This window comes from Erpetoichthys calabaricus, chromosome 10 (assembly GCF_900747795.2).
Source record: "Erpetoichthys calabaricus chromosome 10, fErpCal1.3, whole genome shotgun sequence".
Taxonomy (NCBI): domain Eukaryota; kingdom Metazoa; phylum Chordata; class Cladistia; order Polypteriformes; family Polypteridae; genus Erpetoichthys; species Erpetoichthys calabaricus.
This window is the reverse complement of record NC_041403.2, coordinates 158,477,874-158,621,574: the sequence shown is the minus strand read 5'-3', so window position 1 is coordinate 158,621,574 and position 143,701 is coordinate 158,477,874. Positions and strand designations below refer to the sequence as shown.

The following is a 143,701-nucleotide window of genomic DNA, read 5'->3' as shown; positions in this document are numbered from 1 at the left end:
TTTCCTGGTGGGATGGATGGTGGGGGTCAGGGTTTGACATATTTCTGTAAAATCTGTTTATTTCAGGTAAGCATAAGCTGCTAGTACATTGCACTGAGCTGGGCATTTTCTGTAAATAACATGTGGATGTTGACAAGACATATCGAATCATTTGTCTCTCTAACTTTATGGCGCAATGAATTGTATTGAATGCTAACTGTGTAATTTCCTAAGATAATGGACCTCAGTGATAGCAGCATCGGTTAACTGGACGTATCAGAAGTACTTATGTAGCTAATTTTTTTCTTTACCAGAGGCTAATACGAGGGCTGATTGAAAAGTAATAAGTAATAAGTAATAATTCTGTTTCTGGGAGGCAGATGTGGAAATGCGTTGCAGGTGTTTGTGAATGACGTACAGTGATGTGTGTGTGTGTGTGAGAGAGACCCTGCAGTTGGACCGCCGTATTCTTTGAGTGGAAGCACCTGGGACATGTCATCATGGCAGACGAAGAAGACATTCCTGTTAGGCTACAGCAGAGGTGTGTGATTAAATTTTGCCTTAAGCTTGTGAGCCGTGGTAATGAAACTCTTTGAAATGTTACTGTGGCGATGAAACGATTAGCCGTGCTGCTGTATTTTGGTGGTGGAAGCGCATTAAGGTCGGCAAAACAGGAAAGAATGAGGAAGGGGCTTCAGGGAAGCTATCCACCAATGGTTATGGATGTCAGCATTGCCAATCAGTGGCGGGCCGTCAGGGCCTGCAAGGCCTTCTGTGCTGGCCTAAAAAAATATCTGAATCACAAACTTCTATTTTGTCCATGAATACTTATTAAATAATTCCAAATAGTCTGTCCGCTTCCTTTCATAGCTTTTCCGATGGTTGTGTTGCTTCCAGACATGTATTTTCGTATTAAAGCATTTAACCAATCACATTTCAGCCATCATTTGTTGCCAGGCAGGATCAAAGTCAAAGAAGTCTGCCGGAGGCCTTCACAATCCGTTCTGCACAAAATAAATGTCGATTAAACTGTTGCTTCAACCAATCAGATTTTGAGTTGATTTCACTAGGGCCCTCTAGCAGGCGTACGGCAACATCACCGTATTCAAACCCGTTGATTGGATAGGATGGTGCGGATGGTGTAATAGAAAAATCTGAATGAGAGCACCATGGGGCAGCTGTACACATTATGTTTGGAGGTGACCATTCCCGTGTCCACTGCTACTGTCGAGCGGACATTTTCAGCCCTAAAGCGAATTAAAACTTCTGCCAGAAATACGACAGAGCAGGTTCGACTTTCGGCATTAGCTTCGATGGCGATAGAAGGGGACTTCGTGATGGAACTGAAGCGCACGGATAATCTGTACAACAGAGTAATTGAACTGCTTTTGAGGAAAGACAGGAGGATGGATTTTGTTTACAAATAATTCGAATTTTTGGTGAGTTAAATGTTGCGATTTTCCTAAATAATATTACAAGTTTATGAGTTATTATTGATGTTTTTTATGTGTGCTGCGGGCTGTAGCTGCAGTAGAAAGGAACTTGTTCACCCCTGGTTTGTGTATTCAATAAAGGCATTTATTGTGGCTACAGGAGTTATCTATCTGCAATGCAACGGCTCTTTATACTGTATTTCTGCATATTAAGATGGTTTTTATAACCATAAATTAGTTTTTGAGGGGCGGGTTGACTCAGACGGAGCACTACTGAAGGCCTAGGTGTGAAATGCACAGTCCGCCACTGTTGCCAATGCTAATGGACTGTTGCAAGAAAAATAAGGAAGAAAAATGAGACTTGGTGGGGTCACTTAGTCTTCTAGGGGTGATATAGTTATTGTGCATGAAGTGTTTTGGTGTGCTTTCCATATTAAAACGTAGCATTTATCTTAGAAGTAGCATTGTAAGAGCCAATTTAAGTTATTTTAAATATTTTAAATGTTTGCCTATATAATAGTGTGTAGTCTATGGGAGGTTCTTACAACCCCCATAAGTTGAATTGAATTGGTATATTCTAACTATTTCTAGCCTCTCTGACTATACATTACACTCAGTTAGTGACCTGCCTTGCCGCATGTAAGGCGTGGAGGGCACACGGTTTTAAACTTGTGCCTTATGTGCCTAGATACAGGAAAGACAATGTGCTCTATTGAAGGTACAGTGCTGTACGTTTAAAGCGTACTGAAGAAGAAACAGCTAAAGTTTGACAAGAAAAGCTAAGTTTAGAGAAGATACATTTTTTCAAATTTTTTTTTTTTTTTGCCTTTTATTCTACGTGTGTAACAACGTTTATTCTTGTGTGGACTATTTGCTTTGGATTTTCACTAAATCTTTTAAAACAAACTTGTGGACTGAGAGATTTCTTTCGGCATGCGTTTGACCCGTGCTTGACCCTGCCTTACACACCCAGGGCTACAAGCATAAAGGGTTAATAAATACCGTCTAATGTGTTCAGGTCTATCAGGAAACGACATGAAGGTCAAGTGGACAACAAGGAAGAAGAAAAAGGTTCTAGGTGATGGTTTGAAAAGTGGCTGACTGACATGTGCCCAGCAGTGGCGTAGCTTGAGTTCGTGCCACTCGGGGCGGGGTGGGGCTTCAATTTGCCACCCTCCAATGTATCTGAATATGTTAACCTATTTAAATAGAAAATGAAAATGACGTATAGAGAAAAATTAAGATACATTTTGGATAGATTTATTTATATATAGAGAAACAGCAATATTTTTTCACATATAATTATTTATAAGCATCAACTAGACAAGACTATAGTACAGACGCACTGATAAGCCGTGTTCTGATTATTAGTTTAATATAATTACGCTGCGAAAACCAGAACCGGTGTGGTGTACAAGTGATAGGTGGGGATGAGCAAGAACGCATTTGGATTGTTAACGAAACGAAATTATACATTGTGAATTAGTTGTTTATCTTCCTAGAAATTATTTTCGGTGTAATGTTTGTTTATTTTTGTTATTGCCTCATAAATATCAACTGTCGTGTCTGATGCCGTCACAGAAGGACCGTCTGAAAATGATTTTTGAAGCATTTCTGGATGAAAATCAGAGAATTTGACTTTTTTCATTCATGAGTGATATTTTTCCGTACCCTGCTGCTTACATGTGAAGTGTTCTGAGCCTTTTGGCCAATAATGCCACCCCCAAAAATGTGCCGCCCGGGGCGGACCGCGCCCTCCGCCCACCCCTAGCTACGTCACTGGTGCCCAGGAAGATTTGACAGTTGGCACATAAGACAGAAACTCTGTCAGAGAATAAAGAGCTGAACCCAAAAAGTACTGGAAAGTATTGTAAGGGGCCCAAATGTAGTGAAACGAGACTTTTGTTTTGAGTGTGTTTTTGGGTGTGTAAGTTAATGAACTGATCAGAATAAATCTCAGATGTTGTATAAGCCTGAATTCAGCTCAGCTATGCCAATTCAGTTGTCTATAAACGTGTCTCTCTGTCTTTGCTCTGTGAAGCCTCTGCCTTGGCTGAGTGCTGTGACGGGGCGCTCCCTCTTCATGAGGAGAAATTAAAGATGCAATGGACAAGCTTCCTCCTGCCTGATTTAGAGGGGATTTCTGGCTTACATTTTGCACTACTTACTTGACTAACACCTTTATCCAAGGCGACTGACGACATTCATGATAAAATTGGTTCCATTTCTTTTGGTTTTCCGATTGAAGACTACAGGCAGGTCAAGTGACTTGCTCATCGTCACACAGTGTTAGTGGCAGGATTGGAACCCACAACATCAGGGTTTAAAGTCCAGAGTATTAACCACTACGCCATACTGCCTTCCTGACTAACATAAGCCATGCCTGTATTAATAAGAGGTTCTTACTTAATGATAAATATATATTTCTTCCACAATCCTCTGAGAGAATTTCTGATTTCTTAACCTCAGTTGTGACGTGTAAGCCTTCTGTCTTTTTGCATCAGTTCATAAGCATTGGCAACAGTTACATTCATAACCGTGGTGGATGGTTTCTCTGAAATCGCTTCCTCATTCACTTGTGCTTTGCTGACTTTAAAGTTCTTCCACCGCCAAAATACAGCAGCACGGCTAATTGTTTCATTACCGCATTAACACTTTAAAGAGTTTCCCTCAATCGCGCTCCTCTGCTGTAGTCTAACAGGAATGTCTTCTTTGTCTGCCATGATGACATATAGGAGCAGGACCGGATTAAACATTAAGCAAAATAAGCACATGCTTTAGGGTTCCAAGGGAAGGGGGCACCACAGAAATTTACCATGGACCATGTGGTGCGAAACTGCAAATGGTACAGCTGAACCAGGTTCTACATAAAGGGGCTCCCACATTAAATGGAAAAAAATGACACACTGTACATACATATACAATAATAATAATAATAATAGAGGTTAATGATATATACGAATCCTGTGAATATAACAAAATTTGAATCTCGTAACTGCAGCACGGTCCACCGAGGCTCACATAATTGTTCTTGTCTTGGTCATGTCGGTGGTCCCATACAGTTGTCCACTGAGAGTGAGTGCAGCACAGTGTTGCCAGATGTATGAAGAATTATCATATATGTGCAATAATTTTATGGCATGTACAATAATACATAGCATAACATTATCATGGATTTTGTACGATCGTTTGAAATAATGTTTGTATGATAATTTTATATGAAAAAACAAAAAATTCTATTTTTAATGTGTTTCAAATTTACACACAGAGATTCCCATTATGACTGTACACGAATGTGGTGCTTAGATATGTATGGGGACACCAAAATCTTTTAAGTGCGTAGGGCTTCCAGTGGTCTTATTCGGCCCTGTGTACGGGGTGCTTCCACTTGTTGTGACAAAACACCGAAGAATACAGCGAACCAACTGCAGGTTCACACACGTCGTTGTACGCCATTAACAAACACCTGCCCAGCATTCCCATGTCTACCTCCCTGAAAGAGAAATGGGGACATTCTTGTTACTTGTTAATCAGTGGAGCACCGTAGTAAATTATAAATGCCCACCTTGTTGACGCACACAGCGAGATTGTTCGATATTCTTATCCAAAGGGATATCGTAGACTTGTCTCTTCCGCTCTGCCAAATGCACTAGATTCACCAAGGGGGATCAAACAAACCCTATCCTAGTATGATGATCTTGCTCAGATCACCAAGGAGACTCACCAAACTTCCTCCAACCGCTGATTGAATGATCGCTCTCAAATAAACATGGTGGCCAAAGGTGGGTCACGAAGACACTTACAAGGGGAAAAAGTGGGTCACGACACCAAAAAGGTTAAAAAACACTGATATGAAGCTCGAACTTCATTTGTGAAGTTTGCGCAATGATGGGACATTCTTCATGAATTTTAATGTCCAGTGTCTGTCTGGGTGTTTTATACACTTTGATGACTGTTGAATTGATTCATTTACAAAGATGGGTGTGTAATGAATGATAAGTATCAACTCTTCTGTATCTATACTAATAAAAGGCAAAGCCCTCACTGACTGACTGACTCACTCACTCATCACTAATTCTCCAACTTCCCGTGGAAGGCTGAAATTTGGCAGGCTCATTCCTTACAGCTTACTTACAAAAGTTAGGCAGGTTTCATTTCAAAATTCAAAGCGTAACAGTCATAACTGGAACCTCTTTTTGTCCATATACAGTAATGGATGGCAGCTCGCTGGCCGTGGGAGGCGGGGTTGCGGGGGTTGCGTATCGCGTCATCACGCCTCACACGTAATCACGTGAACTGACTGTGAAGGAGAAAGGACGGCCTTATATGGCGTTCATTTATAAAACAGCAGACAGGCTGTGTAAAGGCAGCTTCACAAAAAAACAGATCCTTAACAAATTGTTATTGGTATATTTTCCCTCAGTTTAAAAAGGTTTTCTTTTCTTCTTAATAAAAATTTAAAAGCAGAACTTCGCCGCTGCAAAGCGTGCCTGACTTTATTGAAAAGAAACTAAACTTGCAGCGCCGCCGCTATTCAATGACACTTGCCTATCGCCTGACTTTATTGAAAAGAAACTAATCTTGCAGAGCCACTATTCAATAACGCGCCGCTATTCTATGACACTTGCCTAACACCTGACTTTATTGAAAAGAAACTAAATTTGCAGTGCTGCTATTCAATGACACTTGCCTAACGCCTGACTTTATTGAAAAGAAACTAAACTTGTAGTGCCGCTATTCAATGACGCGCCGCTAAAGGGGGTCCAACTGGGTACTAGCATGATGTACCTAATAAAGTGGCAGGTGAGTGTATGTTTACAAATTATGAATATTATGTAAAAATAAAATGAGCCGGGAGGGTGGTCACCCTTAAAGATTTAAGCGAGTGGCCACTCGTACATATCAAGGTGGAGTGATATCATTTACAGTGCATCCAGAAAGTATTCACAGCGCATCACTTTTTCCACATTTTGTTATGTTACAGCCTTATTCCACCCCATAATGACAACGTGAAAAAAAGTTTACTTGAGGTTTTTGCAAATTTATTAAAAATAAAAACACTGAGAAATCCCATGTCCAAAAGTATTCACAGCCATTGCTCAATACTTTGTCGATGCCCCTTTGGCAGCAATTACAGCCTCAGGTCTTTTTGAATATGATGCCACAAGCTTGGCACACCTATCCTTGGCCAGTTTCGCCCATTCCTCTTTGCAGCACCTCTCAACCTCCATCAGGTTGGATGGGAAGCGTCGGTGCACAGCCATTTTAAGATCTCTCCAGAGATGTTCAATCGGATTCAAGTCTGGGCTCTGGCTGGGCCAATCAAGGACATTCACAGAGTTGTCCTGAAGCCACTCCTTTGATATCTTGGCTGTGTGCTTAGGGTTGTTGTCCTGCTGAAAGATGAACCGTCGCCCCAGTCTGAGGTCAAGAGCGCTCTGGAGCAGGTTTTCATCCAGGATGTCTCTGTACATTGCTGGAGTCATCTTTTCCTTTATCCTGACTAGTCTCCCAGTTCCTGCCGCTGAAAAACATCCCCACAGCATGATGCTGCCACCACCATGCTTCACTGTAGGGATGGTGCCAGGTTTCCTCCAAATGTGATGCCTGGCATTCACATCAAAGAGTTCAATCTTTGTCTCATCAGACCAGAGAATTTTCTTTCTCATGGTCTGAGAGTCCTTCAGTTGCCTTTTGGCAAACTCCAGGCGGGCTGCCATGTGCCTTTTACTAAGGAGTGGCTTCCGTCTGGCCACTCTACCATACAGGCCTGATTGGTGGATTGCTGCAGAGATGGTTGTCTTTCTGGAAGGTTCTCCTTTCTCCACAGAGGACCTCTGGAGTTCTGACAGAGTGACCATCGGGTTCTTGGTCACCTCCCTGACTAAGGCCCTTCTCCCCCGATCGCTCAGTTTAGATGGCCGGCCAGCTCTAGGAAGAGTCCTGGTGGTTTCGAACTTCTTCCACTTACAGATGATGGAGGCCACTGTGCTCATTGGGACCTTCAAAGCAGCAGAAATTTTTCTGTAACCTTCCTCAGATATGTGCCTCGAGACAATCCTGTCTCGGAGGTCTACAGACAATTCGTTTGACTTCATGCTTGGTTTGTGCTCTGACATGAACTGTCAACTGTGGGACCTCATATAGACAGGTGTGTGCCTTTCCAAATCATGTCCAGTCAACTGAATTTGCCACAGGTGGACTTCAATTAAACTGCAGAAACATCTCAAGGATGATCAGGGGAAACAGGATGCACCTCAGCTCAATTTCGAGCTTCATGGCAAAGGCTGTGAATACTTATGTACATGAGCTTTCTCAATTTTTTTATTTTTAATAAATTTGCAAAAACCTCAAGTAAACTTTTTTCACGTTGTCATTATGGGGTGTTGTGTGTAGAATTCTGATGAAAAAAATGAATTTAATCCATTTTGGAATAAGGCTGTAACATAACAAAATGTGGAAAAAGTGATGCGCTGTGAATACTTTCCAGATGCACTGTACATTTAACCGTGTACATGTGTTACATGGAAAAGCAGGAGGTAAAAACAGAAACAGAAAAATTCTCTTTCTCTTTTTCTTGCATTTTCCAAGGCGCTGACTTATGTTGGTTTAACGATTGCCATTATTTTTTAATAAGTTTACGTTAGGATACACTTCCTTGTGTTCTGCCCCTTTAAATCAAGAAGAATGTGTAACAGCAAGTCATTAATTGGGTGCATAATTGGGCGCAGGGCATTAATTGATAGTGTGCTCCACCATTAACGTGCAATCAGACAGCCAGCTAAGCAAACCGAAGAGAAACATGAGGTCACAACAAGGCCAGCTGCAGATCAGCCCAACTTGAGACTGATGTTATGTCGCTTGTCACTAGACAGCACACTTAGACCTGAGGGTCTTCTCCACTTAGTACCATTCTTCGTAGTTTGGTCTTGATCTGCCACTGGTATGATACTATCTCAGATAGCTGAACTGACGTGGGAAGTCCAACTTGTTTATCTGCTAGTAGGTTAGTCAAACTGTGTTTGTCAGAATTGTGACTTCGATGAAGATCAGACCACGTTTTGTTAGTTAAGCAGAAATTCAGGGAAACCCAAAGGACTCACTTACATTTTCTTGCAAGAGTATCCATCCATTTATATTCTGACCCTTCTTGGTCACTTTAAGGGTTTGGAGAGCTGGAACCAGTCTGTCAGTTCTGGTGCAAGTTCAGGACTAACCCCAGATGAGATGGTGATGGGACTGTAGTTTTGCCTAATGTGACGTTTCCCACTGTGGGTGAGGTAGGAAGCACGGATGCCCCACTCACCAGTGAACTTGATGGGCATCTTTGAGAATGCGTAAGAAAAATGAGGGGTAGACCAGGAGAGAATGTAAAAGTGGATTTGTAAATTAGCACTGCCAATTACTTGATTATAATCAAGTGCCAACCACCTGGTGGTAGTGGTACACGGTGACATTGCTAGGATATTGAAGGTAGGCATTTGGATAAATATGGAGGGTGACTAAATACCAAAATATGCTAAAACCTGTTCCTGATTTTTCAATTGGTTGTGCAGCAGACCCTCAGATCCTCACCCATTGTGTTACATTTGGTTATATAATTGTTTTTGCCCGCTCTTCCCCTTATCAGTGTAACAAGGTGATGCATTTCTCAAACAATCACTGACCATATGGGTTTTCAATTAATTTTTTTTAATTTTGTTTAATTAATGACCTATTACATCCAAGTAGCTTAATGATCCTTGGCACTGTTCACCTTGAGAAATGGATAATAGGGCATGAAGAACAGTAGCACCATTGTAGTGACCATGAGCAGGAGTTGGGCAGATGAAGGATCCAGAATTGTCCTACCTGCTCTTTAGCCCCCACAGTATCTTGGAGCAGTGAGTGGTGCTCGGATCACATTGGTGATTCAGGATGCCCGAGGATCTGAGAGAAGATGATGAAGGTGAGAGAGAGGAAGCCTAGTGCTGGATCCTGCGTACAGACTGGATCTGCGGTGTCTGAGCATGGGAGCCCCAGTTTTTCCAGTGCTGATAGTCCCCACTGTGTCGCTCACACTCCAAAATGTACTGGTATCCTCGGTATCCAGGGTACTGGTAGCACACCCATCTGACATGAACAAAGAGAGACACGCGATTATTAAGCAGCAGTTCAGATTGTCTAAGGCTACCTACCAACATAGTCGTAAAAGATTTATTAGCGAGGGCGTAAATATTTATAAACAGGGCTTGAGAATTGTTGTGGACTCCCACCTCAAAGCATCTCAGTTTGAAGATCTGCACTTTAGTGAATGGCTGGCGGTCAGCTGCAAAATTGCAACATCTGGCCCAGAAGTGATCTCCTTGCGGCGTTAGTTAATAGAAGAATTTCATTATTTAGCCACTCGGAGAACGTCTCTGAACTTGTGTGTGGAACGCTTCCTGGTGACGTTGGCCTTCTCCATTTCGCAGCACTATGGGTCGGAGGACTGGATGCAAGTCTAAACTGAGTGAACGCTCGTAGCCAGAAGTCAGTCCAGTGATCTACCAAAACCCAATCAAAAAGGTGCAGAAGGACCGCTGAGAATACAACAGAGGTTGAGACATGTGAAGAATACCGAGAAGAGCAGCAGGAGGAACTCTGTTTTAAAATTTATTCCATTAGTCGAAGCTAGTTAGTAATAAACACAACATTCATAAATATGTTAACACGTGATAAATAACAATAAAAAATTAATTTTCATTAAAAAAAATTGCTTTCTGTGAATAAAGATGAAATAATTTAAATATGACCCTTAGAAATTAAGAAATTAACAAAAACATTATACACACTTTTCTACTTGCAACTTCCAATTATCACATAGAAACAGTTCCGCTAGATGCCCATTTGGAGCTCTAGGCAGGGTGGAATGATGTTACTCATTGTTGTCCACAACAGGTAGTTGGGATTATTAGATTTCGATAACCTGTGGGCGAAGGGGGGACCCCCTTGCAATCTGGGGCATGCACCCCTTTTGTATCACAAATGATGCCCCTATCTGTATATACCATGGACTTTTAGAAGTTTGGTGTACAGAATGTACGCACTTTTACTTTCATAAGCTGAACCCAGCGGGTAAACACCACCCACTCAGCATCATCAGATCTGGATGACGCAGTCCCCCTCGGTGTCCGGAGCGCAGGCTCCTTAACTTTCCTAAGTGGTGCCCCTCAGATGATGGCACTCTTGGTGGCCGCCTATGTTGCCTAATGGACTGACCGGCTCTGCATAAGAAAAGGATTGTGATGCAGATGATTACCAAGTTTACAAATCAAATCTGAATTTGCCAAGTTATGCCTACCTTTCAACAGAACTCCCTGATGCGTCTCTCTCATTAACGTTATTTATTCATCTGCCCCTGGCCAAACCCGCCTTCTGACTTGAAGCACTTTGGGTCACTAATTAAAGCTAGCTTCAAATCCACGCCTGGTACTTCGTACCATGTCCAGAAACATTTCCGGAGTCAGGCATTGGTCTTCATTGTTTTGGGGTACATCCAGTCTCTGTGAACCCTACTGGTTGCAAGACTATTGTAACTTGAACCTTCTGTAGCCCTGAAAGGATCAGAAGCCTCATGTAAAATGCCTTGCGTAGAATTCACACTAAAACAGGGCATACGGACATGTGTGTACGCTCAAAAAAATTCAGATGCATAAAACTGTGCGTAAGCAAAATTCTACGCACTTTCTGTTTATAAAACCCAATCAATGTGAATTTTAATGCACATGCATGAGCCTTTAGCCCCACCCTGACTCCTCTCAGAATTTCACCTATTTAAATATGGAAATCAATAAAAATATCCCCTTCTGTTCAGTGTTTTGTTAGAAGACAATGGCAAAAGCACACGTAAAAAAGAATTTCAGCTAATGCGAAACATCGGATTTGCTCAGTGAAGTGGAGGCAAAGACAATCATAATATTTGGTGGCTTAAGCAGTGGTATAAGCAACAAAAGGAAAAAGCAAATATAGTATGATGCAGGCACTCAAAAAAACTCAAGTTCAGAAAGTCGTGCAGTGACTGAAATAAAAAATATAAATGGTCAGATATCAAATTTGACATGAAAAGGTGAGTCACAGCCCACTGCCTAAATGTTAACACCACTGGAGGACATAGCGGAATTCTGGGGATCACACCGCTGAGCAGAGAGCTGCTGCAGTTATTGGCAGGACACTTATAACTGGCATTTTACCACCATCTGAGCCAGAGAGTGGAGGCCATTATAAAGTCACTCTTGTTCAGTCAGTGGGTTGGCCAGTGAGAAGCCACATCTTCAACAGGTACTCGCTGTCACCTAAGTAATCGTGTTATATGGTTACATCATACAGATAATTTACAATTTTGACCAAAAGGGTAATATTAAATGTCTTATCGTGCTAAGAAGCTGAGAAGGGTATTGTTGCAGCCTGGAGCCATGTTGAGTGGAAGGGACTACAGTGTTGAGTAGTAGGGGTTTAGGAGCTGTTAACATCTAACCCTCCCACAACCCTAATCTTAACCATAGTGTAATTGGCCATGCAATATGTCCCCTTCTGCTTGATACTCGGCTCTTGGCTGCAGACATACATACTTGCAGAAGCCAGCCATCATCCACAACACCATTTCAAGTTTGTTCCCTACACTACTATTTCTCAGAATGAATGAACGATGAGTTGAGCTAGGTCACCTTGCCACAACATTAATGAGATGCATTTTGCAGCACAGATAATATACACATTAATATGGTGGAAATGCTTTCTATTTATATAAGGAAATTCATTCTCTGGCAGTGCCTTTATAGCAAAGTATGTGAAGTCCACTGCTCCGATTACATTTGGAAAACCGGACTTTGCTGCAAATTACTGTGTGATGTTTGCCCGTTCAACTACAGTGTAAGAAAATCTTATATATCTGGATGACAAGCAGATAATACCAACCCACACAGCTGGCACGGCTCGACTCAGTGATGACTGGTCAGGCAGTTCACACTTAAAAGCTCATGTGGCTAAAAACCTGAGGGTGGACAGAACTTGCGAGGGAGCAGGTAGAGTGCAATTCCTCAATGTCTGCCTTTATACTGCCGGCCCCAGTTCAGCACAGAGCTCCAACAGGATAGATCTTGGAAATCTGAATCGACTTAGAATCCAGTCATCATCATGGCACAAGAAATCAGTATGATCTCTAAATACACAATCTCTTCTAATTCCTCCATTTGCAATGTCTTCTAACAATGCGAAAGCAGCCATGGTAGTTTGAATAGTTTGGCCATTCAGTGCACCATTATATTGTTACAGATTGATTATAATCAAGTGCCTTAAATTTGTAAACGATATGCAATTAATTTTGGTGTATTTGATAAAGCCCGCATCATTGATGCGAATCTAAAAAGGTAAGGGAAACCACACAGAAACAGTAGCACTGCTTTGACGCTGGGTGCCACCTGTTTACAAAACCGAGCAGAAATGTGAGTACGTATGGTGTGAAGCTGCCGTGAAAATGTGTTTAGTGTTACGTCAAATTTAGATTTTATACATCTCGACGTGAGTGTGGAAACGGGAGTGCACAACATTTTTGTACATACGCACCATTTATACATGAGGGTTTCTGTACTGCATTACGTGAAGGGGCCATTCAGTTTCATTCCTTCAATTGTGGGATCGCATGCTGCCACCTCTCTGGCTGGGGTGTAATGACTAGCCTTTGGTTGGTCATCCAGAAATGTACTTTCAGAAGGATAACTCCTGAGTGAAGATCAACTGCTGCCCTCTGTTGATCAGGAGGTGTTTGGGCTTTCACCTAACCCTCCTTGCCCTAACTCTTTTTCCTGTCTTGGCACCCCTGCATACTGACATTTAGGGACATCCGGTACACCTTCAGGGTTATCATATTCTAGCAATGCCCTATCTCTTTCCTTTTTCCTATGGTGGTTTATTTAACACTGGCCCAGTGTCAACCTTTGCTGGCAAACCCATCACAGTTCAGAATCATCTGGATGTTAATTTGAATTCTTATAATCACACGGCCGCATTCTCACGTGAACTCATTTTGCTCGGTGGTAGATCTTCGGTATGTATGTTCACATGGAGATACTTACGCTCCAGACTGCACATGCATCGAGCCAACTTCATTATTCATCCAGCCCATGGCCTGGAGAGAGGGGTAATCATCACAAAGCTCAACCGTGCGACCCATGAAGTTCTCTTTCTCGTAGATCATCATCCGAGAACTTCTGTGAGACTGCAGAGTAGAAAGAACAGAGTGGGACACTCGGTAAAGGGTAAGCTGAAGACAAGAGCAGCAAAATGGGGTTTGAATGAACTGAGAGAACATTGGAACGTACTGCACAGTAGACAGGCCTGAAGGACATGAACCTTTCAACGTGATAGGACAGGCTGCCACTCCAGCCAGACCAGTGTGGGTACTCTCCCCTTTCCAGGATAAACTGTTGCCCTTGGAAATCATGGTGCTCATATCCAACCCACCTAAGAAAGAATGACATAAAAGAATGAGTGTGAGAGGCTGTAAGGAGAGAGGAGGACAAATAGAGGAGGTGGAGCAGGTGAACAACTTACGCGCCACTTTCTACCCGAAGTGAGCGGATGTTATCGAAGCCGCAGTTCATGATGTTTGTGCATTCTGAGGTGAACTCCTGACACTTTCCTTGGAAGTGCTCCTGCTCCCAGACAATCATCTGAAACAAAAGCAATGGGGGATTATGAAGGAGAAGAGTCAGTGGCCATCTGCAGGGAAAGGGCGTTTTATAAATCGGAACAGAAGTGTCTAGGTGGGGCATTCTTGTAAGCATACGAACCGATAAGAAAGAGGCCGGGTGAGCAAAAAGGATTAGATGGAGTGTCCTTCAGTACGGAAGAGAAATCTAAACACAAATCACCTTTACTGTATTTGGATTTTGGTATTTGGAAGATCAGGACCAAGGAGAACTATGGGAAATTTATTAACCTATTCTTATTTACTCATATTTGCTCACAAAAGCTTCCAATGTCAAGCATCACAAGTAGTATAAGCTGATACTGTAGGTCATTATATGACGGTCAGGAGACCATCTTATGACTGTAGGCCATATTCTCTACATTGATAGCTCTGTGATACAGCAGGTAGGTCCACAATGATGCCTTTCTTTCTTTCTTTCTTTCTTTCTTTCTTTCTTTCTTTCTTTCTTTCTTTCTTTCTTTCTTTCTTTCTTTCTTTTCTGACTGCCTGTCTAGTGTTTAATGGAAATGATCCCTACTGAGGCCTCTGTAGCCATCAAAAGGCTAAGTCCCTCAGATAGCTTCTGGGCTGTGTTACTCAAAAGGCTCACTGAGTCTCATTCCTTCATATTTAGGATTGTATGGTGCTACTTACTGGACCTTAACAACCAGTCCCTGGTCAGTCCTCCAGGAATCCACCTTAATAAAAGGATAAGTTTCTGTGTCCGTCCAGTTGTTCTGTCCCTGTCATTCTAACAGATGACGCAACACAATTACTAACACTGCTTTGATGTTTCCCATACCAAACGGCATATAACAGAGACATATACAGTTCCATTAAGGTTTTCCTGGAGGCGCCCATATTGTTTTCACAAATGTTTTACAGGAATGCAGTTAATTCAGGTGTAACATCATTCCCAGCTTCAACATCTGACTTCCGAAGTCAATGGAACTCAGTATTAGGCGTAGTGAGCTGTGCAACCGCCATTTTAAATCCTGCGTATGTATGATGTCATGGATCAATTAAAGTCCCATACATCACGTGGGTATGGTAACTAAAAAAAGACTGCACAGGGTGCACAAATAATGGGAGCCAACATGACATTGCTATGATATGAAAAAGAAAATGTTATTAATTAATAAAAATCTTAATGTTATGTTAGGCCGAGTCTACTACAGGTCAAATTTCCCCCTGGGAACAAACAAAACTATCTATCTATCTATCTATCTATCTATCTATCTATCTATCTATCTATCTATCTATCTATCTATCTATCTATCTATCTATTATATAGTGCCTATCATATCTATCTATCTATCTATCTATCTATCTATCTATCTATCTATCTATCTATCTATCTATCTATCTATTATATAGTGCCTTTCACATCTATCTATCTATCTATCTATCTATCTATCTATCTATCTATCTATCTATCTATCTATCTATCTATCTATCTATCTTTTATATATAGTGCCTTTTTCTATCCTATATTGTTCATTTCCCTACCTATCTATTTTATAGTGCCTTTTCCTATAGACAAATAGGTAGACAGATAGGGAAAGGCACTATATCTCTATCCATATATTATATATATATAATGAGCAATGGATACTGCCTGAGACTTGATGACACTAAAGTAAATGAACATTTGTGTGGAACATTTCCTCTTTGTTCAGGTGTTCCACTTCTAGTGGGATTCTCCTCAAATGGAGCCCCCCCCCCAACATCACACAGCCCCCCTTTCACCACCTTATGTAGATTTCACAAATCTAACTGCCATTGGAAGTTGCCTGTGACGCTGTAAAGATAGCAGGATATTTGTGCGGAACATCTCCTCTTTGTTCAGGTGTTCCACTTATGGTGGGATTTACCTCAAATGCCCTACACAACCCCTGCCTGCCTCTCTGCCTGAGACTTGATGCCGCTAAGGGGGATGGACATTAGTGTGGAACATCTCTAGTAGAATTCTCTTCAAATGTCCCCCACCCCAACCCCTTGCCACCCAAAAACACAGTCCCTGTTCCACCACCTTAGATAGACTTCACAAATCTAATCAGCAATGGATATTGCCTGAGACTTGATGCTGGTAAGGCGAATGGACATTTGTGTGGAATGGTGGGATTCACCTCAACACACCCTTCCCCTTGCCTTTCACTACCTAAGACAGACTTCATAAAATGGTGGATCTACTGGTTTGTTACCTTCCAGAAAGGTGCATAGCCCATTCCTTGAGGATTTTCAACAACCTTCTGCATCTTGAAATTCAATAAGAAACCTGTGGAAAGCAAAATGGAGAAAGTGATGAGAAATGATCTCCAGTTGGATTTTCCTAATCTTAGCATATAGAAGTACTACCTGGCCCCCCGACACACACACACACACACACACACAGAGACACAGAGTAACACATAGTGAGATGGTGGGCCTCCACTCGGCTCCTGACAAATTCTTTCATCAGGTCTCTATGTCCACCTCACTTTGCTCTGAATGATGGGGAAGTTCATTAGCAGAAGCAGACCTCAGCATTAACATCAAGCACGCCAACATCTCCTCCATGTGTGCCCCCCACACCTGTCCTGCGTCACACACGCTCACCCTGGCAGAGACTAATCAATGGCAGGCTGGTTTTGTTTTTATTTTTTCATATTAAAGCCCCTCAGCTCTAGCTGCACATTTATTCAAGGGCTTCGGATGAACTGAGGTGACATCCTCCCTTGTGGTCGTCTGCTGCCCCCTCAGTCACTTTTGAGACCTGACCAGCCTGTAGTTCCAAGAAAGCTAATTTACGACTTCCCGTCTGATCAGTGAAAGCAAAATTTCCTTCCTTAATTAAACAGTGAAGGTGCGGAATAGCTGAATGAGTAAAAATAGAAAATAATAGATAACGACATTTCAAAAATCGCCTCTGTGGTTCTTACCAGGCACTTAAAGGACAGGAACTGTTTGGCAAGCACCCCGGTGTCTCAGGTCGTGCTGCCTGCTGGCTGCTTGGTTTTATACTGGCCAGTCTTGCAATGGCAAACACGTGGGCACCAATCATAGCTCATGGTCAGCAATCCTATGGTGGGAGTTGGGGGTGGAGGGGGGTGGGTGGTATAGTAGGGAGGTTGAGTCTGAATAATAGTGTCTGCGCAGCACAGCGCATGTGTGTGTGTGTGTGTGCGTGTGTGTGCGTGTCAGCACAATCCAGTGCCATACGGACCTGGGGCCCCCCAGATTCCAAATCCCCATACAAATGACAGGATTGAGGCAGAGAGAAAGGCACAGAGAGAGAGAGAGAGAGGAGACTTGACACGTGTCAGGCCGCCTCGTACAAAACAGTCCATTTTATCATAAAGTGTGACATCATTAACTCTCATTTTTACTGGAATTGTTTATCTACATGTGTCTTGTTAACCTGTAATGAGAAAAGCAAATTCAGAGAGTGGATGGATATAATGAGTATTTGGCAATGAACACTTAACATCTTTAGATCTTTAGACTTGATTGTTTATATCACATTATTTAAATTATTGCGTTGTAGTAGAGAATTGGCAGACCAGGCCCAGGTGTCCTTTAGAGAGATAGTGTGCACCCCTAAAGTGGTGCGGGAGGTGACTCCAGACCAGGCAGGTAGAGATAGGTGGGTCACAGTCACAAGCGAAATGGTGCACACTGTCCGGGGGCATCAACACCAGAACTAGAAGTGTCAAACTGTTTTCAGGTCCTTGCAGAGCTGGACGGTGTCTCTGATGATCCTGAGGTGGTAGACAGGCATGAGGAGGCCCAACGGGCCGCCTCAAAACCATTTCCCAGAAAGAGCGAGGTGGTGATAGTTGGGGACTCGATCATCAGAGGGATTGAAAAACAGGTTTGCTCCAGAGACAGAGAGTCCAGCAGGGTGTGTGTTGTCTTCCGAGTGAACAGGTGGGAGACCTCCCTGGAAAGGTGGGTAGGCTTTTGGCCAGTGTGTGTGTGTGTGTTGTTCCAGTGGTCATTGTCCATGTTGGAACAAATGACATACATAAGGGTTAGTCTGCAATTCAAATTTAAAGACTTTGGTGCCAGGCTGAGGGGCAGGACCAACAAGGTGGTCTTCTGTGAAGTTCTGTCTGTATAATGTGCTAGTCCAGGTAAGACTGAGGAGATTAGAAGGCTTAATGTGTGGCTCAAGTCTTGAACCAGAGGGGCACCGATGTGTTGGGAATCATATGTGTAGCTTAGTCAAGGATTGTTCAAATTAGGGAATGAGGGACAGGGAGTTTAGAACAGGACATGATTAGAACTGAACATGGATGAACAGACAATAGTGTAAAAATAAAAATACATAGTAATTTAATTTCTAACCCAATGTTTAAATACATCCCTTAGACCACATGTAAACTGACACATTTATTTTATAATATAATATATACACTAGCAAAATACCCACGCTTCGCAGCGGAGAAGTAGTGTGTTAAAGAGGTTATGAAAAAAAAGGAAACATTTTAAAAATAACGTAACATGATTGTCAATGTAATTGTGTTGTCATTGTTATGAGTGTTGCTGTCTTTTATATATATATATATATATATATATATATATATATAAATATACACACACACACATAAACATCTATATACATATACATATATATACATATCTACATATACACATATCTACATATATATATACATATACACATCCACATATATATATACATATATACATCCACATATATATACATATATATACACATATCAACATATATATACACATACATAAACACACACACACACATACACACACATATATATATATATATATATATATATATATATATATATATATATATATATATATATATATATATATATATATACATATACACACACAGACACATATATATACATAAATATTTACATATCTACATATATACACATCTACATATATATACACATATATATACATATATATATATATACACATATACATATATATATATATATATAGACATACATAGATAGATAGATTGACACATATATATATACACATATCTACATATATATATATGTAATTGTGTTGTCATTGTTATGAGTGTTGCTGTCATATATATATATATATATATATATATATATATATATATATATATATATATGTATGTATATATATATATATATATGTATGTATATATATATGTGTGTGTGTGTATATATATATATATCGTCTCTGAGGCAGGCAGCTCCTTTTATCTTCCAGCCGGGAGCACTTCCAGTCTTCTGCAGATGTGGTACGAAAGCACTTCCAGGTGAGATGCAAATACCATGAAGTAAGGCTCCCCCCCTGAAGGCACCCATGGAACACAACAGGCCTGAGTTGAAGAGCTCCATGTCCCATGGTGCCCTGGGGGAATCTGAGGCACTGCTGCAACCCTGGGGAGATCAGTTCCTGTGCACACTCTCCCCCAGTCTTTTCATTCTGAGGGTGTCCCAGTTTGGTAAGGACACAGGCTGTCCTTCACAGTATATATACAGATATATATATATACATACATACATACATACATACATACATACATATATATACAGTTAGGTCCATAAATATTTGGACAGAGAACACTTTTTTCTAATTTTGGTTCTGTACATTACCACAATGAATTTTAAATGAAACAACTCAGATGCAGTTGAAGTGCAGACATTCAGCTTTAATTCAGTGGGGTGAACAAAACAATTACATAAAAATGTGAGGCAACTAAAGCATTTTTTTAACATAATCTCTTCATTTCAGAGGCTCAAAAGTAATTGGACAAATTAAATAACTAGAAATAAAATGTTCATTTCTAATACTTGGTTGAAAACCCTTTGCTGGCAATGACAGCCTGAAGTCTTGAACTCCTGGACATCACCAGATGTTGGGTTTCCTCCTTTTTAATGCTCTGCCAGGCCTTTCAGTTGCTGTTTGTTTGTGGGCCTTTCTGTCTGAAGTTTAGTCTTCAACAAGTGAAATGCCTGCTCAGTTGCGTTAAGATCAGGTGACTGACTTGGCCATTCAAGAATTTTCCACTTCTTTGCTTTAATAAACTCCTGGGTTGCTTTGGCTGTATGTTTTGGCTCATTGTCCATCTGTATCATGAAACGCCGCCCAATCAATTTGACTGCTGTATTTAGCTGGATCTGAGCAGACAGTATGTCTCTGAACACCTCAGAATTCATTCGGCTGCTTCTGTCCTGTGTCACATCATCAATAAACACTAGTGTCCCAGTGCCACTGGCAGCCATGCACGCCCAAGCCATCACACTGCCTCCCTCCACCGTGTTTTACAGATGATGTGCTATGCTTTGGATAATGAGCTGTTGCCCACACCTGCCCATGAAATAGCCTTTGAGTCAATTGTCCGATTACTTTTGAGCCCCTGAAATGAAGGGATTGTGTTAACAAAATGCTTTAGTTGCCTCACATTTTTATACAATCATTTTGTTCACCCCACTGAATTAAAGCTGAAAGTCTGCACTTCAACTGCATCTGAGTTGTTTCATTTAAAATTTATTGTGGTAATGTACAGAACCAAAATTAGAAAAAAGTGGTCTCTGTCCAAATATTTATGGACCTAACTGTAGATAGATAGTCATACATGCATATCAGAGGGACACCTTCAGGGATCATCCAAGGCATACAACACCCTGCCGGGGTATGAGAGGGCACTGCAACTAACAGTGTTGTCTTTATTCTACTTAAAAGCAGCAAGAAGATGTCCCTTGAGGGGAACCAACTCCATTCCTTCTGGCCAGAGAACCATAAGAAGCTGATGCTCCCGAATGTTGACACCTCATTTGGAACCGAACTGCACAGAGGAAGTGACTCCCAAATCTGTGACCCACTCCTAAGAGCCCCTTTAGATAAAGCTGAAAGGAATGTTTATGTTAGATTTACTTTTTATTTGCCACTACATTTGAAAGGGGAGACCTGGCTGGCTCCCCTACACTTCATACAGTAATCCAGTAATACTTCCACCCATCCACATATAGTATATGCATGTGCTTCACCAGCTAATAGTTAATGTGTGGTGAGTGTACTGGTGCAATAATGGCTGCAACCACATCATCCAGGAGGATGTTACACATTAGCGATGGCTCATCACTCACTGAAGTGCACTGAGAAGCGAGAAAAGTGCTTTATAAATTTATTGAATTATTATTATTATTATTATTATTATTATTATTATTATTATAGCATACCAGGCCATACTATTTTCCAAGCCCACATAATCCTGAGCAGGGTCACGGAGGGTTGGAGTTTATCCCAGTAAGCATAGTCCACAAAGTGGGAACAATCCTCTGAAAAGGGTGCCAGTCCATCACAAGAGAACACACACACACACACACACCCGCTCAGGCCAATAGAGCGTCACCAGTCCACCAAACTGGCATGTCTCTGAACTGTGGGAGGAAACTGAAGCACCCGGAGGAAACCCCCTGCAGACATGGGACACAAATCATGGTCTCCATACTGCAAGGCAAGGCAGCAGCGCTAACACTGTGCCACCATATTGATTGAAATTAACATAAATATGCGGACAAAAATAATCCCGTTTTTGCACATGGCACTTTTTTTTTTTTTACAGTAAACTGCATACAGGGCCCTCCATAATTTTTGGGACAAAGTCACATTTTTCCTTGATATCGTAATTAAACTACACATGGCAGACTTTCATTTAAAGGAATATCCATATATTTTGGTCACATAACACTTTAATATGTGGTTCTCCCATTTCAGGGCACCATAATGTTTTGCGTCTCAGGTGTTTGTGATTCCTCGGGTGGGTTTCATGGCTTTCATGGCAGAGCATCGGGCCCTCAGCTCAGCTTTGATGTTTCCCATAGCAAACGGCATATAACAGAGACATATACAGTTCCATTAAGGTTTTCCTGGAGGTGCCCATATTGTTTTCACAAATGTTTTACAGGAATGCAGTCAATTCAGGTGTAACATCATTCCCAGCTTCAACATCTGACTTCCGAAGTCAATGGAATTCAGTATTAGGTGTAGTGAGCTGCGCAACCGCCATTTTAAATCCTGTGTATGCATGATGTCATGGATCCCATACATCACGTGGGTGTGGAAACTAAAAAAAGACTGTACAGGGTGCACAAATAACGGGAGCCAACATGACATTGCTATGATATGAAAAGAAAATGTTATTAAATAATAAAAATCTTAATGTTATGTTACTGCGGTGGGTTGGCACCCTGCCCGGGATTGGTTCCTGCCTTGTGCCCTGTGTTGGCTGGGATTGGCTCCAGCAGACCCCCGTGACCCTGTGTTCGGTTTCAGCGGGTTGGAAAATGGATGGATGGATGGATGGATGGATGTTATGTTAGGCCTCATCTGCTACAGGTTGAGTAAAAAGTCAAATTTCCCCCTGGGGACAAATAAATCTATCTATCTATCTATCTATCTATCTATCTATCTATCTATCTATCTATCTATCTATCTATCTATCTATCTATCTATCTATCTATCTATCTATCTATCTATCTATCTATCTATCCATCCATTTTCCAACCCGCTGAATCCAAACACAGGGTCACGGGGGTCTGATGGAGCCAATCCCAGCCAACACAGGGCACAAGGAACAGTAGTAGTGACCGAAAGAACGAGATTACAAATACAAGCGGCTGAAATGAGTTTCCTCCGTAGGGTGTCTGGGCTTTCCCTTAAAGATAGGGTGAGAAGCTCAGTCATCCGGGAGGGGCTCAGAGTAGAGCCGCTGCTCCTCCGCATTGAGAGGAGTCAGATGAGGTGGCTCGGGCATCTGATCAGGATGCCTCCTGGACGCCTCCCTGCTGAGGTGTTCCGGGTACGTCTAACTGGGAGAAGGCCCAGGGGAAGACCCAGGACATGCTGGAGGGACTATGTCTCTCGGCTGGCCTGGGAACGCCTTGAGATTCTCCAGGAAGAGCTAGAAGAAGTGGCCGGGGAGAGGGAAGTCTGGGCATCTCTGCTCAAGCTGCTGCCCCCACGACCTGATCTCGAATGGATGGATGGATATATACAGTACACAGACACACCCACACACATACATATATATAAATAAACTATATATATATATATATATATATATATATATATATATATATATATTTATACACACACATATATATATTTATTTATACACACACGCATATATATATATAAACAATATACATATATATATTTATGCACACACAAATATATATATACATACAGTATATATATTTATACACACACACACACATATATATACACTAGCAAAATACCCGCGCTTCGCAGCGGAGAAGTAGTGTTTTAAAGAGGTTATGTAAACATATATATACATACATATACATATATACATATATATACATATCTACATATACATATATATACATATATATATATATATATATGCATATACACATCCACATATGTATACATATATATATACACATATCAACATATATATACACATACATATATACACATACATACACACACACATACACATATATACATATACACATACATAGTGCATTGTAACACGGGCTGTGATTGTTACATGAGAGGGAGAAAAAAAAACTTAGGGCTTTGCTACAGGATACACCCTCCACAAGTTAAGGAAGTAAAAATAAAGGTATATATTTCTGTTTTATTTAAACCTTTTAAGTTTGTATGCGGGCGGTATGGTGGCGCAGTGAAAGGTGCCAGTTAGGAGACCCGGGTTCGCTTCCCTGCGTGGAGTTTGAATGTTCTCCCCGTGTCTGTCTGGGTTTCCTCCGGGTACTCCGGTTTCCTCCCACAGTCCAAAGACATGCAGGTTAGGTGCATTGGCGATTCTAAATTGTCCCTGGTGTGTGGGTGTGTGCACCCTGTGGTGGGCTGGCACCTTGTCCGGGGTTTGTTTCTTGCCTTGTGCCCTGTGTTGGCAGGGATTGGCTCCTGTATTTAGGATATAGCGGGTTGGATAATGGATGGATGGACATTTGTATGCATAGCCCCATTTGCCCGTTTTCGTTTTTTTTCTTTCTTCAGTAATATTTCAGCAAACCCGGAGCTTGTCAGTTCAAATCCTGGTACTGACACCACTGTGTGACCCTGAGGAAGTCACTTCACCTGCCTGTGCTGCAAAAAACAAAAGTAATGTAACAAATTGTACCTCAGATGTTGCAAGTTGCTGGAATAACGGCATAAGTCAAATAGATAAATATGTATTATACACATAGGAACTATTCATTTATTTTCAGTTAAGTCATCTGCAGCAAACCTTTATAAATGAGGGTTTCTCCTTTTTAGATAGTGCAAACTGTTTCTTCTTCATTTAGGTTTTCTCTAGCATGTAGATCGGGGTAATTACATTCACGGCATTCGTAGCCTGAATCACAATCTGATTGTATGGGTGGTTACCTACCAGGTAACGCTTATGGTTGGCCAGCAAGTCAGCTAACATCAGCCACGGTGCCTTCAGTTGTGAGAAGCAGATCATAGAATGGTTGAAAATAGTTTACTGTCAAATAATGCAAAGAGTACGCGACACGTCTTTCCCCCTTATTCTTGGCTCATCAGGCGTACACACTCACTGCACTCCCTTACGGGAATCGAACCTCGGACATCAGCGCTAGAGGGGCTTCGCAGCGGTGAAGTTCTGCTTTTAAATTTTAATTAAGAAGAAAAGAAAACCTTTTTAAATTGAGGGAAAATATACCAATAACAATTTGTTAAAGATCTGTTTTTTTGTGAAGCTGCCTTTACACAGCCTGTCCGCTGTTTTATAAACGAACGCCATATAAGGCCGTCCTTTCTCCTTCACAGTCAGTTCACGTGATTACGTGTGAGGCGTGATGATGCGATACGCAACCCCCGCAACCCCGCCTCTCATGGCCAGCGAGCTGCATTCCATTACTGTATATGGACAAAATGAAGTTCCAGTTATGACCGTTACGCTTTGAATTTCGAAATGAAACCTGCCTAACTTTTGTAAGTAAGCTGGAAGGAATGAGCCTGCCAAATTTCAGCCTTCCACCTACACGGGAAGTTGGACAATTAGTGATGAGTGAGGGCTTTGCCTTTTATTAGTATAGATATATATATTTATACACACACACATATATATATATACACATAGGCCTATATATATATTTATACACACACACATATATTCACGGCATTCGTAGTGTGTGTCACAATCTGATTATTTGGGTGGTTACCTACCAGGTAACGCTTGTGGTTGGCCAGCAAGTCTGCTAACATCCGCCACAGTGCCCTCAGTTGTGAGAAGTAGATCATAGAATGGTTGAAATAGTTTACTGTCAAATAATACAAAGAGTACGCGACACATGTTTCGCCCTAATTCTGGGCTTATTAGGCGTACACACTCTACTGCACTCCCTCTCGGGAATCGAATCTCGGACGTCAGCGCCAGAGGCGAAGCCCCTAACGTTGCGCCACGGCGTGTGGTTCGTTTATTTGACAGCATGTAGATCGGGGTAATTACATTCACGGCATTCGTAGTCTGAATCACAATCTGATTGTATGGGTGGTTACCTACCAGGTAACGTCTATGATCTGCTTCTCACAACTGAGGGCACCGTGGCGGATGTTAGCAGACTTGCTGGCCAACCACAAGCGTTACCTGGTAGGTAATCACCCATACAATCAGATTGTGACACAGACTACGAATGCCGTGAATGTAATTACCCTGATATAAATATATAAATATTTATACACAGACACACACACACACATACATATATTCTGTATATATATATGTATATGTATATATACAGTATATATTTTATATATATATGTAATGCACAATGCATGTAATCCCACAGGCAGAAGCAGGAGTGCTGACCAAGTCTCCATATTGTTCAGTGGTCCGCTCCCCTCCCCGCCCCCCACCCGTCTCCCTTTGGCTCTGATGAGCTCGTCGATTTCATTCTAACCTCTCTGCCAGTGCAGCAGTTTCTATTCAGTGCCTCTAATCCCTTAGCGCCCTGCGCCAGAGTATAAAATGCAGGGCAAGGCCTACCCCATACACAATCTGCAGCCTCCTGAACCCCAGCAGAGATCTGAACCCCACAGTCAGGTGAGAAATGGACCTACAGAGGGTTACTGAGCATATGGAGTGGAACTCACTGGTGGTGTCGGTGATGCTAAACCCTTAAGTTCTTTCTCTTTCTCTCTTGCGTTCTCCATATGCTAAGGTGATCTCTTTAGTTCTGTTGATAATTTACACTGCTTATTTTTTTTGTTCTTTTGCCAGATAAACTACAAATAACACATCCTCACACAATGTCAGCTACAGGAGAGAAGAGCTCTAAGACTCCTTCACAGACTGACGGTAAAAGTACTCAGCACAAGAAATTGGAGATGGGCTCCAACTATAAGGTGAGGCAAACTGATGGGCTTCTTGTGAAAAACTCTTGAAGGGCTGGGATGAATCAGACCAGACAGCTATCTAAACGGCTTAATGGCGATGTCGTAATGGTCAGGAGATTGTCAAGGTGTTAGTGGATTAGAAAGGGGTCCTCTGAAAGTTCACTGAGTACGCTGTGAGGCCTTGGAAGGGACTAAAGAAACCAGTGACAAGTAGATGGGGGCCATTACAGAAGCTGTAAGGATGTAGTAAAACATCGCATTTTAGAATGACTGGTATTGTGGTTGGCATGGGGCACAGTGTTTAAGTGTCCTCAGTTCAAACCCACCATCTGTGTCGATTATGAATGTTCTGGCCATGCCTGTGTTCAGTTTTCCCAACATTCTAATCAAATTCCGCTTGATTGGCGACTCCAGATTGGACTCGACTTATACAGGTGAACGAGTGTACCCTGTGATGAACTGGCACCCTGTCTAAGGTTGCTTCCTATCTTATTAAAATAAGCATGCGCAGAAAACCATGGCTGAATCAATGATGAGTCAGTGATGTTACCGCGATGTCTCCTCCTGGATCAGTAGACCTTTGCTTCTCTGCCTTTGTAGATTTTTTTTCCACGTGTCCCTTGTTTTCTTTTTCTTTGGTTTCATTTCATATTCTAAATCAAGCATCCTTTCTATAATGAGTGGCACTTTAAACACCAGACTATTTTCACAAATGGGTTTTAGTACTGGAGCACTGAGCGGCTATGTGATCTCCTCAGGGCCATGCAGCAAGTCAAAAGTGGGGGGGCCTGAACTGTCAAGCTGGCTATCTGAAACCAGAGATTCACGTTAAGCCAACTGGACCAGTGAGGGTGTCAATAGTATGGGCACCAGTATGCCCTGTGATGGACTGGCCACCCGTTAAGAGTTGTTTTCTATTTTTTCTTGTCTTCTTAGACAGTCAAGGCTGTCGAAAGACAGAGCCTGTTAAAGCACACTGCCTGTGTGATTTTGGACTCTACAGAAATAAATTGTATTGTATTGTTAGGTTTGATGCCGTCAGGCGAGGCTCCAGCTGCCCAAGAGCCTGCCCTGTGTAGAGCGGCTTTGCACAAATGCTAGTCTGGAATGTTCTACACAGTTGGACTTGTGAGGGACGATCATTTGAGATGATGGCCTTCTAGCTTTTTTGCAGTTATGTTGTGATCTGCTGTCTCAGTCAAGCTCCAAGATGGTGTCATCTCGGACTCGTATCTCATTTTACTTCTTTTACCCTCCACAGATGTTTATTTTCGACCAGGAGAATTTCCAGGGTCGCTGCATGGAGTTTTCCAACGAATGCATGAACATGTGCGAGAGCGGCTTTGACAGGATCCGGTCCATCAGAATTGAATGCGGACCGTAAGTTTTATTAATGAAGCTTTGGGATATGTTGTACGGTTCATGGGGGGGCAAGGGGGTAACAGAACACCTCAGATAAGGAGGAAGTGCAGCAGATTCGGAAAGTCTTCACTTTCTGCATACTTTATCATTTTGTTGATTTAATTTAAGAGGATAAGACCCTGCCCTCTAAAACAAGCCCCCCATCAAGGTCAGGCAATAAGACAATTTCCCTTCAGGGATTATTACACTGTACCAAATACCAAAAAAATAAATACATCAATTTACCATTTTTGCTCATCGCCAACACCTAAAATGACAAAGTGAAAACTTTTGACCAATGTATTATAAATCCCAGACTGAAATCTCTCATTATTGTAACGATTCCGACCATTAATTCAGTGCTTGGCGGAAGCCCCTTAGGCATCAATTCCAGCTTTGAGTCTTTTTTTGGTGTAAATCTCTACAGGCTTTGCACCCCTGGATTTGGGCAGTTGTGACCTCTTCTTTGTGGCCCCAATTAGACTGGATGGGAAAAGCATCTTCAGATCCCTCCACAGATGTTCCATGGGGTTTAAGTGTTGGTTGGCTCACTCGAGGACAATCACAGATTGTCCCACATAGCGTTCAGGTCGTCATTGTGCTGAAAGGTGAAGCGTCATCACCGTCTGAGGTCACGGGCACATTGCAGCAGGCTTCCTTCAGGGACCTCTCTGGATTTGGCTGCCCTCATGCATCCCTCAATTCCCTGCCCTCCATAACATGATGCTGCCACCACCATGACGGCATTAGGTAGATGATGAGCAGTGCCAGGTGTTTGTCAGACGCCATGCTTGGAGTTCAATTTTTGTCTCATCACACCAGAGAATATTTCTCCTCCCGTTCTCCGAGTCCTTTAAATGCCATTTGGCAAACTCCATGTGGGCTCTCCTATGCGCCTGATAGATGAGGACTTGCTGAGTTGGTTACTCTTTCAAAAGGTTCTCTCATCTCAACAGAGAGGACTTCAGAAGCTCTGTTAGAGTGGCCACTCAGTTCTTGGTCACCTCCCTGACCAACGACTTCTGCCAAGTTACTCAGTTTAGCCAGCTGGTCCACTCTAGGAAGAGTCCTGGTGGCTCCAAACTTCTTCCATTTCACAATTATTGAGACCACTGCGCCCCTGGGAACACTTACAAATGGTTCCATCCCCGTGCTCTTATCTGGGCCTCACCATAATGTGATCACAGGGGTCTTCAGAGGGTTCCTTGGCTTGGTTTTTGTCCTGACATGGGACCATCTGTACGCGGGTACATGTGTGCCTTTCTAAACAACGTTCAATCAATTGAGTTTGACACAGGTGGACTCCACTCAAGTTCTAGAAACATCTCAAGGAGCATCAAAGCAAACAGGAGGCACCTGAGCGCAAGTCTGAGTGTCCCCCAATACTTAAAGATCAAAAAACTGAAATCTCTGTAACACATTTGCAAACATTTTTGTCATGATGAGTGTAGATCGATGGGCCAAGATGGCATTGAAAAGGAAGTCTACAGTGCAGAAAGGGAAGGGGTCGGAAGACTTCCTGAATGCAATGTATGGGTAAGGAGTCGGGACCCTCAGACCCCCTGAGTTTGAGTTTCACGCATACACTGCCTCCCAGTGGGCTAGAATGCCATCCCCACCTGCTGGATCTTCTTATGGGGGTCCACTGTTTAGCACTTCGAGCCCCTACCCCCACATTTCCAGGAGACCCCGGTTCAACCTCTAACCTGTGTCTGTGTGGAATTTTAATGTTCTGCCCGCGTCTACACAGGTTTTCTTGGGGTATTGCACTGCAGTTACTTCTCATTTCACCAAAAACACACACTTTGGGGTCATTCTAAGCAGGTCTGGGATCACCAAGTGTGGATGTATGGGGTGAGGCCTCCCTGCGATGGACTGTTATCTCATGCAGGTTTGGTTCCTTCCTTCTATGAAATGGATGGATGGATGTGATCATTCATTTGTATCGCAATATCTGCTTCCCTCGTGTGCTTTTACTGATTTTTGACAAAGCTGATGGTCCTCAGTGTCCCATTCAGGCCACATCTTCCATTACAGAGGGGCTGCTCTGTCTTTGTCCTCCATTCACAGCCAGCCTTGAACATTCAGACTCAGAAATCTCGATAGGCATTTTAAGGATTGCCGTGTTCCTGACCTCTCATTCTCCCATTCTTTCAGCTGGGTGGGCTATGAACAGATCAATTTCTGCGGAGAGATGTTCATCCTGGAGAAAGGAGAATATCCACGATGGGATTCCTGGAGCAACAGCTACAGAAATGAATACATGATGTCCTTCCGCCCCGTCCGCATGGTAGGTTACTGACCAACGTTTCGGTTTCCTGGTCTTCACGTGGTCGGGTGGCACAGTGCATAGCGCCGTTGCCTCACAGGGGGTCAAATGCCGTCCCCAGATAATTGGTGTGGCCCCCCCCCCACCACCCAAGTGTTACTGGGTGGTCTTTTGGACGTTCATGGTTGTATTCCACTTATCCCCAAAGGTATATTGCTCCAAATTGACTCCACGGATGTGTATGAATGGGCTCTATAATGGGCTAAGTACAGGGCTGCTGGGATAGCCCCCAACACTAAATCCGGGCCTGGGTAGATTTGATGTTGTCTCTGTTCTGATTTCGAGATTAAAAATTCTTCCCTTACTGCATTACCCCTCCACTCTGCAGGACCCAGAGAAGCACAAGATCTGTCTTTTTGAAATCGGGGAATTCAAAGGCCGGAAGATGGAGATCATGGATGACGACGTCCCCAGTCTGTTCTCATACGGCTTCACCGATCGCGTTGGCAGTATTAATGTCGGCTGTGGAACGTAAGTATGCGCCAGACTGTGCCTCAATAAGTGACTAACACGGTAATACTGTCACCTGGATGGGGCGGTGGTGCACTGGTAGTGCTGATGCCCCCCAATAAGGAAACAAGTCTTCACATCCCAGGGCCTCCCACCTTATATAATTTCTTGTATTAGGAATTTGTTAGTTTTCGCATACCCCTTGGAGTCAGAGCTCGAGGTCATCCATTGTACAAGAAGCAATTACAAGTTAAGGGCCTCGCTCAGGGGCCCAGCAGAGTAGGATCTCTTTTGACAGTAACAGGAGATTGGAACATTCCAGATACCAGCGCAGATCCTTGGCCTTAGCTGAACTGGTGACGCTAAATTGGTCCCAGTGGGTGTGTGTTTTTTTGCCTTGTGATGGACTGGCAGCTCGGACCATCTTAACAGCATCATAAGCCCCCTGGGCAAAGTCGTGCACTGGGGCTCCTGTTTTGATAGCAGAAACATAAGTAGGCATCAGAAACGAACCTGAGGGCCCTCAGCCAGTGCCTGTTGTGCCCATATGTTAAGACAGTGCCTGTCCAGGGTCTTTTCCCACCTTGGACCCCCACACTTGCTAGCATAGGCTCCAGCATCCCCTCGCCAGCCTGGTCCGGATTAAGTGGGTTGGAAATTGACATGACATGCCCACCCAAGAGTTTGAAGTCTCTCTGTGCCAGGATGAAAACCCAGACACTCAAGATGGAGACGATTCTTTCACTTAGTAAAAAAAAAAATGCAAACCACCTCCTTACCCTGTGGGCTTCTCTTCTAGGTTTGTGGCCTACCAATACCCAGGATACCGTGGCTACCAGTACCTCCTGGAGAAGGGCGACTACCGCCACTGGAATGAGTGGGGCGCCCGTACTCCTCAAATTCAGTCCATCCGCCGCCTGAGGGACATGCAGTGGCATCAGCAGGGCTGCTACACCCTGTCTACCAAATGATGGGATGCAAGAAAGGAGGAATAAATTAGGAGGAGGAGGAGGAGGCAGTAGGGCTCACCCCTTGGATCGGACACCATCATCTTCAAATTGCTCACCTGAAATGGACTCTACTGACTGTTGAGTGGCAGGCAGATTGAAGCTACAGGACTCAGAAGATCGGGTATTGGCAGGGCAGGGGGTCTACAGGGATTGGGTGGGTTTGACATCACACAGATGCCCGCCTGAAATGAAGGATGAGTCCCCCACAGTCCACTAAAGAAGATTCTTGGACACTTGCAGTTGCATTTTCAAAGAGCGGCCACTGATGATTAAAGCAAAAGTTAACTATGTGGTGCAGGGGGAAGAAGAAAAGGCAACGTCCCCATAAGATGGCTCCCTTAATTATGTGAGTAGGCCCCCCCCAAAAAAACAAAAAACAGAGAAGACCGGGGCTTGGTTGGGACTGCTCTGTACAGCTCGTCATCTACTATGGCTTCACTCCCTGTCTCTAAGTGCTGCTCAGGCTTTCTTTCCCCATCTGCCCTTCTCATTCAGCTGCCTCATCCACCTCACTTACCTCATATCAGTTCCGTTTACCGTTGCCCCCTTGGCCTCCATCTTCCTCCTTCCAAGTTACTAATGGTTCCTATGAATGTTCTTGAAATAAGAAAGAACTGTACATATGAATTAAAAATGGCTGCTGGATTTACTAAATAAATTCTCTTTCACCTTAATGCTGCTTTTAGCTGATTGAGTTGGTCTTTACTGGGGTGCTGCTTTCGGAAAGGTGCAAGAAAAAAACGTGAGCATTTATAATTCAGAGTTTTGTATCCTTATACTATACATGAAAGGGAAAATGCACAGGTGAGAAATGGAAACAAAAAATTAAATAATACTAACAGGGCTAGCATAATAGAATTGAATCGACTTAATACCAGATCGATTTTACTCACATTTTTACTGGAGCCAGAACTTGGGGTAGAACGAATTGTCTGCAACTTATAAATCAGCAAAATCAAGGAACATGGGCCCCTTTTATAAAATATTACGCAATTTCAAGCATGAAAATGCACCTACACCAAAAACAGGAAAATACCCACTCCGCTAAAAAAAAAAAAAAAAAAAATCAGATTTATAAAACCGATGGTTCATCACCAACATTAACACTGCTATTACAAATCCAATACCAAATAGCATATAACAGAGACATGTGCATTGCTTTTGTCATTCCAACAAATGGTGCATCACAAACACTTGTTGCAAGGCATTTTATTACAACAAATGCTTGTGATGTGCCATCTGTTGGAATGACAAATGCAACATATTTTATTACCATTACAAAATACACTCCAATAGATGGTTCAATGCAGACATTAATGCTGAGGTCTACATTGATCATTTAGATTTCAACCTGTTTTAGATGGGTAGCACAGCTAGTCTCATGATAATGTGACAGTTAAAGGCTTCCGGTATAAATAGAAAATGTAACAAACAAGTACATAGTATGCTCCGATATTATTTGTTGCTTTAACTTGCAATAAATATAAGCAAATTCAATTCAATTCAATGTAATTCAGTTTGTTTTTATATAGCTCTCTTCACCGAGTGCAGGTGCAAAATCCAGTGACATTGTCTCGAGTAACATTGGAGTGTAGATTTGACAAGGTACAATTACAAATTACTAAATGCAAAATTAGTACACATAAAAATAGATTTGTTAAAACACACAGAAAACAAAGTAGAAACTGATTAGCATAAATTGAAACCAGCAATATCTGTCCATTAATGAACTGCTGAGCTATGGCCAGTTGACAAAACTGGCAAATGGTTATTTAATTTTTTCATTTTTGTGCATGATTCCCTTTGTTAATAATGAGATCACTGCACACATACTGCATATTGAATTTGTCTTTCCAACAGATGGCACATCACAAACAATTGTAGCAAATGCAATTCATTGCATTGTCATTCCAACAGATGGCACATCACAAATAGTTATAGTAATAAAATACATTTCATTTGTCATTCCAATAGATGGTGCACCACAAACATTTGTAGTAATAAAATGTCTTGCATTTGTCATTCCAACAGATGGTACACCACAAACATTTGTAGTAATAAAATGCCTTGCATTTATCATTCCAACAGATGGCACACCACAAACATTTGTAGTAATAAAATGCCTTGCATTTGTCATTCCAACAGATGGTGCACCACAAATATTTGTAGTAATAAAATGCCTTGCATGTGCCATTCCCACAGATGGCGCACCACAAACACTTATAGTAATAAAATGACTTGCATTTGTCATTCCAACAGATGGTGCACCACAAACACATAGTAATAAAATGCCTTTCATTTGTCATTCCAACAGATGGTGCACCACAAACATTTGTAGTAATAAAATGCCTTGCATTTGTCATTCCAACAGATGGCACACCACAAACATTTGTAGTAATAAAATGCCTTGCATTTATCATTCCAACAGATGGTGCAACACAAACATTTGTAGTAATAAAATGCCTTCCATTTGCCATTTCCACAGATGGCTCACCACAAACATTTGTAGTAATAAAATGCCTTGCATTTGTCATTCCAACAGATGGCACACCACAAACATTTGTAGTAATAAAATGCCTTGCATTTGTTAATCCAACAGGTGGCTGTGATAAGAGAGGTTCACGGTGAAGTGCAATTTTAAATAAATAATCAGGAATCTCAGAGTGCACAGGACTCCATGCGGGTGCAGGTGCACGTGCCACTCCAAGGTTGATTGGGGTGTCTGGCTGATCACGCCTTCACAATTGGGGGTTAAAGGAAGATTGTAAGTGAAAGAAAAAGAAAGAGGCAGGATGTCGGAGGAGCCCATGTGAGCAGAATGATAGCAGGCGGTCAAGAAGACACCTCCAGTAGAAGTGCATGGCTGGCACTTGAGGTGCAGTTGTGGCTCCTGCTTAGCAACCTGGGAAGAGGGACGACTGAGCGCCCATCTTAAGGCCATGCTGTGGTGATGGACAGGAGACGGTGCAAGGCTTGGTGTGGTGCCCCACTGCACGCCGAGGGACTGGCAATGGGGATCTGAGTCGCGTTATGGTTGACTGGGCCTGCTGGTGGGCACTGGTGTCAGAGGAGATCAATTGTTAAAAAGGAGTCACTATGGCTCGGGATTGTTTTTAAAGGACCCTTTCAGCCTATGTAGCTGTGCATCTTGCGTCCATTGGGGGCTCTCAGCTTATCTTCAGTCCAGCTGGCTTTGCTACCACATGGCCTTTGAATGGAGGATTGAAACTGGGCAACATGGCTGCTGAGACAGAGTTGTCATCATAATGGTCTTCTCTCCATGGCCAAATGGTAAGGGTGAGAGAGAGAGAGAGAGAGACAGAGTGGTAAAGGCAAGGTGACCAAGTTTATGCCACTCTTACCACAAAACACAAACCAATGGGATGTTGTAGTACAGAATGGCCTCCAATTCAAAACCAACCATTAACAGGCATGCTTCAGACTGTAAGTGCCTGACAGAAAGGACGGGCATCCCAGCTGGAATGGAGGATGAATTCTTGCCCAGACCGTAGGCCATAGTGGAAGGAGAGTGGCAGTTGAGACTCGACCCAGCTGGCACGCCTTACACTCATCATCCCGGGACGGAGAGAGAAAAGTAAGAAGTGGACAGGGTGAATGTAAATGCAGGGAGCAGTTCATTCCCCCTGACAGGACCGGTGCTCCTCTAGGCTTAACCCACAGGATGGCATGGGACTTGGAGTACAGAAATAAAACCCTGTTGGGTTCTTTGGGTGCCACTGCCAAGGGAGGTCTACCCCCCGGGTTCCATCTGAACTGGAAGTGCTTCGGATGATCAAATCCTGGGGTACCAGAAGCAGTCCCGGGGTTCAATCTGAAAGAAGCCCACAGTCGGGAGGCAGCGGGCGACACTCAACTGGAGGCGGAAGGAGGAAGAGAATCCGTTAGTTTTCAGTATTCTGGTTGGCATTTAAATAGCAAGTGTTGGGTAATAATTGAGTGTGAGGTTTAGGATCTGTGGCGCCCTCTTGTGGCCATAAAACCAATTGAATTCATTTAGTTTCATTAAACAATGAAAGCGCTCAGGTCCAACTCATCCCCCTCAGCTCATCATGTTCAGTCAGTTTGTGGCCTTCCTGCAGGTGATGGCTTATAGACTCACATAAGCCCAGTAACCCTTGCCAAGCTGGTCTGATGCATAACCCCCCAATGTCACATCCTGAGTCAGTCGTAAAGGCCTTGGCTGGAAGGGCAAACAGCAAAGCACTGCTGTTCTCATCAACGAAGTAAAACAGGCCTCCTGAAACACCATCAGACATAACATTTGCTTTGTCTAGCTTACCAATAAAGACGTACAAAATATTTATCAACATATATGCTAGAATCCAGTCCACCACAACATCCATCAGGCATGAACACAACCTAAATGGTGAGCTTATTCAGAATCCTTATCCTGAAATCTGAAATTGCAAGAAAAAAGACGTCTAATTAAACAAGAAGTTCTACTTAACACACACATTAGTCTCCGGTTTTAAAGAGGAGCTGCCAGGTCCCACTGCCACTCCGAGTCCCAAGCTGAGTAGCCAGTCATTCATAAATGTATCTTTCCAGAAAAAAAAAAAACACTGAAATAACCTTAAAATCAATCAATCTTTATATTTTTAAAATATCTTTTGTGGTGATGAACATTACAGGACCTTTAACACAAAATCAGGTACTTTTAAATTCAGAACACTGGTAGATGAAGTGACCCTCTGGGGTCAAATAGTGACGCAGGCTAACATGTGGAGAACTCGGACTTAGCTGCTTAGCCACTTGGCTGTACAGCCTACCATCTACTGGAAAGTTTGTGAATCACAAGAGCTTCATAATTCCATTCATAGTAAATCGATTCCATATATTCATTACAATTTTTGGGAAAAAAAAAGGATGGAGTGATCACAATGATTAAAGATGGCTTCCAGGATGGGTTCATAGGCAGCAGACTTAAGAGATTCTGTTGGCCCCTCCTGCGGATGCCTGGAGGCGAAGAGCCGGAATTCGAATTGACACTTTGTTGGACGAGGAGAAGGCCACTTTCTTCTCATAATAGGCCGCTTCGTTGATGAAGAAAGGGTAGGTGGGTTGGCTCCCTGAGTAATTCACGGTTTTACCATCAAAGGTTTGGAACAAAGGGTCCCCAGGGTTCATGACTTGAAAGTCTTGGTCCTAAAAAAAAATGGTAGAAAACGGTCAGAACTGCGTTTCCCCCATTGATTTTTGTTCTTGCCCCCTTGCTACTGCCTTCATGTGGTGGGCCACCTTCATGACATGCAACTAACAGGTCCTTTCGAATCTCACTCGGGTGTTTGACTTGCTACAGCGCTTATAATTAAATGGCAGTATGAGAGAGGCTTTTGGCCCAGCATTTTTGGACATGTGTAGAGGAGAGATGCTTGGAATATTGGGAGAAGGGTACTAAGGATAGAGCTGCCAGGTAAGAGGAACAGAGGAAGGCCTAAGAGAAGGTTTATGGATGTGGGGAGAGAGGACATGCAGATGATGAGTGTAACAGAACAAGATGACGAGGACAGAAAGAGATGGAAGAAGATGATCTGCTGTGGCAACAATTAATGGGAGCAGCCAGAAGAAGAAGAAGATTTACAGAGCCCTCCATAATGTATGGGACAAAGACACATTTGTCCTTGATATCCCCCTCTGCTCCACAGTTTATAATTACAAATCAAACAATTCAGACATCGTGATTAAAGTGCACACTTCCAACTTTCATTGGAATGGATTTGCAGACATTTTGGTCACACACCACTTTTTCCATGTGGTCTGTCGTTTTGGGGCACCCTAATGTTTGGGACACAGCAATGGCAGGGCTATTAAAGCCGTTGTCATATTTAGTTCTTTGTCGCGTATCCCTCGCATGTAATGACCGCTTGACGTCTGTGATTCATTGACATCACCAGGTGCTGAGGATCTTCTCTGGTGATGAAGACTCTAATGCTGCCATCTTCAACTCCTGCTCGTTTCGGTGGGCTTGTCCCCTTAAATTTGCTCTTCAGCACGTGTTTCACCCGTACTTGATCCTGCTTTACTTACCAGCAACTACAGGGGATTTTAATTTTTTTTTTATTTGACTTCATTTACTTTATTAATCCCTGAGAGGAAACTGTGTTTTTGCATGTGCTCTGGTGTTCAGGGGACAGGATTAGCCATTGTACAGCTCCTCTGGAGCAATTTTCTGATTATAGACCTTCCTCAACGGCCCAATAGTAAGATCTCTTCTGGCAGTAACTTTCCAGTTACCAATGCTATATTTATATATATATATATATATATTTATATATATATATATACATATAAATATATATACATACATACGTTTGTGTGTCGTGGGGCTGAATCGTCCTTTTTGTGTGCGAACCGTTTCGTGTGCTATGTGTGCCTGCGTGTGACTCCTTTGTTTTTGGTGTTCTAGGGGCGCATGGCCTCATTTCTCATTTCAGTTACTGGAGGGGGGCTTTGGGTGTCGTGGGTCTCAATCCTCTTCTTTGTGTGTGTCCCGTTTCGTGTGCAATGGCTTCGTGCGTTTACGTTGCATTCCATCCAGCCGGTTTCCGTTGCTTGGGGGGGGGGGGGGGGGGGGGGGGGGGGTTTGTGGGGCGCCCTGCGCAGTACGTCTTTTGTGGCCACGGCCCATGGCCGGATGTCCCTGCGTCCATCCGGTTTAGCATTCTCAGTTAGTAATATGGATATATGGTTTTGGCAGCCAAGCGCTTTTTTTCCAACCTAGAAGACGTCTCTTGAGATCCGTTTAATCGCCTCGTTGATTGCATGTCTTCCAAGGTAGTTTCAATACCCATTTCCTGCACCGAGTCATCTCCCCTTTTATGAGTGACTGTGTTAGTGGCCGTACTTCGTACAGGTCTTTGAACGCACTTAATACTTGTAACTGGTGTCGCCCGTCGGCTACTTTCGACAGGGAATGGAAGCAATCGAGTAACAAAAATTATTTGTAAGTGATTTCGCATTGAAGAAATAGTAAAAACTTGATCACTTGGGTCAATACCTAAAGAAATACACACAGCAAATGCAATTGAGAATACACCAGAATCTGTATGATTTAATTGTTGCTACACGTCTTCATAATCTATGGGAGGTTTGTAAGGAAACAAAGCTTGAAGGAAACGAAGCTGCTCTTTGGTGAGGTTGAATTTTTTATCAGCGTAATAGACATGAATTACAGCACCATCATAATAGGTGCACACCAAGTGAGTCACTCGTTCAGTAGCTGCAGAAGGTAATATTTGAATATGTTTTGCATTTTGTGGAATGGGCATTATAGGTATGTCAGGAGTCCACATTAGCAAAACCTTTTGAGGTTGGAAAATTGTATGCACAGCTAAAATTTCGTTGAATTTGCTCATGTGATCTGTTGATAAATAATCATTATTTACCAACTCATTTATTGCAAAATCTGACAGTGGTAAGATCACTCCTTCCATAACACTAAACACAAACACTAAGTAGACACTAACACTAAAAAACGGCAACACCGCCGGGAAGAACACTAAATGAGATAAAGTAAAAGTCTACTAAACTTCTTTATTATAACTGCTTTATTATAGCAGGTGAGGGGATGCTGGCGCATGCTTGTTGTTGCCGCTCCTCCCTGTTAACAACATTTTTCGCAAAATTTGCCTTAATTCTGTACTTTCTTACGCTTGTTTTATTTCGTTTATTGTACGTATAGTTCGTGGATACAGCTGACTCGAATTGTATGGATTTGGCTTAATATTTACAGATTTTATGGACTCCACTTTACTGGGAACAGCTGAGTCTGTGGATCACGGGACGAGACCTACGAACATTTCTTTGTACCTGGCGATCTAGCACCTCGGGATGATCTGTCTCCGTGATTATATTCGCTATGCTGATCTGCTCCCGTTTCATCTTACAGTACTCTATGACCGGGAACTGATCTGATGTTCATACTAACCTGGGTTATGGTTTATGGCTCCGGAGAGATCACACCTGAAATTACCAAGCGTTACTGTTTATGGCTGTGTATTGGAACGTCTAAATCCTGCTTCCTCTTCCTGCTGTGCTTTCTGCTGCTTGCTATCGCCGCTCACCTACGCTACCACACCCGCCTGTCCTACCGGCTCTGTTGTGCTGTGCTGCTTCTACACTGCTATCAGCTCACTCACTATTTTAGCGCTTTGAGTACTGAGAAAAGCGCTATATAAATGTAATGAATTATTATTATTTATTATCAAACACTAAAGTACAAAAATGAAGTAGAAAGTAACACTAAACTGCAACACCGCCGGGAACACCGGCACACCGCGTCTACTAAACACTAAGAAACACTAAGTAGAAACACTAAAGGAAAAATACTATTCAGTAAGTACCGCGTCTACTAAACAGTAAATCAGTAAAGGAGAAAAGACTTTAAACACTAAGGGAAAAGAACGGCAAGACCGCGCCAGCTGCGGAGCTCAGCTCAGAGCGAAATGAAGTGAATGAAATGAGGTGAATGGGAGGGGAGATGATCACATGACTCCAACACCCACCTTAACTCTCCATCCCTCCACAAACACACAAACACAGTCTCTCGGATCCCAACTCTCCTTTATATATATATATATATATATATATATATATATATATATATATATATATATATATATATATATATATATTGTGATGGATGGCTGGCAGCTCACCGACACACCGACACATCCAGGACGCTAGATGGAGACTTCCCTGTAGCTTAGAGGTGCCCCGGATTCCCGCACAGCCCTGCTGGGTGCCATGGGTGCCACCGTGTGATGCTGCAGGGAGACGCAGGGATTTTTATTTCCCATATAGCCCAGAAGTACTCCCTAGTCACGGGAACAGAAGAACAGACGTACTTCCGGGCTGAAGAAAAATGTAACTCTCCATCTGACCTGCAAGTGCTAATGAATCACATGGAAAGGAATAAGCCTGCCAAATTTCAGCCTTCTACCTACACGGGAAGTTGGAGAATTAGTGATGAGTGAGTCAGTGAGGGCTTTGCCTTTTATTAGTATAGATATATATGTATATATGTGTGTGTGTGTGTATATATATATATGTGTGTATATGGAAAGGAGGACAGGAGCACTTCTGGGTCAAGAACTATATAAAGGACTATGGGAGACCCAGCAAGCGAGCCAGAATTGGGAGGGAGTGTGACAGAGCTGCTGGGAGGAGAGGAGGAATGTTACTGTATTATTGATTTGTTTATTGTGGTGGTGGAGGTGCTTGAAAAGCACATTATACCAAGAAGAAAAGAAATTAAAATATTCCTGGTGCTTTTACTTGGTGTCCTGGATGTTTGTCTGCGGCGTTTGAGGAGCGACAGCGCCCTCAAGTGTCACAATATAGATATATATATATATATATATATATATATATATATATATATATATATATATATATATATATATATATATATTATGCACGCACACACTTTTGGTTTAGTAAAAGCTGCAATCCCTAACAAACTTCATACTTAACTACAACATGACATTAAATGCTTTTACTCGGCCATCACTACCCATACAGAAATGCTCATTTTTGGGTGGAATATTCCTTAATAATCTTATTTCATCTCATCCTGGAGCCCACCTAATCCAGTGCAGGGTTCTGGGGAACTAGAGCCATCTTGGAGGCAATGGAAGCAAGGCAGGACACATCGCACAGGACGCCAGTTCATTACACCGACATATGAATAATAAACAGATGAACATTTTAAATCGCTCCCGCTTAACACCTTTCCCTCTAATGTCTCTCTTACACTCGTATTATGTAATATCGTCATCCCACCTTTGCCTCCTAATAGACACCCACACCCTTTTCAAATGGTGATGCAGGAGTTATTCGCCTCACCTTTGACTCTTTTTAATTATTCTGTATCTTGAGAATATTGCACATATAAAAGCTGTAAATGTTTGGCCTACTTGACTTATTCTTCTAACCCTCTCTTTAGAAGCACCGTCAACCTTCTCATATGCCAAGGTCCGGTTTTTAGACTACAGGACTTGGCAAGGATGACAGAACTGGGGCCATGTGAGAACCTGTACTTTTGGAATTGAAATGACTCCTACTTTAGTTACATTAGTCTGTTAACTTTGAATAATGCAAAATCAAGTGAAGAAGCCTTCCCCATATTTTGAGAATATTTACAAATACGACATTAGCATAACAGCTGCCAATATGGAGCTGTCAGGGGACTATACGGGAAAAATGAAACAAACATTTTTTGAAAACTCTTTTCTTTTTTACTGAGGAATATAAATTATTGTACATAATTATACATAAGTGTGATGATCAGAAAAGCATAACACAATGCACAACACGTCGAACCTTGAGGTAGATGGGCTACCACAGCAGAAGACCACATAGGCTTCCACGGTGCACATTTCCGTGTCATTCTGACAACTCATCCATCTTTCTCCGATAAAAACTTAACAATTTGTCTCTGCAGTGGACTTCACTCAGGGTCATGCTACCCTCTGAACTGCTCATTTTCCTTGACACCGCAGCAGCGGAACATGAACATGAGGCCTTGGGATGGTGGAGTACCCCACTCAGTAAGTTTTACGATTTGTCTACACAGAAGAGTTCACTCAGGGTGTTGCTGCCCCCTCAACTGCCCATCCACCTCGAAAAAGCAGCAGCAGATCACAAACTTATGGCCTTGGGTTTGTGCGTTGAAACCCAAGCAAGTGTAGCTAACGGAGAACTTCTTTTTGGGTACAGTAGCTAACTGGGGGCTTCTAACAGTGAGGGTGCCTGTTATGACACAGCAGGCGCTCTCCCTGCCTTTGTCCAACCCTCACTATACTCACCTCTCCCCTAAGCCAATATGAGTCCTGGCGCCCAAATGGATCTCTGCTGAGGAGTTTGCTCAGGGCATCATCTCCTCAATCGGCTGCTCGTCCTCAGCCTTCAGTAGTGGGATTTTTAACTTTGGGCCTTTTGGTTCAGAAAGCACCAAGTTACCCAGCTAAGCTGAAGAGAGCGTCACCACATTCAAGTAAACCAGAGGACTTTGGCAACTCTAAGGGTACCATAAGACGTGGCTGTCTCGCTCTCTCCTTTCAGCATCACTCCTGCTCTCCTTACCGATCCTGCTCAAGCCGTGAGGTGTCACTGCTGAAGTGTTTCCTACTGTTGACCAACGTGTCTCCTCTCAATTAAGGTGCTGAATTTTAACAGTCAGTGCCATTACCGAAGCAGAGCGTTGCTGGACATGTTAGGAGATTGGTGTTGCGAGACTTGAAACGCACGTCTTGTAACATAAGTTTAATATGTCACTGTCCTCTGTACAAAAATATTTTATAAATCTGCTTTTCTTTCTACTCACATGCACAGTGGACATCTCATCATTTAGAACTTCTAGGAAAAGCATAAGACAAGACAGATAAAGACAGCTGGGGAAACGTGCAGTCAGACTGACAACAGCTGTATACTATGTCTGTGTGTCAAAGTCAGCATGAAATTGTATTCTCTTTGCCTTGTTTGGAATGGCATGGTTCACCGAAGTGAGGGCCTGCACATGAAGAAAGAGTATAAAGCCTTGGAACATTGCCCAGCACACCTTTGAAGCCGACGGACGGATGGAAGATAACATCATCCGATCCTGAAAATCCTTGAAATTCAGCGACGAAAATGGCAGACACTACACATCGGGCCCCCATTCCCGAACCGGGTTCTTGTCATGGCTTCCTTTGTCTCTTATGACACGTAAACCGACATTAAAGAAAGCTAAGTTATTACTCCTATGTGATTTCTTACCGCCATATCACTAACGGAAGGGTATCGCCTTTTAATATCATATCTATATAGATCTGGGTTATGTAACACGCCGCAATTACAAAAGAACTCATTCCAACAAGGGAGCTAGCGCCCCCTGCTGTACACACGTCTCAATTGTTTTTATTACGGACATTGGAAGTGCCAATGATACTCCAGGGATGACAACTTGGACTCTACAAGTTGGACGCCAGTCATGCCTCCTTGAAGGGGAAACTACAGAAAGTTGTCCTGCTGTTTTATTGAATCAGCAGGAGAAGACAATTCTGGGCCTACGTGGCTTTGGGGTCTCTTCACATACTCTCCTATTTAACAGTTATTCTTCACGCTTATTCAAAGGGGATTGAACCCAGAGCTGAATGAAGCATTTCCTACTGTTGACCAACGTGTCTCCTCTTGATGAAGTACTGAATTTTAACAGTCAACGTCATTACCGAAGCATGTTTAGAGATTGGTGCTGCAAGACATGAAACTTGTGTCTCAATTGTTTTTATTAAGGATATTGGTGACAGATTGCTCAGAGGTCTGTCCCTCTGCATTTCATGTCCTCACACCACAAACTTGGGGCTCGGACTTCCTTTCAGCCTTGCCAAGCTCAACCCTTCTATTATACCATTCAATGAAAATCAAAGTGTATAAGCTTATTAGACTTCAAAAATGTGCACTTTAATAAAACAAAAGGATAAAAACATTGTCAAGTGATGCACTTGTTGGTGGTCCTTGTATCTTTTTACTGTGTGAGGGATGGTTGGCGTCCTTACCCAACTGGAATGCCCTCAGGATGGAAGGACAGGGGGAAATAGCTTGTACCGGGCTTTGTCTCCCCCAGGACGCTAGATGGCAGCATGCCCGGGCTCAGATCCCCACATGGGTGCCCACAAGGCATGCTGGATATTGTAGTCCTGGGGGACAGCATTGCTGGGTCCACCGGGAGCCACCAGGGGGAGCTGCAGGATTTGGGAGTCTCTATTTTGTAGGGCTCCAACCTCACCCGGCAGTACTTCAGAGCTGCAGCGTCATGTCACAGGAAGCATTAGAACAAAAGAGACATCAAGGAGCCAGAGTCAGGAGGAAGGTGGACAATGCGGAGTGGAGGAGGCAGTGGAAGAGGGACAGAGAGAAAGAGAGAAGGGAGAAAGGAGTTATTGTGTGCTGCTGTGCTTATTGTCCTTGTGGCTGTGGTGGGAAACACTTCATTCAAAGAGTTTCCCACAATAAAAGACTCTTATTGCCTTTTAACTTGTGTCCGTGCCTGTTTGTGTTGGGTGTTTGGGGAGCTGGAGCGCCCCCTAGTGTCCACAACTGAGATTCAATAATGCAGATATCCAATAAACAGTATACTGCAGAAAAGTTTGAATATACAATACTTAAGTGTTATTGTGCCAAACAGACAAGTAACCATCATCTATTATAATGAGCAATACCATTTATTTTCTGTATTTAAAAAAAAAAAGTCATTTTTATGGGTTTCAGATGGGGATCGTATTGCTTGTGACCTACCACTTTCTACACCCACATTCTCACAAGGTCATGGAGCGCCAGAGTGGGTGCAAGTCAGGGAAATAATCATTTATAGGAAACCGGACTATCAAAATAAACAGCAGTCATCCAGTCATACCCGGCCAATTCATAGTTAAAAAATAACTTAAAGTACAAAAGTTTGAAATGTACTGGAAATCAGAGTGCAAAGAAAAAAAAAAACACAAGGTAAGATGTCAATTCCACAACGGAGGGCTCAAGAGCCTTATATAGTGAGGATGCAATGCCAACCATTGTGCCATCTTGCTCTCTGCATGCCTACATGACATTCTTAGTAGGTTTTGCGTTTTTAAAAAGGGTATCACTCTCACCTGTCTTTCGGGGTGAATGGTAGCTGTGAGTTCTCCTGTAACTGGGTCCCTCGGGAAATCGAAATCCTTATCCTTTACATAAGCCTCAACCTCGCATGAAGGGAACTCCGTACCTGCCAAGAGTAAGACAGCTTGAGTAGAGTCAAACTTACAGTGCCCTCCATAATGCTGGGACAAAGACCCACTTTTCCTTAATTTCCCCCTCTTCTCCACAGTTTAAAATTACAAATCAAACAATTCAGACATTGTGATTAAAGTGCTCATTGCAGACTTAGATTTAAGGGGATTTCCATACATTTCGGTCACACAACATTTTAGGCCACCATAATGTTCAGGCCAACTGTTGTCACATATGTTTATGATTCCTAAGGTGGGTTTCATGGCTTCATAAGATACCTCAGCTTGCTTCTACCCTTTGGGGTCTGTAGTTTCCATTATGAGGCAGAATAACAAGAATTAAACCATTAGAGACATCGCTAAAACCTTAGGATGACCAATTCAACTGTCTGGAATATCATGAAGAAGAAGGAACACACTGTTGGGCTCAGTAATCACAAAGGGACTGGTAGACCAAGGAAGACCTCCACTGCTGAGGACAGAAGAATCCTCACTGTGGTAAAGAAAAAGCCCCCAATGCCTGTCCGACAGATCAGAAACAGTCTTCAGGGGGCTGATGTGTGTGTCAGAGACGACTATCAGCAGAAGACTCTATGAATAGAAACACAGAGGACACACTGCATGATGAACACCACAAAAATAGGATGGCCAGATTACAGTTTGTGAAAAAGGACTTCAAAGTGCCTGCAGAATTCTGGGTAAAAGTCTTGTGGACAGACGAGACAAAGATGAACCTCATCAGAGTGATGATGAGAGCAAAGTGTGGAGATGACAAGGAACTGCCCGAGATCCAAAGCAGACCACCTCATCTGTTAAACATAGCGGTGCTGGGGGTGTTATGACTTGGGCATTTATGGCTGCCACAGGTCCTGGCACACTTCTCTTCATTGATGACAGAATTGCTGACGGCACAATGAATTCTGAGGTGTATAGAAACATTTGATCTGCTCAAGTTCCAGTAAAGACCTCCAAACTCACAGAACAGCATTTCCTCCTATGACAAGATGATGAGCCAAACACACTACTGAGGCCATACAGGAGTTTACGAAAGCTAAAAAATGGAAAATTCTGGAATGGGCAAGCCAGTCACCTGCTTTCAGTTCAATTGATCAGGCCTTCCATATGCTGAAGAGAAAACGTAAGGGGAGAAGCCCCCCGAAACAAGCAGTAACTGAAGATGGCTGTATTAGAAACTTCACCACCAGAGGAGACCCTCAGCACCTGGCGATATCTGTGAATGGCATACTTCAAGCAGTCATTGCATGTAAAGGATACAAGACAAAGTCCTAAATATGACAACAGCTTTAATAGACCCGCCATTGCTGTGTCACAAACATTATAGTGCCCTGAAATCGGGGGGACGTGTATAAAAAGTGTTGTGTCACTAAAATGTCAGCAGATCTCCTTAAATGAAAGCCTGCAATGCACACTTTAATCACAATGTCTGAATGGCTTGATTTGTAATTTTAAACTGTGGAGCAGAGGGGTTAATAAAGGAAAAAAGGTGTCTTTGTCCCAAACACAATGGAGGGCTCTGTACTTGAGCAGAGACCGCTATACTGATAGTACCCTTAGAGGTATGAATCAATTTACTGAGGTTCCATATAATTGTGTTCATGCTGTGACACAATCATGAGAAGTCAGTGCTGACCAATACCCAAATCAGAGACAATGAAGAAAGAAGTTCGAGAGGAGCTGGTGACCAGTGTAAGAGACGGCTGGGAGCCCCCTGATTGCAGCGGTGTCCTGGATTCCCACAGGGATCTGAAAGGCACGATCGATCAATCGATCTATCGATCGATAGATAGATAGATAGATAGATAGATAGATAGATAGATAGATAGATAGAGATACTTTATTAATCCCCAAGGGGATATACACATACTCCAGCAGCAGCATACTGATAAAAAACAATATTAAATTAAAGAGTGATAACAATGCAGGTATAAAAGACAGTAACTTTGTATAATCCATCCATCCATCCATTTTCCAACCCGCTGAATCCGAACACAGGGTCACGGGGGTCTGCTGGAGCCAATCCCAGCCAACACAGGGCACAAGGCAGGAACCAGGACACACCAACCCACCGCAGGACACACACAAACACACCCACACACCAAGCACACACTAGGGCCAATTTAGAATCGCCAATCCACTTAACCTGCACGTCTTTGGACTGTGGGAGGAAACCGGAGCGCCCGGAGGAAACTCACGCAGACACGGGGAGAACATGCAAACTCCACGCAGGGAGGACCCGGGAAGCGAACCCGGGTCTCCTAACTGCGAGGCAGCAGCGCTACCACTGCACCACCCCAACTTTGTATAATGTTGAACGTTATCTCAGTCCTGTTGGGTACTGTGGGTGCCGCCAGGGGCTACTGTAAAAATGGAGGAGCCATGTGGTATGGGGTTTCTGCCCAACCCAGAAGTGCTTCTGTTCCAGGTTAGGCAGAAACCCCATACCACATGGCTCCTCCATATTTACAGTACCCTCTGGTGGAACCCACAGTACCCAACAGGGCTAAGATAAAGAACTCCAAGTCCCACGGTGGGGGACCGCTGTAATCCAGGGGAGTTCTGGGGGTAGCAGTGCACTAAAGAGGCTGCCTTCCTCCATTCCTTCCACTACTTGGGCATCCCAGCCGAGCTGGGCTGCCGGCTGTCTCTTACACCAGGAAGAACTTGTTGAGATTATTATTAGTGATATTCCACAGAAAAGAGAGGAACGGAATGTGTAGCTTAAGTTTAAATCAGCATATAGAAGGAATAACATTAAGGAAGCAGTGGAGAGAAGTTCCTCGCAAGTTCCAGTGAGGAGAAAGTGCCAGAAGCTGTGCTCGGCGAACTACATCATACGTACGAGAGTTCCTCACCTTGGTTATAGAGATCAATGAAGTCCAATACCAATTTAAGTGCTTCTGCCATATGAGACAGAATGTCAGCTCGAAGCACACCTTGGGGCTGCGGTCCAACCTCTAGCGCTGTTGAGCAGGCAGACTCATTTTGTTAAGGAAAACTTGCATAAAGACACAATGATTATATTAGGGAAAGTAATGGTTCAGGTGTAGGGAGACAAATTTGGAAAAGATGACCGGTGCATCTTTGTATAACATGGCAATGCCAATCAGCCAGTATCATTAAACAATAATCATCATTATACAACAACAAGTCTAAAATAAAACAAGATGGTACTGACCGATTCCATACTTTGCGACAGCATCTAGTGAGTACGCTCGATCCTTTGGCGTGTTGAATATCGCACAATACACAGGAGCACTTTTCACGTGGCTCTAAAGACAAAAAAATACAAAGAGAATGCCTGATCCTTCAACGTCCTGACTTTAGACTGACAAGAGCAGCATTTATTTATTTATTTTTTACCTGGATGTATTTAAACATGTGAAGACTGAAGCAATGGCAGTCTTGGTAGACAAGGATGCTGACACCCATATTGGACGTCGTGTTGTGAAGGTCGCAGATGAAGTCTACAGCTTGTTCACTGCCTTTCGGCCCCAACAAAACATTGAGCTCTTTGGCTCGGTGGATCTCGTATGGCATATCATCTGCATCGGGGGAGCTAAGTGTTAAAAACAGAAAGAGATAGTGGCACTTAGGTTCGATCAAAGCTTGAATAGGTTTGCTACTTTCAACCGGCCATAACAAACACACAGACAGGCAGAGGTCAGAGATTATGATAAAGATGCTTGTGTTGTGTGTGTTGAAAACACGCAGCACCATTTCATTTAAATCACAGGTGGAAGATGAAGACGACAGAAGACACAATCTCAATGGAGTTTGCTTTCTGTTAAGGTGATGTCCTGGTTTTCAACTGCAGATGGTTTACATTATAAATTACAGTGGCGTGCAAAAGTATTCAATCCCCTTGAAAGTCATCGTCATTTTCTGCATGACAAAAGATTTGCCCACATCTTTCTCCATTGAGTATTTTGAATGTGAACTCTTATGCTGTAACGATACATTTCACAGTCCAAATAAACCATTTTCTGTAGATATTTAGAAGAAGAAGAAGAAGAAGAAGAAAAACCCCAAAGTGAGCGTTTGCACAAGTATTTAAACTTCTGTGGTTTGGAAGCTGCAGGTTTACATAAATGAACCACAAATGACACAGAGGTGACGGTCTTAATTAAACATAACGAGGTCCTACTTGCGAGTCCTTTATATCTCTCTGGATATTAAAAGCAACCTTTGGAAGGGCCATCGTCTTTGTTGGAGAATCGCTGCAAAAATGAAGACGAAGACGCATTCTGCTGAAGAAGTAAAAGCTCCAAAGTTTGTGTTTTCCCCTACACATGAATACTTTGTCAAGAACCATTCTGCTGCAATAACATCCTTCATTCTTTTGGGTATGCAGGAATGTCCCAGTTTCACACATCGTTCATGAGTGATTCATCCCCATTCTTTATAGAAACCCTCTCGGTTGGTGGGCTTGCACATCTGGACAGCAGTTTACAAATTGTGCCACAGGTTCTCAGTAGGGTTAAGATCAGGGCTTTGACTCAGCCATTCTAAGACATTCACCTTTCTGTTTTGAGGCGTTCCAGTGTCACTTGGGGGTCCTTGTCATGTTAAAAGATGAATCTTCTCCCGAGCCGTAGGTTCTGAGCAAGACTGGAACAAGTTCTCCTGCAATACTTTGTGGTATTTGTGTCCATCCATTGTCCCTTCAGCTCTGGCCAGATTCCCAGTCCTGGCACATGAACAGCATCCCCATAGCCTGATGCTGCCACCACCATATTTCTCTGTAGATTTGGTGTTTCTTGATATATGGGCAGTGTTAGTTTTATGCTGCACACCTCTTGGAAGTCTGGCCTCATCTCTTTTGGTCTCATCTGACTATAAAACCTTCTCCCACATCTTAACTGGGTTTTTTCTCATGCTTTGTAGCAAATGCCATACATGCTTTTAAGGAATGGCTTCTTCCTTGCTGCCCACCCGTTACAGGACTGGTTTATGGAGAGCTCTTGAAATTGTGGGCCCCTGCACCTTCACTCCAGTTTCACCCTAAGAGCATGGCAGATTTCTCAATGGGACAGTTGGATTTTTAGTCACCTCCCTCACCAGTTGATGTCTCGCTGTGATGTTTAGTTTGGTGGGATGGCCTGTTCTAGTAAGAAAGAGTTGGGGTGCTGTGATGAACCTTCCACTTTCTGATGATAGATCCAGCATTGCTTAATGGGTCATTCAACCTCTTTGATATTTGTGTGTAGCCTTTTCCTGCCTTGTACATTTCAATGACTTTGTTTCTCATGTCAGCAGAATGTGTCTTCATCTTCATTTTTGCAGCGATTGTCCAACAAAGACTATGGCCCTTACAAAGTGGGATTTTTATAACCAGAGAGATATAAAAGACTCACAAGTAGAACCTCATTATGTTTAATTATGACCATCACCTTTGTGTCATTTGGGATTCATTTGTCATTTGTGTAAACCTGCACCTTCCAAAGAACAGAGGTTTAAATTAGCAGCAGCGAGCACATCACACCCATCCTGCTCCGTCTTCACTGGCTCCCTGTGTCTTACAGAATCAAATATAAAATCCTACTAACAACCTACAAAGCCTTAAATAACCTCGCGCCAAACTACATCAGTGACCTCCTCCATCACTATGTGCCTGTCCGCCCACTAAGGTCCTCTGATTCTGGAAATCTTGTTGTGCCCCACACTAATCTACACTCCATGGGTGACAGCAGGGCCTTCAGCTGTATAGACTCTGGAATGATCTACCGAAATTAATCAGGTCAGCTGACTCCATGAATTCTTTTAAAAAACAACTCAACACTCATCTGTTCACGAAGGCTTTTAGCTCTACTTGACTTTATTACCCCTCTGTGTCAAGATGCTCATGTAACCTGTGTGTGTGTGCGAGACCATCAATTATGTTGTCTGTTAGGCTTTTTGCTCCGAATTTACTGTCGTAATCTTTATTTATTTATCTGGTTTGTACAGTGCTATATACTGTATACCGTTCCGTTCTTTCTTAAACTCTGTGAAGTACCTTGAGCATGGGAAAGGCGCTATATAAATAAAATGTATTATTATTAAATACTTGTGCAAGCACGCACTTTGGAGTTGTTGTTCTCCAGTTAAACTAGGGGGCTTTGCCCCCTGCTCGCTTTGCTCAACAACCCCCCCGGTCACGTCTCTGCCGCTCACGTATTTGGAATTCACTTTCACCAAATAACAAATCTTTTAATTCTTCCGGATACACCTCTTCATTGGGAAGAAACATTTCTTTTCCCTGATGGCAACACGACTTAGACGATCTACAAGTCGCAGACTTAAAAGTTTAAAGCCGAACAATATCTATATAATTCTGACATATCACCTGTGTCCATATAATCAATCGAAAAAGAAAAAACAAAAGCAAATTCCAGAAATTTTTCAACTACACAAACTTACTTTAGACATTCTGTTGTGAAGCACCGGTTGAGGTCGACGTCCACATACCGCCGGCACACTTCGGAGGCTCGCGGGTTTGAAAGCACAGCCTTGGCACTGAAGGTTTGTCTTTCCAGTCCTCTAGCTTTACCCTGGAGCCACTGCTTTGCCAGGTAGAGCCCTGCCAGCTCATTGCCATGAGTGCCTCCGCTAACTATGACTCTGGAAAATGGTGGCAAGGACTGATGTGGAGGATTAAAAGCATTGCCTTCTTGGTTCATCTCGTACCTTTTTCCAGTGCTTTTTTCTGAAAATTAAAAAAAATAAAACGAAAGCAAGACGTAAAATAAGCATACTTTATGGTTCCACCCAGAACAGCATTGTTACGAATTGGTTCCTATTGTCGTTTTATTTGTGTTTGTAGGAATCTGTTAGTGAAGAAAAACTCACTGATCTTGACTTTGCTGACGATGCTGTGATCTTCGCGGAGTCAATGGAGGCTCTGATCGGGGCGCTCGAGAGACTGAGTGAGGAGTCTCAGTGTCTGGGCTGGCGAGTGTCCCGATAGAAACCAAAGAGCCAGGCCTTTAATGACCTCTTGGGCACGGCCATCAGCAGTGTGTCTGTCTGTGGAGAGAGTGTCGACCTCATCGAGAGGTTTACTTACCTCGGCAGCGACATTCATGTCTCTGGTGACTCTTCCTATGAAGTCAGTAAATGGATTGGGAGACATTGGGGGTCATGAGGTCACTGGAAAGGGGTGTGTGGTGCTCCCGATATCTATGCAAAAGAACGAAGGTCTAAGTCTTTAGAGTCCTGGTGCTTCCTGTCTTGCTATATAGTTGCGAGACATGGACGCTATCCAGTGACCTGAGATGAAGACTGGACTCCTTCAGTACTGGGTCTCTTCAGAAAATCCTTGGGTACCGTTGGTTTGACTTTGTGTTGCTCATGGAGTCCCGAATGAGGCACATGACCTGCATTGTGAGGGAGCGTCAGTTACAGCACTACAGCCATGTGGCCACGTTTCCCAGAGGGTGATCCAGCTCCTAAGATCCTCATTGTTGGGGACCTGAGTGGCTGGACCAGGCCAAGGGGTCACCCACGTAACACCTGGCTGCGGCAGATAGACGGTCATTTCCAGAGAGTGACACTGGACCGCGTCTCTGCCATCCGGGATCCCGAGTTGTTTCGTTGTGTGGTGGGTGCGGTAACGTGCTGTACCAGTGCATGCTCCCCAACTTGACTTGACTTGTAAGAATTACTTCTGAATGCTTTGAAATCACTTCTGTTTTTTTGTGTATGTTTAGAATTTCAAATAAAGTTTTTTTTGTGTCCGGTGACTAATGATTCACTGATAGTTCAACTCGTCTTCATGTCAAGTTATGCAAGATGCAGTGCAAACACTACAATTCCCAGAATGCACCTTGACGACAGAACTTATATAAACGTAGTGGAGGGTGGTGCACATTCAGATGGGGTGATGTTTTTACAGTGGGTTCCAATAACTCAGTGACACGATGTTTGGAAAAGAGTAACTCTTTAGTTGAACAGTTGTAGACATGTAGAACAACTTCTGCAAAACACAAATCCTATTCCCACTTCCTGTATGTACAGTAAATTAAGACATTACTATTAGCTGTCGAGTTCCCAGATCAACATCAACTGTCATTACATCTTTCTTTCTTTATAAACTGAAAAGACTGTCATTTCTTAAAACATGGTATCAAGATATTTTCAGTATTTTAAATTTCACTATTTCAAACTATGTACAATAGCCGACACCCAAGAATTTTCATATTTTTTCCAAATTTAACATGACTTAATCAGTCTTTCAGGACATTTCTTTTAGGTATACAGTATGCCTCAAACTTGTCCATAATTGGTTTCAGTTTGGTGGCATGGTGGTGCAGTGGGTAGCACTGCTGTCTCACAGTAAGGAGACCAGGGTTCGCTTCCCGGGTCCTCCCTACGTGGAGTCTGCATGTTCTCCCCGTGCCTGCGTGAGTTTCCTCCCACAGTCCAAAGACATGCAGGTTAGGTGCATTGGAGATCCTAGTGTGTGCTTGGTGTGTGTGTGTGTCCTGCGGTGGGCTTTTGGTTCCTGCCTTGCACCCTGTGTTGGCTAGGATTGGCTCCAGCTGACCCCCGTGACCCTGTGTTAGGATATAGCAGGTTGGAAAATGGATGGATGGTTTCAGTTTTAATTCGTCCCCATCTTCAAAGACAAAATTATTATAAATTTCAAGTGCTTCATCCCCGAAAACATGTAAACATAACGATGCTTTCATTTTTTCCGCTTTACGATCTGTGTCAATTGCAGATAAGTAGAGTTCAAAGCACTGTTTGAGTCTCCTCCAGTTTTCAGCTACATTACCGGACAACTGAAGCTTTGGAGGTGGCTGCAGACCTTCCATTTCTTCTTTATTTTATTTGTTCTTTTTTAAGGGCCTTTGTTTTCAATTCCTGGACTCAAACTGTCTTTTCCAAACCCACACTCCTGACACCATGTATTGTTTTTATTGCAGGTGCCAATAACTCAGCGACACGTTGTTTGGAAAAGAGTAACTCTTTAATTGAAGAGTCATAGACATGTACAACAACTTCTGCAAAACACCAAATCCTATTACCACTTCTTGTACGTAAATTAAGACATTACTATTAGCTGTCGAGTTCACAGATCAACATCAACTAGCATTACAGATGGGGTGTTGAATTTCTGTGCATAAAGATTTAGCAGTGAGAGTCACCTTACTTTTCATATCATTTGAATGTTTGTGTAGTTTTAACATATGGTTGATTTACAATTTAAGTTAGCTTGGCGGATGGTTTCACCTGCAGAATTTCAAATAGACTTTTTTTTTCTTTCTATCAGTGAGTCATTAGGCTCCAGACACAAAAAACTTTAAGTATGATATACGGTTCGACTCGTCTTGATGTCAAATTATGTAAGATGCAGGGCTGACACCACCATAATGTGAATTAGTCAGTCACTTAGGGAGTGTCCCAGCCGTACGCGTTAGCTACCAAACAGTCACTTGGCGCACTAATAAGCTTGGCCTAGGGTGCAAAATAACCTACCACTGACACAGGCAAGATGTTAAGCTTTATGGGGTTCCCCTCTGTCTTTGACCCTTTAGACCAGAAAAGCCCTCATTTTTAGACCATATGTTGTACAGGAAATGATATAATATAGGCATGTGGAAGTTTGTTTTATGCCATTTCAAAGCTTCTGATCATGAATACATTATTTTTTAAATTTCATTTTTTTATCGGTGGTCCTAGGCCTCTAAGAGGTCAATGATTATGAATATGATTTTAAATTTGATTTTTTGATCTACAACCTCTCTATCACAGGGTGAAAAATTACAAATTTCTAATACAATCAAAACTATTTAGGCTTTGCAAATTTAAACTGAAGCATGCATTTTACTTTTTCAAATATCTGGTGCAACTATTCTTGTTAATTATGTGCGTCTACCCCATGAAGTAAATCGCTACACTTCTTACGAACACCCTTAAGTCAAGACTTGTCTCACTACTCCAATAAGCTTTTTGGTTTATTGCAAAACTTAAGCGGATATAAGCAGCTGCAATAACAAAGAAGACATTTGTAGCTATTGGAGGCTGACCCAAGCCGCACTGGAAACAAAACCAAGAAACTATGCGGTTGATTTAAATAAAGGCTCACTGGCAGAACCAGAATTCTGGAACTGCCCGAATTTGGCACTCTTTACCTGCAAGTAAACAGTTAAACGACATTTTTTTTTTACCATGTTTGAAAAAGTTTTACTAAACACTTCACCAAGACTGTCCGCTTTATATGATGACTCACCTGCACGACCAAAGTGATGGATTGAAGCCTGCGAACCGTGAAAGCACTTTATCGCCTCAGTAACAACACAAAGTCCGGGTGTAAAGTTTTATCTGGGCGTGTCGCGCTACGAAGCCTCTCCCTCGGACTGAGCCACAGCCCCCCCCCCCAATCCCCCCCAACCAGGTAATACTTTAATTTTAAGGCAAGTGGTAAACGGAGAAATTCCGCATAAACATAAAAAGCTGTGCAACCAGTTTGTGCACATCATGCAGCTTCTCCGTCTGTTTGCTGTCCCTAATGGTGTTTACACTGTTTTTTGTGATTTGCCCTGTCAAATGCTGTGACTACAGTGCAAACACTACAATTCCCAGAATGCCCCATCGACGACAGTACTTATGTAAACGTAGCAGAGGGTGGTGCAAGTTCAGATTGGGTGTTGAATTTCTGTGCGTAAAGATTTACTGGTGAGTGTTGCCTTACTTTTCGTTTCATTTGAATGTGTGTGTAGTTTTAACATGTGGTTGATTTACAACGTAAATTAGCTTGGCGGATGGTTTGAACATGCAGAATTTCAAATAAAGTTTTGATAGGAGATTATCTGAAATGTATGAAATCTACGGATTGGGCAGATCAACCCGATTTGCGTTAGAAACCATGTTTAAAATCGGCATGGTTAAATAGGGATGCAAATCGTATTGAAAAGAAAAAAAAAAACGAATGACACTGTTTAAAAGCCGTATGCCGAAAACACAAGAAGCAACGTCATCCAGTGAGCAGTTTAGCAAAACGTGCACGGTCGGATTTTAAATAACTAAAGTATACTCGTCTGCAGAAATAACGACAGCAATCGTTGGTCACTTGACGGACGTAATAGGTTAATAACGCCAAGTTTTTTTTTGCTCGTATGAAGCCTAGACTTCACTAGGTAGGTTTAATTATATCTGAGTTTAACTTACAAAACGGATCCGAGGATTTTTAACGCCGTGTATGGCTGATCGAGCTGATGCGGCGCCCGAGGCTTGAGTGCACATCAGGGCCATTGCTTGCCGATGTGGATCAACAGTTTGCAAAAGGAACTTTCTTTAATTACACTACCAGGGTCTTCCGACTTATTTCGTATTGTTCATGATGTGTTAAAAACACAGCCGACTCTTCTATTGAAATTGAGCTCCACCAACCTGATGATATCGAGATTCCAGTTTTTATAGAATATGACATATTTGATGACCATGAGGTTACATTATTGAGTTGCATTTTCGGCATGCCCATCAATAAAAAAATAAATAAATAATGGAATTAAGGTGGTTGTCCAGTTGAATTTCCTTGGGGTGCTCTAGTTTCCTCTGGCAGTCAAAATACAGGTGCATCTCAATAAATTAGATTTAATTTATTTCAGTAATTCAATTCAAAAAGTGAAACACCTATATTATATAGAATCATTACACACAGAGTGATATATTTCAATTGTTTATTTCTTTTCAATTTGCTGATTATGGTCTACAGGTAATGAAAACTCAAAATTCAGTATCTCAGGAAATTAGAATACGTTAGACCAATAAAAAAAAAAAAATAAAGTAATGTTTTCCTACTGAAAAGTATGTCTATGTATGTACTCAATACTTGGTCAGGGCTCCTTTTGCGTGAATTACTGCATTAGTGCAGCGTGGCATGGAGGCGATCAGCCTGTCGCACTGCTAAAGTGTTATGGAAGCCCAGGATAATAAATAATAATAATAAAACATTTTATTTATATAGCACCTTTCCCATGCTCAAGGCACTTACACAATATAATAAAGAATGGCAGTGTATACAGTATATAGCATTGTACAAACCAGATAAATAAATAAAGAAGATTAAGACAGTGAATTCTGAAAAAACAGACAACATAATTGATGGTCTCTCACACACACACAGGTTACATGAGCATCTTGACAGAGAAGTAAACTAAAGTCAGGTAGAGCTAAAAGCCTTCCTGAACAGATGAGTTTTGAGTTGTTTTTTAAAACAATTCATGGAGTCAGCTGACCTGATTAATTTCGGTAGGTCATTCCAGAGTCTGGGTGCTATACAGCTGAAGGCCCTGTCACCCATGGAGTGTAGATTAGTGGTGGGTACAACAAGATATGCTAGAATCAGAGGACCTTAGTGGGCGGGCAGGCACATAGTGATGGAGAAGGTCACTGATGTAGTTTGGCGCGAGGTTATTTAAGGCTTTGTAGGTTATTAGTAGGATTTTATATTCAATTCTGTAAGACACAGGGAGCCAGTGAAGACGCTTTGATCGCAGCCTTCAGCTCGTCTGCATTGTTGGCTCTGCTGTCTCTCATCTTCCTCTTGACAGTACCCCAGTTTAGGTCAGGTGAGTTTGCTGGCCAATCAAGCGCAGTGATACCATGCTCATTAAACCAGGTATTGGTACTTTTTGGCAGTGTGAGCAGGTGCCAAGTCCTGCTGGAAAATGCTGACAAGCCTTATGGAGATGCCGATTTCAGAGTAGAGCATGAAGTGTTCTAAAATTTCATGGTAGACGACTGTGCTGACTTTGGACTCGACGAATAAAACACAGTAGACCAACACCAGCAGATGACATGGCTCCCCAAATCATCACTGGCTGTGAAAACTTCATGCTGGACCTCAAGCAACTTGGATTCTGTGCCTCTGCACTCTTCCTCTAGATTTCCAAATGAAATGCAAAATTGACTTTCATCTGAAAAGAGAACTTTGGACCACTGAGCAACAGTCCAGTCTGTTTTCTCCTTAGCCCAGGTAACACGCTTCTAGCATTTGTCTCTGGTTCAGGAGTGGCTTGACCTAAGGAATGCTGTGACAGTTGTAGGACACGACTGTGTGTGGTGGCTGTTGAAGCACTGACTCCTCTCAAGGCTGCGCTTATCCCTGTTGCTTGTGCACCTTTTTCTGCTGTCACATATTTTCCTTCTACTCATCTTTCCATTAATATTCTTGGATACAGCACTCTGTGAACAGCCAGCATCTTTAGCAATGACCTTTTGTGGCTTCCCCTCCTTGTGGAGGGAGGGTGTCGATGACGGTCTTCAGGACAACTGTCAAGTCAGCAGTCTTCCCTGTGATGGTGTGGCCTACTGAGCCGGACTGAGAGACCATTTAAAGGCTCGGGACCCCTTTGCAGGTGTTTTTGGCTAATTAGCTAACTGAAGTGGGACACCAGGAGTCTACAATATTGAACTTTTTCACAATTTTCTAATTTTCTGAGATACTGAATTTGGGGTTTTCATTAGCTATAAGCCGTAATCAGCTAAATGAAAAGAAATAAACGCTTGCAATATATCGCTCTCTGCGTGTAATAAATCTATATAATATGAGTTTCACTTTTTGAATCGAATTACTGAAATAAATTAACTTTTCGATGATATTCTAATTTATTGAGATGCACCAGTATGTATGTTTCTGTCTTGCTATCAACACAGGGCCCCAGCATACTACTTTGCCTGGGGGCCTATGATGCTGTTAAAAACCGTGCCTGTGTGTGTGTGTGTTCAAGTCAAGTCGTTTATTTATATAGCACATCTATAAACAACAGGAGTTGACCCAAAGTGCTTTCCAGTTAAAAAGAATTAAATAACAAATACTACATACATAGCAAAAATGTATAAATAAAATCACATACTACAATATAAAATATATAAATAACCTGAAAACAATACATACAAGAAGTAAGAAAATAAAATGAAGATTAAACTAAATGTAATACAATAAACAGATTAAGAAGAAGAGGGTAAGAGTTATTAAATTGAAATTAAAAGCTTAACCTATTAGTGAAGTAACAAAAACTGAAAATGAAAGCAAGAGAAATAAGGAGGGTCTTTTATTTAGATGTAAAGTCATCAATAAGTTTGAGTGGAAGACAATTCCAAAGTCTGGGGACAGCCATAGAGAAAGCCCGGTCACCTTTGGTTTTGAGACGTGAATGAAGAACTGAGAGGAGCTGTCGTGAGGATGACCTAAGGGACCGGGGGGCTGAATATGAAAATAGCAGATCTGAAATGTACAGAGGAGCTAATCCATTCCAAAATGCTCAGCCCGCAGCAAGGAGCCCACGAGAACACGCATTTCTGTGGCTCATTCACAGGTGACAATTGTGTTTGCACTGATTAGTTTTCATATCATAGAACAGGAGCACCAAACTAATAAATGACCTACAAATGATGGTGGGCTGCAAGATACCAATTGCTCCACGATAAAGTTGGACAAAGCAGCTCACTTAATTTTGGAGAATTGAGGCACAGCCGTCCTCTTTTTCGCACCCCCTGAAATGCCATCTCACACCCCATGGGTACCGCGGGTTAGGAACACCTGATATAAAGAATAACCAAAGTGCTTATAAAAAAGGCAAATGTAATATACCTTCAGGAAGAGGAATTACTTGAATATAAAGAAATATCCCAAATATAAAAAGTAATGCGATTTAAAAAAAAATAAATTCCCCCGGACAAAACGGATCTCTTTTGAGGTCCATTTAAAACAATGCGGAGTGTCCAATAGAACAAACTCTTTAAGCCAGAACACTGATTAACCCCTCATACAAATAAGTCTTATCATTACATACTAATCCAGAAACATTAAACTTTAATCTCAAATGTGAAGAATTGCTGGGTTTTAATCTTGGCAAGAATATCCGTCTCGGGATGTCGGCCTGTCAAGTATGAAAAGAATTTGAATTCCTTCTGTTACACATTGTAAAGACATACAGCATGATGACTATACGTCCTTTTAGTAGCTTCTGGAAACAGATTTGTAAAGCGTTTCAGCACTGCCCTTACCGTGAATTAGGATGTTTGAGTTAGAGTTTGGTATTTTTGAAATTTTCCCCATTAGTTTGTGTTAACTGAAGTATTATTTGTAAGTTGATTTTTTTAACTTTTTTTTTTTTTTCCAAGAAGATAATATTGCATGCAATCAAGTCAGACTTAAACAAACAGAATTCAATTCCCACCCGAGCTTGGGAGGAGAGCCAACAGCAAGAGCAAAACTTTACAAACAAAAAAGAAGAGAGAATGTCCTTTTCCCAGAGATGAATGCTTATTCTAAAAAATGTACTAATTAAATCTTGTCATATTTTTAAAACGTTTTGAACAGATCCTATAAGTGAGTGTTGTGATGTGAGATTTTACATATAACTTGATGGATATTTTGTATGTCTTTATTTGATTTTTAGGCAAAGCAATGAAATTTAGTGTTACTTTGGTGAGAAGCATTCGTGTTTGCCCCCCCCCCTTTTACAGCTGAGCCTCTTTGAATTTTACGACAGGATTTGGAGGATGTGTCTTAAACCAGTTTGCCGAGTGTTTCTTTGCTAAAGTCATTTCTACCCCCGCAAATAGGCTAAGGTGTACAGTAATCCCTCACTTATCGCGGGAGATAGGTTCCAAGGCCGACCGCGATAACTGAATTTCCGCGAAGTAGGGACACCATATTTATTTAATTATTTAACGTGTATTTGGACGTTTTTAAACCTTCTCTGTATTGTTTACAACCCACCCTTTACTCTATTAATAACGGGGACAACTGCTAAGCAATATGAAATCGGTAGATAAGTTTACACTTACTGTAAGTACACGTAGCAGCTTGTAGGCGGTCATGACGTCGTCGACCTTGTTGCAAAGATTCCTAAAGCAGATTTCATCCAGACTACTGCCTTATCACGTCCACTTGCAACTCGTTTTGCGCCCTGGTTAAAGGACACTGCGGCTGTAGATCTTATATGCTTTTCCTCCTTTTTAAATAAAAAGAATCGTGGACTCATTGAAACTTTTACCTTTTCTGCAATCATTTGCATCTTCTGTTGGCGCTTGGACACGGCCCCTGAACCAGTAGCACGTTAATGCTGAATGAGTGAGATGAGACTTCCTGGTTAATGCAACACTCCGTCGCTGAGCCAATCAGCAGAACACAGGAACTTAACTGCGTGCTCTGATTGGGTAGCTTCTCAGCCATCCGCCAATAGCACCTCTTGTATGAAATCAACTGGGCAAACCAACTGAGGAAGCAAGTACCAGAAGTAAAAATCCGCGTTATATATTTAGATATGCTTACATAAAAAATCCACGAAGTCGTGAATCCGCGAAAAGTGAACCGCGAAGTAGCGATGGATTACTGTACTTTAACATATGGTTTGGGGGCAGGTGTTAAGATGTTCTATTCCCCCCCATTGGTCTGAAGTATGGCTGTTTGGAATTGGCTTGATTCAGAAGCCTTTAAGTACTACAACGCCCTATTGGCTGTAGGGGTTGGACAGAAAATCTATATATTTACTTGTTTAACCTCACAATCTCTCTCTTACTAACCAACATCTGAAAGAAGCATCTCTCTTGCTAACCTGCGATGATGAAGAGAACAGCTCATCAGCCATTTTGAACAGACATGTGGCTGAAAGCTGAGCACCAATGATGCCTTAACTAGAGACATTTAAGTAACTAAAAGACTGTGTGCCGTCTGAACTACATATCACCATTTAATCAGGTTGTATGGTTGCCAATATTCAAATATACTTTGCATTTTGTTATTATTTATGAATATTATCAATAATACATTGTTTAAACTGTAACTTCTGCTTGTCTTTTTACTACATCTAATTGCCTGAGGTTATAGATATAGAAGGGAAGGTGGGGATAAGTTATATACTATAATACCTTATAAACAGTGGTAAATCTGTGAGATTAGGCATTCTAAGGCTACATATTAATAATACTATAGGGGAAAGTAGAGCAATATATATATTACTCTACCAAGACAAAACAATTGGCATAATCGGGCAGGATTTTGGGGTAACCATTGTTTTGCACCTTGTTAGACAAAACAGTGAGAAATAGATTTTTTTTTTTTTCCCAATTTCAAATAGAGGTCCTCAATCACAGTCCTAATTAGAAGTCAGTCCATGCTGATAATGAAACTTGGTATTGAACTATTTAGCTTGTTAATGCTCGTATTCATTCAAGGGAGATTTTAATTATACTGTAGAGTTTCCTTCTGTGAGAACATTATCCATGTGTTTTGTGGAGCAGAACAGATTTAAACTTCATGGACCTTCCAATTCCCCTCTCATTCATTTCAAAACATCATTTTTTAAACACAGATACTTCATGGTAAGCACGTTAGCTGGAGAGCTGCTGGTTTATTGGTTATCTACATCTCATTATTAACTAATGTCTGGTTAAGAAAACGGGCAACAATTAAAACTTAAATGCAGCTGCTGAAATGTAAAATAGGCAGTTAAGGGTTCTGAATGATAACAGGCAAGATAACTAAAATTTAGCCCAAAAAATGTATTGCTTTAGTAGTAAATAGGTTTTAATTAAGAAATTGGTTCAAGTGAAAATCTGCAGCCACTGCAGACCTTCAGGACTGTAACTGAGGACCTCTGATCTACAAAGTAACTAAAATTTGAATAAAGGCACAAGGTAGGCATGGAGTCAAACACCAACTTTCATTATCAGCAAGGACCGAGTTCTAATTAGGACACTGGCTGGAATGAAAACCCGTAACCACTGCAGCCCTCCAGGACCGTGATTGAGGACCCCTGGTATAGAACATCATTTACCCACTGACTTATAAGTGGTGGATTGGGGTTCTTCCAGTCAAGCAAGGTAAGTCTACATGCTAGAAATGTGGTATCGGTGGCAATTACAATCAATTTATCCTTCTCCACTTTAAGCTCATCTGGGTGTCCACCAAACACAGCTATTAATCGGTTATGAGCAGTTATGACACCAAGGTTGTCTGATTGGCATTCGAAGATTTTTGTCCAAAATGATGTTAATTCAGTGCACTCCCACACCATGTGGCCCTGTGAGGCTAGAGCTCGATTGCAATGTTCGCAGGCTGGCTCTTGCCCCGGATACATTTTGGACAGTTTTAAACAAAATCAGTGTGATCGATGATAGATTTTCAGTTGAAGGACTGAATGTTTTTTGCAAGCTAGAGGTTATTTAATGCATGGCTGCCTTTCCCTCCCTTTCTGAGATATTAAGTGAAAGAGATTTTCTCCACCTTACCCAAGGATCTTTGAAAGAAAGAGACTTTAATATGTTAATATATATTATTGAATCTTCAAGACTGATCAGTATTTCGGTAACACTTTAGTTTAGGTACTGCAAAAATACATCTATTACTCCTGTACTCTTCTGTAACAAGTCCCTAACAAGCATTCCATCTCCGGGCACCATAATGTTTAGGATGATGGGCGTCATAGGTGTTTGTGATTCCTCAGGTGGGTTTCATGGCTTCATAAGATACCTCAGCTTGCTATTACCTTTTGGAGTCTGTAGTTGTCACTGTTTAATATGAGGACAGGAGCTGTGCCAGTGGAAATCAAAGAAGCCATTATGGGGGTGAAAAAAGGAGATTTAAACCATTGGAGACATTGGTAAAACCTTAGGATGAAAGAAATCAACTGCCTGGAATATCACAAAGAAGAAAGAACACATTGGTGGGCTCAGTAACCTCCAAGAAAGAGGAGGAGAGCTAAACTAAATCACTATTTGAAGATTTTTAGGTTTTCTGTGAATCTTGCATGTAAACTTGGAGAACAAAAATAACATCAGTCCATAAGTAGCTTCAGTTTCTATGTAAAAGTTTTAGAGAATGTGTTCTTCATATAAACCTAATTTCATTTTTGATTGCTTTTGCTGTAAATTAGTGGACAGAACATACTCAGAAATGGTGAGTGACTGACTGGTTTACTCGTCTGCATCTTCTTAGGATTAAAAAGTGTTAATTGGGTTAATAGCTCTAGAGGTTCTGCTTGGATCAATTACTACAAATATATATTAGCCATCAAAGGCAGTATGAGCTATGAGCTATGTAGTGAGCAAAGCTGCCACCTAACAGATATGGCAGAACCTGCCTTACGTGAAGTTCTGCCAGGAAAGTCTCTGGCCTCTTACCACCCTGATTTAGAGTGAGTGCTCCTTTATTAACCATTAACTTTTATTTAGAAAATAAATAACCTAGGAAAAAACTATTTTAGACCTGTCTGGCATAATTCTTCCAAATACTGGTGGAAGTGTCTGTGTACACTTTCATAGTAAAAAGTTTGATAACATGAAATTACAGACTGCGCACTAAGATTTCTAATTTTGAAATAATGTATCTCATTCCTCCTCTTATGCATACTAGTTTTGTTTATTTAAATTAACAGAACAGGAGATCTTTATAAGTGATTTCTAGAATAGAAATCTGTCTTTGTTCCCAGTTCGAAATTAGCTTACTATAAGCCCACTAGAAGTAGTCGCGTAGCCCATAACTGAACATCATTAATACATTGTCTTGTGGCTCAGGTTGTGCAATATTATAACTGTATCCCAAGTTTACAGTGAGGTTAGGTTTAGGTTTAGGTTTCTTTATTTAGTCATGTTTACACAGGAAAACATGAAATTTGCCTTCTCAGTTGCATCTAATAACAAGTAACAGACAGAATGAAATAAAACATACAAATAGAAATAAGAAAGGTTAAGGTAAGGCAGTTAGATAAAACATATCTATACCAAAAAAAAAAAAAAAAGGTAACAGGATATATATCAAAACCTTAAACATTATCTCCGATATTTCTTATTGAAAAGTCGTATGGCACTAGGAAGAAAGGAGTTTCTGGAGCGATTTGTGTGGGTTTTCAAAGCAACTATCCTTCCTGATTTACTGAAGTTTAGTTCTACATGTAATGGATGTCTGTCATCAGTTGAGATGATTTCCAGTTTCTTTAGCATTGCCCTCTGACACACACCAGTCAAATCATCTACATCAGCCCCAATAACTTTAGCTGCATACTTCGTAATCTGCTGGAGCTTTTTTGAGTTTTGGTTTGTCAGACTATTAAACCAGGCAATGAAACTGAAAGTGATCACAGACTGGATCATACTGCGATAGAAGGACAACATGAGGTCCTTGTCTACTTTAAATAGTTTGAGTTTATGGAGGAGAAATAAGCGCTGGTTGCACTTAGAAAATAATTTTTTTGTATTTGTATTCCAGTTAAGATTGTTATCTAGGTAAGTTCCTAAGTATTTATATTCATTCACTATTTCTACCTCCTCTCCCAGAACTACAACAGGTGAACATACAGATTTCTGTCTCTTAAAATCAAATATCATTTCTTTGGTCTTTGTTACATTCAGACTGAGAGAGTTTTTATTGCACCAGATTACCATACAGTCTACTTGATTTAGATAGTGGCTTTCATCCTCCCCAGATATGCATCCTATGATCATGGTGTCATCCGCATACTTAATAATGGAGCAGTGGTCATTGTTCTGTCTCAGGTCACTTGTGTACAGAGTAAACAGTAATGGTGATAAGACACACACCCCTGTGGACTTCCTGTGTTTGAATGAAGAGCTTTTGAAAAAGTGTCCTGAACTTTAACTGTCTGTGAACGATTTAAAAGAAAGTTCTGAATCCATAGTGTGATAAATGTGTTTACATTCATACTGTTTAATTTCCCAGTCAGTATATGAGGCTGTATAGTATTGAACGCTGAAGAAAAATCCAAAAATAGTGCTCTGACATATGAACCAGGCTGATCAAGAAAGGTATAGATTTGATGTAAGATAGCAAGCAGAGCATCTTCCACACTTCTGTTTGCACAATAAGCAAATTGATTATTGTCTTGAAAAGACTTTGTCTCTGTCATTAAAATGTTTTTCACCAAGTGTTCAAAGCATTTCATTGGAATAGATGTAAGTGCCACTGGTCTGTAATCATTTAAACAGCTTGGCCTAGAAACCTTCGATACTGGGGTAATGATTGATTGTTTCCACAGATTAGGTACAATACCACAGGTCAGAGACCAGTTAAAAAGCAAATGAAAAACTGGGGAGAGCTGCTTAGAGCAAGACTTTAAGAGCTGACCTGATATGCCGTCTGGTCCCACTGCACTGTTTGTTTTGGCCTTCCGCAAGCCTTTTTCCACTTCAGTTAAACTGAACCCAATCACAGCAGAATACCTGGTGTTTTTATAAAGCATCTCCTTTGTTTCTGTATTTTGGGTGCTGAAATCCCTTTTTTCAAATCTGGCATAAATTGTACTTATAAGTGCAAACAGTTCTTCAAGGACCCCTTGATGGACTGATTGTGTTTTATAATTCTTGGGATGAAACTGTTTCTGGACCGCGAGCTTAGCACAGGAAAGGCTCTGAAGCATTTGCCGTATGAGAGCAGTTCAATAGACAGCATGACTGAGGCAGCGTGTGCTTGATGCTGTATACAGATAATTCTCTTTACAATCAGCTGCTGTAGAGCTGTGATTCCACACTTAGATACAGTGATATAAATACTCCGAGTGGTGCAGTGAGAGTAATATGGAAAAAGATGATCACTGTGGCAACCCCTAACTGGAGCAGCTGAAAGAAGAAGAAGAAGAAGGTGCAGTGAGAGGAACAACACTAAAGCAGCTATGGTATTTGGAATAGTTTGGCCATTCCGTGGACCATTATATTGTTTCAGGTTAATTACAATGAGATGCCTTAAACTAATAAACAATATGTGGTTAATTTCAGTGTATTTATAAAGCCGTGTCAGGGATGTGGATCTAAAAAGAAAGGGAAACCACACTGGAACAAAAGCACTGCTTTGAGGCTGGGTGCCGCCAGCTTTGCAAAACCGAGCGTAGATCTTGCGTACACCAGGGTTTGAGCTACTGTGAAGCTAAGTTTAGGTTTTATACATCGCGATTTGATTGTCGAAACGGGAGTACGCAAGATTCTTGTGCGTATGCACTGTTTATACTTGAGGCCCCTGGTGTTTCAGACATTCTAATAACAATACCGTTGCCCCCTGTAGACATCCCCATAACAATCTTCTTCCCAATCCATTTTCTCATAACAACCACTTTTGGCTCAAAGGACACATTTGCCACCCGAAGGTGAGCATCAACTGACTACCCCTCCCTTCACAAGAGAGTGAGAAGCCGGCATCAGCTGATCGGACACCAGCCGATGCTGTGCCAGCTGATCGGCTGCCAGCTGAACGCATTCATGCAGCCGATGCACCTACGGCAAGGTTCGCGTGGGAGGAATACCCAGACATTGATCCCTGGGAGCCGAACTGGCTACCAGACTTCACAAGACAGCATGGCTTGGACACGACAGATCACCCGCTGCTGGACTACTTCAGGCTGCTCTCTCCTGATGCTGCTTTTCAGCTACTGTCAGACGAGACAAACAGGTAGGCAGAGAAATTTTTTGAATCGTGGGCTGCGCTTGCATCGCATTGATAGCGTGCGTTGCCTTGGTTCTTTTGATTCCAAATCTGGTTGCACGTGGCAGCTAATGGTATGTTTGTTATCCAAAACCTGCAAAAGCTAATGCTCAAATTCAAGTATTTCACAGTTTAAAGAATTATTTAATGAAATTAGAAAAAAACTAGCTAATTACCAATAGTATTGCTGGCTTATAATTATTTCAAAGACCATGGGAAACGGCAGATGACCGGTGACTTAACACCGTGAAGCGTTGAGTGTACAATGTCATTACCCAAATTCTATGGACAATTGTGTTGCCCGTGGATAAGTCGACCCTGTTTTTTTGAATGAATTTTAAAGCATAAGTTTTTCGACTTATACGCGAGTATAAACGGTAATGCTCAGGATTTTTTTTTTTTTTTTTTGGTGGTAGTTTGCAGTGTTGGAGGGTCACACAGATGCTGTTGGGGTTACAGTGGGAATGTGTAAATGTTTCATCTGGACCGTTCTGTTCCTATAGGGGGCACCCTGAAAGATTGGCAATTGGTCTTTTTCATTGGCATCAGCTGTGATGTTATGGAGTTAGAGAAGACAAGCAAAGCTGATGGATTTCAGGTATGGGTGACAAACTAACCAAACAGCAGGAGGAGCACATGGCTTCTTTTGCACCCCTGTCTCGTGTCATAGTAACTGGAGGCACACACGGAGATGAGCTGGCAGGGGTTTACTTGGTCCAGAAGGGACTTGTAAAGCAACCGGAATTCCTTCAGAGGGAAACTTTTACTGCACAGGCGATCGTGGCCAACCCAGAGGCTTCAAGGAAGTCCTGCCGCTTTGTGGACACCGACCTGAATCGATGCTTCACTTTTGAGAGTCTGAGGTGAGTTGGCTCTTTGCATCTAAGAAATGGCTGTGGATCGGTTATAGTGTGTGTACAGATTCTAATATTTTCCTGTAATTCCTTGTCTCCCTGACTTAATTATAATTGCATAACTAACTAAAGGAAGGTACTTCATTGTGTGTACATCTTAAATAATGGCTTTAAAAAAGAAAAAAAAAGCAAGCACACTGTTACAAGGAGTTTTACCGTCTACACCAAAGAATGCAGTTTTGTTTGATTTCTAAATATTGACTGTGATTTTTGTGTTTTCTCTGGTTAGCTGTTCTTATAATGATGCATATGCCATTAGTCACATGCCAGCTGGTGCATTTACTGTGTGTCCAGCAAAGAGGGCATTGACATTAGTTAGAAATGACCTTTCATGTTCTACTTGGCATGCACTTTCTCTCTGTCTCTCTCACTGCCTTTCACATCTACCTACCTACCTACCACACAAATGTCTGGTGTTCATATTTGGACTTAATGTCTCCTGGCATCCGCAAGAAGGCTGCAGTGTCCAAAGGCACCAAGATGCACAAAGAAAGAGGGGTGTAAGGTCTAGCATATGGTCTACACGGTTTCCAAAGTGCACATTGTGACTGAAACAGACTGACTTATCATTGTAAAATTGTTCCCATTTCACTATGCTAGTTGCTTAATAATGTTAGAATATAAACCACATACTATAAGGGGTCAGGTGAGTATTACAACATTTTTTTTTTAAACCTTTCCTAGTCATTAAGGTGAAGTTGTAGGTTGTACCTCATTCCTATGTACCTTGGACAGTTTTCCCAGGATTTAACTTTTCACTCACAGTTCAATAAATCTGTAGTCCTGTGACGTGACTGTTTATCTTGAATAAACAATATTTTCTATTAACTCCTGCTGATGAATGTCCTTGCTGGGCACACTGTATCTGACAGATGTAGGATTTCTAGCCAAGTAGGAAGGCTTTTACAGATTATTTGTGAAAAATGATAACTTAATCAGCCTTGTTGAGAAAACAAAACTTTGAGCTGAAAATTTGCCTATATGTTTGGGTCTTTCTTTACCTAAAGTATTTCACTGCAAGTGCATATTGAAAAGCCGTCATGGTGTCTTCTCGAAGGCACTATGACTTTTACACTAGCCTGATAATGTAATAAATGTGTATGCATTTATATATATATATATATATAATACACACACACATACACATGTTCGTGACCAGAGGTTCTACCATTTCTGAACACGTACAAATCGGGTTACGATCAAAAAGTTTGCCAAAATTTTGCATCTGTTCACAACCACACGCTCTGGTGCCGAACAAAAACACTGGTGGCCAGTTTCCCTATGCGCGTTTGTACGCGCTAATGATTTCCCATTCTCCGTTTCCCATTTTCTTTTGTTTGCGTATACAGGGCCTAGCAAAGCAGCTAATGTTGCATAAGGAGTTATAATGTTAACCAAGCAGAGGCCTCAAGTGCTGGAAGAGGTGGAAAAACTGTTCTAGTGTGGTTGAACGAGAAGCAACTTGCAGGGGATAATAGTGTAAGCGAGGCGATCATATGCGAGAAAGCCAGGAGGGTTCATGACGATTTGCTGGAAAAAAAAAACATCTTCGAGTGGCGAAGGTGAGGAATTTAAAGTCAGTAGAGGATGGTTTGAAAAGTTTTGCCAGAGAAGTGGCATTTAATTTTTTCTCCTGTGCTTTAAAACTTATAAAAAAAGTTTACAGCGAGCGGTTCGTAAGGGCCTAGTGTGAACTCTTACAAATGTTAGTTTTCTATGTTGTTCCAGGTTTTCTCCGTGTCATTCAATGTTTTTACATTTAGTTTACTATTACACTATGCATTCTATGGTATAATTAACTATTTTTGTGCTTACAAAATATATATATTTACATACAGTTCGTAAGGTCTGGAACGGATTAATTGTATTAACATACACTATTATGGGGAAATTACGTTCGGGTCGCGACCAGAGTTTTGGAACGAATTACGGTCGTGACCAGAGGTACCACTGTGTGTGTGTGTGTGTGTGTGTGTGTGTGTGTGTGTGTATATATATATAATATATATATATATCTCCTCTTTAATAAAATCCCTATGTGCATCCAGGTGTCCGTTTGTGGGTGTCTTCTGATGAAGTGCGCATACGCGGGGCACGCTGCAATGCGCGATATTACTGTCAGAGAAAGTTACATGCGTTTTACGAAAATACAAACCAGTATTACTGCGAGAGGAAATTAAAGGTACACAATACAGTGACGCATATTACAGCCACATACAAGCCAGTATTACTGTCAGAGGAGATTAAAGGCATATTACCGACGCGCACGCCTGTATTACCGCCAGAGAAAATTAAAGGTATATTAAGGACGTACAAGGCAGTATTACTGTCACAGAAAATTAAAGACACACAATACACGGCAGCAGCCCACGAAGAATGGTCAGCTCAGCAAGTAAACATCAACAAAAAAAAGGCAGAAAGACAAAGAAAAATGTGACCAACAAAAGGAATGAGGTCAAAGTCCCTTGCCATTTAATACAGACTGTACCTACTAATGTTTATGCACTACTGTTCTAGTGCCCGTTATTGTAACGGGCTTAATGACTAGTATGTGTGTGTATGTGTATATATATATATATATATATATATATATATATATATATATATATATATATATAAAACCTGTCCTAACTCTGTTCATCCCAAAGGAACACTGCCACCTGCTGTATGGAAAATGAACTGCTCCTGGCATCCATGTTCACCCAGTCCTCCTGTTATTCTTCTGTCCCATTTTGGATAAAAATTGTAAGGCATCCTAGCCAAGTTAAGTCTCCACTTCCATAATGGCCTTCTGGTTGGGCAAGAATTCATCCTCCCACCTCAGCCAGGATGCCTGTCCTTCCTACATGGCACTTAACACCCTTAATGAATACTGCCTTATCTGCAATGGTGTGTAGAATGCTTGATAATGGAGCTCTAGTGGTGTTAGAATGGAATGCAATTGTGCTTCACTGTGGGGCCTGCAGCAAGTCATTTCCCATTCAACATAAATGTGTGTTTCCTGTGAACATTTCTGTCAGATTAAGGTTCAGCCATCCTCCAGTGTTGATTATACTGTCAACCCTCTATGTCTCTTAAAGTTCTTCAACTGCGAACAGTTCCTCATATGAAATCCGTCGAGCTAAAGAACTGAATCATCTTCTTGGACCAAAGGGTAGCAATGAAGCTGTGGACTTCATTTGTGATCTTCATACCACAACAGCCAACATGGGGACCTGCATCATTGTTGACTCTGAAAAGGATTACCTTTCATGTCAAGCTGCTCATTACCTGAAGGTGAGGGAGTTGAGGGATTTCAGAAGTTGGATGAAGTGACTTTGGCAATCGTTGATAGCAAACCTACACTTGTGAAATCTGGATGTCTTTTTCCTATTTTTTTTTTCTTTTACCAATTTCAAGCCTTCTTCTTTTACAGGAGGTGTCCACACATCCTTGTCAAATCATGTTAATTAAGAGTGGCACACCTACCTTCTCCATGATGTCCCTGGCCAAACATTATCTAAGTAAGTAAAATCTCAAAATGGGTATTTTGGAATGGTTCACTGTTGTACCAAAACTGCCTTTTTGCTGGAAAAGTACCAAGTATTGTAGTGAACCTGGTCTTAAAAGGCAATGTTCTTGTCCTAACTATGTGCCTTAGTGTCTGCTACATGCAACATTTGGTGTTAAGATCTGCATGCATCATACCAGGAAAAAAAAAAAGAAATATACCTGCTTGGCTAAATTGCCATAAATACTTAAACATTTGAGCACACCCTTCATGTCTCCCAGTTGTGTCATGGGGCAGCTTGTTAGCATCGTTAATTGTCAGGTTCAGTATGATATAATGAACTCGTTATATCAGCAGGATCTTCTTGCTGCCTTAAACCTTTCATAAAAAACTACCTAATACCTCTTTTTATGTTGTCTCCTGACTTCAGCTAGGTAAAATGTAACTGACTTTTTAAACAATGATTTGTAACTATATGATTGTAAAAGTACAATCTGTAAAACTGTATGATACTTTCCCCTTCCTTGCCTTTTGCCCTCTCCTTCCATTCCTCCAGGTGACCCTTGTCCTCCGTCTCCCGGTTCTGACTCCACGAGTGGAGATTATTTTATACAAGACTTGTGAGTACTTCCGATGCCAGGGTGTAGCCCATGAGAAGTCTTTCTGGGTCAAACGGAAGCTCCCCAAAGTACAGAGTGCTTCTTTCAGCAGTGCCTTCTAGTGGCACCCGGGGGCACCAACAGGGTCGCCCTTTGAAGACTACAGGTCCCATGATACCCTGCAGGTATCCATAATGCCACCTCCTGTGTCTTGGGAAAAACTATCCCAGTCCTTCCACTACACTACAAATACCCCAACTGGGATAGGAATCATTAGCCATCCCAGCCGTGTTTCTTCATCTATTACACTGTCCACTAGAAATTTGACAAATGAGGCAACCATTCCATCAAGCCTGTTTGTTTGTTATTGTCCCAGTGTCTCATCCTGAGCCTTCTTAAAGGTTATCAAGGTTTCTGCTTCAAGTTCATGTGTTGGTAGTTCATTTCAGAGTCCAACAACATGCTTCCTGGCTTCAGTCTTAAGGGCACTTCCACTGATGTCCTCGAGTACGTGATTCACCTTTAACCGCAAAGAATGTTGCTGGATCTACTTTTTCAATCCTGTCCATTGTGGCTGCACTCTCCAACTCGGTCGAGACGATGGTCCTTCCGTGTCACCATTCACAGAGTCAATGACTTTAGTGTCTACTAGTGATAACATTAATATCGCTGTGGTGAAGTTCCTTTTAATAAAACCTGTGCACTCAGACTTGGTTGGAGTGGCTACAGTTCTGGCGGTGTAGACTGCATTTGAACTGATAGTGTATCGTTCTCAGAGGGAAGTCTCGCTTCTCCCTTATATGTCACAAAGGGGCTCCGCCCCCTGCTCGCTTTGCTCGCCAACCCCTGGTCTTGGGTAACCCGAAATACATTTGATAGAGATTATAGTCTTTCTTGGTGATTGTTACATATGTATCATGTTCACTGCCACGATATCTGTAGGTCTATGTAATATATGTAAATGACAATAGCAGTTTAATTGTTATGTTATGTAGGTATAGATGTGCAGATCTATGTATGAGATATATTGGAGTGTAAAGGTGTAGATGACGTATATAGGAAGTACAGATATACACAACATTTGTAGTATAGACGTACTATGTCCGGTTTGATCATGCTGTGGTTTGTGGATGTTTGGGGTCTCCATACTTTCTGTGGTTTGACTGTGGGGCGGGACGCCGAGGCCTCTTGTGTTTTGTTTTTTCTGTGAGTACTCATATTATTGTATTACTGTAATGTGATCTACATACGCTGTGGAGTCTGTCCGTTTAATACGGAGTGTTCATTTATTAATATTATACCTCCGGTGCCATGTGTGTGTTTTATGTGGTTGTCGTTGTAGGCGCATGCGCCCTCCATACTATCTTGGCTTTGACTATGCTGTGTCTTGTGGACGTTTGGGGACTCTGTACTCTCTCCGGTTTGATTGTGGGGCGGGACGCCGAGGCGTCTTGTGTTTGTTTTTTCTGTGAGTACTCATATTATTGTATTACTGTAATGTGATTCACATATACTGTGGAGTCCGTATCTCTGGGGCTTCTGTACCACCTCGGGGTTTAAGCCTGCGGTGTGTTAGACGCGCATTGTAGGTTCGCGGTGGATCATCTGTCCGTTTTAATACGGAGCGTTCATTTATTAATATTATACCTCCGGTGCTGTGTGTGTGTTTTATGTGGATGTCGTCGTAGCTGCTTCCGTTTGACTCTGGGGTGCAGTGCAGAATCCACTTTTCTGTGTGGCTGTGTCGTTAGTCGTTAGCTATGGACGCGTTGTTGCTTAATGTCTTATTTACGTTAGTTGAGCTCTTTCGTTTTTGAGCCGTAACTCCTTCGTTCGCGGTGGATCAGACTTTGCTTGCGGTTTATGAGACGCGCGCTGTAGGTGCCTGCGCACTATGTCTCCTGGGTCCATCGCCGTGTACCTGTGTCTGTGCCTTCCGGTTTACCATTCTCGGTTAGTAATATGGATAGCCATTGGATTTGCACAAGGAAATGATGCAACAATCGGCACAGTCTTGATCACATTCTCGGATGTCTTACTTTCAGAACTGTGGATGTTCTGATGTGGACTGTCATGGCCTACAGTTGGCACTCATCTGCTCCTTGGTATGGTCAGCTTGACGAAGTGAAAATATGTTGAAGAGTTCTTTTTGTAGCAGGCTTTGCTGTTCTCATAGGAATACCCCAGTCACCTTACTCACCAACTCTAATATTCTGGGATACCAGGTATCATGTGGTTCACTTGAACATCTGCCTCCGTGAAGGAACAGCTCACATGGATATGCTATAATCTGCCATTCTGTCCCTCCTGTGACTCGAGTAGCACAGGGCATAAGCTGGATCTTTACCCGGTCCAGGATCACTTATCTAGGATAATTTTGGACCAAGTTATTGTTCGTTTCTTCAGGTTTGACATCAGTACTTACTCATTCTCTCTAGCATTTACCCCACAGATACACAATATAGGTCTATTGGCTCCTTTTATTTGTCCTGGTGGGAGTTTGTATATTTGCATGTGTTTAACCCATCCAGAATTGATTTTTTTTCTCTTTGTGTGTATAATGCTGCAGGAATTGGGTCCAGCCCCAGTGACCTTTATAATGGTGTTCGGTAGGTCTGAAAAATGATGACTGGGCCACGCGTATTGCCCTCCAGATTTTTAATTCCAAAAGCATTCTTGCTGAACCAGCAGTAAGACAAATATCCTTTGTAATGAAAAACGTTAAGACCTGTAAAACTTGTGAAACCAATAAGTTAACAAGTGAAGTGATATATTAATTGTGTTTATAAAAAAAAAAAAAAAAAAAATTGAATGCCAAAACGTTTAAAAGAGTTACCCATTACAAAGACGCGTAGCACTAGCAGATAAAAAACAAAGCAGTAAAGCATTAACGGAGACTGTGACTAATCCTCCATCTCAGTTATATAGGTCATCATTTAAATATTAGTGTGATAGCTTTTGACACGTGCGTATGGTAAAACATTTCTGGAATGCTGCACACGGCTTAGAAAATCTGTGTATCGAGCAGATTCAGAATGAGGCATATCACTCGTGTAATGAACCGATTCCTTCTACAGCAGATAATTCCACCCAAAAAACCTTGACTCGTGGAGTGGCTGCTTTTAACAAACTGTCTTGCTCCTACTAATATAAACTGTGAAGTCATTTCTCAAAATAAAGCTGCACTTGTCATAGAATCAAATCCCAAAGCCATGAAATTGTGCAGAGTCCAAAAGCCTTCTGGTAATTTGGGGTCCTAAACAGCCGAGCTCTGTCTGCAGAGAAGGCCGCTGTCCCGGACATTTTTGTACATCCCTTAACATGGATAATATACCTTGGCATTCCTGCTCTGGTAAAGGGCAACATCTGATGGCATTTTGACACCTTTTTGCTTTCGCCCCACAGTCATGCCCACTTGATTAGGTTATGCAAATCCATGTTCATTATTCATTATTCTAATAGCCAATACCTGATTGGCATTTTTCTGGCTTTGTCCAGTAGCAACCAATGACCCCTTGTTGCTAATCCTCCATCTTGTCTTTGGCATCGGTTTTCAGGGTGTCATTTTTACATTGGTAGAGTTGTTACATGGAAGGCTTGGTGCGTGTCACTGCATAACAGTGCTTATTATATTGGTGATAAGAGTACAATATACTTTATTATTAAAAATAATATCTTATAAGGAGCAGAATTACATAGTAAAATAAGTCCATAATCATGTTATACATTGTAATTTCTGTGCATTCTATATTCTAATTATCCAGTGTGATTGTATATAAAAATATTTGGTAAATTATTCATGTAGATATGTTTCCACACACTATACAAACTACCTTCAGGAATCTCCCAGAAGCCTTTTCAGTATTTCTCAAATACACCTTCTCAACAATATTCATAGTTCAGGCACCAACAGACTTTTCTCCAACACGTCGCTCGCGAACTACCAGTAGCTCGCCAAAGGGTTAATGAATCCTACATAAATTTGAAAACTTGACTAGTCAAATTAGGGGTGGGCGATCTTTCCAAAAAATCATATTCACGATCTGAATTGCAATCTCTCTTTTCAATGTGACATACACTTAAGAGAATATCCGGACTCAAACTCATCAAGACCTAAGTAACACTTTATTTTAAATATCAAACGAAATTGAATTCAATTGTTCTCTCGTTCGCTAGCTAAGTGGAGTTAAAGAACACGCCCCGAAGCTGGCGAGTGAGTGAGGAAGGCCCGGTGCGTGTCTCAGATCCACGCAAATAAATCAAACCCGCTATTGAACTGTGATACACAGCGAAATGAGAGAAGCTGCAAAATCAACCGGAATGTTCAAGCAAATTATAGAAAAAAACCCGATCTAAATCCGCTTTCTTGTGAAAAGCGAACAGACATACAAACAGACAGACATTGGATTTTATATATTATATATTAGTAAACCTTCAAAATAATGTGCAGTTAAAGTCTCAGCAGCATTCTCAGCATTTCTGGAGCTTAATAGAGTCCGATAACTAGAAGAATCTTCACCAAGCAGCTCTGAAAATGTCTACTTTGTTTGGGCCTACATACCTCTGTGAGTCTGACATGAATGTCGTGAAATCAAAGTTCAGAACAAGACTGACAGACGAACATTTAAATGACTCCATAGGAGTGAACCTCAGTGTCTACACTCCACCAGACACCTCAGTGCCAGTCATCTGACTAACTAAAAAACACATCAGACGTGCAACTAGACATGTGAATAAAGGGACAAAATGACAAATGAATAAGTCAGATCTGTATTTGTACATTCATGTTTTAATTCAATAGTGTGAGAAAATGCATACAGGCATACAAAATGCACTTGCAGGTGAACTCAATATTTTTTTGTGATGTTTTAATGCAAAATGTGAGTTGTGGACACCAACATTTTGTAAATGTTGAAGCAAAACAAACTTATTCAGTTTGTATGGGTTGAGATAAGCTATGAGAATAAACGCTGGAAAACATGAGTAGCTCTCGGCCATTTTCATTTTGTAAAAGTAGTTCTCAGGTTGGAGACCCCTGGTCTAGAGAGTAAGCACTGTCTCTGGGGGTCACGGTGGAGCCTCCTGGAGTTCTTTGTCACAAACCCACAAAGCTCATACGTCACAATGGCTCTTACGCTAGCTCTCCTAGCTATTCTTTCACTCTGTGGTATAGTGGCTGTTAGCTTTAGTTTTATCTGCAAAGTTTCCAAAGGTGTGAAACAGAATTGCATCTCATTTCATATCTTCTAGCTTTGGAAATTGGACCAGCACCCCATGGTGTGATCCGAGCTGACATTTATAACACCATGAAGATGTTGGTGGGCCACCTTCTAGATTTCATTGACCGGTTTAATAAAGGTAAGGTTGTTGGCTTTTATAATTAATAAGTGCTTAGGGTATCACTATATGATTAGATTCTAAAACATTTGTGCTGCCCTTGTTATGACTGGTAAATCTGAATTTCAATAGTTTGGTGCCAAAAGTTGTACAATATGGCATCCCAGACTTTTATATTACATGTTACAGTTTTTTTAAGGTACACAACTATTGGATTTGGTATTACTCACATTACATCAAATGTCTTTTACTTTAAATGCTTTTTCTCCAACTTTGTGTGTGCTGTTTTATCCATTGCAATAGTGATAGAATATGCTGAAAGGATGAATGAATGAGAAAAGTTAACAAAATAACAAGAGATAAGAACTCTGAAAGACTTTAAAGTTATTTTTCATACATTTTGTTATTCCTGTTTGGGAAATTGTGCCGGTTTCCTTAGTCTAGTGTTTAGATACATAGAACTGGAATCCATCCAACCTCTGCTCCTTAGGGACAAGCTGACAGAGATGGGAGTAGATTCATACCTGGTGGCATGGATCGTGGACTATCTTAAAGACAGACCTCAGTGTGTGCGTCTCAGGAACTGCAGGTCTGACATTGTGGTCAGCAGCACAGGAGCGCCGCAGGGGACTGTACTTTCTCCGGTCCTGTTCAGCCTATATACATCGGACTTCCAATACAACTCGGAGTCCTGCCACGTGCAAAAGTTCGCTGACGACACTGCTATCATGGACTGCATTAGCAGTGGGCAGGAGGAGGAGTACAGGAACCTAATCAATGACTTTGTTAAATAGTGCGACTCAAACCACCTACAACTGAACACCAGCAAAACCAAGGAGCTGGTGGTGGATTTTAGGAGGACCAGGCCCCTCATGGACCCCGTGATCATCAGAGGTGACTGTGTGCAGAGGGTGCAAACCTATAAATACCTGGGAGTGCAGCTGGATGATAAACTGGACTGGACTGCCAATACTGATGCTCTGTGCAAGAGAGGACAGAGCCGGTTATACTTCCTTAGAAGACTGGCGTCCTTCAACATCTGCAATAAGATGCTGCAGATGTTCTATCAGACGGTTATGGCGAGCACCCTCTTCTACGCGGTGGTGTGCTGAGGAGGCAGCATAAAGAAGAGGGACGCCTCATGCCTGGACAAACTGGTGAGGAAGGCAGGCTCTATTGTAGGCACGGAGCTGGACAGTCTGACATCTGTGGCGGAGTGAAAGCCGCTGAGCAGACTCCTGTTAATCATGGAGAATCCACTGAACAGGATCATCTCCAGACAGAGGAGCAGCTTCAGCGACAGACTGCTGTCACCGTCCTGCTCCACTGACAGACTGAGGAGATCGTTCGTCCCCCAATCTATGCGACACTTCAATTCCACCCAGGGGGGTAAACGTTAACATTATACAAAGTTATTGTCTGTTTTTACCTTCATTTTTATTACTCTTTAATTTAATATTGTTGTTATCAGTGTGCTGCTGCTGGAGTATGTGAATTTCCCCTTGGGATTAATAAAGTATCTATCAAACTAACTAACTAACTGGTAAACGCTTCAGTCCAAAACTGCAGCTGTGACGCTTATGGAATAAAAAAACAAAAAAAACAAAACACACACCCCTAAAAAAAACTTTTGTTGTACGTCTGATTGCCTCATTTCTTATTGTGTCCACACATCCATCTCAACAGTCTCATTTCTTCCACATCTGACTTTGTCTCCTGCACTCCCTTTTCACTTCCCACGTCGCAGCTCCATGCATCATTGCTGACCTGACCGTTGTCTTAACACCTGACCTTTAACCTTCACCTTAATTCTTTGATCACACAATACTCCTGATTCCTCCTTCTAGTTGTTGGATTGTCTCTGAATGTAGTTTTCCATTTTGGGCTACCATTGATCCTAAATAGCTCTCCCTACAGGCTAACTTATATAAACCCTGAACATCGTTAAACCTCAGATATTCTCCATCCTATTTACCTTCAACCCTCGATCCTGCAAAGCCCTTCTCCATTCTTCCCACTTTCTCTCCATTTCCTCTTTTCCATTGTTCTTCTGGGGACTGGTCTTTTATTGCACAAGTCAACACCTCCTTAGCCAGATCAAAGAGCTAAGAAGATCCCTGGTGCAGATCTACTTTAACTAGGCTCGCGCCTGTGACCCCATCACTGTTTTTAACACTTCACTTCACTCTCTTGAACTGCAATAATAGATTAATGCAAAGGTTTTTAAAGGCATTCAGAAAACCCTACAAAGGTGCCAGATGAGTGCCCACTGATAGGGCTGTGCCAAATTCATGGCAGAATTTTGAAGCCATGTCCTGATAAAACAATGTGCTTCTCGCAATATCATTGCGATAATATTCTTAGTTGCTGCTATTTGGATTGACCTTATTCAAATAAAGAATTTCTTGAACAATATGCTGATTTATTTCTTTTTCTTAGTTTTATTTCCTAATTCTTTGCTGTGTCATAATAAAATACATGTATATATTTTTGTGAGAGCCTCTTTTTGCCTTGCTTTTCTCTAAAGGTATTTATTTCTGTTCTTATTGTTAACTGTTTTCTTAGAGCTCTTCCATTCAGGGCAGCACGGTGGCACAGTGGGTAGCACTGCTGCCTCGCAGGTAGGAGACCTGGGTTCGCTTCCTGGGTCCTCCCTGTGTGGAGTTTGCATGTTCTCCCCGTGTCTGCGTAGGTTTCCTCTGGGCACTCCGGTTTCCTCCCACAGTCCAAAGATATGCAGGTTAGGTGCATTGGCGATTCTAAATTGTCCCGTGTGTGTGTGTGTGTGCCCTGCGGTGGGCTGACGCCCTGCCCGGGGTTTGTTTCCTGCCTTGCGCCCTGTGTTGGCTGGGATTGGCTCCAGCAGACCCCCGTGACCCTGTAGTTAGGATATAGCGGGTTGGATGATGGATGGATGGATCTTCCATTCATTTTATTTTATTTATTTTCCCAGACATTTCTCCCCCTCACTATGGCGTCTGCTGAAAACATTCAAAATACTAACATTTAAGGAAAGAGTTTTAGGAGAGGTGATGGGCTAACAGTGTAATTAAGGAACTCCATCTTTATGCAAACCATCTAAAATCGTCCTTCCCACCTATTCACCTCAAATGAAATTTTGATTACTGCCAACATCACGGGGGCAAACCAAGAGATGAATACCACAAACAGTGTAGAAGTTAAACCGGTTAAAATGGCAGCGTGTGATCTGTCCCATTGTCCTGCATTAGCGTGCCATTTCCTTCATGCCGATACCCATCCAGTAATTGACGTTTACGAAGGGTTTATGTATCACACTATGATTTTTATCTGATGTCTTAGCAGAACTGTTTTAACAAGAGACTCCAGTAGTCCATTTATAAGACTTGACGACCTAAATGCACATCTGTAACATTATCGGGAATCAAACCTTCTGCACTTTTGTATCCCACAGGACAAGAATTCCCAGCTTTCAATATGGATTGCTTTCAGATAGAGAGAAAGTTTGATTACCCACGGGATGAAGATGGACAACTTACAGCTTGTATTCATCCAAAGCTTCAAGTGAGTGACTGCACTGAACATGATTCATCTCGCCTCATTAATGAATTCTGTCAAAACTCTGCTTTGATTTTATAGTCCCGGTCAGCCATTTGTCGTCTTCTTTCTTTCTTCTTGCAGGACTCTGATTTCAAACCCCTTTTCCAGGGTGATCCCATTTTCCAGTCCTTCGTTTCAGAAGAGAGCATTTGTTATGAGGCGCAGGATCCCATTTGTCCCATCTTCATCAATGAGGCTTCTTACTATTCCAAAGGAATTGCATTCTGGGGAACCAAAATTCAGACCTTTGAGATCACATCTATTAAAGTGTCCATCTAATCTTTCTTCAGCTCTCGTGTTTACCTTTAATTGCTTCTTCTGAAATCCTACCATTCAGTCCTTCAGCTTTTTAATTCTGAATCTGAAGAACTGCGCACGTTGGCTCATTCTTAACTTTCCAGCAGAGTTGAATTAAGATAGCCCAGTTATCACATTCCACGTTTTCTTCATGGTGGTTTTTCGTCCTCCTCTCTCAGACTGTGAGCCTTATTCTTATCCTCGCTTAATGAGGTCCTCTCTTCGTCTTTGTTGATACTGCTGTTGAATCCCATGCAGACTTTACTTTAAAAAAATTAATTACACCCCACATTTACGCTTCTTTAAATTAACTGATAGTGTCAAGTTGCAGTGTCTCTTGGATCATTTTTTGTAACCAGCCTTTATCAGTGAAGGGAGTGGCACTCTGAGGTTTGTGCCAACCTCACTCCCGACTGGAAGTCAAGTCCGACTTTGCTCCCTTCCATATTTGGTTCTCATTTGGACATCTTGTTTGCGTATTGCTATCATCATGACGTATAGTTTAATTTTGCTTGCGTTCCCAGATGCTAAGTGTCACCCCTTATGTCTTGTGTAAGAGAATTAATAAAATCCGAAATAACAATCACCTTGCGTTTTTAAAGTAGCAGAATCCAGGCAAGTCCACGATGATAAAACCTGCTAGTTGCTCAAATGTCTTTCAGGATCCCTGCATCCTGTCAACAACCTTTCAGTTTCCAGGTGTAATTTGAAGTGAGAAGGCAATGCTTTGGCACATAATCTTATTTGAATTTAATGTGAATAAATGAAGGCCACAACTTGGACCAGTTCTTGGGGTCGAAATCAAACATCGATGGCACCCACTGAATGAGGTGTTAGCACTACACAAGTAACTTTTCACTTATGAATTGTGATCTTTATTGCTTTTGATTTTTAAATGTTGCCATCTAAATATTTTGGAAGTGGGTGTACCGTGTTTAATGGTTCTGTAAGTTAGCCCTGCGATGGACTGGTGCACCGGCCACAGTGGCTTACTGCCTTGCACCTTCTGCAGGTACCTTATGCAGTACTTCGACAGTCTTGTGAGAAAGAATGTTACACCCTCTTACACTTTTATGGTTTTATGTATTAGGACATAATTTAAAAAAAAAAAAAGTCGTCCTTACCAGGTCATAAAATTATTATTCAAATCTAACCTCAGGTGTAAAACAACATACGATAGATTCCACCGTGTCATTATTTTTATGTAACGAAATGGAGAAGCCACATGTTAAAACCTATACACACCCCATGATTAAATAGCTTGTGCTGTACAGCAGAGCCACCTTTAGCAGCAATACCTTGAAGTAATTGTTTTAGATAGATAGATAGATAGATAGATACTTTATTAATCCCAAGGGGAAATTCACATACTCCAGCAGCAGCATACTGATACAAAAAAAGCAATATTAAAGAGTAATAAAAATGCAGGTAAAAACAAACAACTTTGTATAATGTTAACGTTTACCCCCCAGGGTGGAATTGAAGAGTCACATAGTTTGGGGGAGGAAGGATCTCCTCAGTCTGTCAGCTGCTTCTCTGTCTGGAGATGATCCCGTTTAGTAGATGCATTGGATTCTCCATAATTGATAGGAGCCTTTTGAGTGCCCGTCGCTCTGCCATGGATGTCAGACTGTCCAGCTCTGTACCTACAATAGAGCCTGCCTTCCTCACCAGTTTGTCCAGGCGTGAGGCGTCCTTCTTCTTTATGCTGCTTCCCCAGCACACCACCGCGTAGAAGAGGGCTCTCGCCACAACCATCTGATAGAACATCTGCAGCATCTTATTGCAGATGTTGAAGGACGCCAGCCTTCTAAGGAAGTATAACTGGCTCTGTCCTCTCTTGCACAGAGCATCAGTATTGGCAGTCCAGTCCAATTTATCATCCAGCTGCACTCCCAGGTATTTATAGGTCTGCACCATCTGCACACAGTCACCTCTGATGATCACGGGGTCCAGGAGGGGTCTGGGCCTCCTATAATCCACCACCAGCTCCTTGGTTTTGCTGGTGTTCAGGTGTAGGTGGTTTGAGTCGCACCATTTAACAAAGTCCTTGATTAGGTCCCTATACTCCTCCTCCTGCCCACTCCTGATGCAGCCCACAATAGCAGTGTTGTTAGCTAACTTTTGCACGTGGCAGGACTCCGAGTTGTATTGGAAGTCCGATGTATATCGGCTGAACAGGACCGGAGAAAGTACAGTCTCCTGTGGCGCTCCTGTGCTGCTGACCACAATGTCAGACCTGCAGTTCCCAAGATGCACATACTGAGGTCTGTCTGTAAGATAGTCCACAATCCATGCCACCAGGTATGAATCTACTCCCATCTCTGTCAGCTTGTTCCTAAGGAGCAGAGGTTGGATTGTGTTGAAGGCGCTAGAGAAGTCCAGAAACATAATTCTTACAACACCACTGCCTCTGTCCAAGTGGGAGAGGGATCGGTGTAGCATATAGATGATGGCATCCTCCGCTCCCACCTTCTCCTGGTATGCAAACTGCAGAGGGTCGAGGGCGTGGCGTACCTGCGGCCTCAGGTGGTGAAGCAGCAGCAGCTCCATGGTTTTCATCACGTGACGTCAGAGCGACAGACCGGACGTGGGTTGTTTTCTGTCTGAAATTGTTGTGGAAGAATTTAGGCCCACTCTTTTTTTACAACGTTGCTCCAATTCATTTAGGTTTGCGGCCATTCGTTTCTGCACAGCTCTCTTACGGTCCTGCCACAGCATTTCAGTTGGGCTGAGGTCTCGACTTTCACTGGCCATTGTAACACCTTGATTCTTTGTTCTTTTTTAGCTGTTCTGTTGTAGATTTGCCAGTGTGCCTGAGATTGTTGTCCTGTTGCATGACCCAGTTTTGGCCAAGCTTTTGCTGTCAGCTAAAACGGCCTCAGGTTTGGGTCTAGAATACTTTTAGTATAGAGAGGAGTTCATGGTGTAGTGCATTATAGCCAAACATCTCCACTTTGGTCTCGTCTCTTCAAAGGACAATGTTCCAGAAGTCTTCTGGTTTGTTCAGATGCAAGTTTGCAAGCTTAAGCCATGATGCCATGTGTTTTGTCTACGTCGAGTAATATATTGCTCTACTTTCCCCTATTGTATTATTAATATCTAGCCTTTGTCAGAATGCCTAATCTCACAGACTTACTACTGTTTATAAGGTATTATTGTATATAACGTATTCCCATCTTCCCTTCTATATCTATAGGCAATTAGGTGTAGTAAAAAGACAAGCAGGAGTTAAGTTACACATAAAACAATGTATTATTGGTAATATTCATAAATAATAACAATATGCAAAGTACATTTGAATATTGGCATCCATACAACCTGATTAAACGGTGATGTGTAGTTTCAGGCGGCACACAGACTTGTAGTTATTTAAAATGTCTCTAGTTAAGGCATCATTGGTGCTCTGCTTTCTTCAGAACAGGCCATATGCCTGTTCCAATATGGCTGCTAAGCTGTGGTCTCCATTGTGTTGTCCTTTCAGTTCATGGTGTGATGGTCTTCATCAGTTTGGTAAGAGAGATTGTAACGGTTGTCACATATTCTGTTTTGTGTACTTTTTAGCTGGATCCGCCTCTTGCTTCTTTTTAGAGGGGTCCTGGAGAATAACTTACTGGGGATATCTCTTAAAGGGGAGTTGGGGGCCAAACTACGCCTGTGGGTCATTGGCAAACGGTATGTTGATGTGACGTAAAGGTTAACTGACTTTAAAAAGGCAAGGAGGCGCATATAAAAAAAAAAAAGGAGAGGAAGGTGAACAAGAGAGGAGCTGGGAAGGCATATAACAAAGCGCTGCAAGCAAGTAAAGCAAGCAAGCAAGACTCTGGAATAAGGATTGTTGGGTGCACGGATAGGATTTCCTTTCAACCTAAAAGGTCCTTCGGAGTTCACGTCTTGTCTTGGCTGTTATGGAGCGGGCGTCGGCCATGGACAAACGGTAGCGCGGAGACTCCTGGGTGAGACGGATTTTCATCCCTCCTCAAAAGAACTGACACTAAGCCGGTGAGATCGCTTCTTGTTATCTAAAAGTTCAGTAAAAGTATCCGCGGCATCACCTCAGGATTGGTCGCTAGAGTTACTGCAGTTTTCCCTGGCCAATTGAAGATAAACTTTTTAAACAAAGTTAATATAAAAGGGACTGGGGTACATTGCGGGGATTGTATGTATGCGTCCGCTTGTTGTTTATATATAAATGTAATATAGATCTAAGTAAATGTGAAGATATGTGGGCTGTTTAGAAATAGAATGTTTCTTTTTTCATTTCTTTCTTTCTTTCCTTCTGGCTTTCTTGCTTTCTTTGCTGTTGCGCCGAATGCTGGGTGGTACAGTGCATCCAGAAAGTATTCACAGCGCATCACTTTTTTCACATTTTGTTATGTTACAGCCTTATTCCAAAATGGATTAAATTCATTTTTTTCCTCAGACACAACACCCCATAATGACAACATGAAAAAAGGTTTACTTGAGGGTTTTGCAAATTTATTAAAAATAAAAAAAAACTGAGAAATCCCATGTCCATAAGTATTCACAGCCTTTGCTCAATACTTTGTCGGTGCTCCTTGGGCAGCAATTACAGCCTCAAGTCTTTTTGAATATGATGCCACAAGCTTGGCACACCTATCCTTGGCCAGTTTCGCCCATTCCTCTTTGCAGCACCTCTCAAGCTCCATCAGGTTGGATGGGAAGCGTCGGTGCACAGCCATTTTAAGATCTCTCCAGAGATGTTCAATCGGATTCAAGTCTGGGCTCTGGCTGGGCCACTCAAGGACATTCACAGAGTTGTCCTGAAGCCACTCCTTTGATATCTTGGCTGTGTGCTTAGGGTCGTTGTCCTGCTGAAAGATGAACCGTCACCCCAGTCTGAGGTCAAGAGCGCTCTGGAGCAGGTTTTCATCCAGGATGTCTCTGTACATTGCTGCAGTCATCTTTCCCTTTATCCTGACTAGTCTCCCAGTCCTTGCCACTGAAAAACATCCCCACAGCATGATGCTGCCACCACCGTGCTTTACTGTAGGGATGGTATTGGCCTGGTGATGAGCGGTGCCTGGTTTCCTCCAAAAGTGACGCCTGGAATTCACACCAAAGAGTTCAATCTTTGTCTCATCAGACCAGAGAATTTTCTTTCTCATGGTCTGAGAGTCCTTCAGGTGCCTTTTGGCAAACTCCAGGCAGGCTGCCATGTGCCTTTTACTAAGGAGTGGCTTCCGTCTGGCCACTCTACCATACAGGCCTGATTGGTGGATTGCTGCAGAGATGGTTGTCCTTCTGGAAGGTTTTCCTCTCTCCACAGAGGACCTCTGGAGCTCTGACAGAGTGACCGTCTGGTTCTTGGTCACCTCCCTGACTAAGGCCCTTCTCCCCCGATCACTCAGTTTAGATGGCCGGCCAGCTCTAGGAAGAGTCCTGGTGGTTTCGAACTTCTTCCACTTACAGATGATGGAGGCCACTGTGCTCATTGGGACCTTCAAAGCAGCATAAATTTTTCTGTAACCTTCCTCAGATTTGTGCCTCGAGACAATCTTGTCTCGGAGGTCTACAGACAATTCTTTTGACTTCATGCTTGGTTTGTGCTCTGACATGAACTGTCAACTGTGGGACCTTATATAGACAGGTGTGTGCCTTTCCAAATCATGTCCAGTCAACTGAATTTACCACAGGTGGACACCAATGAAGCTGCAGAAACATCTCAAGGATGATCAGGGGAAACAGGATGCACCTGAGCTCAATTTTGAGCTTCATAGCAAAGGCTGTGAATACTTATGTACATGTGCGTTCTCAATTTTTTTATTTTTAATAAATTTGCAAAAATCTCAAGTAAACTTTTTTCACGTTGTTATTATGGGGTGTTGTGTGTAGAATTCTGAAGAAAAAATGAATTTAATCCATTTTGGAATAAGGCTGTAACATAACAAAATGTGGAAAAAGTGATGCGCTGTGAATACTTTCCGGATGCTCTGTATGTGTGTGTGTATATATATATATATAATGTGTATTTAGACGGGTATGTACTGTGAATATATTGGTGTTGTCGATAAATAGGTTATATTTCCCTTTCTTTCTTTCTCTTTCTTTCTTTCTTTCGTTAAAGGGGGGTGGCATATTAATTAGTATTTAGATTGATTAAAATGTTTTATGGTTTGTTTGATTTATAATACAGTGGGTACGGAAAGTATTCAGACCCCCTTCAATTTTTCACTCTTTGTCATATTGCAGCCATTTGCTAAAATCATTTAAATTAATTTTTTCCCTCATTAATGTACACACAGCACCCCATATTGACAGACAAAAAAAAGAATTTTTGAAATTCTTGCAGATTTATTAAAAAAAGAAAAACTGAAATATCACATGGTCCTAAGTATTCAGACCCTTTGCTCAGTATTTAGTAGAAGCACCCTTTTGAGCTAATACAGCCATGAGTCTTCTTGGGAAAGATGCAACAAGTTTTTCACACCTGGATTTGGGGATCCTCTGCCATTCCTCCTTGCAGATCCTCTCCAGTTCTGTCAGGTTGGATGGTAAACGTAGGTGGACAGCCATTTTTAGGTCTCTCCAGAGATGCTCAATTGGGTTTAAGTCAGGGCTCTGGCTGGGCCATTCAAGAACAGTCACAGAGTTGTTGTGAAGCCACTCCTTTGTTATTTTAGCTGTGTGCTTAGGGTCATTGTCTTGTTGGAAGGTAAACCTTCGGCCCAGTCTGAGGTCCTTAGCACTCTGGAGAAGGTTTTTGTCCAGGATATCCCTGTACTTGGCCGCGTTCATCTTTCCCTCGATTGCAACCAGTCATCCTGTCCCTGCAGCTGAAAAACACCCCCACAGCATGATGCTGCCACTGCCATGCTTCACTGTGGGGACTGTATTGGACAAGTGATGAGCAGTGCCTGGTTGTCTCCACACATACTGCTTAGAATTAAGGCCAAAAAGTTCTATCTTGGTCTCATCAGACCAGAGAATCTTATTTCTCACCATCTCAGAGTCCTTCAGGTGTCTTTTAGCAAACTCCATGCCGGCTGTCATGTGTCTTGCACTGAGGAGAGGCTTCCGACAGGCCACTCTGCCATAAAGCCCTGACTGGTGGAGGGCTGCAGTGATGGTTGACTTTCTACAACTTTCTCCCATCTCCTGACTGCATCTCTGGAGCTCAGCCAAAGTGATCTTTGGGTTCTTCTTTACCTCTCTCACCAAGGCTCTTCTCCCCCGGTAGCTCAGCTTGGCCGGACGGCCAGCTCTAGGAAGGGTTCTGGTCGTCCCAAACATCTTCCATTTAAGGATTATGGAGGCCACTGTGCTCTTGGGAACCTTAAGTGCAGCAGAAATTTTTTTGTAACCTTGGCCAGATCTGTGCCTTGCCACAATTCTGTCTCTGAGCTCTTCAGGCAGTTCCTTTGACCTCATGATTCTCATTTGCTCTGACATGCATTGTGAGCTGTAAGGTCTTATATAGACAGGTGTGTGGCTTTCCTAATCAAGTCTAATCAGTATAATCAAACACAGTTGGACTCAAATGAAGGTGATCTCAAGGATGATCAGAAGAAATGGAAAGCACCGGAGTTAAATATATGAGTGTCACAGCAAAGGGTCTGAATACTTAGGACCATGTGATATTTCAGTTTTTCTTTTTTAATAAATCTGCAACAATTTCAAAAATTCTTTTTTTTGTCTGTCAATATGGGGTGCTGTGTGTACATTAATGAGGAAAAAAATTAATTTAAATGATTTTAGCTAATGGCTGCAATATAACAAAGAGTGAAAAATTGAAGGGGGTCTGAATACTTTCCGTACCCACTGTATATATTCTTTTTGTTTGGTTAAATAATTGTTGGGGTGATTATTTCTTTTTTTTGTATAAATTCATAAAAGACAACTCCCATCTGTGGACATCAAATTGGGGCTAAGGTTTTGTCGGGTTTCGTACATAATAGAATTAATTTTTCTAAGAGTAGGAGTTTTTTGTGTGTTTTGGGCTCCTTATCCAACTTAGAGGAACTCGCTACACTGGGATGCACTCCAGCTTCCTTAAAAAATGGATGGATGGTACAGTAGGTTTTGAGTGTAGTAGAGGGCTTCGACCAAAAGATGGTGCTCAAAGGCAGAAGAGCCAGTAATCACACCACTCGTCTCTTTGTTTCATTTCCTTGTAACTTGGCACTCCACCCCAGTATAAAAATCTTTCTGTTGAATTTGTAGATTCGGCTCTCTGCAGTGCCCTTCCCAATGATTCAATAAGTTCTTAACAAATATGTGTTGCAATAGAACATCTAATAATTCACAGAAAGGGAAAAAAAGAGAGAGTTTGGGAACAAATTTTTCCTGCTGATTGTCACGCATATTGTCTTAAATTCATCTCGCCGTCCATTTTCAAACCTGCTTGTCTAGTTCAGGCCTGTGGGGGCACAAGTGCTTATCCTGGTAGTCCAGTGCTGCCACAGGTCACATTCACTCATTCTCTCAAAGTCTGGTGTCGACATTTAATTTAACGTGGGAGGGAAGTCCACTCAGACCAGGCCCATCTTAGGGTGTACTCACACTGGCGGTTTGTTCCGTGCCCGAGCACGTTTGTCCACACGTTCACTTGACCAGTGTGATCGCTCCGCTCCGGGCCCAACATACTGTGTCCTGGCCTACTTGGAAGTGCTGGGCCTGAGGACGGTTTAGTAGCTTTCAGGAACAGTGTGATCAATAGATGTGCCCAAGCATGGAAGACTGACATGACGTCAATGATGCGACGAGTGCAATGTTCATTTCATTCAATACCGTTTGAGTTAAAAACAGGCTTTTATTCTAACCTCACACGTGAATGTGAATTGTAGTTGGCAAGAAAAGAAAATCCCTTAACATCGTTTGCCACCGTAAAAATCTTCTCACATTTGCAGCAGGATTAACAGCAAACCTCTGTAAGAGGGTAGAGTGTTATCCTGCCCTCCACGACTCCAACACATCCACAAAATAAGTGAAATCATTTTGACATGCATGTCGTCACTCTGTGTTCGGATCTTGTTTTGGCTTCACACGAATTCACACGGTCCTGACGAAAGCGGGACCGGGCCTAGAACAGTAAGTGCAGTATGAGTGCAGGCCAGCAGGTATAGGGGGTGGGCAATCATGCTTGGGCACGGTACGAAACACACAGGCCTAGTGTGAGTACACCCTTAACGTATGGGCACTGGCCTGGGGGCCCCAGGAGCATAGGGGTCCACGATGTTTCTGATGCCTATGTATGTTTCTGTTTTACTATCAAAACAGGAGTCCCAGCGCACTTCTTTGCCTGGGGGGCCTATGAAGCTGTTATGACCGCCCTGACTCAGACACGGAATTGAAAATTCAACGCTGGTGGTGCCTGGACCAAGGTTCTGAAACTGAGCCCCCTTGTGCCCCTTTTCTTAATCCAATAGTTCATTGGCTCTCAGGTTCAGTCCTGGTGGTCTCCCATGGCTACCCCTTCTTATCATTTGACTTTTGTGTTAGTTAAGCAAGTTGTTGATGCCCAGTTTATGTTTTGTGTCGGTTCAGAATTTACAAACTGGTTATACTAAAATTACTTTTAGCTACGTAATTCTTTTTTCAGTTTTCTAGTATTGTGTTCTTTCTGGTTGTTTATTCCATTATTTACTAATTAGCACACAAGCGAGTAACACTAAATATCTGTCTTTTAGCGCTCAGTGTCACTTATTCAAGTGTAGTCATTAATCATCAGAATTTGGTGACGGCTAAGAGAGCAAACACCTCAAAAAAAGGGAATCAAAAAGAAAATAACAGAGTTAGGCGTCTAAAGATATGGCAGAAATACAACACTCTCATAAATCTGACACTCTCAGTGCAGATAAAAAGGACAGTTAGCACTAAGATCAAAATGGGTTGGGAACGGTGGCTCTGACCAGAAAACAGGACACAGAGCTGGAGGTGGCAGAGTTAAAGATGCTAAGATTTGCATTGAGTGTGACGAGGATGGACAGGATTAGAAATGAGGACATCAGAGGGTCAGCTCAACTTGGAAAGTTGGGATGCAAAGTCAGAGAGGCGAGATTGCACAGGTGGAGAGGAGAGATGAGGGGTATATTGGGAGAAGGATGCTAAGGATAGAGCTGCCAGGGAAAAGAGGAAGGCCTAAGAGAAGGTTTATGGATGTGGTGAGAGAGAACATGCAGGTGATGAGTGTAACAGAACACGATGCAGAAGACAGGACGATATGGAAGAAGATGATCCGTAGTGGCAACCCCTAACGGGAGCAGCCAAAAGAAGAAGAAGAAGAAGTGGCAAAGCTGACTGACTGATTGTGAGGCTGCTTGAAACAAAACCCCATAGCTTTGTTAGGTTAAGGCTGAACTTCTGTGATAACATGAACACATTTATTCCTAGTAATATATTACCTGCTCTGAGTGTGCAGTTTACTTATAAATGCATCTTTTTTATTTTTCTTGCATGTTCCTTTTTCTTGTATTAATGTCAAATGATTCACATGTTCAGTAAGTTAGTAAGCATTCCAGCACAGAGCTTAATGTACAGTACACGTTAAAATGTCTCGAGTGGCTACACACCTCCCTCTAGTGGATCAAATTGTTATTGCATTTAAGAAAAATTCAATTTCTTACACTTTCATACAAGTACAGAGGGGGTACTTGGATTACAACGTCACGACATACGACGTTTCGAGTTTATAACGCTCACTCCCATAAAAACTTAAAGGTAAGGATTTTTTTTTACACTCGTTTTTTCTGTTACTACAGTACAGTGTACAGTCAGTGGCGTAGCTAGAGGCGGGCGGAGGGGGCGGTCTGCCCCGGGTGGCACATTTTTGGGGGCGGCACTATTGGCCAAAAGGCTCAGAACACTTCACGTGTAAGCTAGCAGGGTTCGGAAAAATATCACTCATGAATGAAAAAAAGTCAAATTCTCTGATTTTCATCCACAAATGCTTCAAAAATCATTTTCAGACGGCCCTTCTGTGACAGCATCAGACACGGCAGTTGAAATTTATGAGGCAATAACAAAAATAAACAGAAACATTACACCGATAATAATTTCTAGGAAGATAAACAACTAATTCCATCCATCCATCCATCCATTTTCCAACCCGCTGAATCCAAACACAGGGTCACGGGGGTCTGCTGGAGCCAATCCCAGCCAACACAGGGCACAAGGCAGGGAACCAATCCTGGGCAGGGTGCCAACCCACCGCAGGACACACACAAACACACCCACACACCAAGCACACACTAGGGCCAATTTAGAATCGCCAATCCACCTAACCTGCATGTCTTTGGACTGTGGGAGGAAACCGGAGTGCCCGGAGGAAACCCATGCAGACACGGGGAGAACATGCAAACTCCACGCAGGGAGGACCTGGGAAGCGAACCCGGGTCCCCAGGTCTCCCAACTGCGAGGCAGCAGCGCTACCCACTGTGCCACCATGCCGCCCTAAACAACTAATTCACAATGTATAATTTCGTTTCGTTAACAATCCGAATGCGTTCTTGCTCATCCCCACCTATCACTTGTACACCACACCGGTTCTGGTTTTTGCAGCGTAATTAGATTAAACTAATAATCAGAACATGGCTTATCAGTGCATCTGTACTATATTCTTGTCTAGTTGATGCTTATAAATAATTATATGTGAAAAAAATATTGCTGTTTCTCTGTATATAAATAAATCTATGCAAAATGTATCTTAATTTTTCTCTATACAGTACGTCATTTTAATTTTCAATTTAAATAGGTTAACATATTCAGATACGTTGGAGGGTGGCAAATTGAAGCGCCGCCCCGAGTAGCGCGAACTCGAGCTACGTCACAGTGTACAGTACAGTATATTTATGTCCTTTTCCTTTTTCTGTGGCTTAGTTGTGTTTTTATGTTCTAGATTATGATTTTGCAAATGTGTTAGGATAGGTAAGTGACTTAGGCTAGGGTGTGTTTCGACTTACACCAAAATTCGGGTTACATCACTGTTGTAGGAACGGAACTGTGTCGTAACCCGAGGACCTCCTGTCTAATACTTTGAAAAGCTGTTGAAAGAAGAAAATCCAAGGGTAGTATTTGGGAATCGAGTCCTAAATGAAGGGCGAGTACCAAGAATAAGGAGAGAGGAAATAAAGGGGGCCCTGAAAAGAAGGAAAAATGGAAAGGCAAGAGGGCCGAGTGAAAAATGAGCAGAAGTGTGGGAGAGTTTTGGAGAAGAGGGAGTAGATGTGTTGTGGGATCTAATGTAGAAGATCTAAGAGAGAGAATAGCAAAGGAGAGGAGGAACACTGAGATTGAACCCATTTATATGGCGTCACGAGAAACAAATGGAAGCAGAAAAAGGTTTGGGGATGACCACCTGTATACTGAAAGTTTGGCAAAAGTCCACAGCTGAACCAACTAACGATGAGAAGGCTGTTCTATTTATCTGTGGGAATTCAGGGTCTGGAACCGGAAGTGAGATCATCAGTAGGCGGGCTCTGGAAGGTGGAAGTGATGTCATCTGGAGGCAGGACTTGTAGCTGGGAAGTGGCTTACTGGGAGGGTTCTTTGATTGGTCTACAGGGGTAGAAAGAGAGAGAGGATTAGATGAGAGCGCCAACCCCTGGATCGGCTGACAAACAACTTTATTTGAACCCGGAGACCATCTCCCATGGGCGTGTGTATGACAATGGAGGAGGGTGATATTCAGCTTTATCCCTCTGTAGTTCCCACAATCCTGATGTCACACACATTGAAACTTTGGGAAAGGGTTATAGAGAGAAGGCTCAGGGAAGAGACCACCACAGGGAAGGAGAAGTTTGGTTTTATCCCAGATAGTGGAACAACTGGTGCAGTCTTTGTATTGAATCGGACGATAGAGAAACATCGAGAAAAACAGAAAGGTGGTCATTGATTTGGAGAAGGCCTATGATTGAGTGCCATGTCCAGGTCTGGTGGTGCATGAGAGAGAAAGAAGGACCAGAGAAGTGTGTGAGGTTTGTCCATGATACGTATGAAGGAGTGAGGACTCGAGTTAAAAGCTGTGACAGGGTAACTGACACAATCCCGGTTAGAAGAGGTCTGCACCAGCGATCTTGAAATCCTTATCTCTTTGATTTGGTCATGGATATGTAGAGTCTTTGGATAAGAGGCCAATCCCCCTGGTGCAGGCTTTTTGATGATGACATTGTGTTGTGTAGCACCTGGGAAAAGGAAGTTGGAAGAATGGAGAAGAGTTTTGGAAAACAGAGTTTTGAAGATAAATAGGAGGAAGACCGAATATATGAGGTTTAATGATGGGAGAGCTATTGAAAGGAGTGGATACATATAAATAGCTTGGATCAGTGGTAGTCCAAGATGGAGAATCGGAGTCAGAGATAACCCACAGAGTGAAGTGTGGATGGAACAATTAGAAGAAGTTGTCAGAAGGATTGTGTGATTGGAGAATGTAGGTGAAGGTCAAAAATCAGTTTTTTTTAAGACCAGCAATGATGTGTTGATCTAAGACATGGGCAGTAAAGGGATTTCAGGAGGTGAAGACGTTGGGATATGGCAGAAAGGAGAATGTTGAGATGGATGTGTGGAGTTACAAAAAAGGACAGAATAAGAAACTAGACAATCAGAGGTGCCACAAAAGGGGTCTAAGAAAGTCCAAGAAAGTAGACTGTGCTGGCATGGATGGATGAAGAGGAGAGACAATGAATATGTGGGCAAAAGAATGATGGGAATGGAAGTCCAGGGGAAAAGAAAGTGAGGGAGGACAAAGTGGAGGCAGATGGATAAAGTGAGAGAAGAGCTGAAGCATAAGAGCCTGACTGGGGAGGACGTGCAGAGCTGAGCTGTTTGGAGAAGGTTGTTCAAGCATATCAACCTCACAGAGAAGTGTGAAAAGAAGAAGTTAATTACACAGCCTAGTTAATACGGTCCACTGGCATATCTTTGAGTTTACCAATTAATTTTCAAAGGAACGTACCATTGACCCAGAACGCACCATAACACATTTAACTTGACGAAGATTCTGACGGCTTATGTGTGAGCTATTGTGTCCTTTGCTGGGCTGCTGACGCCCCACCTACACTCCTTGTTACAAAGCTCTCTCTCTTTTTTTTGTAATGATAAAGGTGTAATTGCTATTATGTACATTTTAATTATAAGATGTGCGAAGGAGGGCCTGACGGGGAGCATAAATACAAGGATACTATTGAGCAGGATAGGAGTTTGTCACTAAGGTGTATTGCTGGTGACAGCAGGACACCACTGGTGTGACACTGGGCAGAGTATCCTACAGCTTTTCAGACCTCTTTGGCAGGTTAACCCTGCCAAGGCAGTGGGGTCTGATGGAGTGTTACCAAGCATTCGGAAATCCTGTGCTGCACAATTTTCAGGTGTGTACAAAGATATTTCATTGACCCAGGCCGTTGTCCCACACGATTTCAAACATTCTTTTATTGTTCCGGTTCCTAAAAAGTCAAACACAGTGGCCCCTGAATGACTTCTGCTCGGTGGTGTTTACTTCTGTTGCCTTGAAATGGACAGAGCAGCTGTTTTTAAAATTCATTGACTCTGTCATCCCACCGACTGTTGATCCCCTTGCAGTTCGCCTACCGCCAAAATAGGTCAGTAAACGTTGTGGTGGCTTTGATCCTTCACTTTTCCCTGGAATATCTGGACAACGGGGATGCTTTGTAATAGACTGTAGCTGAGCCTTTAATGTCATTCAACTCTCAATGCTGGAGGACACAATGGAAGCCCAGACTTCCTTGTCCCCAGCTACAAATTCCAGCTCTTCCCTGGGAATTCCCAGGGTTTCCAAGTCAAAAGAGAAATATAATCCCTCCAGTGTATCCTAGTTCTGAGTCTGATGCAGGACCTCCACCTAGGTGGATATGTCCAGAGCAGCTCTGGGGGGAAACCACCTGGGTTGGGGGGGGGGGGGACATCCTTATGACATGGCCAGACCTCCTCTCCTGGTTCTTCTGGATCTGGAGAAGCAATGACTCTACTCCAAGGCTCTCCTGAATCACTAAGCTTCAGAGTTTCAGCCCAGACACCCTGTGAAGAAACCTCATTTCCACTGCTGCTACTCATGATCTCATTCTTTTGGTCATTACCCCACAGTTCATTAGGATAGGTGAGAGCAGGGATGAAGATCGACTGGTAAACCAAGAGCTTTGTCTTTAGATTCTGCTCCATCACCACGGACCGGTTCTATTCAATAAGGGCGCGCACAAAAAGGCGAGCAACTATGTGCAATGCCACGTAGATATGTTATTATTATCTATCTATTATTATCTAAATTATCTATGGATGCCTTTATTCGCCACGCCCAATTGAGGTCGCCCTTACCCCACGGACCAGTAGAGCACCCACAAAACAGCTGCCGCCACTGCAATCCGCTTGTTCATCTTACGTTCCCATTGTAAGTGAACAAGATCCCAAGGTGCTTGAACTCATTCCACTTAGAGCCGTTGTCCCACCTAACCTGCAGAGAGCAATCCACTCTTTTCTGAGAGAGAACCGTGACCCCCAAATTGGAGGTGCTGATCCTCATCCCAGCCGTTTCACACTCGGCAGAGATTCACTCAAATGTGCGCTGAAGGTCACCAATGAGGCAAAGAGGACAACATTGTCTACATTATGTAACAATGCTAGCCCAACTGGACACCCTCACATCCTTGGCTCTGCGGTGGTAGCCTGTCCATGAACACCACAAACAGGAGTGATGACAAGACACAGATGTACTGTAAATGTTTGCTATTTTAATATTCCTGAGCAGAGAAACTTTTTAAAAATTCAGATATTACATCCAGAATTGAACCCTGTGTTTGTTTAAGAGTTTTGTACATAGTAAAATTTCATAAAAGACAAGGGACAGGCTGGGAATAAGGGGGTGTGGTGAACTGGGGATTTGTGGGAGAAGAAAGAAAGAATTAAAGGAAGAAAAACGTTTGGACAAAACCTGTGTGTAACGAGCTTATTTGTCTGGATACCACGTCGGACGTGAAGCTTTGTGCCCCAGGAACCAGATTACCCAAACTATTCTCTAACATTTTAGAAATTATTTACCGCTCTGATGCTGATCTTTCTGATCCTAAAATAGGTCATTACGATAGCAATTGACAAGAAGAATTCATAACTAATTGAAGAATTATGGTATCTGAGGGTTCCTCTAGAGCAGCAATTCTCAACATTTTTCTCCTTGTGAACCCCTTTAAAAAACCAGAATAAATTGGTGAACCCCCTGTGTAGTCATTGCGATATATTACAGGTTTATCCTTGGATGTTGGATGTTTTGTTTCAATGTGTCTACGAAGCAGTGATGGCTTTAAACTGCTGTTGGCCAGGACTTCATTACAAATTACACAAAGCGGTTTAGGTTCTGACTCATCCCCAGTAAAATACAAACCCATTCGTAAATAGTCGCTGTCATATTTTTGTTTCTTCTCTTTTGTCTTGCTATGTTTGCCAATTATTTCCTTGCTTTCAGGCTGGAGAGATGGTAGCTCACTACAACTTTCAGTATCGTTACCCTGTGTTGGGACCAAATCAAGAACTGAAGTAGAAGAAGAAGCAATTGATTGCTCGTCCCGCTTTTTGTCAGACTTGATAAAACTACCCGTTTTTAACTATCGATCCATAAAAAAAATTACGGAGTAATAATTATTCACTTTCACGTTCGACGTACACACGTTTAAGTAAAAAGTCTTTATCGTAATTTATTTACACACACTATGCACTACCAATTTATCTTATTAAAATCACTCGTGGTTCTTAAGCACGTCGTAAGATTCAATTCGACTCTACTCTCCCTTGTCTGATCGCGCCATTTTTTAAATCGGCAGACGTCATTCTCGTTCTTTCGATCGTATTCGGGGTTCTTGGTTCGCTGAATTGGAAGTTTCCGGATCATACGAGAATGTACACGCATCACCAGCAGCGTAGCGTCTCATCGCGTTACAGATTGTTACCTGCTGCAACTCGACAATCTACGGAATCTTCCGTCGCAATGCGTAAGTGACTGAGGTAATATTCATGAATTTGACATCTAATTGATTTGTTGACCCATTTTTATTATTGTATTATTAATAGTACTGTGAATATATTTACCTACATTTAATATTTTGTTATTTTTTTACGTTTGGGATTTACAATTCTGCCATTACAATATTTTTTTCACGAACCACTGCTCTAGAGGGCCTCTTTCTCTCCCACGATTTGACTCAAAAACTAATCCGCACATTGTTATCTCATAACAGGCTCATGTTTTGAGTTTTGTATTTTTCCGTCCAGCCTGTTTTAGCTCTCGACCGTCCTCAAGAAACTGTGACACACAGACACACACCCATCATCAAGATATCGATGTCTTCGGTATCAGGGGACCCTAAAACGTCGAGATCCATCGAAAAACGGACATCGAAATTTTTGATGGATCTAAAGCTTTCACTCCAACATAGAGGATAGGTTAGATGGGGGCACAAAGCAAAAATATTGAAAATAAAGTCAAAGCTCCCTTGAGTTGGTGGAACTGCGAGGTAACTTTTGTGAGGCCACTGGTCTCACCCCTGCCTGTCTGCTTAACGATAGAGCTGCTCGAATCCTTGGCCTCAAACTGAATCTATTTAAAGTGGACAAGCCCCTTAAAAACATGGAGGGAGTGGGCTCAGCTTGATGGAAATCCAAACGAAGCGCATAGGAGGGTTCCTGTTAGCTCTTCTGTCTTTTGTTGTCAACTTGCCGTTTCATTTGTTAGCCTGAAATCTGAGACTGAAGTTAGTGATTTTTAACAGCTGAAGGTCCTGTGAAGGAAAAAAAAGATAATAAAGTCACAACACAAGAAAACACGAAAAAACTCATTAGCACGAACTTGAAAAGGAAACAAACGTAAGTTTACTGGAGATCAGCAGCACCTTCACTGACTGAGTAGTGAGAATATTGAAGATTCCTTCAGGGCTTGTTCATTTTGATAGATACAACTTCAATTCATGACAACCAAGTGGTTGATTTGACCACTCCTGGTGTTTCTGCTGTCTCTCTAAAGGGTTGGTTTGTTTTCTCAGTCTAATGTTGGCCCTCATATTGAGAGTTCACAGTGACAGCTTCCAAATCCAAATTTCACACATTTAATCAACTCGAGAAGTTCTACCTGCTTAATTGTTAACTTAATAATGAGGTACCTACTCCCACCAGGCTATGGAACAACTTATCAGTCACTAGTCCAAATACTTGTGAGCCCCTGAAAATGGGGGACCATGTATAAAAGTGGCAGTCATTTCTAAATGGCTCATACAATAGTTCTGTTAAACCCTTTGAATTAATGATGAAAGTCCACACTTCAATCACTTTAATGATTTCTTCATTTCAAATCCAAAGTGGTAACATACAGAGCCAAAAGTATGAAAATTGTGTCACTGTCTAATAGATAGATGATGAAAGGCACTATATGATAGATTGGTAGATAGACAGATAGTTGGTGAAATGCACTACATAACAGATAGATAGATAATGAAATGCACCATATAATAGATAGATAGATTAAAGGCACTATATGATAGATAGATAGATGATGAAAGGCACTATATGATAGATAGATAATGAAATGCACCATATAATAGATAGATAGATTAAAGGCACTATATGATAGATAGATAGATAGATAGATAGATAGATAGATAGATAATGAAATGCACTATATAATAGATAGACAAATAGATAATGAAAGGCGCTATATAATACTAGATACTAATACTATAGATAGATAGACAGATGCAGTTACTTATTTTGTTGTGATATTACTGACTGTTTCAAACATTGTAGCACCAAAACAGTGGAATTTTTTCAAAGTTGATATTCATAAAATCTATTTAAGAACAACTACACCTCAAGAAAGACTGAATTTTCCTTAATATATTGTCCATTGATTCCACTACAGGACTTTAGACTATTTCAATTTAAATGTGTTGCCTTTTTTAATTTCTTCGACTTTTATTTCATTTTGTGTATTTCATTTTGTTTGATGGCACTGGACTGTCTTAAACTTAATGATAATAAAATTGAGATTGTGGTGTTTCAAGTGTCCGTCATGTTGCCAAGCATCTTAAACCCTAGGTTATGAATCTAGGCGCTTGATTTTTTGACAGCTCAATTCAAATTTGATAAACGGGTAAACTCAATGGTTAAAACGCAGTTTTCTCCAGTTGAGACTTTTAGGTGAAGTAACGTCCTCTCTTTCCTTTAGTGATTTTGAAAGCCATTCATGTCTCTGTGACATGGCACTTGGACGATTGCAGGTCCCCGTATGTTGGTGCTGCTCACGCCTCGTCACGCCCATTGACCGGCTGTCGCGAGCGCAATCACATCTCACCGATGCTGACATCCCTTCTTTGCCTTCCGGTTCGGTTCTGCATTGATTTTTAACATTTTGTTATTTGATTATTAATGTTTGAATGCACGGAATCACTGGCCCAATATCTGTCGAAACCCGAGAAGAGAGCGCTGCGCTCTGCCAGCCACTTGCACTTAGTCGTTGCATATTCGAGGTTGAAGTTGGGGTTGGGAGTGGGGGGGCTTTCTGGGTGTCGAAGTTTTGCCGTGCTGGACGATCCCAATGTTTGGAATAATTGACCTTATTCTATCAGGTCTTCCCCTACATTGTCCAGTTTTAAGTCATCATTAAATAACAATTTCTTTTCGCTGGCTTTTGACCCCGTAATACGCTGGCTCACGTACATTCATGATTTGTTTGTGACTATTGTTAATGGTATGGTTGGTTATGATTGTGGTCATGTTCTTTGTATATATTATATTTTATTTGCTTATTTCCTTTGCTTGTACATCACTTCGCTTTCACCTAAGACTGTTTTGAATGTGTGTGTGTGTTTTTTTAAAGACTTTGACTTGTCGTGTGTCTTGTACATCACATTCATGATAACAGCGGCCCCCTCACGCCGCTGATGTCGGTCCTGCCCTGCCCTGCCCAGATGCCCGCTTTCGGCTGGCACACTCCCGCACACTGCCATCCACTTTCTGATTCACTCATCGCGCAGTCTTTTGCCTGCGGAACGGAGTCCGGTTTCTCACGGCCGGTTAATCTTCGTATCCCCTTTGAAACCTGAACACCAAATGAAGACGCTGCTTGTATTGAACTCCTGACATTTTTTAAACAATCCCAACGGACAGAATAAGTGAGTGGGCACCGCTTTTATCATTTAGAATGCCGGATGGCACTGCAGTGGCGCGCCCGCTTTAATCGCCATCAGCGCAGACGAAACGAGCGTCGCTTAGGCAAGGAGCACAAATGCTCTGCGGCGCGGTGGCCTTTATGAAACATCTTGAAGCGATCGGAACGCTTTTAAAAGGACAGAAACAGGACACAGAAAAGAGCAAAGAAAAGCGGCAGTTAGGCAAACCATTTGTTCAGGAAATCCAGCGTTGCACAAAAGGCCGTTTAGGGGAAGAAGCCAGGAAGGCGAGAGTGTGAAATGAAGATGGGGGGTTTGTTGTTGGCCGTGGGGGTGGGTGGGCTGCAGCCATTGCGCCACAGGGCTGCCAACTCTTGCGGGGCCGCCGCAGACTGAATAGCCAGAGTAGGCGGCGCACTTACCGGACAGCCGCCACGACACTTGGCTGTGCTCGTAAACTCCCTCAATTGTTGAATTTATATAGCACCTTTGCCAAAGCGCTTTATACTCATCCTGGTTGTCCATCCATACATTTTCAAATCCGTGTATCCGGACCAGAAGTGCGCGAGCAGGTGCGTGTCTGCAGCACGCGGCGCCAGTCCCTCTCAGGCACCGTCACCTGTACGACTGATAAATATGGACGGCCCAAATAATACATGCTGTCTCTTTAAATGACTGATTCACGCACCTGTATAAATCGGCCTAGAAACGCAGTTAAGCCAGGTGTATGAAAAGAGCAGCGGCTAACAGTAAGGAGGCAGAGTCTGCCCCTCATATGTTCACTGTTATGTCATACAACGGGGCCTGCCACGTTTTTCTCTACTCTTTTCACAATATTGTTAGATTTTTTTCTCTGTTTTATTATCATTTCACTAGTTCTCTGCATGGCGTCACGGTGGCATAGTCGTAGCGCTGCTGCGTCACAGTTAGAAGACTTAGGTTCGCTTCCCGGGTCCTCCCTGCGTGGAGTTTGCATGTTCTCCCTGTGTCTGTGTGGGTTTCCTCCGGGTACTCTGGTTTCCTCTCACATGAAAAGACATGCAGGTTAGGTGCATTGGCGATCCTAAATTGACATTGGTGTGTGTGCCCTGTGGTGGGCTGGCGCCCTACCCAGGGTTTGTTCCTGCATTGCGCCCTGTGTTGTTGGCTGGGATTGGCTCCAGCAGACCTGTGGTTAGGATACAGCAGGTTGGATAATTATTATTTTTTTTGTTCTTTATTTCGACTTATGCAATTTCTCATATACAATATACTCATATTCAATATACAATTTCTTACATGTTTTCGCACTGCGGTGGGTTGGCACCCTGCCTTGTGCCCTGTGTTGGCTGAGATTGGCTCCAGAACCCCGTGACCCTGTGTTCGGATTCAGCGAGTTGGCAAATGGATGGATGGATGTTTTCGCATACCCCTTGGGGTCAGCCATTGTATGGCGCCCCTGGAGCAATTACAGGTTAAGGGTCTTGCTCAAGGGCTCAGCAGAGTAGGATCTCTTTTGGCAGTGACGGGGATTCAAACCGGCAAGCTTCTGGATACCAGCGCAGATCCTTAGCCTCAGAGCCACCACTCCGCTATCCATCCATTTTTGTAAACCACTCATTTAGGACAGGGTTACGAAGCAGGTGAAGCCCATCCAGTATATATTAATAGAAACATTATATGTAGTTTCTAATCTAAAGAGTTACCTGTACACATACTACATATAACTCTTGTGTGTGAGTGTGTGTGTGTACCTGTACATCCCTCAGTGTCTGAAACGCAAACCCCTTAATTTACAAAAACAGCACCCCTAATGGATTGACCAACCAGGGCGGTAATCACCATTCCAAATTTTTGGTGCCACCCCACCCCCATCCTCAGCAGATGCCACCCTGGGCATCTACTCAAGTCAAGAATACAGTACAGTACCTAAATCCAGTGGTTGTAGTAATACATGACTGCAAAACAGACAAGTCGAATTAAATAAAAATTGTTGACTCAACTTAAAATGTAATCTTTCAGGTCCTTTCAAAAGTTCAATCAAGAAACAGAGTTGTAACTGGGGGATTACAACAACAAAAAAAAATAAAAATAAAAAATGAACAAAAACAACATGAAAAAGAAATCTGAACACCAACCAGGGGAAGAATACTGGCTGAAATATAGCAGTATGAACAACGAAGAGATGCTTTTATGATGGAGCAGGACTGTAAATGAGCAGCGACTCCCACGAAGGCGGCGGTTTAATTAACGTGGTAGCTCAAAGAGGCGGGGCCTAAGAACCGGATGTGATGTCAGGCACCTTCTGGTGTTTTCTCCTCCACTCTAAAGAGAACATAAATGGTGGTAGTGGTTGCTCTTCATGCTCTATCTTTCCAATGTGTTTTCCCAAACCAATATTCCCATTCCACTGCCTGGGCTCATGTGTATGGCAGGTACCACAAGGTGGCAGCACTAAGCCCTACACCACAAAGTTGGAAGGACCCACACTTGACAGTGGGCTAATAATTACTGAATAGCTTCTCATTAACAGCAAACTATTATACAGAATGTACTGCATATTTATATGGCTCCATAAAAACAGAAGAGAGGAGTCTGAAGGTAGGGTTGGGGTACCAACGGTGTAGCCTCATTTAATGGTGGTGTTATTTAAAGTGTGAGAAGAGAAGGAACACAAGTCTGAAGAAATATAACAGATGGAGCAAACAAAAGACAGACACTTCTGAGTCGGAACTGTGGCTATTTCAGTCGCGTGTCCATAATGAGTACTTACTTCCACTAGTCTCTTGAGCCTCCACATCTCGCCAATTCAGGAGCTCCTCTGAGCAGTCAGTTGGATTGTACAATTGTGTCACATGGTTTATTTACCTAGAAAATCTGAGAAAGGTAAGTCTATGAGTCACAACACTACGTCACAGTGTGGCTACCAGAGAGACAGTCGTACCGTATGATGCACCCACTACCAGACACACCTACTGGACAATCATCGTTATTCATGAGTCAGATCATCCTCCCACAACCCTAATCCTAACCCCAGTGTAAAGATGTTAATTGAAAAGCACAACTACAAAGGATGCCATCAAACTGGGAGTGTTTGGAAAGACGAAAATGACTCAGTATATCGTGTAACATCACTGACGTATAATGCAAAGGACGCTGAACATCACAATATGTGTTCAGTTTGATGGGCTTCTCAACGGAGGTCTGCAGCTGGGTCTTTTATTCGTCATGACACTCTCCTGAAAGGGGTGGGGTTTTGATGGAGGATGTAGAAGTGAGGTCATTCATCATCCAGCTGGCGTCCCTGTAAACTGTGAGTGTAAAAGGTAAGATGGTGTTACCAACAGCACCCCCTCTCGAATTAGGATGGTAAAACTGTCCTGTACGAGAGCTCCCTTCCATCAGACAGGCTAATGCTAGAATATTTATGTGTACCTACAGATTATGGATTTTTATTTTCACTATCTAAAAATAAATTGAAAAAATCTTGAACTGGATCAAGCGGGATCAAAATAATGTATGGACTTTATATAGTTTTAGTGTGGTAAGGAGCAGAAACGTATCCCAGAAGCACTAAATGCAAGGTAGGAACCAAACCGGGATGCCAGTCCTTCTAAGATCATGACCACTAACGGTTTAGAAATAGCATGACTGTGGACTAAGGGAGAAAACAGCCTTGTCCATCCATCCACCCATATCTTCAAAGCGCTGCAGTGTCAGGATGGCCGTAAAGCAGGAACCAACCCTGGTGGGAATGTCTGTCCTCATGGGCTCCGTCACACGCTGCCAGTTAACTTAACTTGCAGACATGAGGAGAGCGTCAGAATGGCCCACAGACCGTGACTCATCCTGCCAATCTCTCCTCCATTTAGAGAAGGGTATCAAACAAAGAACCGTAGACTCGGAGCTCTCCGACCATGTGGACAATGCCGGTGATGTTGTTCAGATGGTGTCTTAATTACAACTTGGAGTCTGTGAGGCGTGTGCAGGGCCAGCATTAAGGGATATTGGTATTAGAGGCCGTGAGCGTGTCGCTGGATAAACAAACATGAGGGTCCAGGACAAGCTATAATCAGGCTGCCTGGGGGGGATCTGTGTAGAGCACAGGACAAATAGGCTGTTTACCTGCACACAGGCTAAGTGGTGGTGGGAGTGCATGTAGACAAGCAGGGGCCCAACAGGTGGAACAAACGGCAGACGGAGGAGGAGGAGGTGACAGAGGAGTTAAAAGGAGACCGAGACGGAGGCAGAGAAAAGAGAAGTTCAACCGCTACAGTATATGGGGGCTTGAGAAACATCCGAGACCACAACAAAAAAATTAAATAAATAAATAGCGATACTGGCGTTACAATGGCTTTCTTCCGTCCAGAAATGATGTGGCTGGCAATGAACTTTGTGGTATACTTACTGCTGCTACTACTGAAGTTTGGAGATCCTGAGGTGGACCAAGGTAGGAAAAGACAAGGCGTGAATGGGATGATGGTGGGAGGGCGGCAGGAATTAGATTTTAGAGACCACACTAACCGTAATGGAGATTAGGTGGTTTTCAAGAGATATTGCGAGATGTGATTTGGGAAATAGCAGTTTTGTGCTGAGGGGTGAGTTGGAGGATATGTTGAGGTCCATCATCACAAATACCGACTATCATTGGGTTGGCCAGTGTGAGTGTGCAGGCCCATCCAGGGTTGGTTCCTACATTTTAGGGTGTGACCAGCAGGGACCGCTTGTTCCACAAATGGACCGAGTTCAATGTTGGTAAATGCTCTGTGGCAAAGTCATTCTGCTTAAAAATCCCACCGCACAATACCACAACAACAAAAAGCAACATTAGCACTTTTACATTTAGAGTGTACTAAAGACTTACTCAGTGTACAGGCTCCACCCAGAGACCCCCATTTCCATACGGAGAGGGTAAATGTTACTGTACACCCTTAGAAATAAAGGTGCCAGTGGGGTTCTTCAGGAAATTGCCATATGGGTAACATTGTTTTGGTTCCCAAAGTGACTATCCACATGAAGGTTTGATAAAGAACTTTTATTAATTTAGATCTTTCACAAGCTCCACTAATGACCATGAAGAGGTTTGTGAAAATTCAATGCATTATGATTTATAAAAGGACCCTCACTGCATACAATCACTCGGGTGAAGCTCAGAGTTTTTTGATCTGTCAGTGTCCTGCTCAGTCATCTGCTGATCACTAAAGATTTCGGTTTTGTTCATGTATTAGGAACCCTTTGAAAAGACCAAGCAACCAAATTCATATGCAAAGAACCCAACACAAAACGAAGTTGAGCTATGAGGAACCACACAACCCAACAGAGTACCGCTTTTGTAGAGGTCGGCACACAGTCTCTTTGTCACCATCAGCCATACCAGCTGCACTTCAGAACAGGTCACTCACCTGAAGCTAAGCATGTTTGGGTCCGGCCAGAACTTGGATGAGAAACCAACCAGGTACGCTTGTACTGGAAAAGGGGATGGGGAATCCATCAGGGGGTGCTTACCACCCCTGGTCAGTATGTGGATCCTAATGACCCTAATCTTCAGTATGTGGATCCTAATGGAGACATCCATCCATTTTCCAACCTGCTATATTCTAACTACATGGTCACGGGGGTCTGCTGGAGCTAATCCCAGCCAACACAGGGCGCAAGGCAGGAAACAAACCCCGGGCAGGGCGCCAGCCCACCGCAGGGTACGCGCACACACACACACACTAGTGACAATTTAGAATCGCCAATGCACCTAACCTGCATGTCTTTGGACTGTGGGAGGAAACTGGAGTACCCGGAGGAAACCCACGCAGGCACGGGGAGAACATGCAAACACCACGGAGGGAGGACCCAGGAAGCGAACCTGGGTCACCTAACTGTGAGGCAGCAGCGCTACCATTGCGCCACCGTGCCGCCCATGATGGGGACATTATACTGAAAAATGGTGCCAATCTTTGGATTAGATGTAAAACTGAAGTCCTGACTCTGTGCTCATTAAAGATCCCTGGGCATCCTTCATGAAGAGTAGGGTGTCTCTGAATCGCCCACCATGGCCTGGTCATTCTGACCCCTAATCATCCCCTGTCTCGAACTGATTATCAAAAAGACAGCATCAATTGTGACCCTGCAGGCTTTGTATGACTCACTTTTAAAACTAGCACCCGGCAGCCCTCTCAGCATCCACTGATGCTACCAGATGACTCACTAGTCACGAGGTTGCTGGGATTTGTAGTCCATTTAAGAAGCATGGTTACAGCATCGCCTGTGGTTTTACACTATAGATTACAAAACTCACAAAATAAAGAGGAGACAAGACAGCGCCATAGTAGGGGGAACCACCCTGGTGACCCCACATAATTAAAGTATTTAGAAACACCAAATACACACAACAGGTTTCAGATGCGTCTTTTCAGACAAGAGCTCAGTGTAGAACAAATTTCAAAATGGCTGCACTTCCGGCAACATGCATTCAAGGCAGAAAGAAGCATGTCCAGGAATGTGGATAGCGTAGGTGACGTCACTGGTGGAATGGCCATTAGTCTTCTGTTCTGCAGAGTCATTAAAACACAGCGCCAACCCCTGGTTCAGCGGGTAATTACCTTCACTAGAGCCCTTAAGCTGCCTGCTAGGTGCGTGTGTGACACCCTCATATAACAAAACATGACGGAAGAGATGTGTTTAAACTTACCGATATGTCAGCTGCTTCAAGGTAGAGGTGCTGGTGAGGGCAGTGATAACGCACCTACCACTATAAAAGCATCAGGCCACTTTTTATCCTATGTTCGTGTCTTCCATTTTACTTTCCATTTGTGGTGGGTGGAGGTTTATGAGCCGTATCTGGTTCCTGCACTTAAGATTTCTTCTTTCTATTGTCATAGGTATCGGCCATCCTTGGTGCTATGAGAACCCATATTGTGGTAAGTTGATGTGATACTCAGGCCTCAATGTCGATTTGCTTATTTAGAGCATTAGAAGATTTGTGACAATCATTTAATTTGATTTAAATTTTATATATTTTGTTAACCCCTGTGGGGAAATTGTCTTTTCGTGTGACCTTTGGGGGTCCACCATTGTACAGCACCTATGGAGCAACTTTCAGGATGAGGGCCTCAAATCCCTTCCGGCATTCGAAAATTGTAATTTTAAAACATAAAAAGTTTCTGATGTTGTTATTTTCTAACTCGCTTAACCCAGACCAGGGTTGTAGAGGGTGCCAGAGACTATCCAGGCGAACAGAGGGTGTAAGAGAGAAACAAACCCTGGACAGGAAGCCAGTCCATCGCAGGACGAACACACACACTCTCAACACACACAGGAGGCCAGTGTAGCATCACCAGTTCACCTAACCTGCATGTCTTTGGACGGCGGGGGAACACTGAAGCACCCGGCGGAAAACCATACAGACACGGGGAGAACATGCAAACTCCACAGAGGGAGGTCACGGGATGTTAACCCTGGCCTACTTACTGCGAGGACGCCATGCTAAAATCAGCTTTCCTCAACATTTTAACATCATAGAATCAGAATCTGAACTCAGCAAATGTTTGACCCCATTACCAAACGTCCATTGGCTTGAAAGTAAAAACAATATTTAACAACGTCAAAGTGGGGAAAAAAGCACAATGAGTGTGTTTACTGTATATACACATACAGAACTAGGATAAGGTTGCTTCTTGTACTTCAACTTTAAAATTTTGCCATGTGCAATAGTTTTCCTGTTTTGGTTTGGTATAAAGTATTTACTTTAAGACTAAATCCCATTTTAAGCGTACAGTGGAACCTCAGTTCATGACCATAATTCGTTCCAAACCTCTGGTCGTAAACCGAATTGGTCGTGAACCGAAGCAATTTCCCCCATAGGTTTGTATGTAAATACAATTAATCCGTTCCAGACCGTATGAACTGTATGTAAATATATTTGTTAAAATATTTTTAAGCACAAGTATAGTTAATTACACCATAGAATGCACAGTGTAATAGTAAACTAATGTAAAAACATTGAATAACACTGACAAACACCCAGGATCCCTGCTCAGCTGCACGTACAGGCTCGCTCCCATCAGCACACGAGCCTGCCTGCTCTCTCTCTCTCTCTCTCTCTCTCTCTCTCTCTCTCATCAGCACACGAGCCTGCCTGCTCTCTCTCTCTCTCTCTCTCTCTCTCTCTCTCATCAGCACACGAGCCTGCCTGCTCTCTCTCTCTCTCTCTCTCTCTCTCTCTCTCTCTCATCAGCACACGAGCCTGCCTGCTCTCTCTCTCTCTCTCTCTCTCTCTCTCATCAGCACACGAGCCTGCCTGCTCTCTCTCTCTCTCATCAGCACACGCGCCTGCCTGCTCTCTCTCTCTCTCTCTCTCTCTCTCTCTCTCTCTCTCTCTCATCAGCACACGAGCCTGCTCTCTCTCTCTCTCTCATCAGCACACAAGCATGCTCTCTCTCTCTCTCTCATCAGCACACGAGCCTGCCTGCTCTCTCTCTCTCTCTCTCTCATCAGCACACGAGCCTGCTCTCTCTCTCTCTCTCTCTCTCTCTCTCTCTCTCTCTCATCAGCACACGAGCCTGCCTGCTCTCTCTCTCTCTCTCTCTCATCAGCACACGAGCCTGCTCTCTCTCTCTCTCTCTCTCTCTCTCTCTCTCTCTCTCTCTCTCTCTCTCATCAGCACACAAGCCTGCTCTCTCTCTCTCTCTCTTTCATCAGCACACAAGCCTGCTCTCTCTCTCTCTCTCTCTCTCTCTCTCTCATCAGCACACAAGCCTGCTCTCTCTCTCTCTCTCTCTCATCAGCACACGAGCCTGCCTACTCTCCCTCTCTCTCTCTCTCATCAGCACACAAGCCTGCTCTCTCTCATCAGCACACGAGCCTGCTCTTTTTCTCTCTCTCTCTCTCATCAGCACACAAGCCTGCCTGCTCTCTCTCTCTCTCTCTCTCATCAGCACACTAGACTGCTCTCTCTCTCTCTCTCTCATCAGCACACAAGCCTGCTCTCTCTCTCTCTCTCTCATCAGCACACAAGCCTGCCTGCTCTCTCTCTCTCTCTCTCTCTCATCAGCACACGAGCCTGCCTGCTCTCTCTCTCTCTCTCATCAGCACACGAGCCTGCCTGCTCTCTCTATCTCTCTCTCTCTCTCTCTCATCAGCACACGAGCCTGCTCTCTCTCTCTCTCATCAGCACACAAGCCTGCTCTCTCTCTCTCTCTCTTTCATCAGCACACAAGCCTGCTCTCTCTCTCTCTCATCAGCACACAAGCCTGCTCTCTCTCTCTCTCTCTCTCTCATCAGCACACGAGCCTGCCTGCTCTCTTTCTCTCTCTCTCTCTCTCATCAGCACACGAGCCTGCCTGCTCTCTCTCTCTCATCAGCACACGAGCCTGCCTGCTCTCTCTCTCTCTCATCAGCACACGAGCCTGCCTGCTCTCTCTCTCTCATCAGCACACGAGCCTGCCTGCTCTCTTTCTCTCTCATCAGCACACGAGCCTGCCTGCTCGCTCTCTCTCTCTCATCAGCACACGAGCCTGCCTGCTCTCTTTCTCTCCCTATCTCTCTCTTACATTGCAGCAGTTCAGCAGTTCACGTCTGACCGAGAACAATGCAACACGTGCGGAAATCATCAGCGCGCACAAACCGAAAGGGAAACTGGCTTGTTCGTATACCGAGTGTGTGGTCATGAACCGAAGCAAAAGTTTGGCGAACTTTTTGGTCGTAAACCGAGTTGTACGTGTACCGAGGCGTTCGTGAACCGAGGTTCCACTGTATCTCACTTTAGACGGCTCTTCTAGTGATTTCAGTCATAGCCTTCATTTACATCATCTTATCCAGGTGGAGTGACTTAGCAGTGCACTCCGGGGAAGGCAGCCATGTAATGTGACATACCCAGCACCTGAGACCAACTAGTCAGAGGTGGGTAGTAACGAGTTACATTTACTCCGTTACATTTACTTGAGTAACCTTTTTAAAAAATTGTACTTCTAAGAGTAGTTTTACTGCACCATACTTTTTACTTTTACTTGAGTACATTGTGGCACCCGGACGGGGCTCATGCCCTGCCGGTACGCACAGGAAGACAGGAGGAGAGCTCATTCCTCCTCCAGACCGCGAGGGGGCATCCACCCTGGTTCTGTTGGGGGCCACGGGTATAGGGCTTGGAAGCCCAACCCTGTAGGGGCCTGTGGTCACTGCCAGGGGGCGTCCTCCTGCCTGAAGGACCCTGGACCCCAGTTCTTCCGCCACACCAGGAAGTGCTGGGGGGAAGAAGAGAGGGAACACCTGGAGTGCTTCCAGGAGGACAGCCGGCATTTCCGCCACACTGGGGCGTGTCCGCGGGATTGCCGGTGCACACCTGGAACACATCCGGGTACGGATAAAAGGGGCCGCCTCCCTTCATTCGAGGCAAGAGTCGGGTGGAAGTGGACGAAGCTCGGTGGGGAGGAGTGGAGGTGGACCAGAGACTGTGAAGGCATGGTGTTGTGTGGCCAGGACTGAAGGGGTGATTGGTGCTGCGACACTGGGTATTGTGCACTTAAAACTTGTAAATATTGTAAATAAACGTGTGTGTGTGGTAAAACCATCATGTCTACCTGTCTGTGTCCGGGCTGTTCCCCACAACATCTGTGAAGAAGAAACGCTAATCTTACTCTGCTACATTGGGCAACACTTTTTTTCCATTATATACGCTATATTTTTGTCAGAGAGAAGCCGCCAGTGGATCTACTGCATGACTGTTACACCAGTCAGATGTAGCAACAATAATCACATGACTCCATTTCACAAATCAGACGTAGCCATGCAGTCACATGACCACACACAAACTCCTCACAGACAGCGGACAGGAAAAGAAAGAATACATGAAAAATGACAGCCAACTCCTACTGAAGCTTAACTATCACTTCACTGAGTGAAGAACAAGCACAGACACAGACAGTCAAGGTAAAGTGAGACTTGTTGTACGTGCACAAGCGGCCTTGTTCTAATGTTATTTTCTATCAGCTGTGCTATTTGGAGGGCTAGTGAATATTCCGTATTCTACTGTCAGTGTACAGGTTATCTTGTCACTGTAAGTAGTTTGCACTGTTCAAACATACATGTTACCTACTGTCGGGATCGGCTTCAAAAGCTTTGTAGTGAAAAACTGAGATTTGGAACTTTGTGTTATTTGTGCATCTTTATTTGTAAAGATGTTATTTACTTTTACTCCTTTTTTATTTTCTTATTTGGAAATAGCAGAATTTGCACATTATTTTATATTTTTGTCTGTCTTATTACAACATTTCTAAAAAATAAATCATTTATTATGATCAAACAGTTACTCTGTACTTGAGTAGTCTTTTCACCAAGTACTTTTTATTCTTACTTGAGTCATTTTTTGGATGACTACTTTTTACTTCTACTTGAGTAATATTATTTTGAAGTAACGCTACTCTTACTTGAGTACAATTTTTGGCTACTCTACCCACCCGGTACAATATAATTAAACTGGATTGATTTTATGTTTAGTTGTAGGGGCGGCTCTGTGAGCGTGAAAGCTGACAATCAATGAAGGTTCATCTAGAAGTACAATGCATAGAATTTAGTGACAAGGAATAAGGAACACGTGTTTTGACCCTCACAAATAAGAGGAGAAGCTCGTCTGTGTGGTGTCTCATGTTTGACTGGTTAAAGCAGAAACCCACTTTGTTAAAAACTTGCAAGTCTTCTTATGGAGTTCAGGTCAGGTTAGGTTGGGGAGCATGCACTGGCACAGCACATTACCGCACTCACAACACCACAAAACAACTCGGGATCCTGGTTGGCAAACCCCCAGGCAGACACGCAGTCCAGTCCCACCTTCTGTAAAAGACCCTCTATCTGCTGCAGCCTGGTGTTATGTGGGTATCCCCTTGGCCTGCTCCAACTGCTCGGGGTTCTCAACAATGAGGGTCCTGTAAGCCTTGGGGAATCGCGCCACATGGCCATCTTACCAACTATGGAAATACTTAATATGTCACATCTTCTTGCTCAGTGGAGTTGCTAGGTTTTTCTCCTGCAGTATGTAAAATTCTGTGTATATACTAGCTTCTTCCATCATGCTATGACCGGAATGAAGACATATTTGGCCATTGCCACTACATTACAATGTCAGGAAAGACCTAGTAACTCCAAAAACTAAAAAAGTAAATTGTGAAATAAACGGCAGTTACTAGGTTTTTCCATTGCATGTTGGCCATAGTAACTGACGCTCCCTCACAATGCAGTTAAAGTGCCTCATTCAGGACTCCATGAGCAACCGCTCGTTCAACACTAAGTCAAACCAGCAGAACCCAAGGATTATCCGAAGAGATACAATACCACAGGAGTCCAGTCTTCATCTCAGGTCACTGGATAGCGTCCATGTCTCACAACCATATAGCAAGACAGGAAACACCAGGACTCTAAAGACTTGGAGCAACACACACCCTTTTCCAGCAACCTCATGACCACCCCATGCTCTCCCAATCCGTCTACTGACTTCATAGGAAGAGTCACCAGAGACATGAATGTCGCTGCTGAGGTAAATAAACCTCTCGACAAGGTCGACACTCTCTCCACATACAGACACACTACCAAGAGCTCCATGTCAGACCCAAGAAGAACTCTTTGAACTCCACTATGGAGTTCTACTCTGGCAAAATGTTCCAATGTCATACAAATGCATCGTAGAACAGATCAAACACCATCAATGGCCACTATGAATCCAAAGACAAGCATGGAGCCTGTGTCCCCCCAAGTTTGTGCTGCTGAGCTTAGCACTGTGCATTGAGCTCCTCGACATAAATTTAGCCATTTCAGAAATGCTGAGACAGATTATTTCAACCAGGAGAAGGAATAATGCGATCGCACAAGCATTTGCCTCAAGAAATTTTTCATGGTGGCGCTTCCACCATTTTCTACCCATGAGCGCCGAGCCAAGAAAGACACACACGCAGCCTATCAGAGCACAACGGACATACATGGACCACAACCTCCTTAACCGTAACCCAGTTAAGGGTTTACATGGCCACATCTTCGGAATGCTCACCGAGAAATCTAGTGTGTTAACCCAGTTTCTCAGAGACCAATATTCCATTTTCTCTAAATGGAATAAGGGCTAACATGATATTTCTGAAGAAGGGTATTTGTGAATAAACAGTCTATTAAAGTACTCATTGATAGAATGGTGGTGTAGTAATAGTAGTAGTAATTAATGGAGCAGAGGATACAATGAAATCGATATTAGAGATGAAGATAATGAAATGTGTGGGAACAGAAAAACTCATTCAGAAGCTGTCCTCCTCTTCCTAGGTCCCTCCAGATGGAAAGTCTGGTATAAGAAGTGTGGCGGGTCACGGCAGTCGCCAATAAACATTATGACTTCTCAGACACAGCATGACTGGCAACTTGGGCCGATGACTATCTGGGGACCCTTGGGGTTGGTGCCAGCGACTGCGAATAACAATGGACACAGTGGTAAGACTCTTATCCTCTCTACATGATGGCTTCCAGGATCTGGAGACTCAATTGCATGGTGGTGGCGCTGGACACCTGGATGATGTAATAGCAGCCATTTTTCTGCCAGTACACTCACCACACGAGCTATTAGATGGTGATGTGGTGAAAGACGGCCAATTTACAGAGAGGGGATGATTAGGGGGCCAGAATGATTAAGCCATGGAGAGCAATTTAGCCAGGGCATTAAGATACACCCTACTCTTTATGAAGGATGTCCAGAGACCTTCTATGACCACAGAGAGTCAGGAACTCGGTTTAATGTCTCACCCAAAGGACTGTGTCATGTTTACAGCACAGTGTCCCCTTTGCTGCACTGGAGCATTGGGAGCCACAGGTTCTTCCAGCAGCAACCCAAACTTTTCCTAGATGGTCTCCCATCCAAGTACTGGCCAGACCTGAACGTGCTTATCTTCAGGTGAATGACCTCTTCTGAAGTGTTGTGGTGGTTTTGACCTCCCAAATTTAGGGAACTCATTCGTAACATCTATAAAATGTTGACTGACAGACTCTGCTTGCTTCTGTTACTTTGCAGTTTCTGTGAAACTGGCCTTTCGGTACAGACTCCGAGGAGCAGGGCTGCCAGGGCGTTTCTACCTCGACTCCTTCCACTTTCATTTTGGGAAACCAGGGCTGAATGAGCATGGATCAGAACACTTAATCAATGGCCGGAGCTTTCCTTTGGAGGTAGGAATGTGGGGGGACATGAACATCATACCAACAATAACTATATGGCCTTTCATGAAGTGTCATCCAACCAAGTCACGAAAGTACAAAGAGTAGGACTTGAGGATGAGAAAGGTTGGGTTTCCAATCATCTTTAAATTTTGGCCTGTAACGGCTGGGGGCGTTTGGACGAGTTTATTGTGGTGGAATGAAGATGTTCTTAAATATCATGGTGGGAAAAGGAATGGGGGGCATTAAAATATGCAGAAGAGAAATGAACAGAGTTAAGGATTACAGGAATACAATTGTTTTGTGAAACACTGACCTGTTAATATTCATCTGCTGTGTACTTGTAATATCCAGTGTAGTGAAATGGCATTTAAGGAATGAACTGGTGACTTAAAGAAAGAGGAGCTTTCTGAAAATACGCCATTGTAACTGCCCTAAGATTTAGCAATGTGACCACTGATGAGAACATCGAAACATCTGGAAAGTGCTCTGTGATGGGGTGTTGGAGTGTTTGTGTGAGGCAGTGTGGACATGTCCGAGGCTTTGTTTAAGTTTATATCATCTCCACATATCAAAAACAGGGGTATGACCTCATCCTCCTAAAAAAGAAAGCCTGGACTGGAAGGGAACAACCAAACTTATGACTCTAGAAGAGAGGCAGGTTTGACAAGACAGTTTACAGCGTTATTTGCTGTGTATTCTCTTTTTCTCATTTGTCTGAAATTGGAGAGGATGTTGACATGCAGGAACAAAACAGCTGGACTCAGGGCTGCATCATGCATGAGATGTTTTGGTCCTGCTGAGAAACGGACAGGTGATTGTCTACTGAGCAAAACCGGGAGAAGTGCATAAAAAAGTGAAGCCAAAACAATGTAGTGTGGTAGACGGTAGGACTTCAAGGTCCTTCAAAACTCGACTTGATGTTATTTTAGGAGCATTAAGTGGACAGGACTGGCGAGCTTTATTGGGCTGAATGACTCGTTCTTGTCTACATTTTTCTGTTTTTAGTGCCATAAATAAAAATAAACCTAGCCACTGAATCCTAACGAGAGACAAGAATCAAACGGGCAGGAGGTCAAACCAAACAAAACTTGGAAGAAGCACTATAACAAATTATTTACTACAAGTATTTTATTTTAGGACTAGACAAAGAGCCCGTTTCGACAACGTAAGATGAAACGGGCACGAGTTTGTGTCAGCAGTGTATGAAGAACAAATGATAAGTAACGAAGAAGTTGTTTTGTAATGATTGTAGTCCGCTTTACTCATTACTGTACTGTTAGTTGATGAATTTTCCAGGCCTATAGTATAATATTGAATGATGAATGTTCCAGTACAATATGGAATAGTAATAAGTATAAGCACCACAAACCTGATATAGGTGTATTGAATGAATGCGTAATTGAATCAGAATGCGTAATTAGGCCTCGAGCTGTAGTCGAAATCGTCTTTCAGGCCTCTAGAGCTTTAATCGAAGTCGCCTTTCTCTTTGAATTTTTGCGGCCATAAATCCTCCGCCTGCCGCGATGTTGGGGTTGGATGTCGGTCTCGTAAGGTTTTTCGGGCAGCTGCACAGAAGGTGACTGCGCATTCGGCTTCGGACAGACGTGAGTGAGTGAGTGAGGAGGCAGGCGAATTATTTATTAAGATGTTTGTATGTGCAGATCAGATAACTAAATGGACTCCCACCTGACCTTTTATCTTGTCACGCTGATTACCCATGAGCCTAGAAGTGACACCCCCAGCAACGTGGAAAGCTGTGCCGATGATGACATTCAAAATGGCACACATAGAAAGACCCAAAAAATAGCATTGGAGATGTTAGAAAATACCAAATGGATTCACATACACCCTAACCATGACAGTTTCATTGGTGAATGCTGCACCCCCACTAGTCCGGGACGTTTGCTGGGGCTACAGAGCTGCAATAGCTGAAAGCCTGCGTGTTGCAGGCCATTTACCATCCTGAGGAGTGGCCATTTCACTCTTTCTGTGTCTCAGTTCCTCCATTCATGGAACAAACCATTGCATCCAAGGGCTGTGCCAGTCTATGTTGGACCAGAGACCAGCCAATATACCAAAACAGAGAGCCTGCTAGTGGAATGTGTATTTCTGGGCCCCATTGTCCCACTTTGTGTCTACTCTGTGTATGAGTTTGAGGACCAACACTGGCTGTTTGATCTAAAGTGGTCACTTTTCTTGCCTATGCCAAAATATGGCTCTGACTTGGGTTACACTTGAGAAACCCTGGCAGCATCACCTTGAGTATTTGCTGTTGATAAACTGGGATAAAGTGAAAGATCACGGGAGGAGTTCTTTGAGTAATCACCCCAGCCCTCCTGTCAATTCTTATTCATGTATTGTTTCTGCAATATTATTTAGTTGAGATTTCAAGGTCCACATGGTGTTATCTTCAGCTGCACAACTCATCCTTTGCATGAGAAAATCTTTTGTACTATTTGTGCAACATTCATCCTTAACCAGATGAGCTAACTTTGGGAGTCCGTTTACCCCAAAAAAGTAAAAATGTAAAAAGTACCTCATAATTATGACTTAGTATTTTAAAATTTTGATTTATTAATGGGGGCGGCACGGTGGCGCAGTGGGTAGCGCTGCTGCCTCGCAGTTGGGTGATCTGGGGACCTGGGTTCGATTCCCGGGTCCTCCCTGCGTGGAGTTTGCATGTTCTCCCCGTGTCTGCGTGGGTTTCCTCCGGGCGCTCCGGTTTCCTCCCACATTCCAAAGACATGCAGGTTAGATGGATTGGCGATTCTAAATTGGCCGTAGTGTGTGCTTGGTGTGTGGGTGTGTTTGTGTGTGTCCTGCGGTGGGTTGGCACCCTGCCCAGGATTGTTTCCTGCCTTGTGCCCTGTGTTGGCTGGGATTGGCTCCAGCAGACCCCCGTGACCCTGTGTTCGGATTCAGCGGGTTGGAAAATGGATGGATGGATGGATGGATTTATTAATGTGTAATTACTACTTCTTCTTTCGGCTGCTCCCGTTAGGGGTTGCCACAGCGGATCATCTTCTTCCATATCTTCCTGTCCTCTACATCTCGCTCTGTCACACTCATCACCTGCATGTCCTCTCTCACCTTCTCTTAGGCCTTCCTCTTTTCCTCTATCCTGTCAGCTCTATCTTTAACTTCCTTCTCCCAATATACCCAGCATGTCTCCTCTGCACATGTCCAAACCAACACAATCTCGCCTCTCTGACTTTGTCTTCCAACCTTCCAACTTCAGCTGACCCTCTAATGTCCTCATTTTTAATCCTGTCCATCCTTGTCATACCCAGTGCTACTTATTGTCTTGTAAATATGACTTAGTAAGTTGTAATAATGCAATACTATCTCGTAATTATTATTTAGTATCTCATAATTTTTGATTATGTAGCTCATAATTATGACTTACTATCTCATACTTTCAATTTAATATATCATTGTTACGACATACTCTCATAATTATTATTTAGTATCTCATAATTTTTGATTATGTAGCTCATAATTATGACTTACTATCTCATACTTTCAAGTTAATATATCATTGTTACGACTTACTATCTCGTAATTATGATTTAGTATCTCATAATTTTGATTAAGTATTTCATAATTACAACTTACTGTCTCATAATTCTGACTTATGATCTCATAATTATGATTCACTATCTCATAATTTTGATTATGTAGCTCATAATTATGACTTACTATCTCATACTTTCAATTTAATATATCAGTTACGACTTACTATCTCGGAATTATGATTTAGTATCTCATAATTTTGATTAAGTATTTCATAATTACAACTTACTGTCTCATAATTCTGACTTATGATCTCATAATTATGATTCACTCTCATAATTTTGATTATGTAGCTCATAATTATATTAAATTGAAAGTATGAGATAGTAAGTCATATCATTGTTATGACTTACTATCTCATAATTACGATTTACTATCTCATAATTTTGGTTATGTAGCTCATAATTATGACTTACTATCTCATACTTTCAATTTAATATATCATTGTTATGACTTACTATCTCATAATTATGATTTAGTATCTCATAATTTTGATTAAGTATTTCATATTTACAACTTACCATCTCATAATTCAGACTTATTATCTCATAATTACGATTTACTATCTCATAATTTTGATTATGAATTTCTCATAATTTTAATTTAGTATCTCAAAATTTTGATTAAGTATTTCAAAATTATGACTTACTATTCAAGCTTTCATTGGACAAAATGGTGCCACATGATTCGAGTAGTTTTAGAGGAGATGCATTCTAGAGGAGCTGGAGAGATCTGATAGTAGCTGAAGAAATTCCAACCAGGACGGAGTTGCAATAGTCCAGCTGAGAGAGAACCAGTGGTTGAATAAGAAGCTAGGGTGCCTCCATAGGTGCTTCAAGGAAGATCTCAGTACCTGAGCAGAGAAGCAGAGAGATGCTCCTTGAAAGCACAGAATTCTGATGAAAGACAAGCCATAAGTCTAACCTTACGTTTGTTGTCCACTTTCTGACTCTTCATCTGTCTCTGTCTTTTGTTCTTTCATCCACAGATGCACCTGGTTTTCTACAATGGTAAATATTATCGTTTTGAATACGCAAAAAGACAGCAGAATGGACTGGCAGTAGTGGCAGTCCTCTATAAGGTTTGTGTGTGGACTACTTTGGGTTTGAGGAGTTGCGTCGACAACCGGAAGCGGGGAGTTGGTTTGAATGGGTGGGCAAAATATTAGCAAGTGCAAGAATTTACTGCCACCCCTGTACTTCTTTCTGCAGTTTGGAAGGGAAAACCTGGGCCTGGAAAGTCTGATGAGCAACCTGCCCAGCTTAAAGTACAGAGGTGAGTATCTATCAGCTTCAGTTATGGTGACCTACACAACCAAATGGTTAGGTCTTTATTCTTCAGACTGCCTTTTATCACAAATGTCAGCTGCAAATGCTTCATGTAAATGACTGGTATGTTTATGTCAGAATTACACATCGCTTACCCAGCTTTGTGCAGTGGCCCGGTACTGAGATGTTCTTGGTTCTGCTGCTTCCATTCATTGTAACCTCCTCCTCGTCCTGGGAACCCTACTGATTTGTGACATTTGTGCCCAAGCTTGACATCCAAGAACATGTCAACTCCAGTGTGCTCACTAGATTACAGAAATGAAGAAATGAATTCAATTCATATGAACATATGAGATACAGAAGATAATAAGAAGAGCAAAAGAAATGAGAGGAGACCATTCAGTTCATCAGGCTCCACTGACCTGACTCTGACTCCCTAAGATGAGGCAGAGGGGTTCATTTAAACCAGACCATTGACTTACTTCCAGTGTTTGGACAAAGTCCAGAGGAGGTACTTCCAGGTCAGGCGTATGTGTCATAAAGCAGGGATGATTGATCCCTGCGGCTCCCCTGGTGGCATCCACGACACAGAGCAGATCTGTCCCATAGGACTATGATTTCTAGTCATCTGGAAAATGGGAGCAGCAACACATGGATGCTGCCCTCTAATGTGTCAGCTGAGTATATACTCCAAACAGGCTAACTCCCCTGATTCTTCTATTATTCTGGCCTCCATTTCAGACAAGGGATCAATTCCCAACATAGTCGGGACGCCAGTCCATTGCTGTCCTTCTGCTCTGGCCTCCTCTTTTGGTAAGAGGACAACTTTCTTCCTGGATGGGATGCTGAATGATCAAAACACTATATTATATATATATATATATATATATATATATATATATATATATATATATATATTGTGGACGTTAGAGGGTGCTGTTGCCTCGTGAAACCCAACAGACAGATGAAGCACTAAGCAGATTTTTAATCTTTTCTTTAGTAATAGTGCCTTCAAAGCACCACATCTACCAACCACACCACAAATCAATACAATAATTTTCCTCCTCTCCTCCCAGCAAGCTGTTACACTCCCTCCCAACTCCGGCTCTCTTGGTAGGTCTCCACTAGTTCTTTATGTAGTCCTTGACCCGGAAGTGCTTCTGTCCTTCTGTCCATGTGATTCATCAGCACTTCCGGGTCAGATGGAGACTTGTATTTTCTTCAGCCTGGAAGTACTTCTGTCCTTCCATCCCCATGAACTGGAGAACTTCCGGGCTATATGGGAAACATAAATCCCTGTGTCTCCCTGCAGCGTCACCTGGTGGCACCCACAGTGCCCTGCGGGAATCCGGGGCACCGCTAAGCTGCAGGGAAGTCACCATTTAGTGTCCTGGGTGTGTCGGCCGGGTTCAGCTGCCGGCTATCCATCACTATATATATATATATATATATATATATATATATATATATATATATATACACATACTGTATGGTTGAAATAGTTTACTGTCAAATAATGCAAAGAGTACGCGACACGTGTTTCACCCTAATTCTGGGCTCATCAGGCGTACACTCACTGCACTCCATGCTGTCAAATAAACGAACTACACGTCGTGGCGCAACATTAGGGGCTTCGCCTCTGGCGCTGACGTCCGAGGTTCGATTCCTGAGAGGGAGTGCAGTGAGTGTGTACGCCTGATGAGCCCAGAATGAGGGCGAAACACGTGTCGCGTACACTTTGCATTATTTGACAGTAAACTATTTCAACCATTCTATGATCTGCTTCTCACAACTGAGGGCACCGTGGCGGATGTTAGCTGACTTGCTGGCCAACCACAAGCGTTACCTGGTAGGTAACCACCCATACAATCAGATTGTGACACAGACTACGAATGCCATGTATACATATATATATATATATATATATATATATATATATATATATATATATATAAATATAATATAATATATAGTATCTGGGCGCAAGAGGACAGCTCCCCTGATTTCCGCCAAGGACCCTGTGGGGGTCTGTGGCCAAACCCAGGGGGTGCCTGGATGGTTCCTGAGCCCTGGAGGACAGCACTTCTGCCACACCAGGAAGTGCTGCCACTACAGGAACTGTTTACACCCAGAGTGCTTCTGGGTGCAGTGGTGCCGGAAGACCATCACCGAACACCTGGAGCACATCTGGGGCATGATAAAAGGGGCCGCCTCACTCCCTTCGAGGAGCTGGAGTCGGGAGGAGGAAGACGGAGCTTGCGAGAGAGGAGTGAAGGATGCCGAAGAGAGACAAAGGACTGAGGAGTCGTGCGTGAGTCGCTGGAACCACTGTTGGTTGGAAAATGGATGGATGGATATATATTATATATATCTGTAGAGAGAGGGGATGCAGAAAGTCATCAGGCCACTTCAATTTTTTCACATTTTGTTATGTTGAAGCCTTTTTCTAAAATCATTTAAATCCATTTTTTTCCCACCTCAAACATCGCTCAATACACAAGCATGACAAAGCAAAAATGGCATTTTCAGGATTTCTGAAGATGTATTAAAAATAGACTCGGACCCTACACTGTGATGCCTGAATCCTGGCCTAGGTGCATCACATTCTGTTCTAAATAATGTATGAAATATTAAATCATATGTCTGTGATGCGATGAGAGTGGCCGCATGGACTTCACGTATGCACCAGCCTCTAATCCTATAAATGAATCCAATGAATCTAAAGAATGGATTTCCTTAAACTGGTAGTTCACAAGAATCAAATCAGTAAAGCAAATCAAAACACCCATCACTAGTTTTGCCTTCATTTTTTTCTCCCCTGCAGGTCAGAGCTCGCCGGTGTCGGTGGATCTTGCTGAGTTTCTGCCCCACGGCCGTCAGAATTACTACAGGTATAAAGGATCCCTCACCACGCCTCCCTGCACACAAAACGTGCTGTGGACGGTCCTGGAGGAGCCCGCCGAGCTGAGCCCTCTGCAGGTAAGACGTCAGCCTGCCGGTCTCATCTGAAGTGGGGTTGAAACTGTGGTCGAAGGTTCGAAACAACAGCAGACAAACACAAATTCAAACAAACAACTTCTTTTATTATTTCTTGATCTTTCTTGGTGAGCAGAGACCCGCTGCAGAATGCTGACAGTTTGTCACTGACAGCATCCACGTCACAGGAGGCCCTTTGCGGTTTTCCAAACCGGCTTTTATTTCCTCTTAAGCACATACACATAGTTATCTCATTTTTGCACCTTTACAGGTAGCCTTTCCTTAGAAGTGGAATGAACTTCTGCTTTTGCTAACTAGGGCAGGGTGCAGTCCCTAGAAAGCTGATCCACCCTTTATTTATTTCTTTTATTAATCTTATGGCTATTTTATATAATTAGGCTCTAATGCTTAATATCCTTAGCTTTCCTTCATCACAATCTCAATGCATTTCATATAATTTAACACACAGAACTCTTATACTTGCAAATACAATATACATATACACTTTCTTATATATATTTTTATACACTCAAATACACACAGATAATAATCACCAAGGCGTTTTCTTTAGACTTGTTTACCCAAATATTCATTGCACTAAGGCGTAGTCCCCAAATCTTCTTCCCCTCCCTTGGACTGGGTTAAAAGCCCTCAGCCCAAGATTATTTGTTCAACTTTTATTTAATACATTGATTCAGATTTTTATTATTCCACAGAGCCCCACCATCATTTTGTTTAGATTAACTGATCTTGTCAAAATGAAAAGATATTGACTTGGTATTGAATTATCCACTCTGCTACTCTGCTCTCCTCCATTCTTTTAGGGACCCCGTTTAAATATCTGGGTATTGAGATTTCTGCTTTGGTTCTTGCCATCGGTATATCTAATTACCTGTGTGGTTTGAAAGGGCTAAGGATTTCCTCCAATCCTGGCAGACATGCAGTGTTGAGTTCTGATGAGGCGCAGAAGGTGCAGTGTTGCCGGTTAACATCATTTAAAAAATTTTAAAAATACATCAGAAGATTTTCAAAAATGTGAATAATCAAGTAAAGTCAAGTTGGGGAGCATGCACTGGTACAGCACGTTGCCGCACCCACCACACAACAAAACAAACTCAGGATCCTAGTTGGCAACCCCCCTAAGTAGACATACAGTCCAGTCCCACCATCCGTAAATGACCCTCTATCTGCCACAGCCAGGTGTTACCTGGGCGTCCCCTTGACCTGGTCCAGCCACTCGGGTCCCCAACAATGAGGATCCTACGAGCGGGATCACCCTCGGGGAAACGGGCCACATGGCCGTAGTGCCGTAACTGTCACTCCCTCACAATGCAGGTAATGTGCCTCATTCGGGACCCCATGAGCAACACAAAGTCAAACCAACAGTACGCAAGGATTTTCCGGAGAGACACAGTACCATCTTTATCTCAGGTCACTGGATAGCGTCCATGTCTCGCAACCATACAGCAAGCACCAGGACTCTAAAGATTTGGACCTTCATCCTTTTGCAGATATCGGGAGTGCCACACACCCCTTTCCAGTGACCTCATAACCCCCCCCATGCTCTCCCAATCCATCTACTGACTTCATAGGAAAAGTCACCAGAGACATGAATGTCACTGCCGAGGTAAGTAAACCTCTCTACGTGGTTGACACTCTCTCTGCAGATAGACACACTGCTGATGGCTGTGCCCAAGAGGTCATTAAAGGCCTGGCTCTTGGTTTTTATCAGGACACTCACAAGCCCAGACAGTCTCTCGAGCGCCCCAATCAGAGCTTTCATTGACTGCACGAAGATCACAGCATCGTCAGCAAAGTCAAGATCCGTGAATCTTTCTTCACCAACAGATGCCCCACAACCGCTGGACCCCACGACCCTGCCCATCACCCAAGCATTGAACAGAGTAGGAGCAGAACACACCCCTGATGAACCCCAGAATCAACTGGGGAAAAAAACAAGGAGGTTCTGCCCCCAGTCTGCAAAGCACTCACAGTACCAGTGTACAGGCTGGCCATGATATCCAGCAACCACGAGGGGATCCCGCGAACCCTCAGGATATCCCACAAGGCAGCTCGATCAACTGGGTTGAATGCTTTATGAAAATCGACAAAGGCTACAAAGAAACTCTGCCGATATTCGCGTTTGCGTGCCATGAGAACCCTCAGTGCTAGGATGCGGTCGATGGTAGACTTCTTAGGCGTAAAACCAGACTGTTCTGGTCGCTGGTAGGTGAGCAAGTGATCACGGATCCTATTGAGGACGACCCTAGCAAGGACCTTACCCGGCACCGAGAGCAGTGTTATCCCCATGTATTTGCCACAATCCATGTGTTCCATTTTAGCCAATGGGGGAAATCAAGGAGGCACTTCTTCAAAGACTGGTACATGCCCCACGTCCACCATGTAGTGCCCATTCCATACCAGCCACACACACACACACATGGGGGCATGCCAACTTGACCCAAGGCAGACACTACAGGAGATTGCTCGACTTTTCCACTTCTCACTGATGTGGTTTACGTGTTTTTCCTCTCTTTGCAGTACAAAGCGTTGAGCAGCTCCTTCTTCATGACTGGCCTGAATGAGAAGCCACCACACCGCCTGCAGAACAACTACAGGCCACCGCAGCCCTTGAACGGCAGGACTGTCAGCCGGTATAAGGAGTGACGATTGTCGCCGTCACCCGCTCCAGAGAGGCACTTTGTATTTCCTGTGCCTGAAGTGACCCACCCGGGTTGGTTTGTTTCTGGTCGGCAGCACTTTGTGAGCCTTGTGGTCTTCAATTCTGCTTCATCTGACCCTCAGTTCTGACTGTAACTTGCCTTCGATGGCCATCAATCTGCTCCGTATTTATTTATTTTTATGCTCCATTACATTACGTTACATTTTTATATCCATCCATCCATTTTCCAACCCTCTGAATCCGAACATAGGGTCACGGGAGTCTGCTGGAGCCAATCCCAGCCAACACAGGGCACAAGGCAGGAAGCAATCCCGGGCAGGGTGCCAACCCACCGCAGACATTTTTATATATTTTTGCGTTTTTTTTTTTTTTCTTTCAAAGAAAGAAAAGGCTCAGAACTGACTAAGACTACAGGAGTGAATAAAGTGCACAGCCAAAGCGGTGTCCTGTGTTTTGTGTGATAAAATCCGGCTCGCGGTTATCATCCAGACCCCCAAAAGCCCTGTCCCGTTACATGACGGTAGTCTCTTTTTTATTTCTTTCTTTACCTGTCATGGCTCACTGGATCTAACTGTCTATGCGGTCAACATAGTCCTTGTCTCAAAAGCCCTTCCTGCTGTACTTGGTCCCGATTTTCCAGGATCAAACACAACACTCATAAGGTCATGCCAGATCAGTAACAGAGACCATATTGGCAAATATTTACAGTACGTTTGTGGCCTGTAGGGGGTGCTCCAGCTCCCCAAACCAGACACAGACAGACACAGGCACAAGTTTAGCACAGCACACAGGTTCACTTGTGTGAAACTCTTCCCAAAGAGTTCCCCACCACCAAAACACAATAAGCACAAATTAAAGCAGCACACAGCAACTCTTTCTCTTCCTTTCTCTCTCACTGCCTCCACTCATCCTCCTCCTCCTCTCCAGCAAGCATCGTCTTCTCACTCCCGACTTTGGCTTTCTGGACTGAATGCATTGAGCTTCTTCTATCCTACACCTGGGAATACTTCCAGTGGCCCGTTAGCGTAATCCAGAAGTGCTTCTGGGTGAGGGTAGGGCTCAGGAGTCCCAGCAGCACCCCCTGGTGGCACTCACGAGACCCAACATGGCTGAGTAACAGAACTTAATAATAATAATAATTCATTACATTTTTATAGCGATTTTCTTACTACTCAAAGTGCTACCACAGAAGGACCCGGGGACACGAATTCCTGATCTCCTTACAGCACTACCACTGCGCCACTTGTTGAAATATATGGCACTGCTGCAACTCAGGAAGGCTGCCATCCACCATTCCGAGGGAGATAATGCCCTCTACACACTCTCTCCCCTGGTCCTTCCAGTATAAAGGCATCCAGGCTGGTTAAGGGTGCCAGCAATCCTCCACAACATGAATGCGCGATTAGTGAAGCACCCCAATCAACCTCAGAGCTGCGTGTGCACCTACACCCGCTTAGTGCCTGCAGGCTCGGGGGGCGTCTGGATTGGGCTTCACCACGGACCTCTTATCAAAAACACGTGTAACATACAAAGCTATCATCTCGATCAATACACAAGATGGTCTTCACGTTATTTGTAACTTGCCCAGCACCAGTAAATCTGTAGCCATGGGAGTGCTAGCCGGACCACATTCCAAAATCCAGTTCTTAAAAATGAGACCCAGCAGGATGTGAAACGAGTGTGCAAGTGTGTATATGAGTGTGAGTGTATTAATGCATGTGTCAGAGGGTGCATGTGAGTGTGTGTGTGTGAATGAGTGTGAGTGATAATGTGTGTGTTAGAAGGTGAATGTGTGTGTATGAGTGTGAGTGTGTCCATGTATGTGTGAGAGGGTGCGTGTGAGTGTGTTTGTGTGTGTGTGTGTGAGTGTGAGTGATAATGCAAGTGTGAGAAGGTGAATGCGTGTGTGAGTGTATGAGTGTGTGTAAGTGTTAATGCATGTGTGAGAGGGTGAGTGTGTGTGTGAGTGTGTCTGTGTGTATGAGTGTGAGTGTGTGTATGAGTGTGTGTAAGTGTTAATGCATGTGTGAGAGGGTGAGTGTGAATGCATGTGAGAGAGGGTGAGTGTGAGTGTGTCTGTGTGTATGAGTGCGAGTGTGTGTATGAGTGTGTGTAAGTGCTAATGCATGTGTGAGAGGGTGCGTGTGAGTGTGTGTGTGTATGAGTGTGAGTGATAATGCATGTGTGAGAAGGTGAATGTGTGTGTGAGTGTATGAGAGTGTGTGTGTGTGTGTGTATGAGTGTGAGTGTGCGTGTGAGTGTGTGTGTATGAGTGTGAGTGTGTATATGAATGTGTGTAAGTGCTAATGCATGTGTGAGAGGGTGCGTGTGAGTGTGTGTGTGTATGAGTGTGAGTGATAATGCATGTGTGAGAAGGTGAATGTGTGTGTGAGTGTATGAGAGTGTGTGTGTGTGTGTGTATGAGTGTGAGTGTGCGTGTGAGTGTGTGTGTATGAGTGTGAGTGTGTATATGAATGTGTGTAAGTGCTAATGCATGTGTGAGAGGGTGCGTGTGAGTGTGTGTGTGTATGAGTGTGAGTGATAATGCATGTGTGAAAAGGTGAATGTGTGTGTGAGTGTATGAGTGTGTGTAAGTGTTAATGCATGTGTGAGAGGGTGAGTGTGTGTGTGAGTGTATGAGTGTGTGTAAGTGTTAATGCATGTGTGAGAGGGTGAGTGTGTGTGTGTGTGTGAGTGTGAGTATGAATGTGTGTAAGTGTTAATGCATGTGTGAGAGGGTGAGTGTGAGTGTGTCTGTGTGTATGAGTGCGAGTGTTAATGCATGTGTGAGAGGGTGCATGTGTGTGAGTGTGTGTAAGTGCTAATGCATGTGTGAGAGGGTGAGTGTATGTGTGAGTGTGTCTGTGTGTATGAGTGTGTGTAAGTGTTAATGCATGTGTGAGAGGGTGAGTGTATGTGTGAGTGTGTCTGTGTGTATGAGTGTGTGTAAGTGTTAATGCATGTGTGAGAGGGTGAGTGTGTGTGTGAGTGTATGTGTGTTTATAAATGCTGGCTCCCCGTCCCAGTTTGCGTCCCTCCATCTCCTCCCAATTTGGTGAATGAGTTCTGTCGGCGGCGGAGTCCGAATCGCCTTTGCTGTGTAACGCGGCCGGTCATCGGTCGTAATGTGAAGGTCGATGTAAAATGAAAGACCTCCGCTATCCTAACCCCCACCCTCTGCTTGCTTGAACGCCATCAAAGCGAATGGTCGGCACGTCTCTTATCCTTTGCCGCTAAAATTTACACCAACATAAAATAAGTGATGTTCGTCTGCCCACTCGCATGTTAGGCTGTTTTTGACATTTAATTCGCTCCTTCATGAAGAAATTGAACTCGATCCCGTTTTTATGGCATTCTTGTACGTTTTCAGGGGCCGCTAGCATTACAAAAACATCTGGATTTGGGGGGCGCGTGCTAATCCCGCTTGATCGCCATGTCTGAAGCTTTCACGCGCACGTGTAATCGGAGGAGAGGAGTTAACTACCAGACGTGGCGTATCAGATTGTGCAGCGGACCAACACGGGGTCGGTTTTCAAGCACACAGAGGTGACTTAAGATGGGGGGATTTGGGGCCTCGTTTCTGCCAGTGGGTTCAAACGGCGTTCACCGCGCTTGGCTTTTTCAACTTTTACTAAAACTGCACGTCAGGAGGACAATCGTGTCACGTTTACGATGACCAAACTCGCCTTCAGGGTACCTTACAGTTGGCCCCGTGCAGACTTATATGCCCCTTCTGCAGTGTCCCCTCAGAGCCCCATGGGACAGTTTTCCATTCCCACCTCTGAATGTTGCGCCTTTTCTTCCAGTTCCCGAGAATGTCTCCTGCGGTTTTCTTCTTCAAAGATCCCACAAGCAAAATTCATCCTAAAGACCCCCTTTTTTCAGATCTGATGATGCAAAAACTTGTCCCTTAAGAATGAAAAATCAAAACAGAGATCTCCTTAAAGTTCTTTTTGGTTTCTTCTAGATAGCAATGAAATCAGAAAGAAATAAAATGGAGACTTTGTCATCTCTATTTAAAGTCAGGCTTAACAGTAGCCACCAAGATCACAAAAGGGTCCAACAGGTCAAAGAGAGCAGCTATGGGAAACACAATGAGACACGGAGACCAACAGCTCGTCCACACAGAGAACCCCTCTTCTTACTGGAAACACTGAACTACCACCGCCTGCGAGTAGCGTGTAGGGGGTAAAATAACAAGTCTTTACTGTCATTACCTTCTCTGGGGTCCTTAATGAGCGCCCCTCACACCCTTCATGGGCTGTGTCTCATTTCTTCTGGTGCCACTAACTGAAGTCGACTGGTTCAGAATTTATTGTCCATATTGTTGACCCTCCGAATCAAGAGGTGCAAATGAAGGTGGTCCGGGCATCTGATCCAGGACACCTGCCTGTGGAGGTTGTATAGGCACGACCCCCCTGGAAGGAGACCCCCGAAAAGACTCAGGGCTCGCAAGGAGGATTATATCTTCTCGATGGCCTGGGAACGCCTTGGGGTCCCACGGTATGAGTTGGAAAGAGTGGGTGGGAAAAGAAACATATGCTGCTAAGACTGTTGCCCCAGTGATGGCACCCTGCCATTATTTTAAATAATCGCTCCCCCTCGCTCTATTCTCTGCCAAAAATCTTCAACCCTAATCTTAATTCGTGACTCCATTTGACACGGGCAGCCAGTGATTTACGAACACACGTGTGACTTTCTGGCCATTCATTCCTGCGGCGCCTTGTCTGGTCCTTCACTGGTCGAGTGCTATTCGTCTACTGTGCCATCTAGCGGTGCCTGCGGGAACTACACGTTAAAGCACTAATGGATATGTTAACCGGCGATGTGCGAAAAGCAGGTATTAATAGAATGCGTGATGTTTATTGGCAAAACATGAAATGTCTGTGCTACTTATATGCTTTCCTGAGGCATTATATAAAATGCCTTGCCAGGTTGCCTTTTCGCATTGCATAGAATGCCTAGGAAATGTTTGAAATTGTAATGGTTTCATACTTTGATGTCCCATTTTTGGGATTGTATAGAGGCTTTCTATACTAATTTCACACATTAACAGATGACGGTAACAGATACATTTGAGACTTTGGCCTTCTCAGCAGGAAAAGTAACGACTTTCTGTTTGGAGGGGGTGTATGGGGGGTCGGCATAGTGATATTTGTTTTTTACAAAATACTGACAACAATACCAATCTCTGCCCTTGGCTTTATTCATCAGACGTAATGCCTTCTATTTGTGTTCCTGCGTTGATTTCAAAGCCCATATAGTTTATATGCTCTTTTGTATTTTGCCTTAAGCAGCTTACTAACTACTAGAAATTCAAAGTATACAGGTATTTAAATATCAATCAAATGAGAGGGGTGGCATATTGTGATCTGTTCTCTCACATAAAGCACTTTACTATCTGATAGATAGATAGATAGATAGAGATAGATAGATAGATAGATAGATAGACTTTATTAATCCCAAGGGGAAATTCACATACTCCAGCGGCAGCATACTGATACAATAAATAATATTAAATTAAAGAATGATAATAATGCAGGTGAAAAACAGACAATAACTTTATATAATGTTAACGTTAATGTTTACACCTCCGGGTGGAATTGAAGAGTCGCATAGTTTCGGGGAGGAACGATCTCCTCAATCTGTCAGTGGAGCAGGATGGTGACAGCAGTCTGTCGCTGAAGCTGCTCCTCTGTCTGGAGATGATCCTGTTCAGTGGATGCAGTGGATTCTCCATGATTGACAGGAGTCTGCTGAGCGCCCTTCGCTCTGCCACAGATGTTAAACTGTCCAGCTCCATGCCAACAATAGAGCCTGCCTTCCTCACCAGTTTGTCCAAGCGTGAGGCATCTTTCCTCTTAATGCTGCCTCCCCAGCACACCACCGCGTAGAAGAGGGCGCTTGCCACAACTGTCTGATAGAACATCTGCAGCATCTTATTGCAGATGTTGAAGGACGCCAGCCTTCTAAGGAAGTATAGTCGGCTCTGTCCTTTCTTGCACAGCGCATCAGTATTGGCAGTCCAGTCTAATTTATCATCCAGCTGCACTCCCAGGTATTTATAGGTTTGCACCCTCTGCACACAGTCACCTTTGATGATCACGGGGTCTATGAGGGGTCTGGGCCTCCTAAAATCCACCACCAACTCCTTGGTTTTGCTGGTGTTCAGTTGCAGGTGGTTTGAGTCGCACCATTTAACAAAGTCATTGATTAGGTTCCTATACTCCTCCTCCAGCCCAATCCTGATGCAGCCCACGATAGTGTCATCAGCGAACTTTTGCACGTGGCAGGACTCCGAGTTGTATTGGAAGTCCGATGTATATAGGCTGAACAGGACCGGAGAAAGTACAGTCCCTTGTGGCGCTCCTGTGTTGCTGACCACAATGTCAGACGTGCAGTTCCCGAGACGCACATACTGAGGTCTGTCTGTAAGATAGTCCATGATCCATGCCACCAGGTATGAATCTACTCCCATCTCTGTCAGCTTGTCCCTAAGGAGCAGAGATTGGATTGTGTTGAAGGCGCTAGAGAAGTCCAGAAACATAATTCTTACAGCACCACTGCCTCTGTCCAAGTGAGAGAGGGATCGGTGTAGCATATAGATGATGGCATCTTCCGCTCCCACCTTCTCCTGATATGCAAATTGCAGAGGGTCGAGGGCGTGTTGAACCTGTGGCCTGAGGTGGTGAAGCAGCAGCCTCTCCATGGTCTTCATCACATGTGATGTCAGAGCAACAGGCCGAAAGTCATTCAGCTCACTAGGATGTGATACCTTTGGGACTGGGATGATACAAGATGTTTTCCAAAGCCTCGGGACTCTCCCCTGTTCCAGGCTCAGGCTGAAGATGCGCTGTAGAGGACCCCCCAGCTCCAATGCACAGACCTTCAGTAGTCGTGGCGATACTCCATCTGGACCCGCTGCTTTGCTGGCACGAAGTCTCCTCAGCTCTCTGCTCACTTGCGCTGCTGAGAGATTTTGAAGTTTTTCAGGTAAAATTGTCATATAGGACACATTCTCCATTGTTGTTTGGTACGGTTCAGGAACGGCACACTCCAAATGTAAATGACATAATGATTTACATTTACATTTACTGCCGAGAAAATAGTTGGCTGTGCTCTTCCATCTGTAGGAGACCTGAATGAACCTCGTGTCACTAACCATGTCAAAGGGATCATCGTGGACTCAACTCACCCAGCCCGTCACTTATTTCAAAAACTCCCCTGTGGTAAACTCTTCAGGTCCATTCAAACTAACAGATACCTCAATAATTTCTTTCCCAGAGCCACAGCCCTCTCAAAGCAGTAACTTAGCCTGCCATCTTTGTGTATTCATGCGTTCTGTCATGTACTGTATGAAGGGGTGTGTTGTGTGTGTGTACAGTGTATGTCCGTGTATGTGTGTGCACATGCATACACATTCACATTTTCACTTGCACATCATTATTTGACATCTTCTTTATAATTGTACTGTTCTGCAACTTTGTTTGACGCTTTTCTATTAAACTTTTGCTATTTATGTTATTTGTATGTGATGTTATCTTCTGTTATAAGCACCTCCAAATATACCAAGTCAAATTCCTGGACATTAAAAATACTGGCGAATAAAAGAGATTCTGATTCTAAGATGGGTGACAGTTTGTGAAATGCCAAGCTGGGAGGAACAGACAGAAAAGGCTTAAGTTGGGGACGTGACCGACACTCGTAAAAGTCAAAGTGCCAGAGTGGTTCTTCAGAGCCATACCCTAAGGGAACCCTCTTCAGGTCTCAATAGAATTATCCACGTGAAGGCTCCAGAAAGATCCTGCATTTTGATCCATAGCGTGCGCCATAAATAACCACGGACAGATGACAAGAAATGTGCGGAATGCCAGAGTTCCTGATTTTAAATGGATTCTTGCTGCAGACAATCACACAGGTCGAGTGCAGGTGTTCTTCATCTTTCACTATCCTGCTTGGTTGTTAATTGGACACTAAGGATTTCTGTTTCATCCGCGTGTTAGGAGCTTTTCAACACCCAAAGAACAAATTTCACATGCCAAGAGCCCTTGGTTAGAGTCAAATCATTCTTTAACAAGCGGTAGTGGGACCACCCAGCTCAGTGAAGAGCCATTAGAGAACCGCATATGTGAGAGGGAGACAAGTGTTAGGGGGACCGGATTGAAAAGCGTGTATGCGTGGGCGTCCTCACAAGAAGAAGACACATCCATAGAGACCAACAGAACCAATAACATAGGGGGGGGCAGAATATTAGGATGATATGAAACAGCAGGATGAAAAAAAAAAAACCCACATGACATCCAATTTCTTGATTTAAAAAGGCGTTTTTTTACAAAATGCATTCATATTAGGGATATTATCTATCTATTATATTGTGCCTTTCATATCTGTCTATTATCTGTCTATCTATCTAGTGCCTTTCATGTCTATATTTGTCTATCTGTTATATAGTGCCTTTCATATCTATCTATCATTTTGTGTCTTTCATGTTTGTCTATTATCTATCTATCTATCTAGTGATGAAGAAGACACATTCATAGAGACCAACAGAACCAATAAGATAGGGGGGCAGAATATTAGGATGATTTGAAACAGCAGGATGAAAAAAAAAACCCACATAACATCCAATTTCTTGATTTAAAAAGGCGTTTTTTTACAAAATGCATTCATGTTAGGGATATTATCTATCTATTATATTGTGCCTTTCATATCTGTCTATTATCTATCTATCTATTATCTATCTATCTAGTGCCTTTCACGTCTATCTATATATCTGTTATATAGTGCCTTTCATACCTATCTATCTATCATTTTGTGTCTTTCATGTCTGTCTATTATCTATCTATCTAGTGCCTTTCATGTCTATCTATTTGTCTATCTATATATCTATCTGTTATGAAAGGCACTAACAGATAGATATATAGATAGACAAATAGATAGACATGAAAGGCACTAGATAGATAGATAATAGACAGACATGAAAGACACAAAATGATAGATAGATAGATAGATAGATAGATAGATAGATAGATAGATAGATAGATAGATAGATAGATAGATAGATAATAGACAGACATGAAAGACACAAAATAATAGATATATAGTGCCTTTCATATCTATCTATCTATCTATCTATTTTGTGTCTTTCATGTCTGTCTATTATCTATCTATCTAGTGCCTTTCATGTCTATCTATTTATCTATATATCTATCTGTTATATAGTGCCTTTCATATCTATCATTTTGTGTCTTTCATGTCTGTCTATTATCTATCTATCTAGTGCCTTTCATGTCTATCTGTCTATCTATATATCTATCTGTTATATAGTGCCTTTCATATCTATCTATCTATCTGTTATATAATAATACACTAAGGCCTGTGTGCCCAGTCCCTCAGAGCATTCTGATTGGTCAGTTTAGCTTTGGTGTGATTGGTCCCTTTGGCTTTGGTGATGCGATTGAAAGAGGAAGTGTGTGAGAGGCTCGAGGAGGATTGAAGGCATAGGAGGCACACTGAGAGTCATCTTCAGAGACGGCAAATATAAAGGTGGACGGGAGGTGAAAAAGGCACCTTGACAAAATGACAGTGTCTGAGAAGAGGGCTTTACGAGAATGCGCTTGAGAGACGGTACGCTGGTTAGGAGAAATTGGGACACATGTGAATAGTGAGGAAATGCGTTAAAAGTACACGTAGGGCGAGAGGTAGCAAACATTTCTAAATTTTTCTATGACCTGTTTTTGACACGTACTGTGTCTAGTATTCAGATAAAAAGGTATTTAGTAAGGTTAATGGTGATGTAAAATGCAGACGGGTGGGTTTTTATTATTAAAGGAGTGTGGAACGGTTGGAAATTGGTCTAACTGCAGCCTAAAATGCCTTTGAGGTACGTCAGGTAATGCCCACAACGTCAGTCACGAAATGCCCCGTTACACTGTGGTTATGATTAGGGTGGTTGGATGGTTATATGACTCAAAGGGTTTAGGTTCGTACTTTATTTAGGTTTACAGTTATCCGTCTCCACACTCATACGGAGCCCCCGCGGGTATATGGTGTATGTTTTTTGTTTTCTTCATGGGACACAATTTGGTGCGTACAACTTACTGTCTCGTGCCCACCACTTGCCTGCGCACCAGGTATTTTAAGGTCGCACCACCTAATACTGCGTGTGCGCCTCATGCACTCAAATGAGCACCAAATACCATCACCTGCTACTGTACATCATTTTCTGGAAACAGAACACATCACTAAACAGTTTGATGTTTTCCTCCCACAGTTATATTCCACAGAAATGGATATTGGCAAGTTTATAAAAGCAGGTTATACATTCAAGAGAGGATCGTTGGATCCGCGAAGCAGCAGCGCTAACCACTGCACTAATTTATTGAAGGAAATGACATTAGATAGCTAACTACTCACTTACTAGCTCACAGACAGCTTCATATTCGCACAAGTTACCAAACGAGATTATATTTCACATATTGATTGCAGGTGCATGTTGCCCAGTCCAATGCGGGTACACTAATTTAATTCTCTGGTAAACCCTCTCGATCGTTTATAGAAGTAACATGCATCTAAAGGGTTAAATTCAAATCGAGCCACTTAAATCCCACGGTGTTCAGACAAGAAATGTACCCATGTTAAAAAGCCAAACTGGGATATCCTAATCAAATTCACTGGCAAACCTGGCACACTATAGTCACCCGTTGCACTATGCAAAACGAACTGCGATATTTAAGGGGCACAGCAGAGCGCTAAATTGTGTTGCGGCCGTTTTTATTATCACGTTTTTGGCAGGATGGATCCCGAAGTTAAATCGCAGGTGATACTTGCTTAGCCCAAACGCGGGTACACTTGGTGTATTAATTGGCTGACTGACCACGTTATCGTGTTTACGGTAATGGGATAAAGAAAAGACAACTTCTTTCAGTTTTATTACATATCAGCGGCAAAGATGGTGATTCAGCCATTGAGTGCCCCTTAAACATCGGAGTCCGACTTGTGCCCATATGGGAGTGGGCAAAAGAAAGGACTTGTATGCGAATTTGGCTTTCAAAATCTAACTGCAGTTCCAAACAGCAATCTCTCTTGTCGCAGAGCTGTAAAATGAAAGTGAAACTAAGGGATTAAAATTTTAGAGTGTGACTTCAGTATTACAATCAGTCTAGTGCCGTTTATATGAAGAGAGATGAATGCCAAATTTACCACTGAACTTAACTATTCTAGTTGGTCTAGACAAAATCCTACTGCATTCAACCAAAAATATATCTCTTTGTCTAAGAACTTTGAAAATGAAAGTGATCCAAATCGATTTAATTACTTAGAGCGCATATTAAATATCACAGTCAACTACTGAGAAAAGCGCTACATAAATGCAATGAATTATTATTATTATATTATCACCAATAACGGGGCAAGTTAGTCCACGAATATCACCGCGCTACAAGAGATTGGAGTGACGTCAAACTGAAGCGCCGTAGCCTTGGTAAAGGTGTAATTAGGTAGTCCTGGAGCGCACTTTTGTAATTTTTTAATTTAACTTTATCCCTTACATATGTGAAAACATTTATTACAGATATTTTCACGAACGTATGAGATAAGGTCTATCCCAATTTTTTTTCACTAAGCGGTTCAGAGCTTCCGTAGTTATCAGCCTGAAAATATTACAACTACTCTTTTTATCACATCAGTTTTTAAAAGAAACAGCGGAAGAAAACACTTCATAACAATCGCAGAGCCTCGAAGAGATTCCAGATGGAGCCCAGTTCAAGGTTGGCGTCCCGCTGTCTTCTCGCTCGGGGTGTTTGAGAAACGTGCCAGAGACAAATGGGCTTTTTTATTTTTGTAATGTGTGTATTTATTTTGGGGAACGGGATGTTGAAGCATGGGTGCTAACTGCGCCCTGCAGGCTGCTTTGAAATGTAATTAAGGCTGTCGGGACGGGGGAATGCCAGCCTGCCATCGCGGGGACCTGTGGATTTGGATCTGTTTGATGTGCTGCTGCCGTCTCATCTTCTTGATCAACGCGCACTTTGCAGCCCTTCGCCGTCTCGCTTTAATTGAATTGTAATCTTCACTTTAATTATAGGAGTTTGAAAAGGAGGACAAGTTTTTGATTAGGAAGTCGTGCAGCGCGCAAGAGTGGGCGAGAGATAAAGACAACTACACGAGCGGACGAGAGGAGTGCCTTTAATCTGTTATTATAATGGGGGGCACTAATGATGACAGTACAACAAGCACAATTGGTCAGCAAATGTGTGCATTGTCACATATCACAAGTCTTTTATTTATCATTTATTTGAGAAATTTACGATATAATTACATGTTAAATAGACAGATAAAGGCACTATGTAACATATCCACAGAGTGAAATGCGTTATATGATAGATAGGTAGATAGATAGATGTGAAAGGCACTATATAATAGATAAATATAGATATGAAAGGCACTATATAATAGATAGATAGATATAGATATGAAAGGTACTATATAATAGATAAATATAGATATGAAAGGCACTATATAATAGATAGATAGATATAGATATGAAAGGTACTATATAATAGATAGATATAGATATGAAAGGCACTATATAATAGATAGATAGATATAGTTATGAAAGGTACTATATAATAGATCGATAGATATAGATATGAAAGGCACTATATAATAGATAGATATAGATATGAAAGGTACTATATAATAGATCGATAGATATAGATATGAAAGGCACTATATAATAGATAGATATAGATATGAAAGGCACTATATAATCGATAGATATAGATATTAAAGGCACTATATAATAGATAGATAGATAGATAGATAGATAGATAGATAGATAGATAGATAGATAGACTATTTTTTGCAGCGAACTATCCCCAGTCCATGTTTGGTTCCTTTCGGGATATATGAAGTGAAGTTAACTTGATATTCTCAGTTTGAAGTCCCAGGTCTCCGACACGAAAATAATAATTTAATCGAAACCTTTGCAGCGTTTTGTTCGCAAGTGTTCTTTCAATACCCGAGAAATGCCCCTATTTTCTATAACAATTAAAAAAACGAACTCTCAAAATACAGTAAAAGTCCGAAATCGGTGTAGAATATAAAATCGACACCAATATATAGAATACGTCTTGTGAATTAATTCACGGCCTTTATGTTTTTTAACAATCTTATTATTTTTTTAATAATAAATGACGTACAGCAAAGTCAAGCCTCCTGCATGCGTATACGTAAAAGAGACAGAAATCCGATTTTTTTGAAAGGTGAATTCCAAATTTGCATTTCATTTCTCATATTTTGCCTTTTTATTTAATGCAATCCCTTTAAAATGAATTATCAAAGACCTCTATATTTGTGCATCCTGACGCTATTACAAATGGCAGGTTTACACTTCAAAGTAAAAGTCTCCCAGAGATAACAATGTAGCACGACAAAGATAAAATCTTAACCTTTTTAATCTAAGGAACCCCATTAGAAAGCCTATGCTGGGACCGAAGACGAGGATTATTGTGATACGGACAGCGAAGCCAGTCATAAACACGCCAACACTTGTAATATAATAAAAACGTAAATTATTTTGTTTCCTTCCAGGGTATTTCTCACACGAGAATTACTAAAAGACAGAAATGAGAAACAAACGTATATTTAAGACAGTACTCCAAACATACATTTTCCAAGGATGCTTATCTTGAGAAGGGCTGTACGGTCGCAGGTCAGCTGGAGCGTATCCCAGCAAGCATCGGGTGCAAGACATGAATTACACAAATACGTAGCGCCAGCCCTTCGCAGGACACACACGCACGCACACACACACACACACACGATGGTCAAATTTAGTACCTATGATCCACCTCACTTGCTTGTCTTTGGACTGTGGGAGGAAACCACACGGGGAGAACCTGGAGCTTCAAGCCATCCATCCATCATTATCCAACCCGCTATATCCTAACACAGGGTCACGGGGTCTGCTGGAGCCAATCCCAACCAACACTGGGCGCAAGGCAGGACAAAAAAAACCTCCGGCAGGGCGCCAGTCCACCGCAGGCTTCAAGCCATTGAACAAAAAATTTTCATTCAAAACAGGAAAACATTCTTAAAGTATATCACTGCCAGTGGAAATGCCAAGATGTACAGATAGATAATGCTTTATTTGTCCCCAGGGGGAGCAGTAAAGCTTAGAGTAAGTAATTGCGCGAGGATGTGGTGATTTTTGAAAGGTTGCCATGATTTCTTAACTTGGTCACTTGATTCATGGTTCAAGTTAAGGAATTGAGCATTGTAAATGAATTGATCGGTGCAGCTTATTTACCTCGTTCTTAATTAACAGTTCCATCTTCAATGCGTGGCCAAAACACACGCGCGGGGGCGTGTCTCCAAATCTGACGTCATTTTCGCGGCGCGGCCATCGCGCCCAACGCTAACACCTCAAGTATAAACTCAGCGGGTCACTTAACTGGTCTGATCACAAATTATACAACATGTGGGCGATCGTGGGATTTAGTTCACTACGGAAAGGCGCTATACACAGTTTAAGCTCTTCCGCACGTTCTACTTTTCCCCAGAGAGTTCCTGTCTTGCACCCAGTGCTGCCGGCATAGGCTACACGATGGTGTATTGATTTAAGTGGCTTGGAGAAAGTTAGGTTATGCTTTATTTATTTATGTATGTATGTAGGCCTATGTATGTATTTATTTATTGTTTCCTTTAGGATATGTATTAAGATTATGTACTCAAAGTCACTTCCTCAAGTTCACAGATGGACTCGACGCGCCATTGTTTTGGTCTGATAAGGAATCGCTTGTTTTTGATGGATAAAAAAAAAACATTGGAAAAAATGAACAAGCGCTTTACTGGCCACCCAATCACGTTCCATCTGCAGCACCGGCTGAGAAATAACAGCTCTGTAAAGGCGCTATACTGGTTTGTGTGGTTCCATTGCTTGACTCGGAGCTACTTCATTCTGGGAAGAGTCCTCTGTGTATGAAATGGGTTCTTTCGGCTTTGAGAAGGTTCCAAATTTGTGGGCTCAGTTGAAATTGTTAATGTCTAGTAGGGTGCAGCAGGCTCACAGATCATGAAAACCTGAACTTATCCGGTGTGTTGTCGCCGTCGTTATGAGGTTAAAAATGCGGCTATTTCATAGAATGATATACGCTGTGAGGCAAAGAAAAATGAGTACTCGGTGACGACATAGTACACGACTGTGTCCTTCCAAATGTTTAATTTCCTAAGTCTCCGCTATTTATTTATTAAATATTTGCCAACAAAAACTCCAGTGGTAGAACAAGTCCAGGATTACGGGGCAGTCCCGTCAATTAACGTAAATAACATGCATACTGCGCACTACAGGCTGTTGACTGTCAAACATTCACTGGCAGTGCTTATTCAACCGGCTCTGCTGGATCCGCAATGACACACGACGTCTTTAACTCGCGTCGCTTTCTCTAAGGCAGCAAAAGTGCTCGGCCTCACATCTTATCTCTGCGCCCGACAACTTAATCTGTTTTCTTACACCTTCTTTGCATTCCGAGCAAACATGAAGTATGCATTTAATTTGTTTGTCCTGCATCAGCCATCCCCCTTTATGGCACCCTTTTTCATTAAAATGCTAATGGTCGGAGCTGCTCCTGGGATTTCATAGCGCCATAAGTCGTTGATGTTACCTTGTCGAGATGCTGAAGTCGGAGACGCCATGGCCCAGGAGTATTTTTAGCTTGAAGGGGAAATCCTGCGCGTCCACCTCCTCGACATGTTGGCAGCGTTAATAATTAGTGTGCCTGTAAAGAAACAGCAATCAATGCCCTATTTATATAGTACAATGGAAAAAAAAGGGAAATGGCTGGTTGTTACATTTGCAAGAATGTATTTACTTTATATTACATGGATTGTTTATGATCCACTTTTCAGTATACAGTAACTCTATCATGTTTAATTTATTGAATCTTGTGGGATGTGCTATAAAGTCATGTGACTTTCAAAGAAGCAACAGGTTGGTTGTTCGTCTGAGTTATTGTCGCTGGTTAAGAGAAAAAGGTTAGTGAAATAAAAGTTACAAAAATGAAAACACACACACACCACGAGAAATTTTCAGATATGCATTTAAAATACTTAATCACACAGACTAACGGTACTCCGATTTGCGTTTTTTCTTGTATTCTCTTTTAATATTTTATCAAGTGGTAGCGCTGGTGCCTCGCAGTAGTTCACTTTTCCGGGTCCTCCTTGCGTGAAGTTGCTTTATTGACACGAGCCATGTTTATTTAACATAACATAATTAATTTAACAGAGAATGAAAAAGTTTCATTCATTTTATATAAAAATATCACGTTGTTTCAGAATATAATAATCTAGTGCACTACGCATAATTAAATTATTTTTGATAAAAACAATTTCATGTGCAACCGATGTACAAATTTTTTTATTTTAATCTGACATGCCATTTTTTTCAGTGTAGAAAGCTATGAAAGGCTCAATATATACGATAGGAACATAGACAAGAAATGCGCAATAAAAATATATATCAAAGGCAGTAGGGAGAGATAGAACGATATGAAAGGCACTATACATATTAAATAGATAGATATAGAGGTCCTTAGATAGAAAGATGTGAAAGGTAATATATATATGATAAATATGAAAGGCACTATATAAATTTAATAGCTATGAAAGGCTATTAGAAAAGTATAAAATGCACTATAGATAGATAGATAGATAGATAGATAGATAGATAGATAGATAGATAGATAGATAGATAGATAGATATGAAAGGCACTAGACAGAAAAGTACGAAAGGCACTATATAAATTTAATAGCTATGAAAGGCTATTAGAAAAGTATAAAAGGCAC

General features: G+C 42.6%; 5 protein-coding genes across 6 annotated transcripts; 3 read left to right on the top strand and 2 right to left on the bottom strand.

Annotated features, from left to right (window-relative positions):
* Positions 1-9,105: 9,105 nt before the first annotated feature.
* On the bottom strand, positions 9,106-17,193 carry cryba1l2 (crystallin, beta A1, like 2). Its single transcript, XM_028812229.2, has 6 exons — positions 17,043-17,193; positions 16,326-16,399; positions 13,983-14,101; positions 13,751-13,892; positions 13,505-13,647; positions 9,106-9,524 (listed from the first exon to the last, which is right to left on the bottom strand). Exons 2-6 carry the CDS (start codon positions 16,377-16,379, stop codon positions 9,377-9,379), a joined length of 606 nt encoding a protein of 201 aa, XP_028668062.1. The 5' UTR covers positions 16,380-16,399; positions 17,043-17,193; the 3' UTR covers positions 9,106-9,376.
* A 9,065-nt stretch (positions 17,194-26,258) lies between these two features.
* Positions 26,259-32,026, top strand: crybb1l2 (crystallin, beta B1, like 2). Its single transcript, XM_028810640.2, has 5 exons — positions 26,259-26,484; positions 27,737-27,855; positions 30,034-30,166; positions 30,534-30,676; positions 31,455-32,026. The coding sequence occupies exons 1-5, from the start codon at positions 26,389-26,391 to the stop codon at positions 31,624-31,626; spliced, it is 663 nt and encodes a 220-aa protein (XP_028666473.1). The 5' UTR covers positions 26,259-26,388; the 3' UTR covers positions 31,627-32,026.
* Positions 32,027-36,259: 4,233 nt separating this feature from the next.
* LOC114659637 (N-acyl-aromatic-L-amino acid amidohydrolase (carboxylate-forming) B-like) lies at positions 36,260-55,808 on the bottom strand. The gene is made up of 7 exons (XM_028812222.2): positions 55,663-55,808; positions 51,849-52,134; positions 48,810-49,005; positions 48,625-48,718; positions 48,302-48,409; positions 45,312-45,424; positions 36,260-36,831 (listed from the first exon to the last, which is right to left on the bottom strand). Exons 2-7 carry the CDS (start codon positions 52,106-52,108, stop codon positions 36,610-36,612), a joined length of 993 nt encoding a protein of 330 aa, XP_028668055.1. The 5' UTR covers positions 52,109-52,134; positions 55,663-55,808; the 3' UTR covers positions 36,260-36,609.
* A 139-nt stretch (positions 55,809-55,947) lies between these two features.
* LOC114659638 (N-acyl-aromatic-L-amino acid amidohydrolase (carboxylate-forming)-like) lies at positions 55,948-82,080 on the top strand. Of its 2 annotated transcripts, XM_028812225.2 has the most exons (7): positions 55,948-56,108; positions 68,376-68,735; positions 71,867-72,062; positions 72,202-72,289; positions 78,126-78,233; positions 81,646-81,755; positions 81,873-82,080. In XM_028812225.2, exons 2-7 carry the CDS (start codon positions 68,473-68,475, stop codon positions 82,068-82,070), a joined length of 963 nt encoding a protein of 320 aa, XP_028668058.1. In that variant the 5' UTR covers positions 55,948-56,108; positions 68,376-68,472; the 3' UTR covers positions 82,071-82,080. The 2 variants fall into 2 exon arrangements, with proteins under 2 accessions (XP_028668058.1, XP_028668059.1); XM_028812226.2 differs by lacking the exon at positions 68,376-68,735 and having other exon boundaries at positions 55,978-56,108.
* A 26,578-nt stretch (positions 82,081-108,658) lies between these two features.
* LOC114658467 (carbonic anhydrase-like) lies at positions 108,659-127,026 on the top strand. The gene is made up of 7 exons (XM_028810539.2): positions 108,659-109,095; positions 115,472-115,636; positions 116,211-116,362; positions 120,915-121,007; positions 121,138-121,201; positions 124,019-124,173; positions 126,712-127,026. Exons 1-7 carry the CDS (start codon positions 108,957-108,959, stop codon positions 126,835-126,837), a joined length of 894 nt encoding a protein of 297 aa, XP_028666372.2. The 5' UTR covers positions 108,659-108,956; the 3' UTR covers positions 126,838-127,026.
* The last annotated feature ends 16,675 nt before the right edge of the window (positions 127,027-143,701 follow it).

Bases quoted from the DNA above. Each gene is read 5' to 3' on its own strand.
- cryba1l2 (XM_028812229.2), bottom strand. From the start codon at position 16,379: ATGCAGAAGGTTGTTGAAAATCCTCAAGGAATGGGCTATGCACCTTTC. The intron at 14,102-16,325 runs GTAACAAACCAG...CTTTTGTTTCAG, and splicing joins GCTATGCACCTTTCTGGAAG to ATGATTGTCTGGGAGCAGGA. The intron at 13,648-13,750 runs GTACGTTCCAAT...TCTACTCTGCAG, and splicing joins TCAGGCCTGTCTACTGTGCA to TCTCACAGAAGTTCTCGGAT.
- crybb1l2 (XM_028810640.2), top strand. From the start codon at position 26,389: ATGTCAGCTACAGGAGAGAAGAGCTCTAAGACTCCTTCACAGACTGAC. The intron at 30,167-30,533 runs GTAGGTTACTGA...TCCACTCTGCAG, and splicing joins CCTTCCGCCCCGTCCGCATG to GACCCAGAGAAGCACAAGAT. The intron at 30,677-31,454 runs GTAAGTATGCGC...CTTCTCTTCTAG, and splicing joins ATTAATGTCGGCTGTGGAAC to GTTTGTGGCCTACCAATACC.
- LOC114659637 (XM_028812222.2), bottom strand. From the start codon at position 52,108: ATGAACCAAGAAGGCAATGCTTTTAATCCTCCACATCAGTCCTTGCCA. The intron at 49,006-51,848 runs GTAAGTTTGTGT...TTTAACACTTAG, and splicing joins TTCACAACAGAATGTCTAAA to CTCCCCCGATGCAGATGATA. The intron at 48,410-48,624 runs GTCAGTACCATC...CCTGCTCAACAG, and splicing joins TGTCGCAAAGTATGGAATCG to CGCTAGAGGTTGGACCGCAG.
- LOC114659638 (XM_028812225.2), top strand. From the start codon at position 68,473: ATGGGTGACAAACTAACCAAACAGCAGGAGGAGCACATGGCTTCTTTT. The intron at 72,063-72,201 runs GTGAGGGAGTTG...CTTCTTTTACAG, and splicing joins AAGCTGCTCATTACCTGAAG to GAGGTGTCCACACATCCTTG. The intron at 72,290-78,125 runs GTAAGTAAAATC...CATATCTTCTAG, and splicing joins CCTGGCCAAACATTATCTAA to CTTTGGAAATTGGACCAGCA.
- LOC114658467 (XM_028810539.2), top strand. From the start codon at position 108,957: ATGTTCGTGTCTTCCATTTTACTTTCCATTTGTGGTGGGTGGAGGTTT. The intron at 109,096-115,471 runs GTAAGTTGATGT...TCCTCTTCCTAG, and splicing joins CTATGAGAACCCATATTGTG to GTCCCTCCAGATGGAAAGTC. The intron at 121,008-121,137 runs GTTTGTGTGTGG...TTCTTTCTGCAG, and splicing joins TAGTGGCAGTCCTCTATAAG to TTTGGAAGGGAAAACCTGGG.